At 55.4% G+C, this 124,039-nt stretch overlaps 13 protein-coding genes across 22 annotated transcripts; 4 read left to right on the forward strand and 9 right to left on the reverse strand.

Annotated features, from left to right (window-relative positions):
* Positions 1-1,541: 1,541 nt before the first annotated feature.
* On the reverse strand, positions 1,542-14,316 carry PALM (paralemmin). 3 transcript variants are annotated; one of them, XM_072357445.1, is made up of 9 exons: positions 14,135-14,316; positions 6,932-6,980; positions 6,084-6,164; positions 5,853-5,983; positions 5,122-5,242; positions 4,969-4,990; positions 4,602-4,664; positions 3,542-3,673; positions 1,542-2,340 (listed from the first exon to the last, which is right to left on the reverse strand). In XM_072357445.1, exons 1-9 carry the CDS (start codon positions 14,137-14,139, stop codon positions 1,787-1,789), a joined length of 1,158 nt encoding a protein of 385 aa, XP_072213546.1. In that variant the 5' UTR covers positions 14,140-14,316; the 3' UTR covers positions 1,542-1,786. The 3 variants fall into 3 exon arrangements, with proteins under 3 accessions (XP_072213546.1, XP_072213547.1, XP_072213548.1); XM_072357446.1 differs by lacking the exon at positions 3,542-3,673 and having other exon boundaries at positions 14,135-14,313; XM_072357447.1 differs by lacking the exons at positions 3,542-3,673; positions 4,602-4,664 and having other exon boundaries at positions 14,135-14,314.
* Positions 14,317-15,267: 951 nt separating this feature from the next.
* Positions 15,268-16,922, forward strand: PRSS57 (serine protease 57). Its single transcript, XM_072357449.1, has 5 exons — positions 15,268-15,365; positions 15,476-15,629; positions 15,728-15,872; positions 16,155-16,415; positions 16,494-16,922. The coding sequence occupies exons 1-5, from the start codon at positions 15,311-15,313 to the stop codon at positions 16,779-16,781; spliced, it is 903 nt and encodes a 300-aa protein (XP_072213550.1). The 5' UTR covers positions 15,268-15,310; the 3' UTR covers positions 16,782-16,922.
* A 1,508-nt stretch (positions 16,923-18,430) lies between these two features.
* Positions 18,431-26,170, reverse strand: FSTL3 (follistatin like 3). The gene is made up of 5 exons (XM_072357619.1): positions 26,032-26,170; positions 22,755-22,940; positions 20,687-20,902; positions 19,305-19,532; positions 18,431-19,199 (listed from the first exon to the last, which is right to left on the reverse strand). The coding sequence occupies exons 1-5, from the start codon at positions 26,096-26,098 to the stop codon at positions 19,147-19,149; spliced, it is 750 nt and encodes a 249-aa protein (XP_072213720.1). The 5' UTR covers positions 26,099-26,170; the 3' UTR covers positions 18,431-19,146.
* An 8,008-nt stretch (positions 26,171-34,178) lies between these two features.
* On the forward strand, positions 34,179-43,316 carry RNF126 (ring finger protein 126). The gene is made up of 9 exons (XM_072357444.1): positions 34,179-34,301; positions 37,357-37,415; positions 39,164-39,227; positions 39,669-39,910; positions 40,475-40,543; positions 40,624-40,693; positions 40,907-41,000; positions 41,661-41,776; positions 41,992-43,316. The coding sequence occupies exons 1-9, from the start codon at positions 34,227-34,229 to the stop codon at positions 42,139-42,141; spliced, it is 939 nt and encodes a 312-aa protein (XP_072213545.1). The 5' UTR covers positions 34,179-34,226; the 3' UTR covers positions 42,142-43,316.
* A 1,999-nt stretch (positions 43,317-45,315) lies between these two features.
* On the reverse strand, positions 45,316-48,816 carry FGF22 (fibroblast growth factor 22). Of its 8 annotated transcripts, none has more exons than XM_072357595.1 (4): positions 48,156-48,436; positions 46,104-46,215; positions 45,880-45,979; positions 45,316-45,700 (listed from the first exon to the last, which is right to left on the reverse strand). In XM_072357595.1, exons 1-4 carry the CDS (start codon positions 48,385-48,387, stop codon positions 45,506-45,508), a joined length of 639 nt encoding a protein of 212 aa, XP_072213696.1. In that variant the 5' UTR covers positions 48,388-48,436; the 3' UTR covers positions 45,316-45,505. The 8 variants fall into 8 exon arrangements, with proteins under 8 accessions (XP_072213696.1, XP_072213699.1, XP_072213697.1 ...); XM_072357598.1 differs by having other exon boundaries at positions 45,876-45,979; XM_072357596.1 differs by having other exon boundaries at positions 45,316-45,754; positions 45,876-45,979.
* A 161-nt stretch (positions 48,817-48,977) lies between these two features.
* On the forward strand, positions 48,978-62,209 carry POLRMT (RNA polymerase mitochondrial). The gene is made up of 21 exons (XM_072357612.1): positions 48,978-49,088; positions 49,237-49,332; positions 49,817-50,469; positions 50,748-50,878; positions 52,346-52,532; positions 52,695-52,844; positions 52,998-53,165; positions 53,484-53,654; positions 53,853-54,092; positions 54,333-55,112; positions 55,492-55,614; positions 57,280-57,402; positions 57,797-57,973; positions 58,120-58,206; positions 58,469-58,582; positions 59,260-59,312; positions 59,563-59,661; positions 59,773-59,845; positions 60,308-60,390; positions 60,926-60,996; positions 61,656-62,209. Exons 1-21 carry the CDS (start codon positions 49,031-49,033, stop codon positions 61,703-61,705), a joined length of 3,687 nt encoding a protein of 1,228 aa, XP_072213713.1. The 5' UTR covers positions 48,978-49,030; the 3' UTR covers positions 61,706-62,209.
* A 477-nt stretch (positions 62,210-62,686) lies between these two features.
* HCN2 (hyperpolarization activated cyclic nucleotide gated potassium and sodium channel 2) lies at positions 62,687-74,906 on the reverse strand. The gene is given in 9 exon segments (XM_072357673.1): positions 62,687-64,463; positions 64,610-64,774; positions 64,866-65,106; positions 65,199-65,345; positions 65,455-65,673; positions 66,547-66,708; positions 69,007-69,430; positions 74,277-74,756; positions 74,758-74,906. Coding segments are annotated over 9 exon segments (2,901 nt in total). The 3' UTR covers positions 62,687-63,549.
* Positions 74,907-76,500: 1,594 nt separating this feature from the next.
* BSG (basigin (Ok blood group)) lies at positions 76,501-87,449 on the reverse strand. The gene is made up of 8 exons (XM_072357420.1): positions 87,296-87,449; positions 82,063-82,222; positions 81,113-81,201; positions 80,550-80,677; positions 80,075-80,348; positions 78,222-78,246; positions 77,830-77,893; positions 76,501-77,388 (listed from the first exon to the last, which is right to left on the reverse strand). Exons 1-7 carry the CDS (start codon positions 87,375-87,377, stop codon positions 77,836-77,838), a joined length of 816 nt encoding a protein of 271 aa, XP_072213521.1. The 5' UTR covers positions 87,378-87,449; the 3' UTR covers positions 76,501-77,388; positions 77,830-77,835.
* Positions 87,450-90,048: 2,599 nt separating this feature from the next.
* Positions 90,049-95,033, reverse strand: CDC34 (cell division cycle 34, ubiquitin conjugating enzyme). The gene is made up of 5 exons (XM_072357422.1): positions 94,692-95,033; positions 91,852-91,938; positions 91,161-91,258; positions 90,902-91,036; positions 90,049-90,441 (listed from the first exon to the last, which is right to left on the reverse strand). Exons 1-5 carry the CDS (start codon positions 95,010-95,012, stop codon positions 90,231-90,233), a joined length of 852 nt encoding a protein of 283 aa, XP_072213523.1. The 5' UTR covers positions 95,013-95,033; the 3' UTR covers positions 90,049-90,230.
* A 242-nt stretch (positions 95,034-95,275) lies between these two features.
* TPGS1 (tubulin polyglutamylase complex subunit 1) lies at positions 95,276-97,451 on the reverse strand. Its single transcript, XM_072357524.1, has 2 exons — positions 97,094-97,451; positions 95,276-96,626 (listed from the first exon to the last, which is right to left on the reverse strand). Exons 1-2 carry the CDS (start codon positions 97,393-97,395, stop codon positions 96,095-96,097), a joined length of 834 nt encoding a protein of 277 aa, XP_072213625.1. The 5' UTR covers positions 97,396-97,451; the 3' UTR covers positions 95,276-96,094.
* Positions 97,452-97,887: 436 nt separating this feature from the next.
* MADCAM1 (mucosal vascular addressin cell adhesion molecule 1) lies at positions 97,888-100,711 on the reverse strand. The gene is made up of 5 exons (XM_072357659.1): positions 100,573-100,711; positions 100,038-100,304; positions 99,648-99,956; positions 98,797-99,396; positions 97,888-98,310 (listed from the first exon to the last, which is right to left on the reverse strand). Exons 1-5 carry the CDS (start codon positions 100,622-100,624, stop codon positions 98,186-98,188), a joined length of 1,353 nt encoding a protein of 450 aa, XP_072213760.1. The 5' UTR covers positions 100,625-100,711; the 3' UTR covers positions 97,888-98,185.
* Positions 100,712-103,044: 2,333 nt separating this feature from the next.
* Positions 103,045-112,471, reverse strand: LOC140262851 (hippocampus abundant transcript 1 protein-like). The gene is made up of 11 exons (XM_072357463.1): positions 112,166-112,471; positions 110,317-110,412; positions 110,080-110,142; positions 109,478-109,605; positions 108,950-109,064; positions 108,211-108,429; positions 107,615-107,728; positions 107,089-107,273; positions 106,841-106,938; positions 106,596-106,762; positions 103,045-106,510 (listed from the first exon to the last, which is right to left on the reverse strand). Exons 1-11 carry the CDS (start codon positions 112,247-112,249, stop codon positions 106,301-106,303), a joined length of 1,479 nt encoding a protein of 492 aa, XP_072213564.1. The 5' UTR covers positions 112,250-112,471; the 3' UTR covers positions 103,045-106,300.
* A 3,417-nt stretch (positions 112,472-115,888) lies between these two features.
* SHC2 (SHC adaptor protein 2) lies at positions 115,889-120,751 on the forward strand. The gene is given in 13 exon segments (XM_072357647.1): positions 115,889-116,019; positions 116,021-116,582; positions 117,104-117,174; positions 117,469-117,529; positions 117,677-117,796; positions 117,895-117,948; positions 118,119-118,170; positions 118,328-118,454; positions 118,554-118,719; positions 118,802-118,868; positions 118,984-119,136; positions 119,232-119,533; positions 119,610-120,751. Coding segments are annotated over 13 exon segments (1,980 nt in total). The 5' UTR covers positions 115,889-115,903; the 3' UTR covers positions 119,739-120,751.
* The last annotated feature ends 3,288 nt before the right edge of the window (positions 120,752-124,039 follow it).

Consider the following 124,039-nt stretch of genomic DNA (forward strand, 5'->3'; position numbering starts at 1 on the left):
GGGGTGCTCTGGTCAACTTGCTCCCCAGTCAGAAGCAGAGGCAGCAGGCTGGTTATTCACACAGTTTATTTGCTTGGTTCAGGTGTCTTACAAACAACAAAGGGGGGGGGGGGGGGGAGGAAGGGAAACTTCAAACGGCTTCATCACAGGTAAAAAGCACGGGAGAGCAGGAAGTGCACTTCAGCTGAGCTGGGGGGGGGGACGGTGTGGGGCTCTGCAGGCTGGGGCTGGGGCACGGCCGGGTCCTCACTGCTGTTACCCCCCAGCCCCAGCCCTGCAGGGCCCGGATCTGCTCCTGCCTGGGGTGGGTGCTGGGCCCAAAGGTGACCGAGGAGCAGTGGGTGCTGAGGGTGGGAGGGGGCCCTAAATTGGGGTCAGCACCCATGGAGGGGGGTGGAAGGAGGTGACATGCAGCCCCGCTGGGGGCCTGGATCCCCAGGGATGAGTGGGGCAGATCCCAGCACCCCATGCCCGAATGCTGGGACTGCCGGGCTGTGTCCCTGCTGGTGGCTCCCACAGCAGGCAGCAGAGGCTCTGCTCGAGACCCCATGAGGTTCCACCTTTCCTGGAGGCTTTTGGCCAGATCTCAGGGATGTGGAGACAGCGCAGAGCGCAGCCGTGTGCCCGCCAATAGCTGCTGGGGCATGGGATGCAGCAAGCACCTCATCCTAGGGCTGGCAATGGGGCTGTCCTGGGGAGGCTGGGGGGCAGCACCCAGGGCTTGGATAGGGCTCAGCACCCACAGGGGCCCCGCACCCTTCCTCCTGCCCCAGCAGGTCACAGTGGGGAGGAAACGCTGGTGCTGGTGGTGAGATCCCCGCTGGCAGCTGGAGCACAGGACAGGGAGTGGGGCAGCTGCCATGGAGCTGTGACCCCATCCTTCACTGCACCACCGGCACAGAGACAGCACCTGGGGGCACCACAAAAGCCCAGAGAGGACTGGGCTGGGGATCTGACAGAGCTGCTGGAAAAAATGGGCTCTGCAAAGCTGCCAGCACAAGGGTAGGTTCAGCCACACGGAGCTGAGCCACATCCTACTGCTGCCGAGTGCTGTGGGCAGATTCCAGCTCCCATCCCACCCCCATAGGCTGGGATCTGCCAACCCCAAACCCCTGGGTGGGCAGTGGGCACCCAGACACAGCTGAGCATCCAGCACCAGGATGGAGGAACGGCCACGGAGCAGCAGCAGTGGGCAACATTGGTACCTGGTGGTGGCTGCGTGAATGGGGCAGGGATCTTCAGGAGAGCACAACTGGGTCCAGGCTGGTGCTGGTGCCGGGGGAGCCGTGCCCGGTCCTTGGCCTGGCATCACAGTGCAGACAACAGCATGGAGCTGGGCTGAAGAAATGGGTGCCAGAGATGAAGAGATGAAAGCTGCCACGCAGGGCTGGGTGGGCACGGGTCCTCCTGGCTGCCGTCATCTTCTGATGGTGGATGGAAGGAGGGAAGGCTCTGGGGCATCCCAGCAGGAGAGCGCCGGGGTGGGCAGGGCTGTGGGGAAGGGGTGGCGAGGTGGGGAGGTTTTGGGGGGGGGGGGGGGGTCTCTAATAAATATCACACGCAGCACTGGAGGGGTGTGCACGGAGTGGGGGTCGGGCAGGCAGGGCGGTGCCGTGGCCTCGGTGTGCTGCCATTTGGTGAAGGCTTTCCAAACACAACGTTGGATTTCTCCAGTTCTTATGAAAAACAAGAAGGGTGCCGTGTCCGGTCAGTAACCCTGTGTCCTGCGGGGAGCTGGATGGGGATGGGGGGATGGGAGATGGGGGGGAGGGGGCTCGGCGGGGGCTCACATCACCGTGCAGCATTTGCAGCGCTGCTTCTTCGCGTCCATATCTGGCTCAGCCTCCTTGGCTTCCATGGCGTTGGTGTCCGGTTTCTGCCCACCTGGCACTTCATCCCCTTGCAGTGGGGCGGCCACCGGCTCCAGCGCGGTGCCATTGGGTGGTGCGTGGTCCTTGCTTGCTGGCTCTGGCTTGCTCTCGGCGTCCTCAATCACCACCAGCTCAGCTTTGATGGTACCCTCCAGCCCCAGCACCTTCTTGGTCTCATTCTCATCCTCCACGTTCTGGTAGCCCATGAAGATCATGGTGACCGGCTGCTCCCTGCTCGGCTCCGTGCCCTCCGTGGAGTTTTCCCTTGGCTTTGCCTGCAGCCCCGTGATCTCCCTCCGTGGTGTTGCCTTCTGGCTGGACGTGGCACTGCTTGGAGCCTCCCCACTCACCGTAGCTTCACCCAGGGTCACCTCATCCGCCTTGTGCAGGAGCTCATCCACCTCAGAGGAGCTGAGTGGCTGCGCCCCATTCTGCAGAGCTCCATCCTCGGCACTCACTGCATGCACCACTGCAGGGACAAGAGAAAGACGGTGAGGGAAAGGGGGGGTTGCAGGAGAGGGTTTGCTCCTGCCACCCCCAGCTCCTGCTCGGCAACCCAGCACTGCCTGAGGGGCTGCTCCCAGCCCTCAGTACCTGCAGAGCTTCAAAACCCAGTTGGTGCTGTGGTGTCTGAGCTGTGGCAGCGCTCTGCAGCACATCACCACCATTACTGCCAACCCCAGCTGAGCACCCGGCTGCAGTGCATCCCAGTGCCCATGGGGGGACAGAATCCTGTGCTGCTGGGTGCTCACAGCGCTGCAGAGCCATGGTGAGGGGCGCTTCCAGCCCATCACGTTTTCCACTTGACCTGGAGCATCATGTGATGAGCAGTGCAATAGCTGCAGGTGCAATAGCTGCAGAACCCACTCGGTGGAGCAGTAGATAATAACCAGGAGGATCTGGCACGGCTGGGGCTGCCCTCTGAGGCTGCTCAATGCTGAGTTGATCCCTAAGATTGGGGGTGCTGGGCCCCCAGGCAGTGCAGGGTCCCACTGTGCTGATGCAGACGATGAAGGTGACAGAGGTGATGGAGGGCATTTCAAAGCAGGAGTGGCCGTGGTGCTCTGCTACTCGCCTGGGGATGCACTCAGTCCATGGATCCCAAGGTCTGCACAGCACCTGGACACAGCTCTGTTGTTGGTCCTCACTGCTGACACAGTTGTCCCTTGGTTCCACCAGCCCCATCTGAGCAGGTTCCCCAGAGCAGGCACTGCTCCCTAAAGCTGTGTTTTCTCCCCTAAATCTCTGTCTTCTCCTCACCCTGGAGACAGGTTCCCTGCTTCCAACCTGGGCACTGTGGGGCCATGGGGTTCCCCAACAGCTCGGCCCTGTCCCCTTCCCAGACAGAGGTGCCCATGACAGTGGGATAACACAGTGCTGATGCCCCTTCCCTCGCTGCTGGAATGCACTCCTGGGCCTTCAGATGGGATGGATCCTCTGCTCTCCAGCAGCACAGACTGATGTGCAGCCCCTGGGATGGTGCACACCATCGGATGGCTCCACGCCACGTGGGATGGGGTGCAGGACGTTGCCCTACGGAGCCAGCAAGGACAGCAGGAGCTGCTCCAGCCCTTCCTCACCCTGCTGCCCACTGGGATGCTCGGCAGCTGCTCCCTCATCCCCTTCCCTCTGCTCCTGAATCCTGCTGGAGGTGCAGGACGGGGCCATACCTTTTAGCTCATCCTCGTATACTTTGATCCCTTGCACACAGTGGTTCTGGGGGAGAAGCGTGGTACTGGACAGGACTTTGGTCTCCCCAGTCACTCTGTCCTTCTCCACCGTGATCTCCACTGAGTACATGGCTGGGACACAAAGAGCACAGTGAGCATTGACAGCCCCAGAGCTCCCGAGCAGCAGCGGGTGGGCGCAGCGGTGCAGTGCTCAGCGGCGGTAGCAAGGCAGCAGGATGCAGCCAGGAGGAGTGAAGGCAGAGGCAGGTGTGACATCCCAGGTATGGCCCTTCTATGGGAACCCACGAGGCCGTCACCGTCCTGGAGCTGCTGGCATCCCCTTACCTCCACAGGTGCTGTGTTCCCCAGCTGTGCCCCTTTAATGAGGGCATTAAGGCAGGCGGCCACCACGTCCATCTGTGGCCACCACGTCCATCTGTCTGTCTGGCCTGAGCGTGGAGCCAGGCTCGTGCTGGTGGGATGCAGCATTGAGGGTGAGCACTGTGCTTCATGGGATGGCCGTTCCTGGGCATCACTCCTTCAGCTCCCTGCCTGTCCCTGCTGTCACCTCATCCTGGTGATGCTTTGCTCCAAAGATTCCAAAGCTGATTTCTTTCTCGTCTGAGCCATCGACAGACCTGAGCAAACCCTCTCCAGGAGCAGAGCTGGCTGCAGCCCTTTGGCCCCAACTGCTCCCATTGCCAAGCTCAGGCAGCGCCCCCCCCCCCCCCCCCCAGCCCTGGCCTCGCATCGTTCTGCTCCCTTGCATCAAGAAGCAGCAAAAAAGAGCAGGAGGAAAGGATTAAACCAGAGCAGAGACATGAAACAGAGGGAGAAGAGTGAGGACCCCGAGCAGCGAACCAGCCGCAGGCTTCCAGCAAAGAATGAACCATCTGATGGCAAATAAATGACATTCTCTGCCCCAGGCTCGGAAACTCATCGAGCGGTGGGGATCGTTGGTGGCAGAACTGCGGGGTGGGCTGTGCATGGAAGGCAGAGAGCTGAGAGGTGCTGCAGGGCGGGAGGAGGGAGCAATCCTCACGTGGAAGTGGGCACGTACCTGCCTTCATCATGTCAGTGCCTTGCACCGCCTTCATGGGGCTGCTGGAGACCTTCTTCTCAGCTGGGAATGGAGAGAAGTGGCAGCCTTAGCTGAAATGATGCCCAGCTTATCCGTGTGCTTCATGTACCCTGGGATGGGCACTGGGGTGGATGGGGCCTCTTCCATGGCTACCACCAGGATGGGGTCCCCCAGCCACAGGACATCACAGGGGGTTGGGGACGTTGGGATGGGTTGAGATGGGGACATTGGGATGGAGATGTGGGGTTGAGGCCGCCCTGTTCCCATGCCCAGTCCTGCTGGTGCCCACCCCCAGCCCAGCACAGGAGGGGGAACCACCATCAATTCAGCATCCAGGGTCACCTACCTACGGCTGCGCTCAGGGGACTCTGCAAAACAGAAGAGAGATGACACGAGCTGTGGATGCACCACGCATTCATTGCTCTGCACACCCAGCCCCAACCCCTGCCCTGCTTCATCCCCTCCCATCCAGATCCTGCAGGGGAGCAGCTGTGCCCACCTTCTGCACGCTGGGGATGCTCTCTGCCTTCTCCTTTGCTGGTGCTGCCACCTCAGCCAGGTTCTCCTTGGTGGATGTAGCAGAGCTGCTGTTCTCCAGTGACTCCAACTCCTTTTCCAGCCTGAGGGAGAACAGGAGCCATGAGGCTGTGCTGGGATCACAGCAGACCTGAAGGGTCTTCCAACCCTCTTCCTCTCTCCATGTCTCCATTACCATGCAGGCAATGCAGCCCCTGCTGCACAGCAGCAGCCCTTCAGCTGGACACATCCCCACTATATATACAGCCTTCAGCAGCTCTTTCTAAGGGAAAAGCATGCACTTGTTTGGCCAGACCTGCACCTGTAGGACCGGACTTTGCTGCAGCCAATCCCACGTGGTGACAAAGCCCAACCCATTGCACACAGTGCCAACAACTGGTGGCATGGAGTAATGTTACTTCCCTCAGGTTTTGTGCCCAGATTCATTAACCCCTGTGCAAATCTCCCTAGGAAAAACAGAGTCCATTCCTGGCCATTGAGCCCAGCCAAGAGCCACGCAGCCCTGATGGCTCTGGGACACAGTGGGGACACTGCAGCTTTGAGCCCATGTGAATCAGTGCACCTCTGTCCATGTTGTCCCCTTCTTTTCCCTCCGAGCCCACAGGAATGCACTGCACCATTACACCAACACAAAGGGCCCTTCGTGCTTGAGCCAGCCCTGCTTTGCTGCTGGGCACTGCACAGCCCCGTTACCTCTGGATGGATTCCTCCAGCTCCTTGGTCTTCACCTCATCCTCCTGCATCTGCTTCTTCATCGCCTCATCTTCCTCAGAGGCAGAGGATGGGGTCCCCTCCAGCAGCCATCTCTCCCGCAGCGCCTTGGACTGGGGGAGCACAGAGGGGCACGGTCTCATCACCCTCCTGGTTTGGGGGTCCTGATGCATCCCCAGAACACACTGGGGTCTCCGGGGGAGTCTTCCTCACCTTGAGATGCTGCAGCTGCCTCCGATCATCCTCCAGCTGCCTCCTCTTGTTCTCAATCTCTGTCTGACGTTTTCGCTTCTCCTGGATGGACACAGAGCTGGGCTCAGCGCAGGGTTGGGGCAACACTGGGAACTGCTGGGGGGGAACCTCCATCCCAGCACCTCCGAGAGCAGAGAGGGTGCAGAGCATGGACTGTTCCCAGCCTCTAAATGTCACCTTCCCCCCAGACTAGCCCTGCTAAGCATGAGCCGGGCTGTGAGGGGAAACCAACCCTAGGCGGTCCCTTTCCCGACCCCCCCCCCCCCTTCTGTTGCACATCCTGGGTTCGATCCAGATTGCTTTAGCAGAGTCTGTCCCAGCCCAGGGAAGCGTCAGCCGCTCTTTTTCTCCTCTGGCCCAGAACAATTTGCCCTTTGTGAGGCACAGATCGGCCCGATAGCGAGCGGGGCTGGGAGCTGGCAGCAGGGGAGCTGCTGTGGGGGAGCAGGGAGATGCTATGGGGGGGCAGGGAGATGCTATGGGGGAGCAGGGAGATGCTATGGGGGAGCAAGGAGCTGCTATGGGGGAGCAGGGAGATGCTATGGGGGAGCAGGAGGCTGCTGCAGAGCACCCACTCCTTTCAGGGCTGCATCACATGCAGCACTCAGCCCTTAGGAGAAGGCAGGGAAGACCCTCATGCTCATTTCTTTCTCACTCAGGGCTCATTAAGGCACTGCTTCGTGAGTTAACCCAGCTGCCAATTGCATCTCTGGTCTCCGGGTGCAGAACCAAGCCCTGGAGGAGCTGCTTGTTGGGCTGAGGGCGCCGCTTGTTGTTTTGGTGCCACCCTGTCACCCATGGGGACTCACCGCAATGGCCTGCAGCCTCTCCTGCTGAAGCGTGTTGGCCTCCACAGCCCTGCAAAGAGAGCAGAGAGAAGCTGTGAAGCCCCGTCGCCCACACAGAGAGATGTGGGGAGTGAATGGGGACATTGTGGAGCCAGACAGCGCGTGCAGACAAAGGCCGGGCTCTTCCCTTCTGCTTCCTCTGCTTCCCTGTGCTGTATTGAAGCTGAGCGCTGCCCCAACACATCTCCTCCTGGCACCCCAATCCTCTTTGTGCTCCTCTTTTCCTCTGGGGCCAAGCAAGCACTGCTGACAGCCCAATGCTGTGCGGAGGGGAATGGCCACGACAGAAGGGTTGGAGAGGAGCACTTCTGGCTGCCTCCGCTATTCTGGCTCACACTTTCCATTTCAAGCCTATTCCTTGGCTGCTGACACCTTTCCTGCACAGCGACCTTTCCAGGCTGTGCGCTGCACAGACAGACACACATGCATGGACCCAGCTGTGCTACCCAACACCAGGTGCAGCTGCAGGCACCTGCTCGGGGGGGTCCTGGGGAGGTTGTGGTGGGAGGGGAGCAGGCTGGTTGAGTGCCAGGCGATGCTAATGAAGCAATTAGCTGTGGCAGTAATTGGAGCAGGAGGCTCAGAGGTGTTGTAAGGCGATGGCTGGTTGCCATTCGTTTCCCAAGAGCTTGGGAAGGGGGCAGGTGCATGGAATGGGGCTTGGAGAAAGCAGGGTGAGCTTTGGGGCCCCTGAGCGAGTGGAGTGAGGGCACCACAGTGGCTGAGGTCGCACAACCCAGCAAGGAGCTCCAGCCCCAACCACTGAAGCTGCTCCAATAGATGATGCTGAGCAGAAGGAGGCAGCAGGGAGAGCTCTTTGGTTTCATTTCCACCGACGGTGATGAAGCGCGGATCCATTTTCGCACCTCCCAGGAGTTTCTGCCCTGGCTGAGAGCATTGGAGCTGGGTGATGGAGGCTGGGAAGGACAACAGGACACACTGCCTGCAGGTCCTGCCCTGCACATGCCCAGCTGGGCCTGAGGGCTTTGCAATGCACAGTTAAAGGCAGAGCAGACAACCCTGCCCTACAGCGGCCGCAGCTCAGGGCTGCCAGCCTTGGTGGCCTGAAGCATTCCCAGTTCAACTGGGGTAAGTGGGGACGGGGAGGGATGGCTGTGCTGCATCCACAGCGCACAGCAGGGAAAGCAATTGGTGAGGAGCCAACAGCTCAGGCTGTGAGCTCAGAGGGGACCAGCAGAGCACCCAGAGCTCAGCACCAGGGTACAGCTGCGGGGCACGAGCCCCCCACCCCACAGTAACCATCCCTCTCAACCTCCCCCTCGGGCAGTGCAGTGTTGAGGCTGTTTCCCTCCTTCCCACCCCTCAAGCACAACATTCTCATGGCGTGCAAATGATCAGCACTTTCCAGAAAGCCCCACTGAAACAACAGGGACGTTTCCTGATGGAAAAGTGGGAAGCGTGACGCCCCACGGTGACCTCCACCCACCATCACCACCTCTGTGCTCATGGCTCAGCTCCAGCCCAGCACTGGGGGCTGCCCATGTGTTCTGTGCATGCAGAGTTCTTGGCAGAGGGTGAAACTGAGAGCAAACAAACACGATGGGGAAAAGGTGCTGCGTTTATAGCAGTTATTTGGGGGCACTTTGAGGTGAAGCTGTGATGCTTTGAGCACACATCCTGTCTTGCATCGCAACGCTGCACCCACTGGAACATCTGTGAGCCCCATCCACGCTCCCTTTGCTGCTCTTCACCCTGGCTGAGCTGGCTCTTCCCTGCACCAAACCATCAGGACCACAGCACTGCTTTCCAATTGCAAAGCTTGGGAGATGGAGCTGTGACAAACTGATGGCAAAACAAGATGCCCTGAGCAGGGAGATGTCAGGGCTGTGGAGCAGACATGCAGCAGCCATCCCCAGGCCTCGTAACACCCACGTCACGGCTCTAACTTTGCCACAGGCAACAGCCCAGGAGATGAAACATTCCCCTTCCCCCTCCAAGAACCAGATCCAGGACTTCAAGTAACCACTGGGCCCAGGCAGCTGGGATGGCTCCATGCAGACACTGCACACAGAGGTTGCAGGGAGGAACTTGCTGGCTCTGCATCACCTTTCCCCACACCAAGGGGCTGTAGGACCACACTGGCAGCAGCCCATGGCCTCAGGGTACCCCATGCCAGGGCATCTGCCTGCTCCAGGGCCAGGGATGCCCTCTGAACCCAACTCTCCGTACCCCAGACTTTGGAATGCAGCCTCTTTCTCTCCTGGATCTCGCACAGTTCAACTGATCCAAGCTTTTTCAGCATTCCTGAAACGTTCTGTTCTGCTTTTCTTCCTCCATCCTCTTTATTTTCCATTATTTGCTACTAAAGTTTCTGCAATCCTGGGGTGAAAGCCAGAAATCTTCCTGGCCCAGGGAAAGACACAAAACAGGCTGGATGCCCCTCGCTGCACCATACTGGGCCCAGACCCCCCCACACCCAACCCTGTGCTCCTCTCCATCACCCCAATACCCTGATAGACAGAGAAGGGGCAGAGCCTGGTGCTCCCAGGTCCCCCCTGCACACGGGGATGGGGTGAAGAGATGGGAGGATGGAACGGGTCCTACAGCCATCACGCTCCGATGGGATCCCGCTGCTGGGGGCTGATTCGGGGTTAAGCCCGAGCAGCTCCGAGTGGCCGCACCTCCTCCGTTCCCCTCCCGCAGCTCACGGCCGGGCCCGGCGGATGCACGGAGCCGGGAGGCGGCTGCCCTGGCAACGGCACCATGGCAACAGCGCCATGGCAACAGCGCCATGGCAACGCGAGCGAGACGGCACCCGGCCGGGGGATGCGCGATGCGATGCGCTCCGGCCGCCAGGACCGCGGACCGGGACCGGGCCGGGATTCAACACTTATAGGGCTCCCGGGAGGCCGCAGCCACACCGATGTGAGCTCCACGTTACACCGAGATACTACAGAGGAGTGGAAAGGTGACCCCGGTGGCACCGGGTGCTCAGTTACCATCCTCCTCGTGAATCACAAAGGCAGAAAAGACACCAAAAGAACCACCCCATCCCCACCCCATCCCTCCCTCCCCTCTCCACTTCATTTCACCGGGTCTCGTGAGCTCCTGCAAATAGATTCATGCTTTTCTGCCCGGTGCATTCAGGTCTCAGCTCCTCCGATCCCAGAGCAGCTCCTCAAGCTGTCGATGCACTGCGTGGCTGTGGCATGAGAGGTGAGGCCGATGGGATGCAGGTGGCACTGAGGGACTGAGCCCCAGGAACTCACACCTGCAGCAACAGCAGCCTTTGGATGGAGCTGCACACCCACGTGTGAGCACACAAGCACCCCATGTGTTCCCTCCCTGGGCTCTCCAGCTCTTTCCAGCCCTGCTGATGCCGCTGTTTCCTCCCATCACAAGGGAAGCCCATGACCTTTTGTCTCCTCCCCGCCTGACATGAAACAATAATGTTTATTTGCCTTCCTCTGTTTTTTTTCCCATTAGCTCATCCAAATGTGTGAAGAGCCGTTTCAAGCTGCTCCTCCGCCCCCCGACCTCTGCTCCATTCCCACCAGCTCAACTCCGAGACAGAAGAGAAGGAAGGGAGAGGGTTCATCCCAAGCCAAACTCCATCCTGCAGCCCTGGGAGGATGGGCAATAGAGGGAGCAGCACTGATTTGCACCGCTGCTCCTGTGCCGACAGCCAGACCCAAGGGAAACTGGGTCCAGAGTGCTGCTGCAGCAGGGAAACTACAACCCCTGCCCTGATGTGCTGCTGCTCACAGCGGGGTGCAGAGCAAAGGGACAGCCCAAGTCCTGCAGTGAACGACAGCAAAGGCAAATCCCTCCCAGCAGGCTCAGGAGGGAATGGATAAAGCTTTGCTTGGGAGCAAGCAGCAGAAAGGGGAGGCCAGGACCCCCTCAGCTGTTTGCTTTGAGCCACACCAGCTCCACTGCCTGCACAGCCCCATCCCGAGTGGCTGCTTTGGGAGGAGATGAGGTGGGAGGAGGAGATGGCAGCCCCAGGCTCCCGAAAGATGCAGGATGCATTAGAACAAGCGGAGCTGCCTGATTGATTCTTCAGGCTGAGACGTGGGCTGGAAGTGCCAGGAGAAAATGGATCCTCTGAATATTTGATGAACAGAGGCTCAAGGAGGGAGTTTGATTGGAAAATTACAGATCTTTCAAACAATGGTTCAAGTGCCCTCCGAACACTTGGGTTTCCAGCTCCCTTCCAGTTAGAGGAGCGAGGCTCCACGAGGAAACACCCACACGATTTATGAATGAAGCAGAGCTCCCCACACCTGGCACAGCACTCAACCCACTGAGGCCGGCAGCCCAGCAGCTCCAACACCAGCCCAAGGATGTGGAATTCAAGTCCTGCCATCACTGGGGTCACTGTGGCTGCATCACATCTCTCCTCAGTCCTACAAGGCACAAACATTGCCTTGAACACCAGGGCACATGAGGTTCTATGGAGTATATAGGGATGTGGTTCACATTCAGAGTCCTGCCTGGGCACCCAGCCCAGAGCTCTGCTCCCTGTCCCCAGCCTCCATCCAGCTCCTTTGCACCAGGAAGCACCTGCCACAGCACAGCCAGCATTGTTCCCTCCCCAACAGCAGCTCCAGGGCTGCTGAGGATTCATCCTCATCCCCTGAGACCGGCTTCTGTCTGGGGCCTGAGGGGCTTGCTGCCTCACAGACGGGTGCAAGCAGTAAATACAGACTCAGTTCAGGCTTCCTGAATCCGCCTCTGCCTCCAGCCCTGAGCTTTCCGCCCTCCATCAGACCCCATCCCTTGTGCACGTCCTTTCCCTTTCCCTTGCATGGGGGTAAGTGGCTATTTCTGGTCAGGAACAAGGAATACCAGCAGCAGTTTCCCAAGGAAATCCACTCTTGCTTCAGTTCCTTCCCCACCTTGTGCACTTCTGAGCTGAACCCTGAGCCCTGGCTCCCCAGGTGCCATTGTGTGGCTGTCTGTAGCTGGGCTTTATGGCTTCCTCCAGGACATTGGGAACAGTGCCTCACTGGGCTTTGTATCTCAATGGAGGTGCATGGAGGAGAGTGTAGGACCCCAAGCCCCACCCCAAAGGGAGTGCCCCAGGTTACCCTAAGGGCAGAAATATCCCTTCTTCCCCCCCGTGGGTCTCCTGTTCAGATCTGGAGTGATGGAGAGAGCAGGACCTGGAGGGCTGTTGGCTCCCGAGGAGAGCAGCAACAGCAAGGTGCAAAGATGTCAAAAGGAGCTATCAGCAGCCAGAAGTGGAGATGCTAAACCTCCAGCTACCCAACAGCATCACTAGCAGGACGAGCAGAGGACAGAAGAGCAGCTCTGATGGGACCAGCAGAGCCTTTTGTAAGAGCCAGAAGCTTTTAGCCAAACCTCCTTTGGCAGCAGAAGCTTGTGGTGTCCAGCACCCTCCTCCAGCTGCTGCCAAAGCTAAAGGAAAGCAAGAGCCAACCCCAGGATCGTGCTTCCCAGCACACATCAACAACTGCAAAGCCAGGCCTAAGTCTTGGGAGTGTTTGGCCATGGGACCCCAGTGATCCCAGGACTTTCCTAAGCCTCCATCCCAATGACAAGGGTATGAATTTTGCAGAGCACACCTGACCCTTGGTTAAACCCCTTGAAGGAGCACCGGGGCTGCAGGTCTGTCCATAAACCCAGGGAAAACACATCTGCATTTCAACCACCACCAACTTTGGCACACATATTCCAGCCCCAAAATCCCAAGATTCATCTCCATAAGAGCCAAAACCTGAACGACCAGAAGGGGCTGCACCAAAGCTGCCCAAACAGAAACTGTGAACGCTCCGGTTTCTGCTTTGCTACTCAGCCCTACGCTCTCACCTCCGGGGCACATTTCCTTAGCAGGGTCTGTAGACACAAGAAGGAACAATCTGGTATTTCCAGCACACAAACAAAAGCCCCAGCACAGCCCTGAAGGACTCCTTGCCCCCTGCTGACAGCCAGCAGTCCATCCCACAGCCTCCAGTGATAAAGGGGCTCAGCACAGAGGAGCAGAGCAGTCATCTATGCTGTCACCTGGCTGGGAGCTGACCCCCTCCCCATTCCCACTCCAGATCCATCTCCCCCCCAGGCCCCTGTTGGTACTGCGTAGTGAACCAGGGCCCAGTGAACCAGACTCCCCTGACAGGAGGAAACAAGCACCTCAAGCCCTCCAGCACCCCTATGGGGCTCCCCCAAACTGGGGGTAAATGGCAGATGGCCCGGGCCTGTTGAGTGCTGGTTGAGCACCTGGTTAAATCAGCACAGGGCAAAGTGCCCACAAGGAGCAGACATTCACTGACCCCTGGGTTGGGCTGGATGGGTTCCCCTGGAAAGACCTCAGTGCCAAACCCAGGAGATGCTGGAGGGAAGCAAAGGGAAGCAAAGGGAAGGGAACGATAGGGCCACAGAGCCCCGTCCTCAGCTCCCATCCTGCCTGCAGGTTCCAACCGACCGGGGCAGGGCCCCACCGCAGCACACAAAGAAGGTCAGGGCGCTGGAGCATTCCTCGGCTTCCGAGAGTCTCTCCCCAGCAGGATGAGGAGTGCAGCCCCCTCTCCAAGCCGGGCCCTTCGGCACCGCGTGCAAAGGGAGGGGTCCGCGGGCTCCCAGCCACCCACTCACCCCCAGCTACGCACAGCAGCAACAACAGGTTCAAAACAGAAAAATAAACGCCTTTCCCACCCCATTCCCCTCCCCCCCCCCCCCCAACCGCCTCCCGCACCGCTGTCGGCAGACGCTCGAGCCCCGCAGCTCTGCTACCCGCTCGGGGCCTCCATCCACGCACCACGGGTGGTCGCTTCGGCGCCCCGCAGTAGGGCAGGAACCGAGCGGGGTCGGGGGGGAGGGGGGGGGGCAGCTCCTTCTGAGCTCTATGAGGGTCTGAGCCATCGCCATCGGGGGTTCTGCAGCCCCTCGGTGGGGATCCCGAGCCCGCTGTGCAGGGACGCACCGTGATTCAGGGCCCCGACCCGCAGCGTGGGGGGATGCGAGCCGCACGAGTGGGGTGCGGGGTCCCCGCGCCGAGGGGCGATTCAAACTGATGCGAGCGACTTCTCGACCCTCCGTCAACGGGTCCCCGCAGCCCCACCGGGGGGGTCCCGAACCCCGACACCCGGGTGCCGCCTCCGCCTCGGCACTGCGGTGCGCAGCGCGGGGAGCCCCGCGGCCCGGTGTGGGGGTCCCGCGGGGAACGGCTCCGGTACTCACTCCATTTTCCAGGCGGGTTCCTCTGGGTCCGTGCCGGGCGAGGCGTGGCGGAGCGTGGCCGGCAGCCGCCGGCGTCCCGGCGCTCAGGGCCCGGCGGGCGGCGGCATCCCCGGCGGGGCTGCGGGATGCGCAGGGATGTCGGGGCCGCGCCGGTGCTCCCGCCTCCCGCACAGCTCCGTCTGCCGGGCGCGGTCCGCCACTGCCACCGCCCCTCAACCCGGCCTCGGGGCGCGGCGCTCCCCGCCCGCCGCTCCGCGTTGCCGCCGTTCCCGGGAGACCCCCGAGGCTGTTTAAAAGGGTGCGGGGGTCCCGATCATGGGGAGCGCAATGGAGGGGCCGTGGGTGCCGCCCGAACCCCGCCGAGGATGGAGGGCAGGGGCAGGAGGGGCAGGAGGGGTGCCGGAGGCTTTGCTCCCAACACATCGCGCAGCCCTGAGGGTGCCAACGGCAATCCCCCCCTAGATATGCCCCCATATCTGCCCCCACTGTCAGCTCCTCCATTTCCCGGTGACGGTTGCATTGGGTAAACCCTGGCAAACTGACACAGGAAGCCCAGGACAAGTTGCAAGCCACGGTGGGATTAAGAAATCTGCCCCAGCTCTGCAGCAGGAGCACCCCGGTTCTCCGACCCCCATCCCTTCAAGCCTGTACCCGTGGGGATGCAGAGCAGGGGCAGCAGCTGGTCGGGATGAAAGGCAGCACAGCACACAGCACCAGGCCACCGTCAGCCCTGGGGACATCCTGGGAGGTGTCCCTGGGCCATGGCGGGGCTCTGTTCTCACTTGTACCCTCTGTGCCATGGGGGATTTCATCCCAATTAGCTCAAGGCATGAGAGCAGCCAGGCATGGGCTGGGAAGCTGCTCTGCTTTCTCCCTTCCTTCCTTCATCCACTCTCTTCCCAGCAAGCAGCCTCTCCTCCGCTCCAGGGAAAGCTGCTGGGCAGTGCCACAGGCCATAGGCTGCCCCCACAGCTCTGTGACAGCAAAACCGAACCCTCCATCACCCCTTAGCATTGCATATCTCCATCCAAAACGATTGCACAAGGCGGCAATACTGAGAGGAGGAAGCAGAGGGGTATCTCTGTGCCCACAGCACCGCCCTGCAAGGTTATTTAACCCCCCCCCCCATCCTCAGGTGGCCCCACAGAAGGTGGTGGTGGCCCGAGCTGCACCAGAATGCTCACTGCTCTGCTCATCCTCAGCCTGGGGAGCTCTGCGCTGGGTCCAGCAGGTGATGGGAAGGTTGTGGCTGGGAGGGCTGGGAGCAGCGCTGGGAACTTTGCACCCGTGGGCAAATGCTGGGTGTGTAAATGCAGGTTGTTGTCTGCCTGCACCCAACAGGTGCTCACAGCACTTGGGTCATCGGGGGAAAGGCAGCGGTGCCGCATTCACGGCCATTCATCGCCTCCATCCAGATGGACGGGCAGCACTTCTGTGGGGGCTTCCTGGTGTGGCCCAGGTGGGTGATGACAGCCGCCCACTGCCCCGTTCCCAGGTGAGTGGTTTCCCCCCGGTCCCATTCACACGGATACCCCCACCCTGGAGCAAACCCCCTTCGGGGTCTCCCATCCCTCCTCACATCTCCCCCTTTAGGCTCAACCCCTCCGTCCGCGTGGTGCTGGGAGCGCACAGCCTGGAGCAGCCCGAGGAGTCCCAGCAGGTCTTCGGTATCGAGGAATCCATCGCTCATCCCCTCTACGACCCTCGGACGGTGGACAACGACATCCGTCTGCTCAGGGTGAGCCCCGCGCCCGGTGCCACGGGCTGGGCTGGGGACCGACACTAGGTGTCAGTGTACTCCGAAGAAGTGCTGCCCCCGGGATGGATGATGCCCGCATTCCGGGCACCTCCTGCCTCCGGAGCGCACTGGTTTCATTTGGAAGGGCCGGGACGTGGGATCACGCTGGGAGCTCAACGGGGCAGTGGGAACCGGGCTAGGGGCCCAGGAGCAGCGGGGAGGGGCTCTGCCTTGGGGTCTGTGTGGAAGAGGAAGGGAGCCGTGCCCCCCCTCCATGCCCAGCTAAACGACACGGCCAAGCTGAACGCATTTGTGAAGCGCATCCGCCTGCCCCGGCCACGTATCGACCTGAAGCCTGGAACCCTCTGCTCCGTGCTGGGTTGGGGGGACATCTCCAACTACGGCGAGAGACCCATCCAGCTGATGGAGGTCAACACCACCATCGTCAAGAGGAGCCTGTGTCGGACCCTATGGAAGGGCCGTGTCTCAGGCAACATGCTGTGCGGGGCCAGCCGCAATGCCACGCTGCAAGGAGTCTGTGCGGTGAGTGCCACGCACCCATCCCAGCCCTCCCAGCCTCCCTGGCCCATAGGGTTGTTATTAATCCATTCTCCATCACAGGGTGATTCTGGGGGACCCCTGGTCCTCAAGGGGAAGGTTTACGGTGTCGTCTCGTTCTCTGGGGAGAGATGTGGGGACCGTCGGTACCCCGACATTTACACCAGGATCTCCAACTACGTCGAGTGGGTGCACCACGTTGTGCTCAGCCACCGCCAGCCCCATGGGCAGGGGAAGCACAAACCGGGCCCAGGGGAGGTGGGGAAGGACCAGGGAGCAGTAGGGTGGGGAAGGTCAGGCCTCTCACATCCCCCTCCAGCCCCAAGGGGTTTGATGTTCAATGGGAACTGACACCAGGGCTCATCACTCCTGACTCAGTTTCCCTGCGTGCTCCAAGGCAATGGAGGGGGCTGATGGTAGTGAGGAGCCCGGCATCCCCCTGGCTGCACAGAGAACTCCAGTGCCACACTTCCCCCCCTTGCTGCATCACCACTTTCCTCCCTAAATAAAACCTCATTCCCAGACCTCTGTCTGTTTGCCCTCTCTCTTCCTGTCTCACTCCCACCTCCTATGGGGCCCCAGCTCAGCTCTGGGGTAGGAGAAAACCCTACAGACGCTCCCCCCCTCTCCACCCCAGCACAAACTCACCCTGATCCTGCCACAGGAGCCCTGCAGGGAGAGAACAAGGGACAGACCAAGGGACAGCCTCACCTACTCACAACCTCATGGTTTGTACAGCAGGGAGCCCAGTGGTGGCCTTGGGGATACCTGGGATGTCCAGCAGAGGATGGATGCTGCCAGGCTGCCAGAGCCAGGGGAACCTCAGATCTCTATGGGTCCCATGGGAGGATGATGCCAGAGCAGGGCTGCCAGCCCCGGGGTGTTCCTAATGCTGATGTGTTTGTCCCAGCTCACCCCAGACCACCCAAACACTTGGGGAAGGAGACGTCTGACTCCCAGAGCTGTTCTGGAAGGTGAAATCATTTGCTCGCTGCCATTGCTAATGTCATTGCTGCAGCCCATTCCTGCTGCATGGCATGGGTCAGCACCAGAGCCACGAGGTCGGTACTGTGGGGCTGTGAGATGCAGCCACCCCAACTCCTGCAGACCTGCATGGCACCAAGAGCCCCACGGAGCCCCACGGCTGCTCCCCAACACCCATCCCACAGGCAGGGGCACCCTGCAGCCATTCTGTTCCCCCATCTCTACATACAAGGACACAGCTGGGGCCACAGCAGCACCACCCTGGGAGCCACCAAAGCCACTCTGCAGGCTGCAGCCCAGCTCCTGCGCCTCCGCTTTGCACATCAGGACTCAATTAATGGCAGGAATTGTTTTGTGAAATACCAAACCCTTACGGCACACACTGATATTAGGAACACATTTGATTTGCATTGCTCTTTGCCTCTCTCTCTCTTTCTCTCTCTCTCTCCCTTTTCCTTTCTCGCTGCTGCTGCTCACAGACTTGGCTGGGTTGGAAAAACCATGACACAAAGCTGAAACAGATGTGGTTGGTGGCCCAGGAAGGTGCAGCCATGGAGCAGGGGCTGAGCTGAGGCTTCACCTGCTACTCCACCAAGCCAAGGCTGACCCAGCGGGGCCAGCACTGAGGTTATAAACCCAATTCATCACAGGTCTCTCCAGCCAGCTTCCATTGCAGGTAACAGAGAGGAAAGTGCTCCTCCATTGCAGGGCTGCAGCAGCCTCCAGGGCAGTGGAGCAATGCAACAAAAGCAGAAGCTTTTATTCGTTTTCTTTAATCATAATCCAAATTGTAACACAGTCATAAAATGCTCCTAAATGATAAGGAATAGGAAATGTATACGTTCCTATAACGCCTGCCTCAGCAACCAGAACACAAACCATACAAAAATAGAAAATAGGGTATTTATATATATATATATATATATATTACGTATACGGCATTCATATAAAGGCGAGGTGTCAAGAGATGAGATGGTTCGTACACGGATCACAACGCACACACAACAATAAGAGAGAGAGAGGAAGTTAAAATAAATACAGAGGGTGTTGAGAGGGATGGGGGATGCGGGGCTGGGTGTCCCAGCAGCCCCCTGCCTTCCATATGGGTTTGGCCATGGATGGATAAAAGACAAGCAGCAGCGATGCTGGGAATAGGGACTGGAGCACCACAGGGCAGCTCCAGCTTTGCTTCCAGAAGGGTTGGAAGCTGGGTCTTGGTGGGCAGGGGAGAACCTCAATGCGATCAGTTGCTATAAAAACCTCAGGAGAAAAAAAAAAACCACAAACGACATAGAAAAATAGAGATCTATCCATCTCAAACGTGGCGCTGCTCCGCGCTCCGTTCCGTGCTGCTGGCAGCTGGGGCTGAACCCCTCCGGGGAAAGATAAAGAGCAGATTCCTACTCGACCCCGAGGTCCTGGCCAGAAACGTCAGCAGAGTACCAAGAATTCAATCCAAAAATAAATAGCCCCGGGGCGGCCGTCCAAGGACACGTTATGGGGTGGGGGGGTGAGGGGGGGTGTGCGGCAGTGCAGGCGCTCCCCTGATGCCCTGGGCACGGAGCAGTGCAGGGGATGTGAGCAGGCACGGCCAGGAGCCGTCCCTCTGCATCTGCGTAGCATACAGATATAAATAAGGACCTTCTTTAATAAATATCAGGTATATGGTTTGTACAGTATACACATATAATGCCCCTGTCTGCCGGCCGCAGCCTCGCGGCGGAGGAAGGATTCACACGTAGTTCTCCTCCGCGTTGTCCGTCTCCAGGGAGAACCTGGCTGAGGCTGGGAAGATAAGGGGAGAAAAGGGGAAAAGGAGTGAGTGGGTATAAAGAGGGTACGGCCCTACAGAGCCCCATTGATGGCCATATTGCCTGACCCTTCTCTTACCCGAGCAGCTCCCGTAGTGCCGCACGCCGATGGAGCGCCCCAGGTGGCACGTGGCCCTGCGCAGGTGGCACGCTGATGGGTAGGTGATGTTGTTGTTGCCACAAAGAGCGTGATCCAGGCTGGTGGGTTCAGGGCATGGAGCCGTCCGACACATCACGCAGTGAGCGCTGCCTGTCTGATCCACCACGCATGTATGGGTGCCGGGGCACACCACGCTGGAGCAGGATTCTGAGGGGAAGCACACGAGGCTGAAGCTCAGCATCTTATATAGAGCGAGTTGTGAAGTTCAGCATCCCGCTCCCATGGCCCCTGCACCCAGGAAGCAGTGAGGAAGCAGGAATCATGCATGCCATAGGGAACTGACGTCTTCACTGCAGTTCCCAAGCTGGCTTGGCCACCAACACCTGGCCAGGATGAGCGGCCCTATGCATTACAGAGGGAGCAGGGTGGGTTGGGACCCGGGGAGGGCTCTGAGCCCCATAGGAGAGCAGGGAGCTCATGCACCCCATCCTGTGGGCTCTGCACACCAGCAGCCCTGGGATACAGCAGACCCACCGTACGCCCCGGATGCTGTAAACAGCTCAAAGCCTTCCCTCCTCCACCCTCTATTTTCCTGCTGGATTGGAAGGAGACTTGGCATCTGCAGCTCCCAGCTTGCAACTCACATTTCTTGCCCCAAATTTTACTGTGCAGTCCAGAGCTTGACAGGCAAAGCATTTCAGAGAGGAGGGCTGGCGAAAATAATCATAATAATTCTGACAGTTCTTGGCAGGGCAGAGGAGGATTACTGCTCTCTTTAACAAAACAACAAAAAAAAGGGGCTCGATGTTTGGAAGTGACATTTTACGGACTGCTATTCCCCAGCTGCAGCAAAGTTTGAATCCCCCATCGTACTGATGAGCTGCTCCAGCATCACAGGCAGCTCCTTGGCCGCCCGGTTTGAGCTGCCACAAGTGCCAGCTCTGCTGCTCCACCCTGCAGTGAGGACGATGCTGGGCCAGCGAGCTCAGCCATGAGTTAACCCCAGGCAGAGAGATGCAGGTGGGGGCTGCTCTTGGACCCCCATGCAGAGCAAACCCAGCCTGCAGATCTGTTCCCATGGGAGGGGAGCTCTGTTTGCACAGCACAGGGCAGGATCAGCTCCCCGATGGCCAGACTGATAGAGAGTGTGGGGGCAGGAGAGAGGTGGGGATGGTGACCCAGCGTGCTGGCACAACATGACAGAGCAGCGCAGCTTCTCATCATCACTGCCAAGCTGTGTAATGTGTGGGGGGAGCTCATTGCTGCTCATCCCTTTCTTCCCTCCTAGACTCAGCTTGAAAGCAGCGAGAGCCACAGGGTAGGGGACCCCGGGAGCAAGGCAGGGGTATGGCAGAACCTACTTTTGCATTTGCCCTGGTACATCACTTCCAGGTCGGGGTGGTCTCTGCACTTGGCTGTCAGCAGGTCGCACTCATCACGGTAGGTGTAGCCATCCGAACCGCAGACCTGCAGCTTGCGGGGCAGACTGGAGCAGTCAGGGGCACAGGCACATTGGGGCCTCCCGTGCTTCATCTTGCACACCTTGTCGGGGCCGCACACCACCCCTTCACAGCTCTCTGTGGACAGAGGGGAGCACAACATCACAGCTCGTAGCAGCACCCACAAAGCATTACCTGGAGCTGCCCCTGGGCCCCTGCAGCACGAAGCGGCTCTCGCAGCAGCATCTGGATCTGCTCAGAGCTGCAGAGGAGCAGGTCGTTGGCTGCAGCACAGAGCCATCATCCAACACTTAACCCAGCCAGAGAGCTGGCCCTCAGATCAGCACCAGCTAATTCATTTCTACGGATTTATTTTTTTGGAAGGAAACATTTCTTTTTCTTATGCAATGGAAAAAATTCTATCTCTGTAAAGGCCCCAGATCCTCCAGAAGGAACTGGGCTTTGCAAGTTGTCTGGGCAATCAAGAGCTCTGCTTTAATCAGACAATACCCAGCCCTGTTTTGCTCCAGGCCTCCGTGACTTGAACACAAGAGCAGGTCACAGCAAAGAGCGGCAGATCTCCCCCCCTTACCCCCCATCCCATCCGCTTCCCAGAGAGACAGATGGACACATTGTCCCCTGGGTGCCTCCCTGCAAGGACAGCACTGGGCTCAAAGGGACCCTGCAGCCACCTCATCCCTGGGGGCAAAGGACAGGGAGGAGACAGCCTGCAAGGGGAGGGGGGGGGAAGGGTCAGGGCTGGGAGCCCCTCATCTCTGCCTCCAAATGGCCACAGATGCCACCTGGGGAGAAGGGAACCACCAGGACCCAGCTCCATCACACCCAGCAGGAGGGAAGAGAGCCCTCCCCAGCCCCAGCTTCACCCCAGAGCAGGAGGGATTCCTGCAGACAGGGTGTGTGCTGGGAAGATGTCAGCAGGGAGATAAAGATGGGGGATTTCCCTGCAGCAACCGGGTCACTTCGGGAGACAGCGAGGGGAGGAGGGGGAAGGGGAAATCCCCTGTCTGCTTGGCCAAGGTTCCCAAGAGAAATTCCCCGGTGGGAGACGGGCAGTTTCCTGCTTTGCTTTGTGATTTCCATAGCTGGGACCTGCTCTGAACAGCTCTGAGGGGAGCACAGCGCGGCTGGCGCACACCTAAGTGGGGTCCATCCATCCCACTGCAGCAGCATCCACCCATGATGACCCCAAACCTGGCACCAAGGGGGGGGGGGGTGGACAGCCAGGAATCTCACCTCCCAGCAGAGCCACAGAGCAGCCCCCAGCGCCCAGCTATGGTTCTCCTGGAGCAACCCCCCAGCAGCCAGCCCTCAGCTTAGGGAGCCCACCCAGCTCCATCTGGACCAGCAGAGCTTTCCCATTTACCCCATGGCCACTTTGTTTTGAGGTCCCACTTCCATAGCCTGGGCAACCACAGTGCCCCTCTATGGGCTGCCCTGCACACCCCCATCCCTGTTGAGCACCTGCCACGTGTCTCATGGGGTGTAGAATCCAACCCCAAGCACTGGGGCTGCATGGGGCTGCAGTGGGACCTTGGAAGCATTGGAAGGAGTTGTTTTCTTAAGAGCATTTCTCCCCACCCCTCTTTAAGCAAATAACTCAGTGACCTTCCAAGGACCTGCTCCTGATTCCTGTGGTCAGCAGGTCCTCAGTGGGTTCTCACACAACCACGCAAGTGCTGAGAGGGGATCCGTGCCTGTGGCATGTGCCAAAACATCTGGAAGGCCTGGAACTCACAGCTGGAGGGTTTCCATTTTTGGAACTGTCTGTTATGTAAAACCATCTCACACATACGCGCTTGGCTTCGTCGGGAGGAGGAAGGGGGAGCAAAGGGGAAGAAAGGCATCTTCCCGTGAATACAAAGTCTATCAATAATAGAATGGCATCGGGAACTGCTGCGTGGTTCAGTGCCACCCCCAGCACGGAGCTCAGCCCCAAAGTATTGCCTCCATCCCACAGCCTCACACTCACCTTTGCATGGATGGCAGGTCACCAGCCCCAGGAAGCCCAGCAGGCTGATCTTGTTGCCTGGGTAGGTGTAATTAGACCAGGCCACGTCCACGTTGCCGTTGGCGCAGCACTCTTCCCATGTCACTCCTGTCTTCAGGATCATGGTGCACTTGGCCTCCTTCCCCTGCTGCAGCCAGCAGATCCCACCTGCAGGGCAGAGGGCAGAGGATGGGGTGGCACTGTGTGATGCCTGGCAGCAAGCAGGCAGCATCTCCTCACATCCCCACGCACCTCCCAGCACCCCCCTGCCCAGCTCACAGTGCACCACCAGCCCCACGGAGGGACCATCCCTGCAGCACGCAGCCCCACACACTCTGCCTTTGTGAACAGGGCACTTGACACAGCCCTTGGGACACAGCCAGCCCAGCGGCATCCGATCCCACTGAGTCAAAAGCCTGTTTGTTCCTTAACCTCATGAGCAAATCATTTATACTATTTTTTTGCTTTTTTCTTTTTTTTTTTTTTTCTTCCCCTTTTTTTTTTTTTGTGAGTGATTCCTTTGCAATTTCCGCCTCTGCAAAGCAGCCTCTTCTGACGCTTATTTGGGTTTATGTTCTCATTAGTTGCGTTTGAGGTCTGTTAAACGGCTAAAGATGTGCTTGGGGTTGGGGGAAGGGCCGGATCCCTCTGCCAGACACCAGCACGGAGCTGGAGCTGCTCTCCTCCAAAGCAAAGGCTCATCCATGGGGACATCAGCACCCCCCACCACAGCTCCCCCCAGCCCCATTTTGCTTTGGAATTCCACAAGGGAATGCTGCTGTGGAGGTGGCAGCTCCATGCAAGGACCTGAACCTATTAACGTGGCTATGGATGGAACAAAGCCCACTGGCCCTGTGGGCATCCAGCAGCTCACATCTGGGCACCTTGGAGCACAGCACGGTGCCAACGTGGCCCTGCACCCTCTGGGTATTTATCCAATGGTTCTTTGAAGCCCATTTGTCCTCCATGATACCCATCCTGCCATCCCAATTCCCCTTACATTACCCAGCTCTCCAGAAGCAGCCACGCACCCAAAGCACCCAGGGCTGCAGCAATGCCAGCACTGTTGGATGCTGGGTGCTGGCACATGGAGCCGTGTTTGCTGCTATGGGGCACTTGCACTGACATCCTTTGAGTCTTAGCACCAGCTTGAGGACCCTGTATAAAGCTTGCTGGCTTTTTGCTCCTTCTGGACTGTAAGAGAAGCTCCATTAGCAGCCTGAACACTGCAAATGGGTGCTGCTGTAGGGGAAGCTGGAGGCCAGGAGGCAGAGCAGAATGCAGCCCCAGGTCAGGTTCACTCTATTGCTGGGTCTGCTCCCACTGCCAACAGTGGGTGCACTCATGCCAAGAGCACCTGCCCACATGCACGCTGCAAGCCTAGAGCTTCCCAGTCCCAAAGCTCCCCATGGTTTTTCTATGGCCCATGGGTGCCTGATGCCCACAGGGAGAGGCCTCCAGGGAAGAGCCATCAGGGAGCCTGGAGCTGCATTAAAACAGCCCAGGAAATTGTCATCATGCGATGCATGTTGTGCCAGGAAAGTGAGAGCGTGGAAGCAAAGCCAGACCTTGCCTTGTTCTATAGTCCCCAGTGAGACTCAAAAGCCTCCTGGTGCCTGCAGAACCCAGGAGATAAGTGTGTAAGTCTGAGAGCATCCCAGCAGGGATCTTTGGTTACTCCAAAATAGCTTCATTTGCAGGATCATTGCCACCAGAAAGTGAGCTGGCTGCTCGCGTGTCTTTAAGCAAAACCAACAACATATCGAAACGCGAAGCCTCCCTTGGATGCCATGCATGGGAACCTCCTGCCTTCACCCCAGCACTGTGGTTCCAGCGTTCCCTTATTGCATGGCAGCCTCACTGTGCCCCAGCAGCAGTGGGCAGGAGGGCTTTGGACTGTGCTGTGAGCACACCTGGCAGCACACAGCTATGCAGCAGTGGATGGGACAGCACTTGGCAGTCCAGTGCTCACATGGAACCGCAGGGAGGCTGAGCAAGAGGTCAGCTGTGACACATGGATGCAGGAGCTGCTTTCATACCTCCACGGGGCTGAGTCCCACTGACACAGGAGCAGCAACCCTGCAGCTCCCACCTTCTGCTCCATCTCCACGCATGTACCCACATATTCAAAGCAGCAGACCATGGGCAGGGAAGGGGGACATGGCTCAGGCTGTGTGGGGGCTCCCCATGCACCCCATCCTCTGGGTTTCCCTGTCTGTATCACTTGCCATGCTCTCACCTGCAGCAGCCTATAGGACACGGGCTCAAGCCAGAGGCTGCACACAGAGCTCACACCTGGGGCTTCTCAGTGTTTGAATGGAACCTTGTGAAGCAGAGAGAGGAAATCCCACAGTCTGGGGTAATGCTGCCCGTGATTCTGAAGGCTGCACCACCTCCTAAGAGCCCCTCTGCCCTCTGGGGCACCTCAATGCAGTGCTGTCCTGGAAGTGCTGCTCCCTGCCCATGTTGGCAGTGAGTGATGGAGACAAACGTGATCGTATGGAGGGGAAGATGGAAACTCCAGCAGTGCTGCAGAAGCGGTGCTGGCAGGCAGCAACCTCAGCTGAGCACAGAGAGGCTGAGAAGGGCTGGGAAAGGTGACTGGAGCCCAGGGGTCCCAACCAACCCAGACATGGACATGGCCACCAAGTTGCCTGGATGCCAACAAGTGCCCGTACAAGCTGCCAGCACAGTCATCTGAACAGGGAGGGGTTGGAGCTGGAAACTCCACACCCAAGCCATGAACTGGCCGTGGCTCCCAGTCCTTCCCAACCTAGCGGAGTGGTTTGCACAGCACTGGAGCTCGATGGACCATGAGCAGCAAAACCCTCTGTGGGACTCTCTGCAGGATGGGCAGTTCCAATGGCTGCATTCACCTCCAGCCCCGTGCTGGAGCCGTGGCACTGCCCTGGTACGGCTGTGACAGCAGGGTCACACTGCCCAGCCGGGCACTCACTGCCCACCGTTGTGCCCCACAACCGATGCTGACAGAGGCCAATAGGATGGAGAGGGTCCAGGAGCCTCCGGAACCGGCAGCAGAGCCCCGTTCCCGGTTCAGGTTCAACACCAGCCCTCAGCCAGCACCCGAGGGCTCGGGACGGATGGGACCAAAGCGGAGGACAACCCGGTAACGGAGCCGGGACTCGGGGCCGCCCCTGCCCCCGCCCCAGGCACCTGCCGGTAGGACGGGACGGGGCGCGGCGCATCAGCTCCCGTCGGGCACGGCTGCCCCCGTTCCTCCCGGCCCGAGCGCTCTTACCGTGAGCGGCGTCGCCGCCGGCGAGGCTGCAGAGGACGAACAGGCAAAGCGCCAGCCGGAGCGGCATGGCCGGGCCGGGCCGGGCCGGGCGGCGGCGGGACGGGACTCAACCGGGACGCTCCGGGACCTGTTGGCTGTGAGGCGGCAGCGGGGGCCGGCGGCGTTATAAAGCGGCGGGGCGGTGTGAATCACCGGGCGGGGCGGCGGGCGGGACGGGGGGGAGACGGGGCGGCGGGGAGGGAGCGGGGAAAGGGGGGGAGCGGGGAGCACGGGGTGAGGGGTGATGGCGTGGGGGGAACGAGTCCGTGTGTCCCCGTGTCCCCGTGTCTGTGTGTCCGCAGCTGGATCGCCCCGGCTGGCGATGCAGAGGGGGCAGTGGCACAGCCGGCTTTTGGGGCACCCCTGGGCATGGGGGGCCGAGGAACGTACAAAGGGTTGGGGCAGGAGGAGCGAGTTTTGCATGGGGAGACCTGGATGAATTGGTTGCTGCTGGGGTTGGTGCTACACCTGCCTGACCCTGTACCCCTGCGGCCAGAGTGAGCCCCCCGACCCCATCTGAACCCTCAGAACCCTGCTGGGTCTGTGCCGTGTGGTTCCTTTCAGCTTTGCTTCCCAAGCAGCTGTGCAGCTCCACAGCCCGGCATCACCCACGCTGTGCCGTTAGGGAAACTGAGGCATTGTCACGTCCCACTTCCTCTGGCAGCAGCAGCCCTTGTCAGAGCAAGCCCTGCACAATGAGGGGGAAAAGGAGAAGGTCTGGGGGGGATGTACCCCCCACAACACACGCTGTCACTGAGAGAGGGGGTCCTGCCCAACGTCATATGGTCTCCTGCCCAGTGCCATCATGCCAACACTGCACACTGTGTATTGGGGTGCAGCCAGAATCCTCAACCATCATCCCAGAGCAGAGAGCCAGGCCACATGGTCCCCTCCTGCCTCACTCCTCCTTGCTGCTGCTCCAGGGGCCTTTTCCAGCCCATGAACCTCCCTGTCCCTCCACACTGTGCAGCTGAGGGGAACACGTTACCCTTTGCACTGGCCTCAGCTGAGGTCATGTTTTCAGCAGATCTGGCCTGGCTCTTTCAGGAGAAGGGGCCCCATATGGATGGCCCTGGGGAGCACGCACCACCCCTCTGCTCCAGCAGCAGCCGCCTCGCTCCGAGCTGGATGCCAGCACAGCATGAGAAGATCACTCTGGTGCAGGATCTGCCTGCGTGCAGTTTGGGTCCAGCAAGACACAGTGACCACATGGCTGGGAAGGGGTGTGATGCCAGCAGAACCACAGGCAGGGTGACTGTGTCTGCTGCCACTGCCACATCCCTCCCTGCCAGCCAATGGGAACGGGGAGATGCTGGCTCTCCACTGAGGTCAATCTCCCCTCTCTTCTCCCTCTGCAACCCAAGGGAGTGCAGAATTGGGTTTGGCTTTGGTGTAAGTTGTAGAGCATCGCTGAAGGAGACCCTTGGGGCCTGAAGTGCCACATTGTCTGTGAGCAGAGTGTGTGCTGTAGGGCACGGCAAGGCGCCTGCTGTCCCACAGGAGGATGGAGGGGCCTGGTAGCAAGGGAAGCACAGGTCTGCAGCGTGGTGCTGGCCTCAGGCTGAGCAGCTGTCCCTGCCTTGATCCTATCTCTGTGCTCCCAGCTGCATGTGCCATCCGCTGCAAGCAATTGCCCATGTAAGGACAGAGGGCTGGGGAGCCAAATCCCTGAGCTGGACTCGATAAGAGAGCAGGCAGTGATGCACTTGCTCACATGTTCATGGATGTCAGAGGAGCTTCACAGAGGCCAAGAAGGGATTTTCCCTGGCCGAAAGCAGCATTGCACAACCGGCGTGTCTGGCAGGGATGGGGTCGTACCTCTCTCCAAGCCACCACATCTGGATGGAGCAGCCCAGCTGGTCTCTGCATTCTGGCTGTGGACAGAAGGAGCTAGAGGCCAGGAGGGGAGCAAATCAGGCCCCTTTTTCCTTCACTGAGTGGCAAAGGGAAGCACTGTGCTGACGGCTCAGGATCACCCCATGCTTTGCTCTCCAGGAAGCACCGCTGTTTGTGAGGAGATGGGCTTGGGGAGGGGGACGGGGCTGGTTTTCAAGCAGCACTGGGAGCAGAACCCATCTGAGCTGCAAGCTGGGGGGGGACCCACTGCATCCCCTGCTGCACCCACCAATGGGGCAGGTGGCAGTTGCGAGCCAGCAGGATGGCAAAGGGAGAGAAAGGAAGACTGGGAAACATGGGAGAAAGCTGCCCTGCTGCAGCACTGGGGCAGGTTTAGGGCCTTGCTGCTCTCCTGGAGCTCAGCTCCTTGCAGATCGGGAGCCAAAGCCATCGGCCCACACGTGGGGCTCGGGGGTGGCAGGCAGAGCTGGGACAAAGGAGCTCTTTGCAGCCACAGTGAATGGCAGCCTTGCATCTGACCTTTTCTGTCTGGGTGCTGGTATTGTTCTGGGTCAGGAGGTTCCCGTTACGCTTTGGTCTGCAGCAAGATTTCAGGCTGAGGTTCAAGACGCAGCTGTGGCTCTGTTCTCTTGAACTGCTCGGATCCTTTAAAGGAGGGAATCTCGCCTCTCTCATCAGTTCAGGCTAATTAAACTCTGCTAAACCGATTAGAGCTGCAATTTACAAGCAGACAGTCAGTTGAGAAGTGTTTCTCCCAGAGCCCAGGGTCAGGGCACACAGGTTTCATATTGACCCTGTGGGTGTAGCTGAGAGGTTTTGGACAAACCCAGCAAAGTTCCAGATGCTGATTCCCCCCATGAAGAATAGCAGGAGGCCCCAGCAGCCCACTACCCTCCCTGCAGTAGTTCAGCAGCATTTGTACAAGCAGCATCACCCATGTGTACCCCCAGGATGGGGTTGTTGGGGTGCTGGGGCTGGCTGGCTGAGTTGTTGGGTGCTGCCCCAGGGGGCTGGATTTTCTCTGTCGTGCCTGCATAGCTCCAGCCAAGCAAACCAGGGAGTTATGTATTGCTCACAGCTGCATCACCGGCGCTGGGGAGAGAGCTGAATGCTCTGTGCTTCCATGCCTGGTTGGGCACACTCCACCCCCAGCTCTGACACGCAGCTTCGCCCTTTGCCTGGGGCAGCAGCGTCACTTCTCCGAGCCTCAGTTTCCCCATCTGCTGCTGCAAGATAATGCTCCTCTGCTTGATCCTGCACTATCTCACAGGAAGGTTGCATTAGCAGTTAGCTAATGGCTACGGAGAGCTTTGAAGATGAAAAGCCGTGAACAAATGCCAAGAAGTGCTGAGCTGGATGCTCCTCACCTCAGGAATCGTTTCATGTTACCGGGACACTTCCACTTCTGCAAAATGAGAGGGAAGGGTGGAAGCCTGAGTGCGGGGAGGGGCGCGGGGTGCCCATTTTCCCAAGACCTGCCCCTGCAGATCTGATCAGCGCTCGTGTTCTCATCACCTGCAGATCCTCCTGCCAGCCTGATGTGCTGCTCCCAGCTCTGCTCCCTGCTGCAGCATCCTTGGGTGTGCTGCACAGAGCCTTGCGTGCTGCTCCCACACTGCTGCCGAGCACCTCACCACCCAGCCTCATCTCGCAGCCCCCCAGCCCGCCTTGCTTCTCTTTGCCACCTCTCATGCCGGTCTTTGGTGTGTCATAAAAGCACTCCTATCGCAGGCAATTTGATTTAATTATTCGGGGAAGAATTCACAAGGCACTGTGTCAAACGTTTAATTAAAACCTCGATCTGTGCTGCTGCCTGCACCCCGCGGTGCGCTTTGGCAGCGATGCTCTCGGCACGCTCTCTGGCTGCAGTTGGATGTGAGCTGTCTGCTCCAGCTTTGTAACCCCAGGAGTTCTGCCCTGGCTGGGAATGCCCAGGGAGGGACCCATTTTGCTTTCTCATTGTGCCTAGTGTTGCACCAAAGCACAGCAGAGCTGCTGGGAACATCTTGCAGGGCAGCACCCACAGCTCTGCACCCACAGTTCTGCTCTGTGCTGCTCCGGTGCTCTTCACAGCTTTGTCCTGATGCTTCTTTCCTTCCAGCAGGGGAAGAAAAGGAGCAGGGTTGGAAATGGATTGGCTTTAGGGTGTCTTCCAGCACCAGCTATTCTCTGATTCTGTGGGAGGTAGAAGAGGGAGCATGGGGGGAGCAGGCAGAGGGGAGGCAGTAGGGGCGTCCCGGGGCCCCGCGCAGCCAACGAGAAGGGGCTGTGTGTGATGGAGTACATCTCCCTCTGAGTGAAAGAACAGATGTCTCTTGTCTGTGGCCTGCAGTTGGCTCTGGTTTTCATCTCTCCTGTCTATGCACACGCAGATTTATAGCTGCCTTAATTAGTTCCTTACAAAACAATCTTGTTGCCCGCATGTCTGTCTGAGCCCCAGGAGGTGCAGCGGGCAGGAGGCCGGGACAACGTGGGGTGGCACAGCCGTTCAGCAGCCCCGACTGCCTGCATGAGCTCAGGTCACCTGCTGGGGCCAGGGGATGCTCCTGATAGAGCCCCATAGGCACAAAGGGCTTCACCTCCTGCTACATGCAGGGGATGCCTCTGCGATGAAACAGGGCAGGCGAACACTCAGCATGCACAAAGCCACCTGAGCACATGTGCAGCTGTTCCCTTGCACGTTTTGCTCTCTCCACACTTTGACCTGCACAGCCTGGCCATGCACAAGGTCCCCCACGCACAGAGCTGCACGGTGACACACTTCTCTGAGCACCTTTCACGGGGCACGCCGTGTAAACAAGCAGTGACTCAGCTGCCCGTGTGGTTTCCCCAGTGGAAATGCTTCGTCCGCCGCTGTGGAAAGAGCAAAGATTGCCTGCAGGGAAGAGCCAACAGCTCCATAAAACGTCATGGAGCCGTGCGGGTCTGAATGGGGTGCAGGGGAGGTGGATGGGGTGAATGCTTCCCAGCCTGAACTGGGAGGTGTGGATGCACCGTGGGCAGCTGAGGGCAGAGCCACTGTAGGTCCCACACCTCCCACGGAGCCCCATCTACCCCACAGCTCCCTTCAGACAAGAAAACTGACTGCTTACATAGCCCAGGCTCACAGTTAGTAGGAAAAAAAACATGTTTTTCACATTAAAATTTCCCTTCAAAAAAGAACAACAAAAAAACAATGGTTTAAATTAGGCATAGGAAAAGAAAAGCAAGGAATCAAAAAGGGAGTGGGGAGGGGGGGTGGAAGGGGGGCAAAATAGTTTTAAAAAGGGAAATTTGGGGTGGAGCCCAGAATTGGAGCTTTGAGAGCTGCAGTTTAACCCCGTCCCATGGAGCTCCTGGAAGCAGGTGGGATCTTAGGGACTGTACAGCACTGAATGTGGTTGGAGGTGATGATGCTGGAGGCTGCGATGTGCAGTGAGGAGCTTCAGCCCCAGACGGGACAGGGAGGGTGAGGTGGTGGTGGTGGTGGTGGAGGGGGGGGGAGGTGAGGGATGCAAATCGTCTGATCTGTCTGTGAGAGGGAATTCAAAAGGAGGCCGATTCAAATCCGTCGTGACACGAATGGGTTGGGGCTGGCAGACGATCCCTGCGGTGGTTTGTTAACAAATCTCGCCCGCTTTCCTTTGAGTGGCCTCCAATATATTCATTAAAATAAGCAATTAGACACAATCTGGGTGGAGAGGAGCAGGGAGACCAGCTGCACCAGTTCTTCTCCCTTGGCAAGGAAGGGTGAAGGAAGGCATCGGGGTTTGGGGAGTTCTATGAGAGAGGTGCTGAGCTGCCCACAGCTGCCTGCAGGTCCCCAGACTGACACAGCCGGGTAAGGAGAGCCAGGCAGCAAGAATCACCTTCCAGCAACCACTTTGTATGAGAAGATGGGGGCCCAGAGGCTAAACCCTTATAGAAAATGACCTACCCATACATACCGTGGGGGAGGTGGGAGCACAGAGGGAAACCAAGCTTAAAGCCACCCAGGATCTGCTGGTTTGAGCTGCTTACCCTTTCCAGAAGGTCCACATCCACCCCCATTGATGCTGTGAGCAGGAGACCCTCACCCCCATATAACATCCCAACCCCCCCCCCCCAAACAACAGGAGATGGGGCAGGCAGAGAGGGAGTGCCAGGGGGGAAACACGTCTGCGCAGTGCAACGTCTGTGCAGAACAACAGCCACATGTCTGGGCTTTATCTCAGCGCAGCACATCTCGTGTCAGCAAATCCCTCAGTCACAGGGTTTTATCCACGGCCTGCAGTTTGTTAATTAGAGAAGTTCCTGCCTGCAGGGCACGCTCATGCCAAGAGACCCTGATGCTGGGGATCCTCAGCCCACTGACACCCTCAGTGCAACGAGCACAGGACCCAGCAGCACACACATGAATGCATGCACAGGCACACACACATATGCATGCACACACGTGCACACACACACAGCCCACGGCAGCCCCCCATCAGCCACTGGCACCACTGGAATTAAGTAATGTCTCAGGAGGTGAGCTCATCACCAACACCCACAGCTGGGCACTGTGAGTGGCAGCAGAGGTGGCCGCAGGCCCTGCCCAGCCCCATTGGGTACCCTGGGAACGTGGCACTGCATCTATGCCAGCTGCAGGAATGCGCCCTGCCCTGGGGCCTGCTCCCATGTGAAACCCAGCCTTCCTCTTCCTCTTCCTCCTCCTGACGGTGGCATCACACTCTTTGCCTCTCCTGCAAAGCCTACTGTCAGGCTTATGGGGTGGCTGCCAGCCTTGTGCCATATACCTCATCTCCTGAACCCTGGAGGTCTCATAGTGAGGCTGATGCACTCCCAGGTTCCTGGGAATCCAGATGTTTTGGGATCACAAGGGGACACTCATCCCTGAGGTGTAGCCCAGAGGTGCCCCCATCCCATCCCATCCCATCCATCCCATCCCACCCCATCCATACCATACCATACCATACCATACCATACCATACCATACCATACCATACCATACCATACCATACCATACCATACCATACCATACCATACCATACCATACCATACCATACCATACCATACCATACCATACCATACCATACCATCCATCCCATCCCATCCCATCCATCCCATCCCATCCCATCCCATCCCATCCCATCCCATCCCATCCCATCCCATCCCATTCACCCCATCCCATCCCATCCCATCCCATCCCATCCCATCCCATCCCATTCACCCCATCCCATCCCATCCCATCCCATCCCAACCCAACCCACCCCATCCATCCCATCCCATTCATCCCATCCCACCCCATCCCATCCCATCCCATCCCATCCCATCAATCCCACCCCATCAATCCCACCCCATCCATCCCATCCCATCCCATCCCATCCCATCCCATCCCATCCCATCCCATCCATCCCACCCCATCCCATCCATCCCATCCCATCCCATCCCATCCCACCCCATCCCATCCCATCCATCCCATCCCATCCCATCCCATCCCATCCCATCCCATCCCATCCCATCCCATCCCATCCCATCCCATCCCATCCCATCCCATCCCATCCATCCCATCCCATCCCATCCCATCCCATCCCATCCCATCCCATCCCATCCCATCCATCCCATCCCATCCCATCCCATCCAATCCATCCCATCCCATCCCATCCCATCCCATCCCATCCCATCCCATCCCATCCCATCCCATCCATCCCATCCCATCCCATCCCATCCCATCCCATCCCATCCCATCCATCCCATCCCACCCATTCCTCCCTTCATTCCCCCCCCCAGCAGCACACCCTGCTCTCCCAATGCAGACTCTGGAGGTGCCACCTCCTCCCTCGTCCCCGCACTGCAGCACCGTGAGAAAGCCGCCCTGCTGCTGCCTTTGGGGTGACTCAGACCCTCTCTAAGCAGACCCAGCTCCCTCCAGGCGTTGGGGTGGGGGTAGGGCCGACCTTTAAAAGAAGATATGGGGGATTTTCAAGGGAAAACAGCTTTGCCCACTTTTTTTGATGGGCTCGGTCTCTCCTCAGGTCTTTTTTTTTTAATAAGGAAATTATTCGGCTTTTTGAGTAATCGTTAGTCTTTATTAAAGTAATGATTAGACTTTATTAGCAAGATGAAAAGGACAGATTTGGAACGGGAATGGGGACGGGAGCGCGCCTACGGCCCCGCCTCCCCGTTAAGCCACGCCCCCATCCTAAAACCACGCCCCTCTCATTAGCACCGCCCACTTCACGCGTTTCTCCCGCCGCCCTTTTTTGTCCCCTCTCGGCCACCGTCCCCTCCTCCGTGCGTCGCCGGGCGGGGCGGGGCGGCGCGGGGGGGGTGGGAAGATGGCGGAGGCTTCCCCGCAGCCGGGCCGCTTCTTCTGCCACTGCTGTTCGGCCGAGATCGCTCCCCGCCTGCCCGTGAGTCAGAGGAGGAGGGAGCGAGACCAAGGCGGGGTCAGGGGGACCGCGGGACAACGCTGGGGCCGGCAGAGCCTCGCGGGACGGGCACGTGGGGGATGAGGCCTGTTTGTGGGGGGGGGGGGGACCGACCGGGCCGGGTGTGAGGGGCGGTGGGGGCTGCGGCCATTGGGGGGCATTGAAGGGAGCGGGAGGGCCCGGGGAACGCCGCTGCCTTCCTGCGTTCCCTTCCCTATTCTCCTTAAGGGCCCGGCCGCCCCACGCCGTTGTGTGGTTACGCGTTGGGCCCGCTGAGCTGAGCGAGGCCTCGGGTTGTTCCGGAGCCTTTGGGAGCCTCCCCGGGGGTCTCTGCTCTCTCTATGGGTCGGCCCGTGCCGTGACGTTGGGACAACGGCGGTGCGGGGGCGACGGGAGGCCGGGCCGGGCTGGAGGTGAGCTCAGCACGGAGCCCCTGCCGACGTGGGGCTGCTTCACACACCGGGCTGCTCGTCTGCCGAGCGTTGGCTTCGATTCGAGCATCCCACGGTTGTTATTGAGTCTGTCCTGAACCGTTTTGTAGCGTTTTGTGAGAACAAGGCGTTGATTTTTAGTTTGGAATCATTCGTCACCTTCTCAAAGTTGCTGCCGTCGTGTCTGTATGTGTTTATTTCCCCCGTGGTTGGTTGCTTCGATTGGGGTGAGTTTGGGTTGGAAATGCTCCCTGTCCTTTTTGCTCTCGGTGCTTTGCTGAGGGTGGGCCTTGGTGCCAATTGAGCAACGTGTGTTTGAGGCTGAAGACAAAGCTGCTGATAATGCTCCTATTAGCAAACAGCCGGGCTGGAGAAAGTGGTTCAGGAGCTGAAAGGCCGTAATTCAGGAGCAGGAGTCGCTTCTTTGTGTTCCAATGCCCTGCGTTGGGCTTGGGCCAGCAGAGCACATCTGGTAGCAAGCATCAGGTCCTGACAGGGAGCTGACGGCTTCTTTCATTGATGCAGATCTTGTTTCGGGATCCCAGCTTGCTGGTTTTGCTTTCCAATTGCAGACCTTGCTGCTGAAGGTAGCATAGCGTGCACTGGGGAAGGATTCATTCAAACAACCTGAGAAACAATGAGCTGTGACGTTTGTGCTGTTCCAGCTGCAAAGGAATTTGCTGAGCTCTATATTCAGAGCCTGTAAGCAAAGAGAAAACAAACCCATGCAACTCCCTTCGATGGGAGAGGTGAGAGAATTGCACGACTGACTTCTCAAGTGTGTCGAGCGTAATAATTTATCCTGGTGATGAAAAGAAAAACCAGAAAGAGGTTATTGCAGGGATAATTGATGTGTTTTCCTGTGGTGTGTGCAGGAGTTCCTGTGTGCTGGTGATTTGGTGCAGAAATGTTCTTGAAATCAAACACTGTGTGAATTCTCTCGATGGAGTTGTTTCATAATTGCCATCCTAAGGAGTCCTGCCAAGAGGAGAGAGCAGCAGCTTCTCTGTCTTAGGACTGGAGGATGTTTGTTGCTTCCTTATCTTGCTGGGTGGATAGAAACAGGGCTGAGTGGATCTCTGGCCCTGCTGCCTTTTGCTTTCGTTTCATCTTTGTTTCTCTTTTCTGTGCCTTGAGGAAACAAAGCCCACATGGCTGTCAGCTTCTCCTCTTCCTGGGAACCCATTGACTTTGCTTTGTGCTTTAGGACAACTCGGATGCAGCAGCAGCAAGGGTGTGAAGTTTCTATATGGGTCCTTGTGTATCCTGTGCTATGACAGCCCTGAACCAGGCTCAGTTTGGGGCTGGGTGCAGCATCTGTCAATGCTTCCTCTTGTGACTCAGTGGTGCCTTGTGGTGTCACTTCTCATGTGGCCGCCTCGTGTCAAACAGCCAAGTGATTCCCTTTGGTGAGCTGAAGTGCTCTGGGCTCCTTCTTGGTTACAGGTGTGCTCACAAAGTATAGATTCCTTGCTGACACCAAGAGTTGAGGGGTTGGGAGGGGGGGGGAAGTGACTGTAGCAAACTCTTGAGGAATCCTGCTCCGAATACACAGGCTGTTTATTCTGTCACATTCAGTCTTCAGCATTAAAAGCCACAAGGGTGGCAGTAGCTCTCTGTAATGAGCACCGAGCGTGGGAGTGTGACATTCTGGTATTGTGTGTGCTGCAGAATGACCCACTTGTGTCTCCTCAAGCTTCGAGTTCTGGGAACCCCTCATAGCTTTCCATTAAGTTCTTCCTAAGTGAGAACGCTGCTGTAATTAGCTTGATTCCTTCCTTGTCTTGTTCATTAGGATGCTTTGGCTTCCTGGGGAGTGTGGGGGGAGAAGCCCTGCAAACACACAGATATTTAAAGGGCAGTTTTTTAGTGCTCCCCTTCTGGGAAAGCTGCTGGGTTGGCTTTCAATTCACTCTGAACTGCATCACATGTTACCTCATGTTTTGTCTGTACTGGGGATCAATTAGTATTATCCACATCTTACATAAATCCAAGTTCAAAGCAGGTTCAGGCTTCACAGTTTCCCTTCCCTTCCTGGTGGGGTGATGGGTGGTTTGGGGGTCCTTCTGGCTCTGCAGTCTCTGCTTGCTGTCTGTGCCAAGTCATATTGATACTCTCTGTACTTCTTAATATAGTTTTCACAGTAGTTCTGTTCTATCTGTAGAATGGTTTGGCCGACCAAACCAATTTTACCCTTAAAATACAATTAAATGGGATTTAAAACTGGGTTACAGAAGTGCCAGGCCAGGTTTTGAGTGGAGTTCTTCTGTCTACTTAGTTACTCAATCAAGTATCTTAATTTGGGTAGAATTCCCTTCCTCACAAGTACAAGACTGGTGTGATCTCGGGGGATTTCAGACTGACTGCCTCTCTGATGTGGTTATTTGTGCAGTAAAAGTGAACTGTGGTGTCACCATGGGGTAGAAATACAACATATTGCATCCAATCCACAAGGTAAAGCTGCTACTTAAGATGCTACAGGATGGCTTTCCTGGGGAGGTGTGGTGGGTTCCCTGGGGGCTCTCATACCTGGTGGTGTTCTCTGTATCACGGTGTGGGTTTTGCCAACTGCTTGCTTTTCTCATTCAGTGTTTCTTCTCCTTTAGGACTACATTTGCCCACAGTGTGAGTCTGGTTTTATTGAAGAACTTCCTGAAGAGCCAAGGTAATGTGCTGCTCCCAGAGGCCATTGCTAGGCTGCCTTCAATCTGCTCTTTTTCTAGGTGAAAGCCCAGTGTTACATACTACACAGGTTTTAGTTCTTCTGGCCAACATTTGGCCTATCTTTCTTTACTGTGGTTATGTAGTGCTTAATATGCATAGCCTGCTGGTAAATCAGCAGTGGTAAAGGGCAGCTGGAGGAATGCTGTGTTGATTCAAAACAAACAGGAAAAGGTGTCAGAGGCATTCCTCATGGCATGTGATAGCTCTTAACTTTGCTTTGAGTCATCAGGGCAGAGATAACATGAAAAGGATATTAAGACGCTTGAATGCATCCAGAGAGATGGTGAAGGGCTGACAGGCATGTGCTGTGAGGAGAGGCTCGGCATGCCTGGGTTGTCAAGCCTGGAGGAAAGAAGGCTGAGAAGCAACCTGACTGCTCTCTGCAGCTGGGGAAGAGCTGAGGGAGGTCTGTTCCCTGCTCACCAACAGTGGGATGTGTGGGAGCAGCACAGAGATGTGCTGGGGAAGTTCAGGTGGGGCATCAGACCAAATTTCTTTGCTGAATCAGGCTTCCTAGAGGTGTTGCTGGTGTGTGGGCCCTAACTTTGTGTTAGCCCTGAAGAGGGCTTGGCAGTTGGACTTGATGATCTTTGTAGGCCCCTTACAGTTCTATTCCTGCTGTCCAAGAAGAGGAATCTGCAAACTGGGGACGGTATGTAACTAGTATGAAGTACTAGTAGCACTACACCTTGACTGAGACTTTGGACTCTGCACTGAAGCAGCTGAGATCTGTATTCACATGTTTTACTGACGACTGAGTAGTGGCACTGCTCTCCCACAGTGTCAGAACAGGCAAGAGTAGAAGTGTCTGAATGTCTCAGATGCATTTGCCAGTGGTCAGACTGAACAGCATGGAGTCAAGCTGGCACACACACAGCTTGGGATGTGTCACAGTTGCATGTTTTCAGAGCTGCCGTTGGGGTGGTCTTCACAGACTGAGGTTTCTATACTGAGAAGGTGATGTTTTGTCTCACCACACCAACCCAGAGGTGGAAAATCAACCTTGGATAATCTTTCCTATGTTGGTGACTCTCTGTGATCTTAGAGAGAGTCTCTTAATTGCCGAACCTTTTGGGTTTTGTTACGTGTGATGTCAAAGTGTGGACCTGGATACTGAGTAGTAAACCTTCTTGCAGCAGCCCAAAAGCAGAAGCCTGGTGGCGTTAAGAGTTTTTCCCCACTTGGTCACATGCTTCTGCAATAGAGAAGTTCTTTTGATTGGGGATTAGACTTAAGCACATCTGGGTCATAGTGGTCAGGGTTTGTACTTTAAATCTTGTTGCCCAAGGGAACCAGCTGACTTGTTTGAGGTGGATTGTGCAGGGAATCTTTGCTTGGTGGATCAGTCACTTTTCCCCAGCTTCATCAAATTGGAATCTAAAAGGGCAGAGAATGACGGCTGATGATGTGAGTGATGAGGGATGCAGGGAGTGAAAAATGAGAACTCTTAGGGCCAAGGAGAAAAGGAACATCTGAAAGCAGACTGACTTCTTGTAGGTCCAGAGCATAAGGGCGGGTGAGCTGACCTCTGTGGCTCCTTCCAGCTCTGACTAACTTCCTGTGTGCTGTTAGGAGCAGCTTTGCTGTTTGCTCATCATTGGGTCAAATTCACGTCCCTCGATTCCCTCTGCTGGGAAAATCTTTTCACAACACCCTCCTGACACTTAGCAATGCTTGCTTTCTTCTCAGGAACACCGAGAATGAAACCAGCTCCTCTGCATCAACCAGTGATCAGAATAGGCATCCTTTTGAGGTAAGTCCTCTCTCTCTTCAAAGGTTTTCTTTCTTGCCATTGAATCAATGTGTCTTTCCATTAGAGTATTGTTTATATGTTCCCTAGATTTTTGACTTAATATGGGGGAGGAGGTATTAATGGCATCCACGTGCTGCTCCTGAAATCTTTGCACGTAATATTTTTGATAGGACCATCTTCTGCAGCTTCATATTGTTATTGGGGGGGGGCTAAGCTGGGATTTAGAGAGCTGGCTGGCATGTAGCATGCAGCAGCCACAGAGAAACCAGGGAAGGTCTGAGCTTCTGTTCCTCCTTCAGCTACTTCTGAGCATGCACAGGGCACCTGTATCAACTGAGGTCTCTGAAGATACAAGTCATAGTTGAGAGGCTGGGGAAAGACTGCAAAGTCAATCTATTTCTGTTCTCATCACAATCTACTCTCGAATTCTCTCCCTTCCAGAACGTGGATCAGCACTTGTTCACTTTGCCACAGGGCTATGGCCAGTTTGCCTTTGGGATTTTCGATGATGGCTTTGAGATTCCATTTGGGTCCAATGTGCAGTCAGAAGACAACAGAGATTCTGAGAACAGGAGGGAGAGAGAGCATCAGTCCCGGCACCGGTATGGTGCAAGGCAGCCCCGGGCTCGTCTCGCCACACGGCGTGCTGCTGGCAGGCACGAGGGTGTTCCCACACTGGAGGGGTAAGAACAACTGTTGGGTTTCTTGTGCAGAAAGCCTTGTTGTTTTTCCACTGATGAGTTCACTGCAAATCATCCTTTGTTTCTTCCTCCTTTGTTTAATGTGTAAGGTTGCTCATAGGTACAGCTGTGTGGTGTGAGCGTCCTGCTTGCGTGCCCAGCTCTGTCCTCTATGAGTTAATGCTTCTGGATGGTCAGGGTTCTGCTCAGCCTGACGAGCTCTTGCCTTGAGTTATAGGAGCTTTTCTACCTGAGCACAGCAACCTAAGCTGCAGTGAGGCTGGGAGGTTTGACCCTCCAGCACACATTAAGAAAGCATTTCCTGGTCATCACTGGATATTGCAAAAATATCCTAATAGTTGTGAGGAAAAAACAACACGAACCTCTAGAAACCAAGACTGCAGTTCCTTTAAAAGCATCCTATAGTCACTCTTCCTGTTTCTGTCAGAACTTCCATCTGGATAAAGCCTTCAGTCTTCTCTTTGTCAATGAATGGCCAGTCAGATTTCTGAGCTAGGAATTAGCAGACACAGATTCCTGTTTAATCCTGGTTTTCTTGTCTTTCAGAATCATTCAGCAGCTGGTCAATGGTATTATTGCACCCACAACAATACCAAACTTAGGACTCGGTCCTTGGTGAGTTGAAGCTCAGCTGTTCTTTGTGAGGTTCTGCTCATACTTTTGCCTGAATTTAATTGTCGTTCTTATTCTTAAAGGGGAGTCTTGCATTCAAATCCAATGGACTACGCCTGGGGTGCTAACGGCCTGGATGCAATTATTACACAGGTAAAATGAGCACTATAATGGAGCCTCAGGGTTCTCCTGGGTTCTTCCTAAGTTGTCAGCACCTGTTGTGCTGCAGCAGGAACAAACCACTGTAGGTGTAGAAATGGGAGATGAGGTCCATAGCGCAGGGGATGCTGGATTGGTAAATGAACAGATTCCTGCGTGCTGCTGAGCTCACATCATTCTGCCTTTTGTGGCCTATTGTTTTTTCAGTTACTAAATCAGTTTGAAAACACTGGACCACCGCCAGCAGACAAAGAAAAGATCCAGGCCCTCCCCACGGTACAGATCACACAGGAACACGTAGGTGTGTATATCTCCTCCAGAGAACTGTTCACAAAGAGGACTGTGAAAAACTCTGTTTAAATGCTTTTCTTGTGATTTTTAACTTAATCTGTTAGTACCGAGTCCCAAAACAGCTCAATGTGGGGAGAAAGCTGGAATTATTGCTCTCTGCTATACTCATGCAAAGGAAAAGGCAGAGTAGACTGGTTGGATCTGCCCTGGGGAGGCAAACTGTCTGGTCCAAAGAATTCAATGTGAATAGAGTTGAAAAAGCACATGTACGCTGATGGGCAGGGCTGCAGCTCTGTGCTGGGATGTGCTGACAGCTCTGCCAGGCTTTACTGTGAGCTGGATGAGAGTTTATTGGTTGGAGAGATGCAAATGCTTTGTTACAGGTACGTGTATGCGTACATGCATCCGTTCATTGAACATGTTTTGTATGGTGGTGCTGTGAGGAAGGGAACAGAACTGCAAACCCAGGGCAGTGAAAGGGGGAACGATGGTGGTAGGGACTGCAAAGCAGCATTTTTTTCCCCTTGTGAAGATGGAGCAGACAGAAACCACAAGAGCTGTATGGGAGGGTAAAGGGAGAAAGGTGATGGGATTGCTTTCTGAGGGTGATCAGGTACTATGTTTTCTTCTTGATTCATCAGTTGTGTTTTGCTTTCCATTTACAACACAGATTCTGGGTTAGAGTGCCCTGTGTGTAAAGAAGACTATACAGTTGGGGAGAATGTCCGACAGTTACCTTGCAATCACCTATTCCACAACAGCTGTATAGTCCCTTGGCTGGAGCAGGTTAGTGCCTTCTGTGAGGGTCTCTTGGGTTTTGTAGCACTTGGATGTTTTCTGGTGGTACTTGTCTGCTTTGTGAATGTTTTTTACACCCCTCGTGATCAGGCCTAAGCACCAACAGGATTGTAATCTTTGTCCTTTTCCTTGACAGCTGCTCCTGTATGGTTTATAATCCAGTTTCCCTTCTGAATGTTTTGCTTTCTGTCTGCTCTCCATAGCATGACACGTGTCCTGTGTGCCGGAAGAGCCTCAGTGGACAAAACACTGCTACAAACCCCCCTGGACTCACAGGGATGAACTTCTCATCATCCTCCTCCTCCTCTTCTTCCAGCTCACCAAGTAACGAAAACTCATCGAACAACTCATGAATCTTAATCCAACCCTCTGTCCCTGGGGCCCTGTCCATTATCCTTCCTTCCCCAGCCAACATAAGCAGCAAAAGGGGCTTCCAGAGCAGAGCAAGGGGAGGGTAGCAAGGGGGGGGGAAGCAGCACCCCCAGAATTCCCTTTTGAGTTCTGAAGACACGGAGACTCTGGATCCTTCAGAGATGAGAAGCCTCAAGTTCTGTCATGGGGAAAGAGCTCTGTTAATAAAATTCATCCCTTTGCCACGTGGACTTTTACCAATTGCAGTGAAAGGCCGCAGTGCTCCACAGATGGGAATCCTTAAAAGCACCGAGCTGGTGGTTGCAATTCGGAACGGAAAGGTCGTTTGTAAGGTCTTGAATTTGAGATTCCTTTTTCTTTGGATTGCTTTTCCTCCTCCTCCTCCTCCCCTTAGATTATCATCTCTTCTGCTTTGGAGATTGAAATCTTGACAAATGAAAGCATAATGATACTGCCTCCCTCCCAGCATCTTCAGCTGGGGAGGGCAAATAGTTGTCACTGAGCGAATGAACTCTTGAAACAGACCCCATTTATCCTTCCCTTCCCCCCTTCATCTCGAGTCCCATATTTGTTTTTTCTTTACAACCTTCCGATACTCGACACTGAAAAAAGGGGGTTTTTATAATTTTAAATTATTACTGCTGTTGAAATAAATGGACGTTTCAGCTCAATGAGACGTTAATGCATGATTTTAAGGAATACTACAGGGTAAGAGCTCCAGAGACTGCTGTGTTGAGCAGCCTGGTTTCACCCAAGGGCAGGCTGGGCTTGTCCGAGCCCTCCTAGCATACAGAGTGCAGGTATGCTGGGAGCTCCAGGCTTCAATGTAGCCAATACCCCTCTGTGCATCACCAGCCTGTGGGTTGTTGAGGGGGTTGGCTGCAGGATTGGGACTAACAAACAGACTTGCCTGGTCCTTTTGGTATTTTTTACATCTCCCCGTTGCAGTTCTGAATAGATTCTTTTTTTCCCCGCTGTTAATATCAGGACTGGGTGTGCGTCAGAGCAAGGACCAGCCAAATCTCATAGTGATCAAATAATAGACAGGAAAAACAAGATTTTTTTTTGTCTTGGAGAGGAGAGAGAGAAGAAACAAAATGTATTTCAAAGTTACTTAAAATACAGCTGATTAAAAGTAAAAAAAGGAGAGAGAGACAAAATACCTGGGTGTGTGTTTGACACTTTGTGACAGAGCTGTGGGTCAGAGAATGAGAAGAATGTGACCAGAGGTGGCATTGACCTACCTGGGCTGAGGTGGGGACAAACCAGACTCCTTGCTGCATGTCCCCATGCAGTGAGAGGAAGCAGTGAGTGCTTTGGGAAGCATTGGGCTGTGTGAGGTATGAGCTGCTGCCTCTTCTGTTGCAGGGATTTGAGGTGGATCTCCCTCAGCCTGGTGTTGGTGTTGTGCAGCCCGCACTTTGCATCAGGTGATTTGGGAACGCTGTTGTGGTCTTGTTTTCCACACCCATGCTATTCTGGGATGGATGCATATCCAGAAGGCTGGGTCTCCTGGTGGCTGTGGGGTGGCTCCTGAGGAGGTTGCAGCCTTCCTCACCTTTTAGGCTTGCTAAGGTGAGGCTGTCAGCATCAATGCTCTTAGGTGCATCCTGGGCTGAGTGAGTAAGCCAGCTGTGGTCTATGAGGCCAGGAGGCAGCACAATGTGGTTCTGGGGTCTGGCCTAAATGTGGTCCTGGACTTGCATCCCCCTTGCTGGTCCCAGATGGCCCTGAGCATAGCAAGAGCTGGGCCAGCTTTGCCAAGGGCAGCCCAGCCCTGTGCATTGCCAGCTACAGGCAGCTGCCCCTGCCCTATGGAGCTGGTGACCCAGCTGTCCCAACGCCTACCCTAAGCTCTTGCACTTGTTTGTCTCTTTGATGACTCAAGTGCAGGAGCTCAGATGTGGCTGATGGGAGTGCAGCAGGAAAAGGCATGGAGGAGCTGCTGACCCTGCAGGGATAGCTGGACTCTGCCCTGCTGGTGTCACACAATGGGCACACGGTGACAGAACCGTGGAGCAAATCAATGAGGATCCAGCACGGAGCAGAACTGCCCGGTGCCATTTGCCAAAGCCGTTGGGGGCTGGCAGTGAGGAGGCACCGCAGGCACTGAGCCATTGCCCTGGAATGTTTTTGTCATTGGCTCTGCCAGCTCAACCAGGCTGCAGCTGCTTTGATCTCGCAGGCGGATGCCTCTGGGACAAGGGTTTATCTCAGGACTGGTATATCAGGGTAAGGGCTCATCCTGAGCCAAAGGTTGAGCCAGGAGCTTCTGCTGCTGGGATCCCAGGCTCAGGAGCAGGTGGTGACAGAGGGATCCCAGAGGCAGGAAATCCTGGTGCAGTTTGTGCCCATGTGTGAGATGCTCGAGGTGGGCTTCAAATGGATGAAGTGGGTTCATGTAGATGCTGCAGCTCCTGGGGTCGGGGTCTGGTGCCCGCTGCAGTCCCAGCAGTTGCTGCAGTGGTTGCTCCCTCCTGCCACAGGCTCGTTGGGAGCTGGTTTGGTAAGAAATGGGAACGAGTTTGGTGGTTTGAGCTCAGGCCATCGCTCACATCTGATGTGACACAGTGACCACGCTGCGCTGCCTCTCACAGCGATGCTCAGCAGGCGCTGCAGGAACGTGCCCTGGCTGGGAGGAACGGGCACTAGTTCTGGCTGTGATGCTCAAGTTGATGCTCTCAGAATCACCTCCCATACTCAGCTCCATCCCCATCTGCTGGAAGGGAGTGGAGTGGGACCACAGCCTCAGCACCACAGGGGGTGCTCATCTGGGATGCAGCTGTGCCGTACCCTCAGCTCACTTCATGCACCTTCACCCCACAGCAGCCTGACATCCAGGGCTCTCCCCTCCCACAGCCATTTCCTCCCTTTCCATCCCTGAAACACCACTTGCTGCTTTACCTTAGGGTTAGATTTGGGGCTGAGAATGTCCCACACACTCAGCTGTGGGGTGGGATGGGTAACAAGGTCTGTCATCTCCCAACCCAAGGCATCACATTGAGACCGAATGAGCCCACAAGCACCAGCATCGCACTGCCACCACTTGCTGCCCCTTGCCATGAACACAGCTTTAATTTCCACGAGTGCTCAGCCACCAATCAAACACATCCCCCAGCACCTCCCACAGCTGCTCTCCCCATTGCAGAGATGCTGTCTCCATCCACGGTGGGTGCGTGCCTCGGTTTGGAGGGACACCAAGCAGAGCCCCAGCACGGCTCTACGTGCCGAGTTGTAAAACAAAACAATAAATAGCAATATAGACAGATATGTACATATATGAAATAGCCTTTCCCCCCTCCAGGGGAGGGACTACGGGACCGTCCAGGAGCCGCATTGCGGGGCTCAGCTGACGAGCATGGGGAGGAAATGGGTGGAAAGGTGCTGCCGGCGCGTCTTGCCCCCTCGCCGCGGCCTCCCTTTGCTATTGAGAGAGAGGAACATGGGGCGGCCCCGGTGCCGCCAGCGCAGCGAGGCGTAGGTGTTGTAGCCATTCTCCTCTATGCGCTCCGTGAACTTGCAGTTGGGGCTGAATTCCTTCTGGCAGAGGAGGGAAGGGGGTGAACAGGGTGAGGGCTCCGCGGGTGCCGTCCCCTATGGGGAGTAGGGGGTACAATATGGGTACCGGCTCCAGTAGGTGCAGGATACCCCCCCCCACGTTCCGGCTCTGCCCTGCACCTCCAATGCCGGCAATGGGTTGAAGTGCCTGACCTACCGACCCGTAGAGCAGCCCCTGCTTGTTCATGGCCAGGTAGAAGCCGGTGTGCACCGCCCGGATGGCCACAACGCCGACACGCACCGACCGGATCTCGACGATGCCTGCGGGGCAGGGAAGTGCTGCTGTGAGATGGGCCACCTCCTGGAAGGACCCTTCCCCTGCTGCCCACAAAGTGACACTGCAGAGGGACCGTCGACCCCACAAAGTGAAGCTGCGGAACCTCACCCGGTGCAGGAGTAGGGGAAGTGAACAGATGGATGCTGTCCCGATGGACAGGGATGGGTTTGCCCTTTATTTCCATCCTCCCTTGTGCCCAGCTGCCCCTGGGAGCAGAGCTCTGCTGGAATAAGGCCAAGCTGCAGCTCCACGTGCCTGGAAGTAACTGTCAGCCTTTGCCCCCTGCTCAACCTCATGGTTGTTCTCCCTCAATCAGCAGCTGAGCCTCTGCCCAACACATGCTGTAAAGCTCCGGGGACTCAGCCCAGCTCTTAGACCATTCATCCCATTGCTGGGGGGACCAGCACGGATATGGGGACCTGGGTGGGGACTGCAGGATGCAGCAGCCCTGGGCTTGGCCCCACAGCAGACTAAAGGTGCGTGCACCCAGCCCGTGGATCTCGGTCAGAGCCGCTAATGGGAAAGGCATGTGGTCAGACCAGGTAGATTTTAGCGTGGAAACACCCAGAGCAATGCCAGGAACTCTCTGGATTCTTCCTCCCCCTCTTCCTCTGCTTCAATGAGAGCCATCAGCCTGACCTCATCCCTGCTGTACATGGAGAGCCCCAACACCACGCTGATGTGGATGAGGACACGCAGAGGCTTCAGCTGGCTCACAGCACATACACCCACCCAATGCAGGCTGAGGCATCACCTCCATGGGGCCACTGTGATGCTGCTGGGAGAGGATGGGGCTGGATATGGCACAAGGACAAGCTGAGTGTTGTGCAGAGCTCAGTGCTGAGTGCTACAGGATGATACTGAGAGGGGGATGTTCAGCACATCCCAGCACAGCAAAGCCATTAACAGGCAGCCGTGGGGAAAGGTTGAGAAAATGCCTGCAAATCCATCTCAGTTTATCGCTGTCTGGAGCTGCTGCTATTTATACCAAAGGACTTTTGCTTCTCTAAAAATAACCCCACTTTGCTATTCCCGGTGCTCAGTAGGGCAGAGCCACGCTTGGCTGATGAGTGCTCAGGGAAATGCTCAGCTCCATGCAGGCTGTGATGGGGCCAGGGAAGCAGCCTGTAGCCCCTCAGAAGGCTCCAGGTGTGGGGAACAAGGAGGGGAAGCCCAATTCCAGTCACTGGTAGGGCTGGGCTGGTGGCTGCAAGGAGGGCTGGGGAGCAGAACCCGAGCCCAACCCAGGCACAGGTTATCTTCAGTTCCAATAACCAGAGTGAGCCTGATGTGACAGCCTGGAGCCTGCCAGGTCTTATTGCCACACGGCCAAGGGAAGGCGTGGGGGAACTGGCAGCATGCCTGGTCGTGCTCCCAGCAGATCTTGGTACCACAACAGGGTTCCCCATGAGCAGCTGTCCCAGTTGGGCCGGGCTCCTTTCCCATTGCAGCTGAGCACAGCAAGGTGGGTGACGTCCTCTCTGATGTGAGACAGAGGTGGGCCGTGCTCTTGGGTCACACTTCATCAGTGTGCTGTCCCAGCTGAATCCTTGCTTGCAGGGCTTGGACTCTATTAGGCTGAGCAACACAATGCAGAACCCAGGCGGCTCACAGGGACCCGCATTGCTCCTAAATGCCTCCAGCAGCTCAATAGGATGCCCTGTGGTCCCCTCCATTCAATGGCCCCTGGGAGGGGAGCAGCATCGCTGCCAAGCCTTCTCCAGCCTTCCTCCTCCTCAGCCCTTCTCCTTTCCAAGATACTGATGGGGAATGATGGGGATGGATCCCCCCGACCCACTCTGGATGAAGATGACCCCAAATGCAGACAGTTATCTGCTGATGGTATTAAACGAGGGGACGAGAGACCCCCAGGTCCCCACTGACGCTGGGTAGAGCTGGTAAAGTGACACCGGCTCCCTGGAGGACAGCAGTGGCAGCGCACCAGCAGCCTTCCAGCTTGAGCCCGCAGAGCAGAGGGGTCCGGTGGCTTCGGACAGGGCTGAACCAACTCCGGGACCCGTGGCACTGCCCACGGAAGATACGGCGCAGCCCCTGACTCCACTCTAAAGTGGCGAGGCTGGAGAATAGCGACAGAATGGGACCCATTGAGGAAGGGGCGGCCCCGGACCCGTCACCCATCCCGACCCCGACCCCACTCACTGCCCGGCCGCTCCCTCCAGCGCGTCCCCTCCACTCCGCCGCCGCCGTCGATGCTCAGGAAGAAGCGGGTGGCGGAGAAGAGCCGCCGGCAACGCACGTCTCCTTCCAGATGCCCGTAGCTACGGGGGGGCCGCCGGCCGCCCCAAACGGAGCTGCCCGGTCCCGGCCCCGCCAGCACGGCGAGCGCCCCAGCGAGGCAGGCGGCGAGAGCGGCGGGACCCCCGCGCCTCATGGCGGAGAGCGCCGGGCGGGCGGTGGGGGACAGCGAGTCGCTGCGAGGCTCCGGGCCATGGCCGCGGTCACCGGCGAGCGGCCCCGACGGCGCGGGCGGCAGCAGCGGCGGTCAATGGGCGGAGGGGGCGGGGCCGGGGGGCGGGGTCTCTCATTCATAAATCCATGCGAGTGGGGGGTGTGTGTGTGTGTATGTGTGTGTGTGTATGTGTGTGTGTGGGGGTGTAACCTGACGGCCGTCTCTGTGTCCGTTTCGCTCCCGGTCCGGTTCGCATCCTCCGGTCCCGCTTTATGAGGGCTCGGTTTCCCCGTAGGCGCGGACAGCAGCGCAGTGCAGCCCTCAAGCACAGCCCCGAGGTCCCCTTCCGGCTCTCCGAGCAGCATCACGGCCGCAGTAACGCTCCGTGTCCGAACCGAACCGGTTCCTCCCCGTTCCATGCCCGCCCCGCTCCGTGCCGGGATCCGAACCCGCCCCGTCGGGTCGCACCGCCCAACCTGCGGCCGCCAGGGGGTGCGAGGCGGAAGTAGTGGGCGGTGCATTGTGGGAGTTGTAGTACAAAATGGAACTACCGCTTCCGGTAGGCTGCGCGCCGCGCCTGCGCAGTGAGGACCAGCTGTGCGGCATGGCGGCGTAGTGGGGCAGCATGGCGCTGCTGAGGCTGCGGGCGGCGCTGCTGGGCCCGGCCCGGCTGAGGGGCGGCGGTGAGGGGCCGGGAATGGGGCCGGGGGGAGGGGAGAGAGAGGGTGGGTGCAGCCGGGGCATGGTCGGGACTTGAGGATGCGGGTGGTGCTGCTTAAGGCTGGGTCGGGGCCTAGGAGCCTCCTGTCACGCTGCGTCTTTGTGCTGTAGGGATCCCATGGAGCGTCCTGAGGTGTTACTCCTCAGCCAGCGCCAAGGAGAAGGCGGGGAGAAACGCCGTCTGTGAGAGGACGGAGCTGCTGGAAGGTGAGCAGGGGGCTCCAATGGGAGCTGCAGGGCTCCCCCTCATTCAGTGCCCTGGGAGGGGGTTGGAAATGCTTGTGAGGCAGAGTTGCTGAGCTCCCATCCCAAGGCCCTCAGAGAGCATTGAGCTGCCCTACAATTGCAGGCTGGTCTTAAGGGGTTGTGAAGGACTCATTCCTAGAGCATAGGAGGCCGTTTTAAACTGACCCAGAGCGAGCTTTGGCTCGATGGAGGTGTGAGCTGGTGCTTTTTTTCCCCTTACAGGGTTGTTTTTTAGTTCCTCTGGATGCTGTGACAAACCACAGTTCAAAGGTGGCTCCCAGGTCAGAGCAGCTGATCACTGGGAGCTGCTGGGTTGGTTAAGAAGGGAGGAAGTCTTTGTGTGACCTTCTTTATAACCTCATTCCCAAGCCAGAAGTGAGGTGTTCGGGTAGGATCCAGCCTTCTGCTGTGTCTCACATCTCTTTATCTCTGTGTTTCCTGGCAGTGCTGAAAGCTCGAGTGAAGCAGCTCCAAACCAGTAACATCCCAGAGGTGACCATCAACAAAGTGGAACTGGCACCGCTGCAGAGTGACAGGCACCAGGAAGCACTGCAGAAAGCAATGGATGGAAGCACAGCAGCGGAGCGCCTGGTCCCCACGCAGTCCATCAGCTGGACAGAAAAGCTGAAGAAGGAAATGTACATCCGGCAGCTGAAGGTGGAGAAGAAGTTGTCTATTGCAGCCTCCCAGATGACTGCAGACGGCCAGCCCAAGGTCAAGGTAAAGACAAAGGTGAAAGCAAAGGCAAAGACCAAAGCCAAATCCAAGAAGAGCCAGAAGAGCACAAAGGCTACAGCAAGTACTTCCAGGAACCAGAGCCGTGCTGGTCCCAGCAGTGCCAACACCTGCCATAAGCCCAGGGTGGAAGAAATGAATCAAGATATGAAAGCACAGAAGCCTCAACGCGTGCATGAGGATAGGAGCAGCCAGCGCAAAATCATGCAGCAGAACATCCAGTCTAATCTCGAGTGCTTCCTGTACTTACAGCGACCAGAGGAGGCTGAGAAGTTGCTCCTATCTTATCACAGCAACCCCGCAAAAAGGAAGCTTTTGACTGTTGATGCATACAACGTCGTGATGCGTGGCTGGGCAAGAAAGGTATGGAGCTTTGGGGGCCTTCTGCTGCCCTTGTCTTGGTTGGTCGTTGGCCCTTTGGTGCCAGGCTTTCTGGGTCACAAGGTCAGAGGTGTGCTGGCCCAGGTGGAAGAGCCTCACACTGTGGAAGGCCACTCATCCCCATGAACTGGCTTTGTGGAGAGGAAAGGGGTGGGATAGTACGGATGTGACTCAACTGGAGATGGAGCTGAGGGGTGTGAAGCTGCATTTTGCTGCTGCTGGTGTCTGTTTCCACATCCTCCATCCCTTCTCATCCACAGGGCTGCTTGCATCGTGTCATCCATCTGTTTTCCATGCTGGAGTCCATCAGCCTGCGGCCCAACCTGGACTCTTATGCTGTACTGCTGGAGTGCATGACACAGAGCCAGTCATCCACCAAAGCCATCTGGAGGTAATGCACTTCACTTCCCCCAGGCAACCTCCTGCCCTGGGCAACATCTCTGCAGCTCCGCTGTGCCACGAGGGCACGAAATGGGGACAGGAGGCACTGGCTCAGGGTAGGGAAAGCCTGCCTTGCTGTGTGTATGTCTGGATGCTGTGGCATGGTTCTCGTGGCCAGATTAAGGGGTTGGTCAGGGCTAACTCTTTGAACTATTTTCACCACCCCAGCTTATGAGTTTATCCAAAGTCTTGTGGTAGATGAAAACAGCCTGACTTCTGGACAGAGCTGTACCTGCTGCCAATGGACTGCAAGCAGCCCCTCTCCAATCAGGTTCCCCTTGTTCCTGCACTCATTCTGGTGGGAACGTTTGTCCTGTTTAGCTCTCCATTGATGTCCAGTAGTTTTTACTCCTCCATCCATTCTGATAGAGTTGGCATTTCCTAATAGGATGAACCAGACAGCAGATTTTTGTAGGTTCCCAGTTCCCTGCAGGAAATTCAGATGGGTTTTGTAGACCCAAACTGAAAAGCTGAAGGTAGCCTGTGAAATCCCGGCCTCTGAGTGAATGACTTTTCAGGTCAGCTGATCTAGAAGAGACTCGCATTGATTTTTCTGCTTAGTTATGTGAGTGTTGCATAAGTACAGCAAGTAAACCTGTAGGATTGTCAGGAGGCAAATATTTATAGCACACCTGCAGAGATTTGCCAGCTCCAAGCCTCACCAAGGTGTGTGTGTTTCCACACAACTCTTTCTGCTTGCTGGTGCTGTGTTTGTATGTGAGTCCTCGCATATGCTTTCTCAGTTTGAAGGCAGAATGGGCCAGCCTGCCTATGGCAGCAGTTGTTTTCTGCCCCCTTGCCTAGGCTGTGATCAGTACCTTGCATTCCCTTGTGCTGAACCAAGCATAGAGGGGATAGGAGGAGTATTTAAGGATGGAGGCAGCAGCATGGCAGCATCTTTCATTATCTCAGAGGCAGTAGAGCTCAGCCTCCCCATCCATGTGTGAAGGTGAAAGCTGCCTGCTCAGCAGCCTTTGGGCTGGAGGAGGTGGATGACTGGCTGTAACCTGAGGCTGGTGACCTCGTCAAGGACAGGCTATACTCTAGAGGCAGCTCCTGCAGCCTGGAGAGCTGTTTCGTGGTGCCTGGCTGCATGTGGCAGGCAGGGAGAGCTGGTGTGCTGCAGGTTTCCCATTATGCCCATTGCTGCAGCATTCTCCCTCCTGGCTGGTCCTGGGCAAGCATCAGCTCAATGAGGTTCAAGTTGCCACAAGACTTGTCCCATACTGTGTCTCACACGGGCTCAAGTGACACTGTTAAGGGCAAAAGTGAGGAAGGAAAAGCCTGATAGAGACATCCCGAAGAGGGAGCATCGACATGTTTTCTCCATGCTTAGTCTTCTCTTTATAAGCTTCGTTCCTTGCCTGATTGCACGCTGGTTTCTATCACGCGTCCTGTCTCATCTGCCTCTCCTCAGGTGTGTGCAGCACCTGACAAAGGATGGCTTCTGTGTGGATGATCTCTTCCAAAAGTGCCTGTTTGAGGGAGATGAGAAGGAGAAGGTGCTGAAGGCCATCAGGATTATCCAGCCTGACTACCAGCTGCCCCCTCCACCCAAACCTGAGATCTGCAAGACCGCTCTGCTCAAGAACTTCTACTCTGAGGTAAGCCACTGAGCTCAGGGATATTTCTGCTGCACGGGGAGTTGTTGGAGCTGGCCGAATGGCGTTCACAGATGTCCTCAGGATGCATTCAGGTCCAGCATAGGACTGCAATACCTTCCCTTCCTCTGACCTTTGGTGCTTACTGCCTCATTCTTGTTGCAGAAGAAGATGGTGTCGTATCCCAAGCTGGATTTCTCTGTGGAGGAGCTGAGGGAGCGCTTCCAGCAGCAGCTGGAATTGGAGCTGAACAGCACCATAACCATCGACTCAGTGGAGTCAACCAAACCTCTGACTCCACAAGCCATCAAAGCAGTAAATATCGGGGTGTCTGAAGGGGTGGGGGGCACCTCAGTTGACAGGAATCTGTGGGGAAGACCTGCAGGGGTCATTCCCTTAATGTGGGTCAGTTTCCTGGTGATGGACTCTCACTACAGTGTGACTGTTTGGCTTCCATTTCTTGTGTAGCGTCAGCAATTGGCCACCTTTCGTTCTCAGTGGCGTGGTGCCATTCTCCAGGCCTTCCAGAAGTCAAAGCACAACATGTCTCAGGTCAAGACAATGTCAGGACCCAGCGCTCTCTACCCCTACCTGTGTCTGCTGCCTGATGAGGAGTACGTGGACATCATGATGCAGGTAAGACCCTGCCCTGACCCCACGGAGATTTAGGAATGAGGCCTCCTGGGCAACCCTAGGGCCACCACAGTGCAGAAACAGCTTGAATTTCAAGGTTTACCTAAGTTATTAGGTACAGGCCCTGTCTGCACCCTGTGCTGAGCAGACAGAGAAGCTTTCCTCTGTTCTGGCCACGTTTCCTTCCTCATCTGCTCAGCATCATGGGAATCAGCATCTTCCTGTGTTCCCCATATGGAAACTTTAACTCCCACTTTGTCTTTCTGCTCCGTTTTTCTCTTCCTTTCTCCTTAAGTCCCTCTTTGCCTTCCCCTTTCTCAGATTCTCAACAGCCTTTCTCCACAAGGAGAATCCCTGGCTGTCTTAGCCAGGGAGCTGGGCTCCAAAGTCTACAACAGATACCTCACCCAGAGGAAGCAGCAGAGTGGCCAGCTCAAGAAGATGCAGGAGATCTATGAGAACTATATCCACCTGCTGGCAAAAGATAGCCAGGTAGGCTTACCTGGGAGAGGGGTTCCATGGGTTTCAGAGTGGAGCTGGGGTTGGATGGTTTGTGCATCCTCATGCGCTCAAAGTCCAGATTCCGAGCTATAAGAACTATCAGGCAGGGACTCACAGAGGCAGGAGAGTCCTTCTCAGAGCCGTGCTCCTGGTACAGAGATCAATCTGACCTGATTTTTCCTCTCCCAGCCTAGTGAGTACTTACCACGGGAGTACTGGGAGAAGCTGGTAGCAGAAGCAGGCTATGGGCCTTCTCTGAACTTAAAGGACTGCAGCTGGCCATATGTGCTCCTGATGCGCCTGGGAATGTACCTGCTGGAGATCCTGGTGCATTCTGTCAAGGTGCCCAGGAACACCCTTAACCCTCGCCTGCCATCCAAGCTTATCCCCGTGCTCTACCACATCTACTCCTTCCGCAGCAGCTGGCAGGTAAGTCTCATCCCTGGGGGCTTTGGGACAGTGCAGATCACCTCTTCGTACTAACTGGGTCCTTGCAGGACCTTTTTGCCTTCACTTTCTCTCCCAGAGGTTTTAAGGAGCACCTGGTTCTGTGCAAACAGGGTGATTAGTGTGATTGTTACACAGTGAGGGACTTGACCATGTGTTCTTCCAGGCTTCCCTCTGCCTTTTCTACATGCTGACCTTTGCTTCTCTGATTCTCTCCTCCAGGTTGGGCTGATAAAGCCCCATCCCATTTTCTCACAGATTGTGTCAGATGCTGCAGAGACCACGCTGACCTTTAACTCCTCTGCCATACCCATGCTGTGTCCCCCTGTCCCCTGGACCTCCCCACATTTCGGTGCCTTTGTCCTGAGTGATACCAAACTGATGCGCTACGTGGATGGGGCCATCCAGCACCAACAGCTCCTGGACCAGTGTCCCCAGATGAACCTCCACCCTGTGCTGGATGCCTTGAACCAGCTGGGCAACTGTGCATGGAAGATTAACCAGCCCGTGTTGGATATAATCATCTCCATCTTCAATGACAAAGGCAATGAGAAGCTGGACATCCCACCACCCGTCTCTGAGGCCCCCAAGCCTCCTGTCTCTCCTAGCAGTTCCTCTGCCTTGCACAAGTCCCAGAAGCACGAGCTGTTGCTGTGCAAGAAGAAGGCAGCTGAGATGCACAGTTTGCGCATGGATGCGCTCTATAAGCTCTCCATTGCCAACTACGTCAGGGACAAAGTGTTTTGGTTTCCTCACAACATGGATTTCCGTGGCAGGACTTATCCTTGCCCACCTTATTTCAATCACTTGGGTAACGATGTCACTCGTGCCATCCTGCTCTTTGCAGAGGGAAGGCCTCTGGGGCCAAAGGGCCTCGACTGGCTGAAGATCCACCTCATTAACCTCACAGGGCTGAAGAAGAAGAATGCCTTGCAGGAGCGGTTGGATTATGCCAATGAAATCATGGAGGAGATCCTGGACTCTGCTGACCACCCGCTCACGGTGCGTGTGGAGTGATGGGATTCAGAGTCACCAAGGAGAAGCTTGGGTTGCAGCCAACCCTGAGCAGTATAGGAGTCTCCCAGCTGAACTGAGTAATGAAAAAGCAGGGAAATTCAACCCTGTAGGAATTGTTCCACATAGCTGAGGGGCATCAGCGTTTTCTTTAATATCAAAGGAGGCTTTAGACGTTCCTCTTGTTTAGCATTGCTTCTAGGGAATAAAACATGTCTGCAAACACAATGAAGTGGTGGGGAGGTGGAGGCATGGCGAGAGGAGGTGCCTTGCCTAATGTTCCTAAGAGCCCAGGAGCTCACCTGCTGCCTTTACAGACAAGGGCACTGCCTCCTCCTCCTCCTACTGTGTGCTTTGCTGTTCCCAGGGCAGGAAGTGGTGGATGAACACCGATGAACCCTGGCAAGTCTTGGCGTGCTGCATGGAAATTGCCAAAGCTTCGAGGTCACCAGATCCAGCTGCTTTCATCTCTCATTTCCCTGTTCACCAGGTGGGTGCCCAGCAGATGTGCACGGCCTGGGTGGCTGAGCAAGGAGGGGAGCAGACATAGCAAGGCAGCTCAGGACAGAGCAGAAGCATGTAGTTGTATTTATTGTTATGCAACGTGGCCGGGGTTTCCTAAGGATGGACGTGCAACCTACAGGCATCTTGATTTGAAAACTCCAGTAAACTGGCTGCTACATGCAGCCATTAAGGAACCAGTGCAGTTCAGTGCTGCTTTGCTTGCCTTTAGCCAAGCAGCCTGTCTGGGAGATTGCTCTCATGTCTGCAGAGTGGGAACCAGGCCAGTCCTATCTTACCCAGCTGTGAGATGGGGACTGGGAGCCTTTTGGGATATGGCAGGAGACAAGCTGCTCTGCAGGAGCACAAAATGGGAGGTGTAGACCTCCGAGGAAAAGCAAGGAGACAAGTAGCAGCCTCCTCCTGCATCCAATGCCCTGATAAATCCCTCTGCTATGAGGAGACAGTGATTGATTCTTATTCTGATGAGAAGGGCTTTGCTTGTTTATCTCGTTAGAAGATCTCGTAGCCCTAATGAAGTGTGTGGGGGAGAATGGGGACGTATTCTGCCAGGAGCAGTGGTCTGTAATATACGTGAGACTGTCTCAGCCGAAGGATTCTGATGATATTGTTATGACAACAGAAGATCAAGGGAGCAGCTGGGGGTGTGTGGAGGGTGCAGTTAATAGAATTCAAGCAAAGGACTTTTTCTGGAGGGCACAGGAGTCTGTTTCCACCTGAGTCATCAGTGCTTGGCTAATAGAGGCAGCTCTTCTGCAGCAGCAGGGCTGCCCTAGCACTGTCAGTTCTCCGTTCTCCAGCTTGCTGCACTGCAGTGTGGGGAAGGAGGAGGAGAGATGAGAGCTGATCCTGCAGGCTGCCTTTGGCCAGGCATAGCCTGAGCACAGGGGAGTACAGGGGCAACCTGAAGCAGCAGCGTGGCTTCTGTGAGCAGCAGGACCTTCCTGTGCTGTCATTCAGGCCCTGTTTGTCTCATCGTGGCTGGTCTTGATCCCAGGTGGGCCATCAGGCCAGCTGCTTTGACAGATTGATCTGTGTATCTGCAGCTTTAGGAAGGGCTGGGTGGGAGCTGCCTTTCTCTCCTGTCAATAGGATGCAGAAGCAGCATGGCTGGAGCTTTGGAGTCAGCTGAGGGCTTGCAGAGGGTTCTTCAGCTTTCTGCCTGACTTCAGTCCTGCTCTTGGGTTTTCTAAGGTCTGTTTTGACTGCCAGCATGTGGAGCCACTTTTAGCATCCCAGACACATTTGTTTTCTTCAAATTTTCAGGCTTTTTTTAGTGTTTCCATGGAGTTCTCTCTTAGAAAATATAGGGGTGGGGAGACAATGTGTTGTGGGTTTTTTAAAACCCCATAGACAACAACAGATAATGATGAGACCCAGACAGGAAAACCACTTAGAAGTGAAATGGAAGCTGTTATAGACCTGGCCAACTGCTTGGAGATCAGCTGCAAACTTGCCCAAAGAGGGGGGGAGGTGAAATAGCAGTAGCCCTTTAGAGCCAGATTTGTCATAGCGTTTCATGGTTTTGCATTGGTGTTCCACATCTGTGGTCAAGGTGCATCTGTGCTGATGAGCAGGACTCGATCCCTGTGCTAACACCTTGCTTCCACCCTCTCTCTTCTCACACACACAGGATGGTTCTTGCAATGGTCTACAGCACTATGCAGCGCTTGGTCGGGACCTTATCGGTGCAATCTCTGTCAATTTGATGCCCTGCAGTGTCCCTCAGGATGTCTACAGTGCGGTGGCCCAGCAGGTGAGTTGTGATGGGGGAACGTAGGGAAAATGTCCTTTTGGACTCTTTTTTTGCATGGAATCTTGAGGAGAAAGTTTGGGATGAGACCAGCATACAGAAGGCTGGGAGAATGTGGGCTGATTGGAGGCAGGATCTCCCCATCCCCAAACAGGGATCATTGTGTCAGGTGGAATGGGGTCTGGCTGGAGATCTGTCCTAAGAAATCCTTTGGGATTTCTGCTCCCATCAGTCCAGGCTTCATTCTGAGAGACGGAGTTGGAAGAGAGTGTGGAGTATCCCTCATCTCTTGTTAGCAGGGGGGTCTCGCAGGGTCCTTCAGGCACCTCAAGCTACAAAGGGGACTTGGACCAGCACGCTGGTGTGGCTCTGACTCCCACTGTACTCTGTCCCTCAGGTGGAGGAGTTTCGGAAGAAGGATGCTGAGGAAGGGTTGAGAATTGCCCAGGTGCTGGAAGGGTTCATTGGCCGTAAGGTGGTGAAGCAGACGGTGATGACGGTGGTGTACGGCGTCACACGCTACGGTGGGAGGCTGCAGATGGAGAAACGGCTGAAGGAGATTGAGTTCCCTGAGGTAAGAAGCTACAAGACCTGCTACCATTTCATGTACCCACTGAGACAGGGGAGTCGCTCTCTTAGCTTATCCTAACTCTCATTGCTTTGCTTTGCATCTTTTGCTGCTCCTTTGCCTCCCCCTCACTCTGCCTCTGTTCTATGCAGGAGTACCTATGGGAGGCGTCTCACTACCTCGTAAAGCGGGTGTTTAATGGCATCAAGGAGATGTTCTCAGCGACTCGAGATATCCAGGTGAGGTACCTCCTCTCTTTCCTTCTTCCCTAGTCAACCCATGCAAAGACCAGGAAGGAAGGAAGGAGCTCCATGGGGTCCTGGCCTAAAGACAATCCTATGTCCTTGCCTGGAGGTGTGGGGTTGTGCCTAGTGATGGACCAGGCTCCCCATAAGAGCTACACTCAGTCTGGCAGGAGTTTGACCTGGGAGTGGGAACGAGGTCTGTCCAGCTGCGTGTATTAACTTGAGCCACTTTCTTCTCTGCTTCCCTTTGCCCAAGAACTGGCTGACGGAGAGCGCCAAGCTGATTGCACAGTCAGGAAGGACAGTGGAGTGGGTCACCCCACTGGGTCTCCCCATCGTACAGCCCTACTATCGGATCAAGCCCACTGTGGTGAGTGTCTGGTGGTGGGACTAAGTTGTTCATCCACCCAGGGGTGAGGAGCAGGGAAAGCATAGCAGACCTCGAGGCAGTCAGCACAAGGCCGGCCAGTTTGCATCGCCTGCAGGTGAACTTGCAGAGAAGATGGGATTTGTGTGTGCAGGCACATCTCGTCACAGAGACTGGAGAGTGTGGGCGTGCTGCTGAGGAATCTGCTGCTCCCATCCCACTCAGGCAGCTGGGGCACAGACCCATTCTCTGCATTGAGCAGCCCTCCTCGGGGCTCGCGTGATTCAGTCTCCCTGCTCTCGCCTCCCACACGCTGCTGCACTGACTCACGGCTCCCCATCCTCTCTCATCCCATCCTCACAGCCACTCTCCTGCAGCCTCACATTGGCCGTGTAGGGATGGAGCAAGCAGGTGCCTCCCACCTTCAGGAACTCTTCTCAGCCCCTGCAGGAGTGAATCAGCATCTCCCTGGGAAGGGGTGAAGGATGCTTGCCAGCATCCTTTGGAGGGGAAGCAGGCAAAGTGCCACAGGGAAATGGCAGCTGCCACAGTGACTGGAATGCATTGCCAGCATCCCCATCCAGAAAAGATGTTTCCTGCAGAGCGTGGAATACCTTGTTGGCATCATCCCCTTCCCAGCAGTAAGCAGCAGTGCTGATCACTTTTCTCTCCCCCTGCAGTTGACTTGCAACATGCAGAACTTGAGTGTGAAAAGCTCCACCAACAACAACCAGTAAGTATGAACCCATGGTTTTCACTGAGCCCCCACTGCCCCAGTCTGTGCTTAAAACCTCCCCATCAGTGGAACCTGCCAACATGTTCCAAAGCTTCTGGTATTCCTTTGAGCCATGGAAAGTCAGCTGGAGGAGATGGGGCCCATCAGGGCTGCCCCATCACCCCAAATCTTGGCTGGTTCTGCCTTGGCTCACATCTTGAGTCCTGGGCATGCCCCAGCTCCTCCCCTATCCCATTCTGTGCTGCAGGAAACCTGATACAGTGAAGCAGAAAAATGCTTTCCCACCCAACTTCATCCATTCCCTGGACTCAACCCACATGATGCTCACGGCTCTACATTGCTTCAGGTAGGGAGCAGGGTTCTTGCCTGGGCTCTGCTGAGAGATCAGCAGCAGGGCATCACTGCAGGGAGCTGGAGCTCTCAGTGATACTCCATGGCCCTTTCTGCTGCCTCCCAGGCAAGGTCTGACTTTTGTCTCAGTCCACGATTGCTACTGGACTCACGCACTCACTGTGGACATCATGAACAAGGTAAAAGTCTCAAATCCTTTGTGAGCAGTGATCTTGCTGATGTGTCCTCTGGGCAATTGCCAGCCCTTGTCTCCCCTAGGCTTTGCTCCATAGTCTCTGTTTTATTTACCCAAGCATAGGGATGCTTACTGGTGGTTGCAGATGACTTCCTGATGCCTCAGGCCCCCTCCTCACACCCTTCAGCTGGGTGCAGGGCAGAATCAGCACTAAACTGCATGAAGCAGAGTCAGTGCCTCTGTCTTGCCCTGGGCTCTTCTGAAGTGCTGCAGGGCTAATAAATGGGGCTCAGCCTCTGCTTCCCACCTGATTCCTTTCAGATTTGTCTGATAGTTTCCCCCCCTTCTCACTCTTGCCCACTGCTTTCCCTCCTCTTACCTCTGACTCCTCTTGGCTGAGAAGCAATGAGGGAAAGGAGGTCAAAACACCCGTTAACCTGCAACTCACCATTGCTCTCTGGATCAGATCTGTCGGCAGCAGTTCGTGGCTCTGCACAGCCAGAAGATCCTGGAGGATCTGTCCAAGTTCATGCTGAAGAATTACTGCAGGTATTGCTCGCATGCAGCCCTCACTCCTACCCATGCTAATTCCCCACCCCAAGGCTGCTGTGCCTGCTGCTCCCAGGTCGTGTCATCTGTCTGGGGGTTGTTCTCAAGGGAAGTTCTGCTTCCTTCTCAACTGACACCTGAGTTGTCTTTAGTCTCAGTGTGAAACACGAGGTATAGCTGCATCCTTTTGCTGCAGAACTGAAGTAGAAGTTGGTGCTTGTACTTTTCTGTGGGCCATGATTTATGTATGTGCCTTGGTTTCCACGCTGAGCAAGGCAGTAAGGGGTGGTGGTGATGAGCACTGCTTTGGCCCAGCGTGCAACCCTCATTTATCACCACCAGAGCCAAATGAAAGCAGACATCCTCAAGTCTGGGAAGCGCCTGTATTTTGGGGCTGGGCTCCTGCTGCCACGGGGTGTGCAGTGTTATGGAAGAGCTGAATCCTGTTACCAAGATGCCACGCTGGGGAGTGGAGGAGGGAGAACCTTCTCCCAGACCCCCCCTTGCTGACTGGCTTTCCATCTGGTTCACGCAGCTCTGACGGAGAGAGCAGAGCCCTTTGGCAGAACAAACTGATGGAGCAGCTGTCAAACGTCCCTAAAACAGGTAGGAGCACAGGCTGGGAACTGCAAAGCTCAGGGGGAGCTTCTGAAGTTCTTCCCCTGTAACATCCTTGCAAATGGCCCCTGCCTTCCCCAGGGCTTTGCTCGTGGGGTTTCTCCCTGATTGACCCAGCTCGTGCTGTCCCCTGTCTTGCTGCTCTTTGCCCATCTGTTTCCAACCACGAAATGTTTGCCTGGAACTGGGACTGAGACTCTCAGTATCGTAATTACCAGGATCTAGATGATACACATGCAATGGGATTAAGGCAGTTAGTTAGCTTGACTCCTCCTAATCTCTTGGCTATGCCTCTGCCAGACCATCTGGCTAACCTTTGTTCTGCCATTGCAAAATAAAGCAGCCCAGCTAAGTGCTGGCCTTTGCCACTGAGCAGCTGTTGTGGTCTGTCCCAGAGGCACTGATGGTTTGTACTGGAGCCACGCGCTCCTCTCTTCCTTCCCTGCTGCTGTTATCTGTCTCGATGTTCCTACCACTGCCCCAGATATCCCAGGTAAATCTGGATGGATATCAGTCTCTGAGACCCTGCAGCAGGACCTGAGCCCAAGTAGTTCAATGCAGGAGGCCAAAGCTGGGGTTAGGCAACTTCTCTCTCAGTAGCCACAGCAGGCTCTGCTCTGACCTCTGGTCTCCCTTGCTTTTCACAGGGGAATTCAACCTGAACAAAGTAATAGACTCCACCTATTTCTTCAGCTGAGCCTCAGCAGCCAGTGGAGCACTGGACTACCTCTGGACTTTGGCTGCCTAGAGGTGATGGTAGGCACTGGCCCACATTGCTCTGCTGTCCTGCAGCTCATGGGGGGACAGCTGTCAACCCAGCAAAACACACCAAACTGGAGATGCTGGGGGCAAAGTGGGACTGCTGGAGGAGTGCAGGAGCAGCCATGGGGGGCTGCTGAAGTTAGGGGGTGGGTCTGTGCTATTTGCTGCTACTGCCTGTGTCCCATCCCAAGGAGCTGGAGAGGGCTGCAGAGATGCAGTGTGGGGTCAGGGATTAGGTGGGGTTGGCTTTCTGCAATCCTCACCCTGACGTAAGCTGTCTGTGCTACCGCTGCCAGCTCCAAATCTGGCTTGGCTGTCACCTGTGTCCCTTGGCAGGTACGTGTTTCAATTCTGTTTGCTGGCTCTCGGGGCAGAGGAAGAAATCACAAGCTCAAGGGGTGGAGATGTACAGTAATGTAAATAAAATGGTTTTTGAAATACAAGGTTGGGAAGTTCATCCTTCTCAGCAGCTTTGGCTGAGGGCTGCCTGGGCTCTCTGTGGTGGGACTGATGTCTCCCCAGGCTGCCACCGTTTGCTGACAGGTTGGGGTTCAGTTATTCACAGCGTTATCACAGCAGAACTGGAGACTAAACTGTCCTGCTGTGTTTGTTGTCTACATTGAGAGAGCCTGGCTGCAACTGCTGGGCTCTTATAGCTTTAGCCAGGAGCTTCATGTGGCCAATTCTGCAGGGCTCTGTTTCCATCTCCTGCAATAACTGATGCTTGTGGTACCCTGTGCCTCTCACTTCTCCATTGCTGCCCCGTGGTGTCCAGCTGGTGCTGGCAGGGAGGCATCTCTTTAAAGGGCAAACTTCCTTCCTGAAGCCTGGGTTGTGGCCACTAGCAGAGATGGAGAGCTGGAGCTGCAGGGGAGAGGGGTGGTAGCATAGGAGAAGCAGAGACGGAGTCGTGTGTAGCTCTGTCAGTTGCTGACATTTATTGCACAGGATGGGCTGGATGGAAAGGTGACGCTTGGAGTGTGGCCCCAGAGCCCTGGCCCTGCAGCTACAAGAAGGCAGGTGGGCATGGGGCTCCTCGCTCATGGGTTGCTGCATACATTCAACGTGGAAGGCTCCAGTGTGCCAGCCAGGGGCATACGTGCGTGCATACACCCGTGCACGCTTCCATCCATCTTTGCACACACGGGCACACTTGTTTCACGTACAGTCTGTGCCTTCCCCAGCCTGCAAGCCAGCAGAGCCCAGTGCTGCTCTCTATGCAGTGGCAGCCCTTTATGGCTCAGCTCCCTGGGTTCCAGCAGCAGGACTGCCTGGCTGAGGTCACCCCAGCCCCAGAGTCTGGCTGGCATAGGGGTTTTCTGAGTCCCCTGGGGCTTGCTGTACTTCAGACCCCATAACTTACCTCCACTCCTTGGCTGTCACCCCTCGCCATGGGTCTGTGGGAGGGGGAGGCAGGGGCACGTGCCAGTGCTGGCCCACATGCCTAAGACCCCAGGGAGGTGTCCTGCGGATGCACACATATAGGTTTGTATTCAGGTCATATATATCATATACAGCGTTGATCACTGGGGACGATGCATCTGTGGCTTCTATGGGGCAGTGGGGTTTCCTCGTAAGGAGCAGAAGATGGGGCCAAACTTTGGTTGGAGGCAACAGCCCCCCTACCCCCCTTGTGCCCACCCACGGGTCCCCGGCAGTGGGAGGAAGCCAGGGAGCAGGGGTGGAGGTGGCCGAGGGGCTCCTCAGTGGGGATGGAGCAGAGGGGATGGGGCTGGCTGCCCTGGCACCCCGACACCCCTATCCCCACACCTGTGGAGGTCACAAGTTGGAAGACAGCCTGGATTTGGCCGGGTCCGTGTCAGGCATGCTGCCCACCGAATCCTTGCGGGCTGCTACCGAGTCCTGCTGCAGGGTGGGCGCAGGGTGAGACAGGGGTCCCCTCGAGGACACCGCACTCCGCAGCCCAGCTGGGGGACCCGAGCCCGGCGAGACAGCGGTGGCAGCTGGGCCTCCACCGATGGATGCAGAGGATTCGTGCACCGAGGCCGGGGGGCTCTGGGTGCTGCCAGCCGCCAGCCCGTGGGGCAGGGAGGGCTGAGAAGCTGATAGAGGCCGTGAATCCTGGCTGAAGCTGCTGGTGGGCAGCGCCTGTGTGCTTTTGTGAACGGCCAACCTTGGGGGAGAGCCGGGCGTCTGCTGCTGGCTCAGCGAGAGCTGGGAGCCCAGCTGCCCCTTGGCACCTCCGTAGGCAAACGTCCGGCTGGCCAAGGGGCTTTGGGTCGGCGGGCTGGCAGCAGCGAAGGCGCTGGAGGAGGTGGGCTGTGCCTGGTCCTGCGAGGGCGATGGGTTGGCGTGGGGCACGGGGGGCTGAGGCTGCTGCGGGGGGCTCTGCTGCAGCAGCACTGGGGAGACGGCGAAGGGGCTGGGCACGGCCTGGGCGTATTGCAAGCGGCGCATCATGCGGGGTGAGCCCAGCGCCATGGAGCCCACCAGAGGGCTGGCCATCTGTGGGCAGAAGCTCATGGCGACGGCTTGCTGCAGGGTGGCAATGGCAGAGGTGACCTGGGGTTGCACCGGGCTGTACATGGCTGTGTGCTGCTGCAGCTCCGCCTGCTGCACCATCTCTCGGTCATACTTGACAATCTCCTGGATGATTTCGTTCTCCTGGTTGTTGAAGACACCCGAGTTGAGGTCGTGTTGCACTTTGTGAAGAAGGATCGAGTTCTTTTTCCCTGCAGGAAAAGCAATGGGGAGAGTGATGAGGTTCAGCACTGGGGATGCTCAAGGCCCCCAGTGGGCACCTCTATGCGCTGCTGCCCCTTTCCCAAGCACCCAATAGGGCCCTACAGTCCAGCCCTGCAGCCCTTAAGAGCCTTACCGATGCGATCAAGGCGGTCAATGGCCACGGTCTCGAAGGCTCTCCTCATCATGGGGTATTCCTCCAGCACCTCGTTAAAGTTGTCCACTGACAGTGAATAGAGGCGGCAGTAGGTGTCTGCCCGGACGCTGGCCGTGCGCCGACCACGGGTCAGCAGGCAGATCTCTGGGGAAGGGATGAGAAAGGAGAGATACAATGGAACCAAGTCTTGATGGAGAGAACTGGAAATGGAGAGCTGGGACCCATAGATGCTCACCGCCAAAGTAGGAGCCATCAGAGAGCTTCATCTCCTTGTTGCCCTTGGTGAGGATGCTGACCACGCCGTGCTGGATGAAATACATCTTCTTGCCGATGGTTCCCTCGCGGATGATGTAGTCGCCTGGCTGGAACACCTCAAACTTCAGCTTGGTGAGCATCGCCGTCACAAAGTTGGGGTCGGCGTTGGCAAACAGAGGCATGGAGGCCACCAGTTTGCGGCAGTTGAAGTTCACTATTTCCTATAGGGGAAGGAGGGCAGGGAGCAGTGAGGGGCTGCGACCCACCAGGTCCCCCCCCCCTCCTGCCATCCTCAGCTCTTGAGCCTCCCCACCTCACGTAAGGGCTCATTGAGCTCCCCAAGGATGCTGTCCTCATCAAACATCTTGCCCTGGTAGCGATGCTCGTAGTAGTCGTGGATCTTCTGTCTGAAGTCAGCGGGCAGCTTGTGGAAGGACATGTACTGCTCCACCTGCTTGTACTGCGGGGAGAGACGGCCACAGAGGGCTGGGACCTGTGCTGGGAGGCTCCCAACCTCCCCAAACACAACAAGGCAGAGCTGCACAACCAACATCCCTGATCCCTGGTACCTTCTCCTGGTACTGGCGCCTGGAGGAGTCCAGTGACTGGATGAGGGCGGTGGCGTGGCCGATGAACATGGCATAGCAGGTTGCTCCCACAATCATGCTCAGCATCGTCAGCCAGATGTCCGTCATGCTCTCGGGCGCCTGTTTGCCGTAGCCAATGCACAGCATGTGGCTCATGGACTTGAAGAGGGCGAAGGAGTACAGCTCGCTCCAGGAGTCGTTCTGCAGCCACAAAAGAGCAAAGCTATCAGCTCCCCATAGGTACAAAGCAGTCTCCAGTTCCATGCTCTGCTCCCATCACAGCACTCAGTGGCCCCGCATTGTGCTGTCCCTCCTGGCTTCCCTTTCACTCTTCAGGCATCGTGCCCTTTTAAACTGAGAGCCCCTGTGAAGGGACTGAGCTGCTTGCCTGGCAGCAGCAGCATTCCTCCACTGTTGTGCTTGGATAGTTTGGGGCACTGGGAACCCCCCAGGGTCTGTGCACAAAGCTTCAAGAAGCCTTCATCCTCTGGATGAAGGATATGGTGAGAAGGGGAGCAGAAGAAGGGCAAGAAAGCAGACGGAGAGGAAAATAGCACAGGGAGAGGAGAATGGGGGAGCTGGGTGGAGCAGGGAGGTCCTGCATTGAGCTGCAAGGGCTGAGAGGGAGCAATTAGAAATGTGTCCCATTATTTATTAATAGCAGCTTGCTTGCTAATGAGAAGGGGATGGAGGCAGGGGATGAGGGCAGAGCCACATCAGCATTGGAGACCAGTCTGTTCCTTATGTCCTGCTAGCCCTGAAGCCACAGCCCCAACCCCACAGCAACCACAAGCCTCCAGCAGCTGCAGTCCCTGCCTTGCCCTGGGATCAGTGGCATTGCCCGTGTGGAACAATCTGGAGGGGCAAAGCAGGGACACAGAGCACTCAGAAACCCACCAGGCTGCACAGGCACAAGATGTGGGCACGAACGGGCCGTAACAGGGATGAAATTGCCATAAAGCACCAGCTGAATGGCAGGGATGTCCTTCCTGGGTTGTCTGTGCCCTCAGTGCTGTATGGAGTGGAGTCTGGCAATGGGGGAGCAGCAGGAAAAGGGGCCAGGGCAGCACTCACCACCATCCCATTGATGGAGACCCAGCAGTTCTGGGGGAAATCCTGCAGCATGGGCACGAGGAACTGAAGGCAGCCGTCCCAGTGGCACAGCAGCAGCATCATTCCTATGAGGTTAATGATCCTCATCACAGCACTGGCCAGGTCGTAGGTCATGTGGAAGATCTGCAGGGCAAGGAGAAGGAAGGCAGCATCATGAGCATGGCCACAAGTCATCGCAACCAGCCCCGTGTTGGGGGCTCTTGGAGTAGGGTGGATGAAACCCCTTCATCCTCCATCCTGCCCAGCAACACCAGAATCCCCATAGATGTCCCCTGGGTCCAGCTCTGAACCACCAGGTGCAGCCCCAACCCTGCAGCACTGTTATCCAAGGTGCATCCCTGCAGCACAGCCCCTGTCCGCCCATGGTGGCAATGGGGTCGGGTGCTCAGCAAGAGCTGGGGAGCAGCACCAAACCTTCTCCCCCTTCACCATCCCAGCCCTGCATGGTGCAGCACTGGGCTCAACCTGCACAGCCTCAGCCAAAAGAGTCATTAGCGGCCCCAGGTGCCTGTGTTCCTCCTGCCTATTTATAGCCAGCAGGGTGCCTGCAAGCCTGGATAAGGACAAGGCAGAGCCAAGTGCTCCTGTGTCCCCCCACTGTCACAGCCCTGCTTGTCCCCAGCGCCTCTCACCAAGGGCACCAGCACACTGCAGGGCTAGAGAGGTGTGTGTGAGCCCCCCTTACACCTTACCTTTCCCCTTTTGGAGCCCCGCAGCACTGTATGAAGCAGCTGGCACAGCAAGGGCATGGCAAGGGCAGGACAAAGGTACAGCAAAGTCACCACATCCCCTACATTCAGCTCTGGGCTCTAAGGGCTGCTGGGTCCATTTGGGCACACAGAGAGGGCAGGAGGAGGACCCATCCTCGAGTATCACAGCCCTGCTGGAGCCATCGGTGGGACACAATGATAACCATGGGACTGCAGTGCCAGCACATGCTCTGCTTTGCCCCACACTGCAAAAGGTTGCACATCCCAAGGCACGCCGGGTCTGGCTGCCCTCCCTCCCCTTCCATCCCTTTGTAAGTAGATGTGATTATCAGGATAATCTGCCAAGCCACGCGCTGGCTCTGCTCATCCGCAGGGTTCTCTGTGCTGCTTCCCCTTTGAAAGTGAAAAGGGGAAAGATTTGGACCCATGGAAGGGGCAGACAGGAGGGTTGGTGGTGGGGACCCCCAGGGATGTGGGGCTGGAGGAGGCTGCGGGCATCTGGGATGCAGCACCTGGGAATAAATGAGGCAGAGGAAGGCAAGAAGGGCTCCCAGCACCTCCCAGGCTTGTGTGCAGACACAGCTCCACGCTGCAGCACGTACCTGCACGGCCACATCTGTCAGTGCTGTCAGGAGCTGCAGCCCACGCAGCAGAGCTGAGCACGCCGCAGCCACACACCCAGAGCAGCCCCTGCAGCCTCTGCTGAACCCCAAGGGGCTGGCAGCTCCTGTGTGAGCCCCAGCACCTCGACACGCATGCACAAATGCAAAGCCAGATGCACACACATGGGCACAGCTCAGCAGCCCCGAGGAGTCATCAGGAGCAGCTTTGTCAGCGTTCCCACAGATGCTGGGGGCTCAGAAGGATGCTGCCAGCCCTCGAGCAGGAACCTCAAGTCCCCTCTTGGGGCATCCCTGAGGTGCTGGTGCTGTTTGGAGCATCCATGGAATCATAGAATGGTTTGGGTTGGAAAGGACCTCAAGGATCGTGAAGCTTCAACCCCCCCTCACTGCAGGCAGGGCTGCCAACCTCCATATTTAATACCAGCCCAGGCTGCCCAGGGCACCATCCAACCTGGCCTTAAACACCTCCAGGGATGGACGAGGCATCCACAGCCTCTGGGCAGCTGTTCCAGCACCTCCCCACTCTCATAGTAAAGAACTTCGCCCTGATATCCAACCTCAGTCTTCCCTCCTTCAACTTAAAACTGTTTCCCCTTGTCCTGCTGTTATCCACCCTTTCAAAGAGTTGACTCCCCTCTTGTTTATAGGCTCCCTTTAAATACTGTCAGGCTGCACTGAGCTCACCCCACAGCCTTCTCTTCTCCATGCTGAACAAGCCCAGCTCCCTCATCCCATCTTTGCAGTGGAGGTGCTGCAGCCCTCTGAGCATCTTTATGGCCTCCTCTGGACCCTCCCCAACAGCTCCCTGTCTTTCTTCTATTGGGGTCCCAGACCTCGACGCAGCACTGCAGACGGGGCCTCATGAGGGCAGAGTAGAGAGAGACTATCACCTCCCTGTCCCTGCTTCTGATGGAGCCCAGGATCCCATTTGCTCTCCGAGCTACGAGAGCACCCTGCTGCCTCATGTGAAGTTCCTGACCCACCAGAACCCCTCAAATCTTTCCCTGCAGGTCTACTCTCAAGGGCAGCACCTTCCAGTCTGTATATACACCTCTGGCCCCAGATACCCTCTGCCCAGCAACCTTTACCTCTTCCCACTGGTGGATGTAGCGGATGAGACGGGAGAGGCGCAGCAGGCGCAGCAGGCTGAGGATCTTGGTGAAGCGGACGATGCGGAGAGCACGGGCTGTTTTATACACCTCCGAGTCGATGCCCTTTTCCACTATAAGGAAGACGTAATCCACGGGGATGGAAGAGACAAAGTCCACCACAAACCACGTCTTGAGGTACTTCTTCTTGATCCTTTCAGGGTCCAGGATGATCTCCGTGTTGTCTTCGATGACGATCCCAGTGCGGAAGTTCAGCACCAGGTCCATCAGGAAGAAGGTGTCGGAGACCACGTTGAAGACGATCCAGGGTGCTGTGGTTTCCTCCTTGAAGAAGGTGATGCCCACGGGGATGATGATCAGGTTGCCCACCATGAAGAGCAGCATGGTGAAATCCCAGTAAAACCTGGAGGAGCACAGAGGAAGGAGGGGATCACCGGACCCCTCTGTGGCAATGTCACGTCCTTATGAATGGTGGCAGGAGCTGCAGGTCCCCAAGGGATGAACTGAGGTTGTACCACTTCCAGGCCTGGAAGCACTTTGCTGTCACTGTGGGGCTGTGCAGGGTAATGGGTGCAGTGTGGGGCCTCAGGGCTGTGTGCTGTGGGGTCAGACTGAGTCAGCACCGAAACCCAGACAAGCTCTGAAGCAAGTTGGGGAGACCTTGAGAGTGGGTTATTATGGCTGGGGAACCTCAACCACCAGCACTCCATGAGCAGCAACCCCGCCAGAACCCAATGGGGGACCCTGCAGGGGACAGTAAGTGTGTAGGGGGGGGGGGAACAGCAGATGGTCACGTCCAGCTGCAGCTGGAGCAAGGAGGGAGAACAAGGAAGGAGTGAGCAGAATGCCTCCCCCTTCCTTCTGCACCAATGCTGCCTCAGCCCCCCACTTCTCCTGGCTCTCCTCTTTCCACCCATGTCCTTCCTGCATGCACCAAGGTCACAGCAGGACATGCAGCTCTGTTGTTGTCAGGGCTGCAGCTCCATGCGTGGGGCTGCCCATCTTCCCCCCCCTGCACTTTCAGCTTGGTGTAGGGCTGGAAGGAGCTGAGCATCCCAGCTTGTGACCTTTCTCCAATGACACCTTCCCCATGTGAGACATCACCATGGCAACCACAAGTGATGTCACTGCTGCACAACGATGACTTCACACCCAGTGCCCCTCCACAAGCTGGCAGCCAGAAAGGGACAGGCTGTGCTCTTCTCTTCGCAGCCAACCCCAAGGAACAACGCAGCCCTTGGTGACAGCAGGGGGGTGACGGTGGGTGGGTGGGGGGCACCGAGGCTTTACTGCAATGCTGAGGTTGCAGGACCCCATAGAGGGGAATGAGGGCCTCCCCTAAGCTCCACAAGCTGCCCCCAGTGCACTGAGTCCCAACGGGGCATCAGCCAAACCGAGCAGGGAAGAGCAAAGATGAAATCATGGTGCCAGCCGGGCAGCATGCGGTGCTGGCTCTGATCCCTCTGCAATCTGTTGGGCTGGGGGCAGAGTCTGCTGGGAAAGAGCAACTGGTCCTGAGCACCCTAACAGAGACGGTCTCAACCCTACAGGGCTGATCCTAAGCAACCCCTGCTGCAACACCAATGCTTTCTTCCTTGGAGGGCAGCATGTGCATAAAGATAAGATTCAGTCCAGGTTGCTAAAAATATCCCCAAACAAATTAATTAGGATCCTTGCCCCCCCTCCCTCCCCCCATATCTCCCTTACTTCTGACCTAATTGAACCGCAGTAATGGCAGCAGGAGATGCTGGCAGACACTGAGGGGGGGGTATGGTGTCTGTCCTCACTCCATCAGCTGCCCCAACCCACCACCAGCAGCAGCTGAAGGAGCCCAGGGCCCCATCCCCAATGGGAGGAGAGGGCAGGGGATGCGTGCATGCATGCAGCACACCAAGGATGTCCCCATTCACCTCCACTGCCCCAGCACAGAATGCAACCACTACAGGGACCGTGCAGGCATCACAGCTCACACAGTGGGAGCAGCGATTCACAAACCTGTCACAAATATACAGAGTTCCTTCAAATTGAGGGCACGTGGAAAAGTGGGTTACGAAGCCACCACCAGGAGCTGGGCCCGAGCAGAGGCAGAGCAATGGATGCAGCACCAAACAGACCCAAAAGACACAACTGGGATCAGCTCACGGAGCTGCTCTCTGCAGGAACAGCCCCTGGGATGGGGCAGGGGTGGCTGCTTTGGGCTTTGCAAAGTGCTCAAAGGCACCAACCTGTAAAGTCACCCCCAGGCAGGCAGGCAGGCAGGCACAGCCTTTTTTTCCTGATGAGTAAGCTGTGGCTTTCAGCCATCCATCAGGTCTGCTGTGCTCACATTCATCCTGTTCCCAGCTGCTGTCATCGGGGATAATTAACAGCGGGATCGTCAGCAAGCACCTAGCAGTGGCATTTACGTTGTTCCCACTGGGAGACAGAGCAAGGCCAGGTCACCCTGCAGGGCACACAGCTGCCAGCCAGCAGTGGAACAGCAGGAGCCATTTCACTGCAGGATGAGGGAGGTGGCAGCAAGCAGTACCAGCCCTGCACGTGCCCTGGGTACAGGGAGCAGAAAGCCAGCAGCAGCTGGCAAAGTGATGCTGAAGGCACTGGAGAAAGGAGGTCCATCATGATCCACTGAACCACCCCTGCATGCAGCTCACGTTACCAATGCAGCTCCAAGGCTGAGCCCTCCTTCCTGGGCTGAACATTCCTTCTGAGCTCATGCATGTCTCCAATGGGAAGGGACCCCCAGCACCTGAGCCTGCTGCAAAAACCACTGTGCTCCTCCAGTCCCAATCCCCAGCCACGTTGCTGCTCCAGTGCTTCACACCACACTCAGGTCCTTATCAGCATGCAAATACAGCACCTGATTCAACAGCATACCCACATTCACTGCAAAGCTTGGCCCACAGCTCACCTCGACTCCCAGCCCTGCTCCAACTCCAGCTCAACAAACACAGACCTCATGCCAACGTCGGTGCCTGCCCTTTATTTCCTCCATCCCTACAGACCAGGAGGAGAAATGACACCCCATCACAGCGCCCAGCAATGAAGGTGGCTCTGCTCAACGTTGCCTACTGCACGATGGACGAGGTTTCTTTGATCAGATTTGCAGCTCATGATCTCAAACAGCCATCCGTGCTGCTTCCTAATCATTCACTATTTATGTAAACAGCGACTTTTGTTCCCGGAGCAAATCTGCCCCTGAATTCTGCATGAATAATCACTGCTGAGTCCACGAGGAAACAGACCTCCAAATGCCTCTGATTATGAAATGATGTCACATATGCAGATGGGCAATGGTTTTATCTTAAGATAGGAAAACAGGCTTTGAACAGGGCAAACATAGATGTGTCCATGTTCCCATTATCATTATCAGATAGTACATATATATATATATATATATTGCTGGGAACGATGTGAAATACACAGGCATACATACCAAGCATGCATGAGTGGAGTGGGCTCCTCACTGCTGAGCCCCACACTGAACCAATCTTGTTTATATTGCACATTGGTAGGTTGGGATAACGCATTGGTTCTCCTTGTGGCTCCTCCCCACCAAGCAGGGAACTCTTTTATGCCACATGCAGCATCACAGCACACACACACACACGAGCTCTGCCTTGGTGCTTTCGGTGGCAGAGGCTCTGGGAGGGGACAGAGTGGCAGCGTGACACCCCCAAGGTCGCCTGCAGGGAGGCCCCAGCTCTGCCAGCTCTGAGTGCTGCCAACTTGCTGTCACACCAGCACGGTCAGCATGGGGACAGTGAAGCCACACAGCCACCCCATTCCTGAAAGCCCCGTGAGCAAGAGAGGTGAAAACCAGAGTGAAAACCCCCATGGCAGACAGGGAGCCCACACGGCTTGGGGATAACGGTGGTCACAGCAGGATGGTGCAGCTCCCATGAGAACACCCTCGTGACCGGCTAAGCCATAAAGCACTCACACCCTGGCTCTGCAGCAAGCAAGGAGGGACAACACCCACAGTGGGATATGGGCAGCAATATCAGCCCCATGGCTGCACGACTGTGTGTACAAGGAGAGCAAACTGGAGCCTCCAGCTGCCCCTCTTTGCACCTCAGAGGATGCAGAGCAGAACAGAAGCCATCGTGAGGCCAGGACCCAAGAGGTGCAGGCGTTGGTCCCTGCCATAATCCTGTCTGGTCAGCACAGACTCTCATTCCACAGCCTCTGAGCTGACCTGAGGACCTCTGCATCACTGGGGATTCAACATAACCCCAACAGCTGTTCACTCACCCTGGAGTGTAGCCCTCCAAGCACTAAGAAAGTGAAGGACCCAGTGCTGAGCTGCTTGCTGGCCCCCTGCCTTTGGCCAGCAGCCTTCAGCCCCCTTGTACAGTTACTGGACAAGGGGCTCCCAGCAGCCTCGCTTGCCAAGGATGTCAGCAGGATCTCAGCCCTGAAAGGGCTGTGCTGTCCCAGGTTTACATCCCCATGGGAGCCTCCAAGCATTCCCTGCTGATCTCTCCCCATTAGGGAGATGGACAGGAGCTGGTGCTGCACGACCTTTCTTCCAGGGTTTGCCATTCCTCAGCTGGAAGCTGCAAAGGCTGCACCTCGGGGACACTGCTCCTCCTGGGAATAAAACGAATCTCTCCTCAAATTCCTTGAATCTCAGGGATGGGATTGGGCCTCCTTGGGGGAAGGGAAGCTTTCCCGAAGCTGTGCATGGCCGTGGAGGTTGCAGCAGGATAGCAGGGCTTAAGGACCCCAGGGATGAGCACGACCCTGTTCCACCTCCCCCCTCAACCCCCGCAATGACACCCAAAGGGGCAAAGCCCAACCCCCGCGGGATCTCCAGCGGCTCCTTGCCGTGCTGAGCCGTTCCGAGGCCCTGCAAAGGACGAGAGGATGCCCTTGTGCGGGCACGCACCGGGCAAGCAGAGGGCTCCTGGCATCCCCGGATGGACGGCGGCTCCCGGGGAGGTGGATGCCCATCTCCAGCCCCTCCCTGCATACACGCGGCCGCATCCGCCGCTTCCACCTCCAGCACGGCTCAAGGTGCCCTCTCCAGGGCACGGCACGGCCTCCTCCTCCTCTTCCCAACCTGAAGCGGGGGGGGGGAACGCTCCGGTCGCTCCCTCCATCCACCACCTTCAACGAGGCCTCGCAACGGCCGGGGATGCTCGAGCCCGGCCCCACCGCAGCGATGCCCGCAATTGCTCCGCGCTCACGGGGCTCCGTGAGGATGCACGGAAGGGAGGAGAGGGGAGGGGGGGCGGCTGGGCACGCACCTGAAATCGCTGTAGGGATGGATGATCCAGGCCCCCGCTGACTTAACGCGTTCCTGCTCCCGTTCCACCGCCTTCTGAGAACCGAACATCCGCAGCGAGAACTTGTTGACGCCGGGCTGGAGCATGGCCCCGAACTGCCTCTGCATGAAGCTGGCCTGGCTCCCGCGAACCTCTTCGCCCGCATCGTCGCCTTCCTCGGCCGCCTTAACCCCGCCTGGGGATGCACTGCCGCCGCCACCGCCGCCACCGCCGCAGGAGAAGGAGACCTTGGGCTCTCGGGGCTGCTCCGCGCTGGGGCTGCGCGGCGTCTCCCCGCGGCGGCACTCCCCGTTCGGGGATCCCTTTCCCCCGCGGCCCCTCGCTCTCCCCGCGGTCGCTCCTCCACCTCGTTTGGCCCCTTCGGCCACCTCCTCCTCGGCCGCCGCCTCCCCGCCCGATCGCATCGTGCGCTGCCGCCGAGGCCACCGGCGGCCGAGTGGTACCCGAACGGTACCCGCCGCCGCGCCGTGGGGCGGGCCGGGGGCGGACCGTAGGGCCGGGCCGGGAGACGGGACCGCAGCGGCTCCGCAGCTCCCCCCGCTGGAGCAGCTCCCGGCTGCGCATCCCCGGCGCTGCTCCCACCGCTCCCATCCAGCGCTGCGACCGACGAAGCTCAACCCGTGTCCTCCGCGCAGCCCCGAGGCCGACGAACGGCTTCAGGATGAGCACCGGGCTGGAGCCACGCGGATCCCGCCGGGCAGAAACCCACCCGGGGCTGGGAGAGGCGGCTCTTCCATTGAAACTTCCTTTGCTTCTCATTAACAGCAGATTTATCCCAAATGCCTCCAAGCGCAGCCTTCGGGATGAGAGGGGCGCTGGGAGAGGTGCAGGTTGGATGCTAGGAAAGAAATTCATAGCAGAAAGTGGCAATGGAATAGGGACAGGATGCCCAGGGAAGCGTTGGAGTCACCATCTCTGGATGTGTTTGAAAACATGCAGATGTAGCACTGGTTAATGGGCATGGTGGGGATGGCTTGGGATGTGGTGACCTTACAAGTCCTTTCCAACCTTTATCATTCCATTCCCCACTTGCCACTGTCTGATCCAAGCCCCCCCCCCATCCCCGCAGGGTCACACAGAGCACCGCATCCTGAGCAAGAGACACGGGCACGAATGAGGTGGGAACACCATTCAGGGCAAGGAGCAACTGAGCAATGCAGGACAGAGACACAGACGGGACAACAGCCCAGCAGAGCGCAGCACGGAGCCACGCATCCCCCCAATCCCGGGCTGCTCCTCACCCATTGCCAGTCCCATGGAACAAAGGGCACAAACAGAGCTTTGTGCTGCAGCCCAGGAGCTGGAGCAGGCAGGTCCCAAATCCTCAACAAGGAAATTAAGCCACACATTGATTTTTTTTCCCCATCCCTCCCCCCAGGACAGCACCCATAAGCACGAGGCCGGCTGTGCCAGGGCTTGCATAATACATTGACGTGCAGCACAGCCACACTGCATGGTCAGCCCGGGGCACGGGAGCTGGTGACACTGGGACAGCAGCATTTGGAGGAAGGCCCTGGGCTGCCAGATCTACAGGCAACACAGCACTAAGGGCTGTAATCATCCCCCTTCCCCCCCCAGAACAGGGTTCTGTTCTCACTTCATAGTGAGGATGCAAGCTCATGCATTAGCCCCAATGCAGAGCTGCACACAGCAAGATGAGCCCCCAGCGTGTGCAACCTGCAGGCAGAAGCCTTGCACCTTCTTCCCTCTCCTCCACAGGAAGGAAAATGATTTCTCAGGGAAGCATGTGATACTACAGCAAAGGCAGCAGCTGGGAGTCAAGCAGCCAGCAATGCTTCATTGCTTTCACCAGCACTTATCCAGCCTGCCCTCACCTGCCTTTCATTGCAGGCACTGACCAGTCCCAGCAGCTCCCTGCCAGGACCACTGGCACCAATTGCTTTCCCTACAGGTATTCAGGTGGTTGTTGCTGAGTCCATCACCTTTAAGAATGCTGATCAGCAGCAGTGGCCAGTGTTCCTCAAGAAGCCCCACTTACCTCCTTTTGGAAGGGTTTGACTCAGTGTAAGCACTGTGATTAGAGAGCAGACAGAGCTGGCAGGATCCTGGGAGCCAAAACCTTTGTGTGCTCCATGAAGAGCTGCCAGGCAAGGGGTCAAAGCAGGCCAACAAACCCAGGGGGCCCAACCAGGAGGGAAGAGAGAGACCAGAGTCCAAACCAAGATGGAAAAAAAAGAGAGGAATCATCTTTATTTGTGAAGTACGTTAACAGATGGATCAGCTCAGTGCTACCCGGCAAGAAAGAATCCTCTGAGCATTATCTGCTCTCAGTCTCCTTTGTCACCCAAACGTGAACAGAACGCAATGCAAACCTCCCTCCTCCCCCAGCACCACAGCCCCAGCATCTGCTTACTTCAGTGTAGCAACCTGAGATACCAGCAGCTACTCATTAAATGAGTTATTGCTACTGATGCTCAGCCAATGCCCAGCTCTAACACTGCTTCCTGGTTGCCTGCTTGATTGTAATCATGCAGAGCATCCCTGGGGGGAGATGGCCAGGAAGTCTGGCAATTACAAGCCATGCAGGCTGCTCCCAAGCCATGCAAAGATGCAACTATTGGTCTATGGAAAGACCCAGAATTACCTTCCTAAGCCCATTGGGAGATCAGTTCATCTCCACAGGTTACTACAGCAGTTTCTTCCTGACCTGCAGCACACAGGGAGCTGTGATGCTGCTCCTCACACACAGAGGCATTTCAAAGTAATCCTACCCAACACAGCTCTTCCCAAAGAAAGAAAGCGTTACCCTGCCTACCCCCTCCGTATCAACATGAAGAAATACATCTATGACAGTGACCCAAACTACCAGAAAATAAAAGGGATTTATGCTTACAGGTAGAAAATAAAACCAAACCCTCCCACAGCTCTTCCTTTTATTCTTTTCTCCCCTCCCACCCCCCCAAAAAAAAGGGTGTGTTTTAGATTCTACAACTTAATTTCCTGTAGAAAGTGAAGTAACTGAAGGACACGCTAAGTATTTCCTGGTGCTATTTTACCAAAGGAAAATGAGAAGAAAACAACGTCCAGACAAAGTTCTTCAGCTACACGTCACCTGGCACAAGAGAAAGGAAAAGGCAATTAGGGAACCCAGCGAGGCTGTGCTGGGAGGTGATAAAGCAGCACAGGACAATTGGCTGCCTTAAGCAAAGCTGTGAGCTCAACCCACCCCATGGGGGAGGAATCAGGCAGCCCTGACCCTCTCATGCTATACAGCCCAATGCTTTATTCCACGTCTCTCCCACTGTCCCAGTTTAGCAGTTCCTTATTAGACTCCTGCTGGCCTGTGCCTGAGCTTCATAGCAATGCCTCCTTCCCCTCCTCCACCAAGCACTTGCACTACAGTGCGTGCAAAGGCTCTTCTTGATGCAAGACCCCAGCTGGACATTCCCCTATAGCCAGCAGGATGAGCCCATGGCTGCAGGGAGGTGAAAGCTGACCCAGCAGGTCCCCAGGGTGTCCCAACGCATCAGGAACCCCCAGGTGCAGCACTAACCTCTGCTCAGTTAGCATTTCTCTGACGGACGTTCTTGTCCTTGTGGTTCGTGGCATTGCTTTTCCTGCAAAGAGAAAAGGGGTGATGAAGAAAGCAGCACCAAAACCCCAGCCCTAACCCCACTGGTGTGATTTGTGCCCTAAGAGTTGGGTAAGATAGAGCAAGATGAGGTTAGCTTCCAGAACAAACAGTTTTGGAGACATTTGTGCTGTTCTAAGTTGTATTCTGCTTCTATAAGAGGCCACATTAAAAAAACATGGAGGAAACATCTCCCAGGAAGCTCCTGCAGCAGCCAGCTCTCACATTCAGCTAGCTCTTATGCTCAGAGTAGATTCCCCAGTGAATGCAATCTGGCACTACTAACTGACTAAACAGTAAAGCAAGGCACTTACAGTGGTGCAGAGCCTCCATCATCATCTTCACGTCCAGGACAGCACAGGAAAAAGAAAGAAAGAAAGAATTGTGTCAAAGAAGAACAAACATAAGGTCATCTCTGGCTCTCTCACTCCTTTGAGCCCCAGGGCTGAGCAACCCAGGTAGGTTACTGGACACACTGGGCACCACAGTCTGCACAGCACTGAACCCACGTGGTTGTTTCAGCAGGGCCTGGGAGAGCAGGGAGGGCTTATAAGAACACCACATCCTTGCATGAGCTTTAAGCTGCTTCTTGCCTCTGCTTGGACAAGGAGCAAGCTTAGACGTAAGCTCCTGTTATGCAGGAGGCTTCAGGAACAAGGCTTTAAGCATCAATAAGCCCTCGCCCTCCCCACGCACGCTGTGAAATCAAAACAAATACACTGCACACCACATTGTTGCTACATGGAGAAACTCAGCTAAGGAGACACCGTGTCCTTTCACCAGCTCTTTGCGTTCTGCCACTTCCACTGCAGGCTCCATTGCCTCTGCAGCAGAACAGCACTGCTCTGAGCACTGGGGCTGCCTCGGACCCACAGTGTGCTCACAGCTGGTGAGAGGATGATGCAGGAGCACAGCTGGAGCCATCTCCCAGTTCTTACCAGGCAAGTTAGTATCCAGCAGCAGGGGAGGAAAGAGTGGAAAGGTAACACCAGCAAGGATATCATGCCATACCCCAGTTAGACTTCCCACTCTAGGTAATAGGGAATTGCCAGTCCACAACCACATGCCTGGGGTACAGCATTTGTCTGAGCTGGCCCAGCACTCCCTTCCTGTCAGCTCCTCTCAAGAAGGGCAAATCTAGATTCTGGGGGGGGGGGAAACACAGCTTTCTATTGCCCTGTTGTTGTAAAGGGTGTCACATACTGAGCTGTTTCCTCGCCCACAGGCTCAGGTTCTCAAGTGCTGAAGATCTCTGGCTGATGAGCCAGAGGGTGGGAGGGTATCAGGACCTTTCAGCATCACACATCCCATCTTCATCTGTTAAAGGATCTCCTACAGCTCTGACTGATCAGCACTCAACAGGACCCAGACCCAGCTGACGTCAGCAGAAGCCAAAGCATTCTGTGAACCACTTATAGCTTTTCTTTTGCTCAGAGACACAGCTATAACGTGAGACACCTGCCTTCCAACCAGGGCTGTCAGAGGGAACAGCTTCACTCATAAAACTGCCTTGAGTTGAATTTCTGAAGCCCCCACAGTCAGGGGAGGAACATTTAGTTCTAGTCCCTCTGCTTCCCCTTCATAGCACTCAGTGCACCTGATGTGTGCTGCTCCCCAGCAAAGGGCTGAAGTGACTGACCTAGCAAACAGGAAGGATACCAAGCATCTATACTTCATTGTTAATGGGATCAGATAAGGAAGGAAAAGCTGGTTCACACAATGAAGATTCCTACTGATAAGGAAAGGGAGGAGCCATGTTTTCTGAACAGATTAAAGATAACACTATGCATGGAGGAAGTCCCCAGGAGTCAGGATGTGTGAATCTGAGAGCCCAGAACAGATTCATGAGCTGCAGTTAAACTAAGCCTGGTATTAATAGAAGCACTGACACAGCCTGATGTTTACTAATTGGTTTCTCCAGCATGTTCATGGTCAGAGAAAGCCCCATCCTTGTGAAGGAGCTGAACAAAGTGCAGAGGAATCGGTGAGACAAAGGGTGAGTGTAACGTGCATCCAATTTTATCCCTCTGAGCCAAAGCACAGCTTGCTGAAGGACCATTACTACAATGCAATTCCTTGAGACTAAAATAACTGGGTAAAGGCTTCCATGCTTAGATAAGAAGTGTTCCTGTGTCCCCAGGAAGATTCAACCTCAGCCACCTCTTACCATCAAGAACCTCATCTGGCTTCCTCCTCTTCTCATAGATGAAGATGATGGTGACGAGAACCAGAACTTCTGCCACGATACCCAGGAAGGGCCATAAAGCTGCCAAGCGGCTGCGGACACGCAGATTCACTGTAGCACTTCCAGGGCCCTTCAGGTTGGTAGCATTGCACTGGTAGTCACCTGTATCCTGCTCAATGCTCAGTTTGAGAATGCGGAGCTCTGTCTTGTTGCCAGTGGACTTGATGATGTAGCGGCCGGTACCATTGACAATGGTCTAGGAGGGAGGAAAAGAGAACATCAGGGCTGGCACAAGGGGAGCTGCTCGCTCACCATGCAGTGCTGTCACTACAGAAGTCCTCCTTGCCACAGCACTGAGCATAAAGGATACTCTGACCTAGCTAATTATGGGAAGAGGCCCTCTGCCCTCTTGGTGAGCAGAAAGGGGCTGGGGGGGGCAACAAACCAGAGCACTTACCCCTTGATCACTTTTGAACCAGGTCCAGGTGTCAACAGGGGGGTAGGAGGGGCTCTTGCAGGTCAGCACGCCTGTGTCCCCCTCGTTGCCGTGCTCAGACTTCTTGTATGCTACAACTTGGGGTTGAACTGCAGTAAGAAACAACAAGAAATGAGACGCCTCCTTACAAACAACTTGTACTCCTTGCAATCCACATGGCCAGCATCAAAGTCTGACCGCTCATAAGGCTTCCCTTCACTTTAAGAAGCTCGTTATAGTGGGTCCTGATCCCATCATACACCCAACATCTGACATTTTCAATGAGGAAAGCACATCAAGCTGCTTCAGGAAAGGCTCAGATAGATTGGACCAGTAGGTGCCATCCCCTTCCATCACTGTTGTGGGAACACACCAAGGGCTTCAGGCTGACCCTACAGATGCATCAGCTGCTTCATAAAACGGAGATGTCTCAAAGGACACCTGGTAATTCCCAAGTAGACACTGAATCCTTCCTGGTAAAGACCAGGAGAGCACAGCTTCCCCACTCCCTTCCTCAGCCACAGAAGCAAAGTGACCCACGTTACCTTCTATAGTCACGTTTCCTTTTGCCACTGGGTTCGTTTCGTAGATGCATTCGTAGACACCAGAGTGATCTTCAACCTTCCCCTCGATCCTATCAAAACAAAACAGCTCATCCTATGAGCACCCTGTTGGTGAACAAGTCAGCAGTGCAATTTCAGAGGTACAGAAGCAGACACCTGAACAGCACCCTCCTCTATAGGCAGTTTCTCCTATCCCAGCTGGGTAGTTTATGCAGCATCGTGCACCCATTGCAGCCCTGCTCTCAGCCCTTCCCTCCCCGTACATTAAAGCTCTTTGCAAAGTTGCTGCAGTGAGATTTAGCGGATTATGCTGACTGCAACAAACCCCTCATTCTGTAGCTCCCTAATACCCGGCCCTCCATGGAAGGAGCCAGCAAAGTTTCAGTCCACGGCTGCAATGGGACAACGGACTGTTTGTTAGCTCTGCTGCACACGGAGCTTCCCACTTCCAAAAACCACTCAGCTAAGGAATTGAGGTCACACGAGGAAGGCTGGGTTATAAATACTTTAATCCTTGTTCAGCTCCCTGTTGCTATGGGGAGACAGGCACGTCGGCACTGCCATACAAAAAGGACATGATGCCTCTACAGCTGCTGGGTCAGTGCCAGCCAGGCCTGACTGTAATCAGAAAGGAAGGCTCACTGCTCCGCCACAATAAGGCCACTATTCCCACATCTGCTCAGCCACGACCTGCAAACGCTTTTCAGAGCAGGCAACTCCATTGCTTGCTCTGCAAGAGCAGGGTGATGCACGGCAAAGCATCACGCAGAGAACACTAGAGTGTGCTGTTCCACGAGGCCTTCGAGTCTAAAAGACTGGCTTTCTTGCAAGGCTGCAAGCACTTAGGATGGGGTTAGGGAAATATTAATCATCTCCAGCTTCAGAAACAACCATCGTGTAGATAAGAATCTGCTTTTGCTCCTGACACTTACGTGTAACTGATGTAAGAGTTTGAATTGCTTTCTTCTGTCTTTAGTGTCTTGTCTCCCAGCATCCATTTGTGACCCTTGATGTTGGTGTGAGGTGCGCTCATGTTGCAGCTGAGGATCACTTTGCCAGCAGAGCTGGTGTACTGCCCTGTGATCACCGGACCTATTGGTGAGCAAATCCAGAAGTTAACATCTGCTATTCGTGTGCTCCAGCACCTGCACAAGAAACTTGAATGTAGTTAAAGAACACAGCTCCTTGCCTCCATCACTTACCTGAGCATCAGCTTCCCACTAGACCTGATGGATGTTGTCAACACAGGAGACTTACAGTCCAACAAGAGTCCCCCTAGCAACACTGGGGTGCTGAGCTACAGCTGCTCGCAGTAGGGCAGAGCTACTGCTGTGCACTCCAGGTTGGGAACCTCCTGCTCAATGGGTGCAGCTCCCAGAGAGCTCCATGAGAGATGGAAAAAGCCCTGCTGGGAACAGCAGCACAGCTCTCTGCTTTCAGAGGCTGCCTGCTGAGCACCAGCACCTCCCACAGCCTGAGCAGATCTATACGCCTGCAGGCAGTGTAACCCTATGGCAGCCAAAGCCCTCTTTGGGAGGGGGTAATAAGAAAGAAGCCCTTATGCAAGCACTGCGTGCATCGGCTGATGCAACCCAAAAAGTTGCATTGAGATTTCCCCCAAGGGAAAAAAAAAAAAACATATAGAACCATGACTCCAAAAGGTCCTGGAGCCCCATGTGCCAAGAAGCAGTCAATTATGCAATACAAGATGACTCAGACATCGCTCCTCAATAGGAGGCACTCCAACAGCTGCCATTAGCAGAACCATTACACAGCCCCTATGGCACCACCTACCCTTTTACCTTTCCTACCCTTGCACCCAGCCTTATCTCCAAGAAAGATGGATTTCTGCACAGGGATTTTGCTTTCCTGCTTCTTCACATTCCCCTGCAAGAAGGTTCAGCTGGAGCTTTCCATAACTTATACTGGAGAGAACGCTATTTTCCTTCCTGATAAAGCCTCAGCAGGATCTCAAGTCCCCTCTAAGGTTTCTATTAGTCAGAAATCAGCAGCCTGCTGGCACTGGAAGCAGAGGGAACTGCTCACACCCAGAACACAAGCAGCTTCCCCACACTCAAAGAGTCGCACACAGACACGGCCATTTCAAAAACGGTTGCATCACCAGAAACGACTAAAAGCAGATTTGTTTGGTCCCCGCAGCTTGAATCACTAAGCAGGAAAGCGAGCTTAAAGCAAGGCTGTTGAGAGGAACGGAGGCTGCACGAGGTGCAGGGAAGGGGCTGGTTTATCAGTGGTGGTTAGGGCAGACTCTACCAGCAGAACCAAGGCTCTCACATTCTACAAGGCAGCACTGGGGCACAGAGGCACTCGGGGATAAGCAGCACAGTCCAGGTCTTTGGCTCCACAATAAGGCACGGGATCAACAGAATGGCGTTTTGGTTGGGAAGTCACAACCCTTTTTGAGCAGGGCCAGTTGAGGTGGTGGAGGAGATGACAGAAGGGAGAAGGGGAGGTTGGGGGGGAGGAAGTCTCTTGGTTCTACAGCTGGGGTGAGAAGGTGAGGAGGGGACTTTCGGGAGCCATGGGTGCAAGGGTGAGCATGGCAGGAGACTCAAGACACCGGTGTCCGAGCAAGTGCCAAGGCCTTGGGATGGCCCCACTCACGTTCGATGACCAGAACGTTGGCCTGTGAGCGGATCCACTTGACTTTAGGGCTCTTCGACAAGTGGTTGCGATCAGGGTCGTTGCTTGCCCTGCACTCATACGTGCCCGAGTCGTCGCTGGTGAGGTTTGCGATGTAGATGGTGCTGGTAGAGTGCAGGTTGTAGGTGGCGTTGATTTGGACCCGGTCCTGCCACGCGCCATCCCAGAGCTGAGCAGAGGTCTCATTGGGCTCGTTGCCCTCAAACCACCACTGGATCTCAGGGATGGGATTGCCAACGGCCTCGCAGTGCAACTCGACGCTGTCCTGAGTCAGTCTCCTTTGAGACAGTGGCGACTTTATAAAACCAGCTACGAGTTGAAGAGGTATTAGTGCAAAGTGTTAGTGCAAAGCAAGAATCCCACCTGCCACAAGCAAACACTCAGCCATTGAGAAAAGGCTGCAAACAAGCCTCGGATCAGCTCCTGCCTGCTCTCCCTCCCCTTATTCTATGGCTCTCAGTTTGAGCTGTTCCACCACCAGCCAGATTTCCTATTGCAAAACCACAGCCGTATTCCCAGCTATGCAAACGGGAATGCTCTCCACAAGGGAATCCTCTGCATCTCCTTGCAGTGAGGTGTGCCCTCCAGGCCTGGGAGAAAAGTGAGGCCATGCACACTGCATGCACAGAGCCAGCCCTGCCTCCCAGCAGCAAGAAAAGCACTTCCCTGCACGCATCTCTATGGGTACACTGAGCATGCTAAGCATGGCTCCTTGCAGGAACAACACTGCTAGAAAGCAATGGGGGGATCCAAAGTATTTCTCCCTCCCCACAAATCCTTCTCCAACCTCCCCCAAGGTGAGAATATTATCAGCCGTGTTGATTTCACACTGTGCAGAGGCATTTCTCAGCCCTCACTGTCAAGACAGCAAGGTGAGACTTTTCACCCCCCAAGCAAGCCAGCTTTGCAGCAGTAAATCAGTAATAAACGAGCTAAAACCAAGCACCTAGAAATATACAATGCGTTTATTGACTCCAGGGGTCCGTGTCTGAGAGCAGACTGTCCAAAGGTTGCAGCTAAAGCAACAGCTCAGCTGCCAAACACCTCCAGCAGCTATCAGCCACATCCAGCAGCCCCAGGCTCCCCAAATCATCACAGCACAGAGCGGGGAGGAGAGGCCCTGGGGGGCAGGAAGGGTGGCTCAGCCACCATCACTCCAGTAAAAGGCATCATGGAGTCAGGGTTACTTACGTGTCAACCCCAGTGAGGTTCCAAACAGGGAGCTTTGCAATAGGTATTTCCTGCAGCTGACTGCAGGCTGCTCTTCCCAGAACTGCAAGCAGCAAACGTGCAGGACAAGAGCAGCCCCAGGAAATGAGTTTTGCTGTTATGAAGCAACTTCAACGTCAGGGTTATGCAGACGGCTCCACGTGGGTTTTGCATAGGCACGAGGGAAGATGGGTTTGGGGCTGTTGTTTGTTTCTATGTGCCTTAGGACGTTTCAGTGTGCCATCTCACGGCTGTTTGTGAGAGCACAGAAAGAAGCTGGCATTATGAAACCAAGTTTCCTCAAGACAAACACAAAGGAGCCCGCAAGGTACGTTTCTCAAGGGGAAAATGTAGCTTTCTATACTGAAACTTCAGAGGTTTGCAAGGGGTAGAAGTGCCTGGAGAAGCAAGGAGAGCCCTGACCTCATAGGATACAAGGCAGCTTTAGCAGACAGTTGATATTTAAAACCAAGGCACCTTAAAACAGAGGTCAGAGCAGCCTGGGAGGCTGCTGCTATTTTATGTCAACAACAGCACTGCAGTTTGCTTCTAAAATGCACCGTTCAACAACGCACCTTTGCAGCAGCTTTAGTTTCCAAGCCACGAAAGGATGACAAGAACAAAACAGGGACACCAGGATGATGATCTTGAACTGCTTTGGTTTTTAAGCAAGAGATGTAGGAGGTGTCTGAAGCGATAGGGTCGGTTTTGTGCATCACACCGCTGGGATTAAACACTCCCAACCACCTCATTGCAAAGAGCCACGGCATCAACACCAGCACATGTAGAAGCCTGTCCCCCATTAACTACAGCCTGACTCAAAAGAGGGGCTAAGAAGCAGCAATGGGTTTGCATTTGGTTTCATTTTGGGGTGAGTGTTTTACAGCTACAAGGTGATCACAGCAGGCTGATAAAACAAGCTGCTGCAAGGTTACGCGCTCTGAGTTAAAGGGCACTCAATGCAGTTCAGAGAGGCTGCAAAGCAGATCCTGCTCCAGAAAGTGCTTGAACAGGGCAGGTCCTCCCACCCGGGTTTGAAGGGCTGAAAGCAGCTTCTCCACACTTGCTCTACATCCTGCATTAAATTCTTTGCCAAAAGCAAAGGAGGAAAACAAGGAGCCCCTTGGAACCTCCCCCCCCCCCCAAAGGCTTACATCCCAAACAGACCCCAGCAACGCCCAGCAATCAGCCCATCCACACTCAACAGTGTTAAACAGCCACTAAAGGACCCCACCTTTCTACCCACTCCTATTTCCTAAAGGCAGCATCTCCTTGGACCCAACTTCATTACCTGAAGGGTTTGCTCAGAGAAAAGGGGGTAAAAACCAACACAAAGGGCACAATGTCCCCCCTTAAGCCCTGCCTGAGGGCACACACAGACAGGAGGCAATCAGTGCCAGCTCCCATCCATCCAGCAGGCATTGCTGGCTGCAGCATCCTTCTATTCTCTCTCCTGCTGTTGCAAGGGGGGGAATTTAAACCTTCTCTTTGCTGTAGGGAAACACTTGAGCTGCCATTCCTGCCCTCAGGCTCCTCCAAACCCTCCAGCTCTTGGAGCCGGAACGCTGCAGTAACTTTGTAGCCTGGAATTCAGCATCAACGTTTCAGCATCGATACAGGCAACATTCAGACCCCAGCTCCGATCTGTATCAGGGCTGAGTCAAACCCCGAGGCCACAGAACGAGCCCAGATCGCGTTTCCGTGCTAATGAAGAGGTGAGAAATCACAGCGTGGGGCTGAGAACGGGAAGAAACGGAACGGACCCGAGGGCACCATCACGGCACCGACCCTCCTCGCGGCGAGGGATTATCGACTTAAGCTCCATGTGAACATCCTTAAGGGGTTTAAGGGCCGCAGAGCCGCTATTGCTCCCTAAAGAGGGAGCAGCGGGTGAGTTACGCCGTTGTTTAACGCGGGGCAACTCGCAGTTCGGAACGACTCCGCTCCATCCTTTGCCGCTCCCGGGAGCTCCGTGATGTCGCTGCTCGGTCGGAACGGAGGCGGAGCGGCAGCACCGGACAAGGGGCAGCTCCCCACCCACCCCCGGCATGGCCCGGACCGGCCCCGCCCCGCAGCGAACGTGCCGCACCGCAGGGAGATCGAGCCGCCCTGCCGGCCCCAACCCTATGGGGACCCCCCCATACAACCAGCCCCCACAGCTGCCGCTCCCGGAGCTCTTCTCCCAGCCCAGAACCGACGACCCCCAGACGGGTCCAGGAGGGTCTCCCAATTAAGCTGCCCTATAGGGCTGACTCCCAGCCGTCCCGCCCCGTCCCCATCATTGATCCTCACCTGTAGCATCGCCGCCGGCCGACAGCGAACCGAGCACGAGCAGCGCCACAACCGCGCACGGCACGTCCGCGCCCGCCGCCATCTCCGCCCGCACTCCGGGCCGCCCCGCACCGCCCACTATAAGCGCCTCGCCGGGTCACGAGGTGAGGGGAAGGACGGAGCGGCGTGACCACGCCCCCACCGACGCAGCTCTCTACCAATAGCGCCGCCGCACATGAGCTTTGTCCCGCCCCCTTCAGCTAGATCTGACCAATCACAAAGAAGGGCTCAGAGAGCGCCTTTTTGCCTCTCGTTCCCTGCGGGGAGAGCCGGTTCGGGCCGGTCCACACGTAGCTCCGCCCACCGCGCGGCGCGCAGCCAATAGGAATGCGCTGCGGCCGCGGCCCGAGGGGAGGGGGGGGGGGCAATGCGCGGCCCCGAACGAGGCGCGCTCCCGTTCCGCCATCCGCGGGCGGTGGGGAAGGGCAGAGCCGGGGGGGGGGGGGGGAGAACGGGCGAGTAACAGGCGGCTGCCCTTTGCTCTACGCTGTTTGCGTAGCGCCGTGTGCCCACGGGCAAACTCCGGCTGACCCCAACCTGCCTTGTTACAACCCAGATCCCTCCCGTGTACCGGACACGGTGGGGATGGGAAGGGGCTGCCAATAGGGATGGGTGAAGGAGCCCAGCAGTCACCCTATAGAGCTGCTATCTGCCCACCAACCGCAGTATTTATGGCCCCCGGGGTCTCCTCCGTGCAGCCAGACCTGCGGGGCCATGGGGGCTGTGCCTGTGCTCAGGGAATGGCAACGACCACCACAGGGTCCCCAATTAGAACTGAGTGTCCCTACAGCCACGTTGGAGGCATCAGGGTGAGCTGGGGCCACAGCTGAGCACGTGGGAAGGGAACCAGGCAGCGTTTCCCCAGCCCGGGGGGTAAAGCAGAGACAAAAGAGGCCTGAGAACAACAGCGGGGCTCCTGCCAAGGCAAACCAGCAGCCCAGCACGCCAGGAGCTGGCTGGCAGCAACGGGCTCCCACCATACGGCTCCCAGCCAAGGCAGCATCTTCCCTTTGCTCTGGGTTATGCTTGGGCTCAGAGTCCCCCATTTGCAGCCCATCTGAAGCTCCCTGATAAGGACTCGGGCATTGGGGCAGGCGATAACGCAGCACGGGCAGGTGCTTCTGCTCCTGTCAGCACAGCAAGGGGCCCTTCACAGGGCAGCAGCTCCAGCCCTGAGCCCCCCCTTCCCCCAGCACAGGCAGTGACTCTCAGCTGGACCAACCCCAGAGCTCAGACCGAACAGGGGGCAGAGGTTGCAGGATGGGGGGGGAGGCAGGAAATACTCAAACAATGCAGCCACTGACGCCGTTCCCTGCAGTGCTCCCCGTGGGGAGATGCTTGTTCTTGTGAACTCTTTAATCCTCCTGAAGTTCCTCTTCCCTTCAAAGCTCTGTGTTCAATTAACACCACGTCCTGCCCGGCTGCCCCCTCCTATCTATTTGCTTTCCTCACCTGCACCGTAGGAGCACCAAGGGATTGTCTCTGTGTGTAGGAGACACGCTTGCAATGCACTGAGCAGCCCCTAGGAAAAGGAAAGGGTTGGTTGATCTGGAAGCTGCAGCTCAAGCTGGTGCTGCCTTGTGCTAGTCCCCAGTAAAGTGATAATAATCCTATCCACCTTTTAACCTGATTTCCCAAGGCTGCAATGCACGTGCGTTGACCATGTGCGGCCATAGCGGTCAGTCAAATCCTTATCCAGTTTGCACAATGTCATGCAAGGGGAAGTTTTGCTCGTTACTGATTTGATGGCGGGGAGCACAGAGGCCCCAACCCCAAGAAACGAGCAGCAGTGCTTTCCCCCCTCCCTCCCCCTTCCTCCACCCCAATGAGGCACAGGTTGGAGCAGGTCAGAGGCCAACACAGCCCTAACAAGGCACACAGCCTGGCCATTCCCGGGCCTGCAGGCTTGGGGTGCTGCCCAGTTGCACCCACATCAGAGTAAGCAGCAAGAAACCAGGCAGCACGAGGGCACTGCTCCAAGTTTAAGCAGATGGGTGCTGCCTGGGCAGGTCTGGGGCACACAGAGTTGCTTGAGCACAGCAAGCTCTCTGAGTTAAGCCTCCCCAGTCTATAGAGGGAAGGAAAGATGAGGGTTCCTACAGTAACACCCTCCCAGCCCCACCATCCATCTGCAGCCTTTGGGGCAGGCTTGAGCTCACCCAAAGTTGGCCTCAGGCACCCACACAACTGTTCCCTTAAAACTACTTTATTAAATAGTTTCCAAAAAAAAAAAGAGGAAAAATAAAAACAAAACAACAAACAGAAGCAAAACGGACTCAGAATTATCCCATCCCTTTAACTAGTTAAAAGCTACAAACAGTCCAGGCCTGTGCCCGAGCAATGTGGGAAGGGCAGAAAAAGGGTCCCACAGGGGACAGTCCTAAGCCAGGCAGGATAACCTTGCCCCAGGGAAGGGGGCAGCAGTGCCCATCCTGCAGCCCTCCCTATTCAGCCAGCTTAATGACTGTAGAAAGCCACAGCAAAATCTTACATGCTTTCTACCAAAGCAACCACTCACCAGCTTCGCAGCCTCCACAAAAAGAGCTGCTCGTGTCCAAACAACGACTCCGGCTCCCCCAGAACTCCTCAACCCAGCCAGAAGCACAAGCTCCCTGGTTTATGTGCATTTGCAACACAACTTTCCCATTCCCACCCACCCCCCAACTCCACGAGTTCATAAAATAGGGTTTGTTTCTGTTTTTTTGCTTCCCCACCCCCACCCCCCTTTGCAATGACAGCAGGTGGGGTTTCCTTTACAACAGCAGAACAGTCTCCCTGTGAGGTAGAGTTAATTTCAGGGCTGACAGATCCTAAATTCAAACCAGTTCGTCCTAGTTGAGGTAAAAAAAAATCAGTAGTTTACAGCACTTTTGTTTTTGCAGTGCCAGGGGGGCCATCAAGATTCCTCATTGCCAGAGTCATCCTCATCGCCATAGCAGCTGTCTGCTTCCTCTTCCATCTCATCATCCTCGTAATAGTCATCATAGAAGAGGTCTGAGCCCTCATCTGGGGCTGGAGTCTTGGTCTTCACGCAATACTCTGCCAGTGTGGTAGGGACCTTCACGCCATCCCGCTCAGCATCCACCTTTGTTCCCAGGACTTGTTTTCTGGAGGGGGGAGAAGCAGGTGGGGTGAGGACGGGGGATTTGCACAGCACAGCTTGGGGATGCAGCTCTCTTTCCCTCTTGTGCACCAGCTCACACTCACTCGCCACAAAGGACTGGGAGTGTCCCATGCTCTGAGGGCCCCTCTTGCCATGCCAAGGTTGGCCAGCCCCAAACCACAGAGCTGGCAGCAATGCAGTGCTGCATACCCACACCCTCAGCTTTAGAGCTGAAAAGAGCCAGGGCTCACATCAGCAACAAAGCTGAGCACGTAACACAGCCAAACTGCTCCTCAAGAGCCACACTCAGAGCCAGAATCCTTCTACCCAAGCAGCCTGCAGATAAGACTGAGCAGGCTGCGCCCTCAGGATCTCATTATCCCATGTAACACACAACCACAGCTCAGTAAGCCCTCTCAAGTCTACAGGAGTGCTGCTGGGTCTCAGCCCAGCTCCCCACGCACCTGATGATGTCCGTGTACTCCCGATCCTTTCCTTTGCTCTCCTTCCATTTGCGGTACATCACAGAGGCATCCACGTTGGCTGGAGAAAACGTGTTGGGTTCATTCAGCAATGAGATCACGCTCAGAAGAATGGTCCTGGCAGCCAAGAGACACAAGCAAATAAGAACCAAGGCAGGTCTGCAGCTGCCTGCAACCCAATGTGATGCCAGCAGCCTCCCACAGGTCCACATTCACTCACTCTCCCCAGCCCTGCCCATACCTCACGTTCTGTGTGGGGTTCCACCGCTCGGATGGCAGCTCCCCACTCTGTGGATCATCCACTGGTGGGTGCAGGATGGAGATGCAGACATCACCGGTCTGAAAGTACACAGAAAAAGAGCATCTGTAGGGGCTGCTGCCCCAAGCACGTCCCAGAAGCAGCTCGTCCTCTGCCTCAGCACCTTGGGTTGCTCTTCCCTTTGGCTTAAGACATGTGAGGAAGTCCCAGCTTGTGCTTTTGTTACCTGAGATGGGATACTGAAAGGGGCTGTCCCTACCGCGCTGTCTGCACTCTCAGGCATTGGATCAACATGCTGACACTATTGGTATGATACAGATGGGGCTGCCAAGCCACCAGCTGACATTGAACACGTCGTGCAGCTCTCCTGGTGCTCCTCAATGGCTTCAAGCAGCAGCTGCACCACTGTGGGGCCCAGCAAGCCACCACTTTGCATCCATCCTTGGCTCAAGCACCAAGACCCTGATGCATAAGCATGGAGCCCTTATGCCTGACTAACCTGGAACCAGGTCCAGGGTAGGGGACAGACTGTCCTAAAAGCCTCAGTCAGCTGCGTTTCCAATACCAGGCACTACATTCTAAAGATGCAGAGTTTCCAGTGCTGTGCTCACAACAAAGGCTTCATGGACACATCTTTCCCTATCTGTACACAAAGCTGTTCCAGAGCACCTACCTCATAGATGTTGGGGTGCCACATTTTGGTCAAGAACCTGAACGCAGGGGGAGAATAGGGGTAGTCGATGGGAAACCGGAGACGGGCCTGCAAGGAAATGATAATAAGTCATCACTGTTGGTTTCTGAAAGGGAATAAAAAGAAGTCACATAACTCTGACTACCCCACCAGGGTAAATAAGCCTCTGTCAACCCTCCTGCATTGCAGATACAGTCTCTGCACTGGCAGGAAGCCATTGGGAGGTGAATTACTTTCCTTATGTTGCTAGGAGGTGATCAGGACCCAGCCATTCTACTTCTCAAGCCTGGCCTAACCACCCCAAAGGCCCACCTGTTTGCAGTCAGCAAGCCTCCTTTCCTTACATCGCATCAAGGAGGAGAAGCAGGCCGATGGGTGAGAGCAGAGGCATGAACAGTCAGCAAACTGCAGCAGAGTCCAAGAGGCTGCTGGCACGACGCTCACATTGATTCTGCTAAGAGTGGAAGGCTGATGCTTATGTGCAGGCTCACCTCAAAGGCAAAGCAAGGCCTGGAACGAGTTTGCAGACTGGAGGGGACAGAGAAGCTGCAAAGCACTGATCACATGTTCCAAGCAGAAATAGCAACCAAGCTGCTTGGCAAACAAACAGGCACCATGGGCAACTCCCCGGATGTTTTTCCTCACCAAACCCCTTGAGAAACCAATTCCACCTCTGCTAGCATTCCCTACTTTTGCAACCGGTTCCCAGATGTGCAGCTCTATCCCACCTGGCTCACCCATGCTGGGTAACAACGCAGCTTCCAGGTGATCAACAGCAGTGATGCAGATGTTTGCAGGGAGGTAAGTGAGACTTGAGGCAGCACAAGCAAACAAAACCAGCACTAGGAACCCCGGGCTGCTCTCCTGTTCATGACACAAGGGGCACAGCTACAAGTGAGAGACGAGGAAGAAGAGTGTTTACTCTTCAGAGCTTAACAGGGAAGAGGCATCGGGTGTTTGGAGTAATACACCGAACCTCTAAATATAGCTCATCAACACTGAAAAAAGAGACCCGAGTCGAAACCAGCCATAGCGCATAGATAAGGCGCTAAAAATAAGTGTGGATGAAGATCATGCAGCAACACACGTCCATTGCCAGCAGAGACAACAAAACACCGACCAGGCTCTCCTGCATGAATGAACTGATCAAGGCAGGTCAAGAGCAAAGCCTCACTGTTGGCCTTTGAGCAAGTAGAGGAGCACGGTGGCAACTTTATCCTCCCTGGAATGGGGTAAAAGCCACATTTGGGGCTTTCAGGGCATTTCAAGGCTCTAAAAAGCAAAACTTCCTGAATGAGGTTTAGTCACTGTTACAAGAAAATCCAACCATCAGAAACAATAACAACATGAAATTCAGCTTCGGGACAACAAGCCCTCTGAATATTAGTGGATGATGATCAGCACAGACGGGCATCTGGTTACACCCCAGCTACCCAGCCCCATATCTGACCCTGGGTCCATCTGCTGCCACCTCTCTATGGCACTTCACAAGGGAGGTCGGGTCCTCTGCCACAATCAGTGCAGGTTACAGGAGCCTCATTAAACCCATTTCGTCCAGCCCTTCATCCACTTGCTCTGCTCTACGCAACACAAGAGGGTGGAAAGAAGCAGCAAGAATAGAAGCTGGGGTTAAACACATTCTGTGTGCACACAGAACTCCACGAGGGCAGCACAAACAACACCAGGCCCTGTGCTGCACTGGGGCCAAACAGCTGAACTTGGCAGAATAATCCCCTTTGTTGCCCGAGGAAAAGAACAAAACCATCCACAGGCAAAGCACTCCCAGAGGGAGCTCTGGATGGAGCTGTGCCTTGCTGTATGTGAATGTGCACATGCTGTCATAGCCCTCTTTCTCATGTAGGCCTCTCCTCCATCACCACTTAAAATATAGAGCTTGGGAATGCTCCGGCACAAAATAAAGAGCATGGGCTGCTGAAATGTGAGAGTTCAGAGCCTCAGGCAATAGGGAACCGTGTCAGTAAAGAGAGAATACCTCACTCTGGAGCATCAGACTTGATGACCACCAGGGTGACTCACCTGGGCGCACCCCCACCCTGCCAGCAGAGCAAGAGACAAATCAGCCACGAGCAGAGGAGGCAGGAAGAGGAAGAAAAACAGCTACGCGGGTTGCACAACAACTGGGAAGAACATGTACACACACATTCCTCTCACTGCGCACAGTCACGCCACGCACTCAAAAACCCCCCCAAAAAAACCCACATCATTTGCCCTGCATTGAAACTGCCTGAGCATCCCACACAGCACAGAGTCCTTTGTCCCTTCTCTCCTGGCTCGGTGGTGATGCCTGGGGTCCCTTGGTAGAAGGAACAGAGCTTGGGATTGCGTATCTCCAACACTAACAAGCAGAGGGTGAGGGGGGAAGAGGGGAGCAGCTTCTGGGAGCCCCTTTTCACTAGACTCTCCTTGCAGTTTAACAGCAACCATCAGTTCTTTATCTCCCTTCTCCCCTGCTGGCAGCTCCTCCTGCCAAGCCCCCAAAACAGCCCAACTCTATAAACCACAACGTCCAAAGGCCCCCAGCAACAAGTCCAGCCAGTTCCCCACTGCTCAGCACCCCTCACACTCCCTGATACCAGCCCTGTGACACCCCCAGCTGCTCCCTCACACCACAACCCACACCTGGGCCATCCCCATTCCCCTCACATCTCTCCCACACCTGTATCCCTCCAACCCAACACGCTTCCCTTTACCCTTTCCTAACCCCCATCTCCTCAGTTCAAACCCACACAGCCATCATTCCGTGCCACCACAGCTTCACCCCCCGGTTCACCCGACTGCCCTGGTGCCCCCTAACAGCTCACCTTGAAGTACCCGCCCTCGTAGTAGGTGTTGGGGGGCCCAAAGATGGCCACCTCCCAGTTGTACAGATCCCCCTCGTCCACCAAATTGACCCGAAACCCTTCCACGGGCTCCTCCTGCAGCCCTTTCAGCTCCAACAGCAGCGCCTTCTGTGAGCTGGGCACGAGAGACCGCGCCATCGCGACGACGAGTGTAGGCCGCAAATGAAGCCGGGGCTTTGCGTAGGCCCAACAGCGGCCGCAGGAGAGAGCGAGGGGGGGGGAACGAAGGGAGAACACAGCGGCAGCTCCGCGCACCGCTCCGAGCGCAGCCGCGCACTGCATGCCGGGAGCTGTAGTTCGCTCGGCGGAGGCGTGGCTTCGTTAGGCTCCACCCCCTTTTGTAACGCTCGCCTATCAAAACGCTCCGTTAGGGGGAAGGGGCGGGGCATGAGGTTGGCTCCGCCCACATCGCGCCGTCCGCCAATGGGAGCGCGAGGTTGGGGGAACCACGTGAGGGCGGCCGTGGGTTAACGTGCCCTACGCTCCTTTAACCGGCTCCGGTCTGAACGCTGCTGCCGTTGACTCCAAGCAGTAAAGAAACCGGAAACGTAAGAAAAAGGCTTTAATGTCTGACAGGAAATCAACCATTAAAAGAGATCCATTCAAATAAATTACTCGCGCGGCTCAGCACGCCTCAAAAAGCAAAGCGACCTCTAAAGGAACGGAGCTCGTTTAGTCTCTTGGTGCTCAAATGGTCCCACATCAAACAGTTTCCATTGGGAGAAATCAGCGTGCGAGTCTAAACCTTCATCTGCAGCACTTGGATGGAGCTGGAGGTGGTTGGGTGCATACAGAGCAAGGAAAGAGGGAGAGCAGCTGCTTTACAGCATCAACCAGCAGCCGTTTATCTCCTGTGCATTTAAAACCTTTTATCTAACAAGTAACGTTTTATTTCATGCCTCACGTCAACCCTTTGCTTACATCCGAGTCCTCGTACAGGCTGCAAGGTAGATGGGCTGCAAGGTAGATGGGCTGCAAGGTAGATGGGCATCGTCCCATACTTCAGATAGGGATGAAATGAACCCAAATGTGAAGCTCATCAGGGCTATCAGCACAGGACAGCTGGAGATCCTGCAGTTAGTGAACTCTGCCCTCCAGCTCCCAGTTCCCACTTAAGGCCTAAAAAATGGCTTAGTGATGGCAGCTGGAAATAGAGGAGTTCCATTTAGGGAACATCAAGCTCTAAAGGCAAGTGAGTAAGGAATGGAGCATGGAAACCAGCAGTCTCTCGTCATCAAGTGACTCAGGGCTCACCTGAGTCGCTCACCCAAGCCTCGATGCCCAGCCAGTCCAAGGGAGTAGAACCTTCTCCTCAACACAAAGCACTGTTTGAAGCACATAAGGGTATTGCTCCCACCTGGATGTTACTCAACAGGTTTCACTTTTGCAACGAATAAAGCCGTGGCTTTCTTCAGGAATTCCTCTCTGCTCATCGTGCTGCTGAGCTTCCTCTCCTGCAGCGCCCGCTCCATAGCCAAGGCTAAGCAGTCCGGCCCCAGCCTGGACCCTGCCTCCAGATAGCGGACAGGCACGGAGAGGCCCCCAGCTCCTAATGCCTCCTCCAACGTACACAGCACAGCCTGGCAGACGCTCTTATCCGCCGCACCAGCTCCACTATCCAAGACATCATACAGCATCCTGGCCTTGCTCACAAACTCCAGCAGCACGAAGCAGCTCAGCACTCCATAACGGAACACATCAAAGGGCACGGCCTCGTGCTCCCGGCATTGCACCCGGTGCAGCAGCTCGGCAGCCACCTCCTGCGGTGCATCCCCGTGCTGACAGATCCTCCGCAGCAGCTCGCTGTAAAGCCGGCCATCCACACCCAACCTCCGCCGCCTCCCGCCGGCTCCCAGCACCTCATAGGCCGTGCTGATGTTGTTGTTGAACGCCGTCCTGCAGCAACACGGGGATACATCATAGTATCACAGTATCACAGTATCACAGTATCATAGTATCATAGTATCACAGTATCATAGTATCACAGTATCATAGTATCATAGTATCACAGTATCATAGTATCATAGTATCACAGTATCATAGTATCACAGTATCACAGTATCACAGTATCGTGTGAGTTGGAAGGGACCTTAGAGATCAGCGAGTCCAACTCCCGGGATTCGAGCCGTCTTAGTGTAGCAGAGCGGCACTTCTACCCCTTGCGTCACAGGGGGGATTCGAACCCGCGCCCTCCGGTGTTGCAAGCGGCGGTTCTAACACCGTGCGCCACCGGGGGCACACCAAACACAACACCAAGACTACATCTCCCAGCGTGCCCCGCGCGCTCGGCCGGAAGCGAATAAGGCAACGCTGGAGCGGGGCACGCCGGGATACGTAGTCCGCCACCCGCCTCTCGTTCTCACCTATGGGAGTGGTGAGCCAGGCGGACGTACCACAGCGCCCGGGCCAGGCGCTGCATCGGCCCCGACAGCTCCGCGGCCGCCTCGCCCGCCGCACCGGAGCCGCCCAGCACCAACCGCTCGAAGTAGTCGGCCAAAAAGGAGACGGGCTCCTCGGGTCTCGCCTCCAGCACCTTCAGCAGCGCCTCCCGCACCATGGCGGTCACATCGGCTTGTAATAGGAACTCTGCCTCGTCTCCCAGCCCGCTGCCCGCCGCCGAGCTCGGGGTGGCCGCCGCCGCCCGCCGCTTCTCGTACGCCGCCATCTTGGCTGCAGGGGGCGAAGGCGGGTCCCAGCCATCTTGGTGCGCCGCTGAAGCGGGTAGCCATCTTGAATACTGGCAGCCAACCAGCGAGCGAGGAAGCCGTCGGGTCTCCCTCCGTTCTTATCCCTCTCGCCCAATCAGCGAGCGGAAAGCGGTTGCCATGGTGCCGAAAGGCTGCAGGCCGCCATCTTGAGTGCGGTTCTACTATGGGACCGTGTGTGGACCCGAGTCAAAGCGCCGACATAAATAAAGCTCTTTTATTGGAAGTAATGCCGCTGTTCCGCACCCCAACCCGGCACCACGCACCCATCCCTCACCTACAGCTGCTCCTACAGCCTGAGGGGCTGCACAGCCCCATCCATCCCTCACAGCCCCATCCATCCACTCCAGCCCCATCCATCCACCCCAGCCCCATCCATCCACCCCAGCCCCATCCATCCCTCACAGCCCCATTCACTGGTCAAGCAGCAGCAGCATCAACTATAAGTCAATCTGTCCTTTCCCAGCCCTGTTCACACACACCACGATGCAGACAGAGCTCTCTGTGCCCACCCCAATGTAAAGGAGTGCAGCAGAAGTCCGACCAGCTCCATCTTGGCAGCCCCTGGGGCTGGAGCTGCTTTTCTTGGGGTCATTGAGCACCCCACAACCTGCTGGCTCTGGTGGGTCCTATGAAGCTGGGCTGCCTGGTTCATAAGGCATCCCGGCTTCCCTGCATGGCCAGCAGCAGAAGGAAGGATGGCAGGAGCTGATGGGGAAGGAATGGGGCAGCTGTAGGCAGCCTCCACTCTTAGGACAGATTGTAGTTGGATTTAAATCGTTTCCATAAGCAACGAGATACGACACCAGTCACTATCAGCCCCAGGAGTGAGAACGCTGTCCCCGTGGCTATGGGGGGGATGGAGCTGGATGTATCTGCAAAGACACAAGGTGGATATGGGCTTGTAGGCCTAACTCCTACACCCACAGCTCCCCATAGAGCCCCACAGAGCCCCATAGAGACCCACAGTGCCCCACAGCGTCCCCAGGTTTGAGCATATCACATACTGGTAAGGCATATCATAATGGTAAGGTTAGAAGAGCCCTCACAGCCCCTCTCTGCCATGGACTGGGTGCCCCCCACCAGCTCAGGGCTCCATCTATGGCCTTGGGTACCTCCAGGGTCTCACCACCTCTTGGTAAAGCATTTCTTCCTAAAACCTCACCTAAAATGCCTCCCTTCTGCTTTAAAGCCATTCCCCCTTGTCCTCTCCTTACTTCCCCCTGTATAAAGTCACTCTCTTGTTTATCAGCTCCCCTCATACACCAGAAGGCTGCAGTAACACCCAGCATGGTCACAGCAGACCCCAAGGGATGCATACAGAGGGGACAGATAGAGGCTGCAGACCCCCCCCAACTCACCATCAGTGACCACCAGCTGCATGCTGACTGCTTGTGCATGGTGGCCCAGCAGGATGCATTGGTAGTAACCTTGGTGATGGGGCTCAGCCCGGTCCAACCATAGCGTAGAACCACTGCCCACTGCCTCCTCCCGGTACTGGGATAGAGCCACAGGGGTATGAAGCCAATGGACAGAAGCATTGTGGGCACACCGTGCCTGACACCCAATGCGCAGAGCTCTGCCTCGTGTCCCATTGGGAGGCAGAGACCAGATCTGCAGGCTGCAGGTGGGTGTTGTTATATGGGAGCCTGGGCTGCTGCCATCCACAGCTGGTCCCTGTGTGGCTGCAGTGCTCACAGTGGCTGCGGTCCTATCTGGATGCAGCGATGCTGTGCTCAATGAAGGGCCCTGATGGTGCTGAGGCAGGGTGGGTTTGGATGCAGCAGACCATTGTGTGGGGGTCTCAGGTCTCTGTGATGCAGCTGTGCTGGGCTCGTGTGGTTCTGGGGATGGCAATGTGATGGCTGCAGGCACAGTGATGCTGTAGATCACTGTTGTGGTCACTGTGGTGTGGGGGCTCTCTGTGGATGTGGTCATGGCCATTGGTTGCTCTGTAACAGCTGTGAAAACAGAGGATCATAAGCAGCCTCAGAGATGGATAGTGCCACGTCTGCCCACCCTACACAAGCACAGCAGCCCCGGAGCAAGGAGCAGCATCAATCAGCACCCCAGCATGGCAGCAGGGACAGGAGGTTCACAGCACAGCACAGCTGTATAACCCTTCCCATTTCAAGCAATGTCAGACAGTGAAGGAGAGACAGTGCAAGTACTATAAAGAACGTGGCTCTCCATCTCCATCCCTGCTACTCACCCTTATTGCTCACAGGAATGGATGCCACGCGGGTGAAGGTCTTTGAGCCAATACTCAACGTCAGCTCACATTTGAACACCTCCCCATCTGCCACGTCCTCTCCCGGCACCCGCACTGTGGTCACAACATCAAACAGTCCCTCATCAGTCTCTGTTTCTTCAAAGTCATCCATCAGCAATTTGTCCTCCCGGTACCAGGTGAGTTTCAACCCAGTGATGGGATACACGTGCAAGGCTGAGCAGTGCAGGGTGGCTGGTTGCCCTGCTATCAGTGCTTGGTCCACGTTGAGCTGCAGCACCTCTGGGAGAGCTGCAAGAGGAACAGCCACGATAAGCTGTGAATCCCCCCTTTGCAGGGGGAGCCCCCAAGTGAAGGGGTGGGGATGCTTACAGTAAACCTGCAGGTTGGCAGTTTCCTGGTAGCTGCTGTCACCGCAGGTGCCCAAGCAGATCTTGGTGCCCGCTGTGGCCAATTTGGCACTGCTAATCTTCAGGATGCTGTGGGTGAGGAAGGTGTCGATGCTGCCCAGGTTGGTGTCCAGCCCCTTCCATTGCACTGTGCCGCCTGGGCAGGGCAGTGAGCAGTTCAGCTGCACTGCATCTCCGTACTGCACCACTGGCTCCTTTGGCATCACCACCAGCTTGCTGGTCGGCCTCCCTGTGTGAAGGAGGAGGGACTGTGGGGGTCAGAGAGGGGACAAACACCAGACAAGCAAAGCAAAGGAGATTCTGGTTCTGATCCCCTGGCAGCAGGATTCTGCACTGGAGCAGTGAAATACGCCATCACTCACACACCAGCTTCACCGCAATAGACACAGAGCTGAAGAGCAAAGAGAAGGAGCACCAAAAGCAGCACACAGAGCAAAAGCACGGGGATCTCAGCACAGCCAGACCCACACAGTATAGGTGAAGGATCAGGCACTCACCGTTACAGCCCCACAGCAAGCTGATGAAGAGGAGAGGAGCCAGTTCCATCATCCACAGAGCTGGTTGCTGGGCAGGTCAGCAGCAACAAATGGTTTTCTTTCCTTCCCTCTTGCTTGGAGTGAGTGCTGCTGATTGGGGCTTTCCTCTTCTGGCCGTCAGCCCCGTCCTCAGCCCTTCTTAACACCCTGTAAGATCCGCCCCTGTGAGCACCATCCGGGGGCCCCACAACCTTCCCATCAGTGGAGGGGATTTCCAGAAAGGCCATTTTATTTCATGTTCATTTCCATTTTACTTCATGTTCAGTGCCTGCCCAGACACACAGCTCTGTGCCTATGGGGATCCCCTGACCCCAAGGGTCCTCACATGGCTGCAGGGCTCCCATTACCTCTCACCCCCCCCGACAGCACCACTCAGGTCAGGACCTGGTTCCATACCCATATCATTCAGAAAGCAAGAATCTCCCTAAATCACAGGGATTTGAATCCTACTGTGCCAAGAGATTAACTGCAATAGGAGGACAGGCTGCCTCCTCTGACAGGCTCCCCTTTATCTGCTGCCAGCTCACCCAGGGATGTTGGATGTTTCCCAGGGCATCTCCCCAGCACTCCCCCATCAAACAGCACTCTGCCCTCTCTCCAAGGCAAACTGTATCCTCCTATGCAAGGCCACAGAGCCATTCACATCTGGCATCACAACACACTCAGCTCTATGGAGATAGCTGGGGCCATTCAGGCTCATCATACCCCATCATTGTGCTTGGGCTAAGGAAAGAGCCAAAGGGTTGAGGGGAGGGATGCGATTCCCCCCCCACGTCTCCTATCAGGAGCTGCTTCCCATACAGGAACACTCTTGTAAAGCAGCTCCGGGCATGGGGTGTGCTGCTCCATTTGGGACACCAGGTAATTAACTATCATACACGGCAGGGGAAGAGCTCTGTAAACAACTGCCAACCGAATGTGCACATTCAGCTGAAATCAGGGTGATTAATGGCTGCAGGGTTTTGTTCTGTCCATCCTGTGTTAACTGAGCCGCTTCCCGGAGTTTCCAGCAGCCACTGCAGTCTGTCTATGGGGCCCTGACCTGGCCCTGGTGCGGAAGTGCCCAGGTCTCCTCTATGGGATAAGGTTCTATATGGGCCAAGCACTTCCCAGCAGTGAGCCTGGGATCTCCTCCTCATTCCCACCCTTCACAGCTCAGACCTCAAAGCACCTTCCATGCCCTAAACTCATCTTCCCTTGGCCACCTGAGGCAGAGCAGCCAGCAAGCAGCTCATCAACCTTCATCCCATCACCAACATGCTGCAGTTTGTTCAGTCTTTAATGGATTTTTTCCCTTATAAATTGGAAGAGCAAGCAGGAGATGCTTCTATTCCAGTGCTTGATCAAGGTGTTGACAGCCCTGCCTGCAGCAAGGGGTCAGAACTTCAACGTCAAGGTCCCTTCCAACCCAAGCCATTCTATGACTCCAAAAGACCACGCTTAGAGCAGCTGGCAAAGCTTAAAGTCCTTCTGATATTTACTGCTGAGCATCAGATTGAAAGTCCAAATTGTCTTAAAGCATCTTCAGAAATGGATAAGCAAAACACCCTACCAGCAACCAGTGCTTAAGTTCAAGGTTGGATTCGCAGTGTACACAGTTTCCTTTCCCATCCAGCACACTGAAACAAGCTGAAGGTCTTTTTTTCCCCCTTCACATAACAGTAGGAAAAAAAATAATAATAATACAATAAGCTTAAAAGTCCAAAGGAAATAGATACAAAAAGCAACATCGTTTATAATAGAGGGCTCGTATTTCCAGCTCATCACACAGGATTGGCCATCCATCAAAGGATCTGATTTGGATTTGTTTATACTACTTGTGATTACATTGTTCACATTAGTACGATGCTGAAAACTCCACTTAAACGGGTTAAGATAAGATCTAAATGAAGCCTGCCTGGAAATGAGGGCAGCAGGGCTGGGATGCTGACATACCACAGCCCCCAATGGGGATGCTGGTGCACAGGGATGGCTGCTGTGCATGGAGCTGAGTTATAGACAGCCATCCCAGCTTGCACAACCCCCAAACTATATAGATGGTACCATAAATGCTACACTGGACATGCAGCCTGGAGGTCTCATCCTTGTTGGATGAGTAAGGAGAGCAGCAGGGGCTCAGCTCAGGGTGTTTTACCTTCAGGCAGTGAGAGCCATGAAGATAGTGCTGTTCTAATGCTCCCATGGAAACCCAGACAGATGTTCCAGAATCGGGTTGAACATGAATTGGTTTCATGTACTCTTCATTCTAGAAGACATTTGGAAGATATAGGTGAAAATGGACAACTGGATGGAGACCAATACAGAGCCTGATATGTACTCTATATCTGTATCCATATCCATATAACTCCAGCACCAACCAGTCACCAAACACCACACAGACTCCAAAAGCCCCCCCCAAAATCCATCTTATAACAGATCAGAAGAGCTTGAACGCAACAGGAATGCAGCAGTTTAATAAATAATCCATCAGAGGAGAGATCAGCCAGTGCTAAACACAACCTGAACTGAAATAAATACATTGCAATGTTAACTTAAGGAAAAAAAACAAACAACAAAAGAGATACAGAAATGCACACCGTAGTAAACTTAGAGCTGTTCTCCAATGAACGTGGGCTTGCTGTGTGCCCACTGAAGATGTTAGCAGCAATTCAAGTGCAAACGGGAGAATCAAAAACAAAGTCCAGAGCGATTCCTTTGCAAAGGTAACGGCCAAAGGGCAAGCGGTGGTTTAATGCATTCAGCTTCTCTAATGCAACGAGATCAGCTTGATAAACTCACTCAAACTGCTGCTGTGAACATTGGAGCTGCAGAGGAAGGGCAGCTGAGCCTGTTCTTTTGCTGCACGTTTGGGGCATTGCTGTTCAATCAACCTGAAGTGTAACTCACTGCAGAAGGCCGATGCTGACAGGGCCAGGCTCAGGGCATCGCACAGCGGATGAATGGGATGGACAGAAAAAAGGCTCAAGTTGCATTTCCATAGAAAATAACAAAACTTGGCAATATTAACTCAGGTTTGTTTTTTTTTCCAACCTCTACCACCGACGCTGTAGAATTACCAGCCCTTCAGAATTAGGGGCATTCTTCATTCAGGTCCAGTAATCTCAGCTCCACAACTGCTGGGCTCGAGGCAGTGTCTCTCACATAAAGGCAGAATGGTGGCTCACATCCCTATGCCTAACAGGGAGAGGAGAGGGGTTACAGAGGGGCCAAGAGACCCCCCCACCCAACTGAGGGAGCTCCAGAAACATGAGAACAAATCCCTATCTGCTTCCAATGCCCATAGCAACAAGCAGCATCTGCAGGGGAGGCGAGCAGGCTTGCTGCCCTCTGCACCATGGGATTGGGAGCACCTCACACCCATCCCCATTGTGTCACCTCTGCCTGCACAACCACGGCTGCACTGCAGATCCTGGCAGGTTGGGAAGGGACCTCAGCGGAAGAAAGTATCATCTATAGGAAAGGACTTTGAAAAATATATATATATATTTATCTATGTATTTTATAGAATATAAATTATGCTTCGTCTTGGTTTCGTAACGTTCTGCTCTATTTTAACCTGTGAAGCTTTTGAGTGTGAACGAGGTAACTATCCGGTGTTTTAATTACAATTCATTTGCATGTGAGGGACGTAACCACTTGAGTTCACTTTAATACAGTGCAAACAAATGAAGCACCAGATTTACCTGGTGAAGCTCCAGTCAAATAAAAGCTATTTCTGTGAGCAATACAGGGTCGGAATTGCTGCCTAGAAGTTAAAGTGAGGGGGATTTCCTTCAGGTAAGGTGTGTGCTGCATATCCACAGTGCAACCTATCCCAACAAGGCCTGGAAACAGGGGGCACAGAGGAAACTGGAGCCTCCACGTGTTGCTGATACCTTCTGCTAGCACTGCTCTCCAGTTAGAGCTGCATAAGCAAACACTCAGTGTCTGAGACAGCTGCTCTTCTAGTTCTTATGACAGGATTTAAGTAGCAGCCCAAATTATTGGTTAACAAAGGATGAATTACTTCACTTAAATGCCCACCTCCACTAACTAACTGGTCCAGAAACCGACACGATGCTCTTCATTCAAGGCAAGCAGTGATTCTATACTGTTAGGCTCCTAAGGGATGAACATGAAGACACAGAAGCCCAGCTGTTCAGTCACCGTGAACCAGCTCTCCCTCTGATAAGCTCACAGAAGAGGTCAAAAGTTATGAACACCCAGTGCCTCACATCCTTTTTGGTCACTACTGCACAGGAACAGCACCAAATGCAATTACCCATCTGCAAAGAACCAGGGCATGAAGTGACACTGATCCCTTTTGGTCTTTCTCCCCTAAAAGACTATCTTGAACCTATAGAGAAGTGATGGCTAGGAGAGAACGTGACAGCTGTACACAAACCCCATGCTGAGATGGGACTATTTTTTGGCCTCTGTATCCACAATCCCCTTAGCAACAAATACCTCGAGTGCCCCCAGTTTGGTCTTCACTTCCCCACTGCCATTAATCCTGCTCTCACTCATACAATTGTTTCCTGCCCACTTCACTATCTCTATGTATCCATAAACAACCAAGCGTTCCCTACATTACCTGCCACAGCTTCTTTCACAGCACTCAGAGTTTCTGTTTCTCCTTCTAAGTAGGGCTGAACCCTGCTGAAGAGGTTGCTCATAATCTGGTGTTAATAGCAAGACGGGAAGAGTCTGTGGAAAAATCAACATGCTTCATACAAGTGCTCAACAACTATTTCTCTGACCTCACTCTCAGGAAGCCACGCAGTAACAAAGTGCTTAGCAGGGTTCACTTCTTTCTCCTGCCTCTTAAGAAGTTATTTGCTAATCAACCTTTCCACTTCCAGAAAAAAATCCCTTCTTCCCCTCCCCCCCCCCCACCAAAATCCTTCTACCTACTTCCTATGGAGGTAGTGACAGATAGAAGTGTTACATCAGCATAACGACAAAGAAAGACAACACAAAAGCAACAAAAACCCCCGTGAAAAATACCAACGCTGACCACCTAAGCGACTGGAATTCATAGAATTGCCTGCCATCTGCCCATTCTCCCTTGTGAGCTCAGGACAGCATCAATTTCTTGGCTAAGTAAGTGTCACCTAGGCCAAAATTCACCAGATCCTCAAGATGGTGACTATACTATCTGTTCTTCACCCATGCACACTTGTTACTTGCTGTATTATTACAGTATGGGCTGCATGGTGCAGCTCCTCGGCCTCCCCCAGGCTGAGGTCAGCCAACTCAGCTGCAATGGGATCAGCATCGAGTACCAATTATGTAAGGGGATGGGGGAATGTAACAGATGCCTTGTTTTATTCTGGCTGGCACACGAGTTAGTTCACATTAGAACACAGACAATGCTAGCTCCTTAATTTTTCACTGACGAGTTGAGTATTTGGCAGGTCACACCATGAAGTTCAGTGTTCACAACAAGGGCAGGTTTGCTTTAAAGAAATATCCCTCCATGCAGAGCAGTTCAGTATCTCCCCTTTCCATCAGCACCAGACCATACAATTCAATTTTTGCACCAGCTGAGTATATTTGGCTTGAAGGGAAACCACTTCCCTTCTCGTGAGCTGCTCGTGGTACAGTCTTATCTCGCTCCTTCTTGCCTCCCACCCTCTCTCCCCAAAACCCAACTAAGTCCATCCTTGATCTGGAGTTGAGACACAAGCCAGGTCCTTCTCTCCCAACCTCATACACTGCTGTCCTCAAGCAGGGGCTCCTTGCCATCTGAAGCTCCAGCCTGTGGGCTGTGGGTGTGGGTCTGGGCTCCGTTACTGTGTTTTTTGTGGCTGCCTGATCTCAGAGTAAGGTTGTGTTCTGGAATGAACAAGGCCACCAGGAGAGACAGCAAGACAGAACAAGCTCCAAACAGGAAAGGAGGCCCTGGGATAATGCTGCTCTGTAGGGAAAAAACAAAGGAATGATTAATGCTGAAGGCAATGTCAGAAGAAGCGCTGCAAAACTGAACGATAAAGCTGAATTACCTCATCCGTTGGGTTGGCCATGTTGGGTTTGGAGGCCTTACCCAAAGTTTCCACCTCAGCCATTTCATTCAATTCCACATGGAAGAGATAGAAGACAAAGCCATAGAGAGCTGGTCCTAGGCCATTACACAGACCCCGAATTCCAGTGATCATCCCCTGCACTACACCTGGGGACAGAGAATATCTGTGATGTGAGTGCTGCTAGGATGAACTTGCCCATGAGACAAGTAAGCAATTGGACTTACCCTGCTGGTCAGGGTCTGCATTCCTAGACACCATGGCACTGATGGCCGGGAAGGTGATGCTAGACATAGCAGCCACAGCCCCTGCTGCCCACATCATCCTTGGAAAGAAAGAGGCAGCAGTCAGGAGGGAGGCTCCCAAGGAGCTGCTATAAACCAGCACTGCATGTGGAACAGCATCTCCCTCTGCTGGGGACAGAGAACCGTCACAGAGCAGTGGAGGGAGAAAGCAAAGATGGGCAAACTCTTACCAAGGTTGTGATCCGAAGCCATACCAGGCAAGCTGCAGGATCTGGAAGCCTAGTCCCAGCAGGATGGTGTTTTTATTTCCTATTGAACGCATGAGAATTCCCAACACTACTGTCTGAGCCAGTATAGAGAGAATTCCAACAACACCAATAAACGCTGCCACAGTCTCTGAGGAAAAACCGATGACCTGTGAAAACACCACAAAGGGATTTTTAAGGCAAGAGATGTGCACCATACAACAGAAACCACCCCATTAGAGTCCTAATGTTTACTAACACTGCTTATCAGTTCCTTAAATGTTAATCAGCTGTACATTCCATTACCTTACTGGAATAAAACGCCTACAAAGTGATCAAGAGGCTCCCATATCTTTTTTTCTTAGGCAAGCTGGAACATGTCACTATTTCTTATGGTTTCAGCTTCATTAAGCTATTGGCCAACACCACCTTCCTATGGACGTACAGCTTAGAGAGCATTCCTAGGCTGGGTTTGTGTATTCAGAGCCCTCCTTGCTCACAGTAAACTGACCTGTCGCAGGTACAGGAAAAAACTGGAGTACTGGCCAGCTTCAGGAAGGTAGGAGAGAAAGACGGTGATACAGATGAGCAGCACTGTAGAATCCTGACCCACTTTCCTCAAAGACTATAGAAAAGAGGAAGGGAAACAAAACAAAAAAGGTTAAAACCCATTGCATACTGTCCGGGTAAACAAAAGTGTTTAAGTTACCATCTCACATGCAAAAAGGGGAATGCTTGGATAAGATCACACTTGTTTACTCCTAACAGCCCTCTGTAAATGCCTTCTATTCATAAACAGCAAATAACCAGCATTCCAGATGAGGCCCTTCCAACTCAAGCCATTCTATGATTCTTTGATATTTCAAACATTTGGCACATTCCCTCCAAGAGATGCTCTTGCTTGGAGACTTTAGATATGTAGCTACGCCAGGTAAGAGAGAAGCTGTTAGTCTTGCATACATACAGGCTGCTATCAGTTAAACACCGTATCTTTGCCAGCATTCACAGTGATCTTTTGTGGAATCCATCTTTCTTTGGAGAGAAAACAGAACTAAAGCACCTAGAAACATCACCAGAGTGCAGAAAAACAGCAGCAAGATTACTTACAGCAAATGGGTCTGCTTGTTCCCAAGAGATTGGAGCTCCCCAGGAGACAGGACGCATCTCTTCTGGTAGAGATTCTGGCACAGCCAGCAGGATGAAACCAATATCCAGCAAAGCAACACCTGAAGCTAGCACAACTACTAGCGTATCACCATAGGCTTGGGAAAGGTATGCACCAATAGCTGGGCTTGTGACCAGACTAGCAGCAAAAGTGGCTGACACCTAGAAGCATAAAAGATAAATAACACATTCTCTTCTGACCAGAGCCTATTTTCTCCTCCACAGTAACTAAAGGGTATTAATTTTGCCATCTTGGAAGGAGACAATCCAAGTGAACAGGGATATGGCATGTTTGCTTGGTGCCATCCAGGTTGAGTTCTAACGAAAGGCAATTAAAGCAACTCCATGGGAAGGGCACAATCACAGGCTACTTGTGCACACACCAGCATCATGGTGTGGTGCTGATCTATTACTGTGCAAAGAAGCTAACAGACCAGGCTGATTTAAAGGCCAAGCAACAATACAGCTGGAGTTCAGATAACAGAGATTAGCTTGCTCTCTCAGCGCTCATAGAGAAGCAAGAACATGGAAACTAATGTTAACAAAGCCTGTATCAACTTGTAACAGATACTGCCCTCAAGCTTGATGTCTGTAAGCTTCCCACCCTAATTTTACACCAGTCCTAACAGTGAGACCCCCAAGTCTTCCCTTCAATAGATGAAGCTGTTATGAAGCTCCTTACCAGGCCATATGCTGTGCTGCGTTCATGCTCCTGTGTGATATCAGCAACATAGGCAAAAATCACAGAAAAGGTAACAGCAAAGACTCCAGACATGGAAATGACAGCAAAATACCACCTGAAACAGATGTTACCAAAGGCAGAGTTAGAGACCAGCCACATGGCAGAAGCTGAATTACTACCCCTTCCATATTCTTCCTCCAGTCAATCTTACTTCATTGCATCGTAAAGCACTCAGCAACACTGAGCTGCTTGTAGCCTGTGCAGTTTTATGACTTATAAGCCATAACTTAAGGGGAAAATGTTTTACCAGGTGAAGCAATAAAGCTTTTCTTCCTGAAACTGAACCCTCTAGCAGAAGTGGACAAGTAAATCAGTCTCTAGGCTGAGGAAAGGCCACTTTCCCAGGCTCTTTCTCTAACAGACAATTCCATCTCATCTCCAAATGCAATACCAGCAAATCCTTCACTGTTGTGCTTCACACTCGCTTTTCTTCTCAGAACCACTCAGTTTGAGCAAGAGCAAACTCACCACGGACTGATCTTCATAAGGGGAATTGGTGCACACGTGAAGAAGACAGTGAGGAGGAGAAAGGATTTTCTGCCCCAGACATCAGAGAGAGCACCAATCAGTGGGGCACTTAGAAAAGAAAGCAGACCCTAAGAAAAGACAGAAAAGAGTTTGGCTGAGGAGTTTCTCTCTGATTATCAACAGCAAGAGCTTTTGGAGACAACACCTGATGGTAAAGATAAGACAACCCATTCCCACTTCTGAGATGGGTTCAACTCAACCTTGATTTCTTTCCTCCACAATTTGGTTCCATGGCTGGTATCATACAGATTTAGAATGCTTTCAGCTGAAACACATTGGTAATAGCTCCAAACAGATGCTAACAAGCAGCACATTGTTAATTCTTCTCAGTAAGGTCAGCTACACAAACTACTCAACTTTATGTCCTATCAATCCTTCATTTTCCATTAGGTTTGCTAGTGAGCAACCCAACGTTAAATACGAACATCAAATACTGGCTGACATCAGCAAATGACATGGTTTACCATTTCTTGCTTTGACTCAAATGAAAGCAAGGTACTGGTTAGACTTCATTACATGGGAGCAGAAGGAATAACCCTTACCTTGACTCCGTGAATCAGACCATTCATCAAGAACGTATGCTGAGGAAAAGTCTGGTGTAACACCTACAGGAGGAGAAATAAAGAACGCTAGCAACTTGCACAGGGTTTCCATTCCTGCAGGCAACTGGTGGCTACAGCTGCCTTTAAGAACACAATATAGGGAAAAATAGGAAGATCAGCATCTCAAGGGCAAACCCTCAGCTACAAGAGGCAGCGTTCCCAAGGATGATCACTCACCGTCAGCATTGGAGTGGTCAGTAAACCCCAGGCAAAGAACTCCAGGAAGATCACCACCACTGCGTGGTACACGCTGGGCTCTCCAATCCCCTGTCGCTGCAAAACAAAGCTCCTAATTAAAAAGATATACAGAACCTGATCCAAGATAAATACATTTGCTTGGGAACTGAAGCATCAACTCTAACTAAGCTGTCCCTCCTCCCCAGGGTGACTCCCTCTGGGTTTATCAATCTTTACCTGTCCTACAAAGCCAACTAGTTTCTTTCTTCCCTTCCCCTTTGAAGATCTAGTATCTTTGACACCATTAAGCCTTCCCTAAAGACAACTGAACATATCGCCCTTCCAATCCTCACCTTAAATAGCTTTGACATGAACCCCCCCCACTGCCTATTTTGACAGCAGTAGATGCAACAGCTCAGGAAAGGCTCCTGAGGAAGGAGGGTTCAGTCCTCACTGCTGACTCTGTATGCCCAGTGTGATGGAAAAGGCAAACCCTTTAGATCAGCTTTAAAAACATAAAAGCCCTGAAGAGTTTGCTTATCTCCCTTTTCTTAAAGGTCTCTCCCAGCACTTCTAAGGCAGCATTTGTTCAGCTGCCTGCCCAGAAGGTTATCTCCTGCCATGCAAGACACGCAAAGTCATGAGCTCACAATTAACACAAATCACGAGGAACAAGCGGAAAAACTTCAGTTGAATTACATCAGAGAACTGCACAGACCCAACATTCAGGAGCACAACAGGCTCTCTTCCACAGGGGCTCCGTTCTCACATTAGCAACGGAATGATTTCAACTCAACAACAAGTGAAGGCTCCATAAATGAAGGAATCAAGTCACCAGCACAGAGCCAAGAAGAACCCAACCCTGCCCTAGAGGAGCCTCACAGCAGCCCATGTTACTGAACAAGAGTGAGATGGTTGTTTGTAGAAGGGGAAGAAGGCCCAGAATGGCACAAACCCACCTCGTTCCACCTGCTTAACAGCCTCCCCACAGAAGACAGCAGCCCTCTCTTGCTTTCATCACCCTTCTTTGTGTTCTCTCAACCATTAAACGTTTCTATCACAACCGAAGCAAAACTAACAGCCCATCTCTTCACAGAGTAGATGCAGAAATCCACATGGAAGCTGCTCACAGCTTCCACCTATCACCCACCTCATTGTATTACACTCACAGAACCAGAGAACGACCTGGATTGAAAAGGACCACAATGATCATCCAGTTCCAACCCTCTGCTATGTGCAGGATCACCAACCACCAGCCCAGGCTGTCCAGAGCCACATCCAGCCTGGCCTTGAATGCCTGCAGGGCCGGATCATCCACAGCCTCCTTGGGCAACCTGTTCAACTCCTTAAGCAACAGACAAGAGCTCATCTTTGCAGTCACCCCACAGTGCCACTCCTCTTGGAGCTACAGAATACAAAGAGATCGCTAGGAGCCTGCTGGACTGATTGATGACCAGAAGCCTTAGAAAGGCTCACTGTTACCTTATGCCCCCTTATGAGACAAGTGTGCCTATATCCGAGCTGCCATTAACCAGACGTGCTGCTGGAACTCTCATTGCAGGTACAGAGCAGCAACGCTTAGAGCTCCTCACTGAACCCTCCAAAACAAACACACGTTTCACCCAGACCCGAAAGCGACTTTTATACAACCCCATCACAGACACCCCCAAGTTCCCATAGAGACCCACGGGAACAGAATCCCCATAGGGTTACAAGACCAGCCGAGTCCGGAGGAGGCTCAGACGGGCAGAGGCCCGGTCGGTGGGACCGGTAAAGCGGCCTGAGGAAGCGTGACATCCAATAGGACCGAACCGCTCCGCTGTCCCGACCCCCCTCCGCCATCACTCACGCCTGCCCCGTCCCGTATGACGATCTTCTTGGCCAGCAGGACGCTGCGGTTGAGCCGCTTCTTCTTCTTCTTCTCGCCGGTCATGGCGTCGCCAGGCCTCTGCCGTTCCCCGCTCTCCGAGGCTGCCCCATCCTCCCAGCGGCGGGTCGAGCCGAGCTTGGCCCGGACCCGCGTCCAGCGGGTGGGGTCAAAGAGCTGGACCCGGAGCGGCGAGGAGGGAGAAGGCGGCGGATGGAGCGGATGGAGCGGGGGAAGGCGGGCGGCCCGGCCCGGAGGCCCCTCCCGCCTCACGGCCGCACCCCCGTCGCCCGGACGATGGCGTTATGGCCACTTCCGGCGCCCTGCTGTCGCGCTCCGAGCCCTCGCGTTCTATTGGTTGTTCTGCCAGCCTCCTGTCGTCTCATTGGTTGGAAGGAGCCGAGGGGGCGGTGCTTGGCGGCTCAGCCCGCCGGGTTGGGGGGGTGGTACTGTGACGTCAGAGAGCTGCCGGGGGTGGCGCGAGGCCTCGGCGTGCAATTAACGCCCGGTAATTAACATCATTGGGCCCAGCAATGCACGGGCTGGGCGCCCCTTCACCTCCAGCTGGGCAGCACAGGCCCCACCATTGGGGTCCATTCTGGCTCCTTGTGTCCCAGGAGCAGCCCTGAGCTCTGCCTCACTTTGCTCAGGGAGTTAAAGGAAGGGATTTGGGCTCTGCGTGCCCCCATCACTGCAGCCCCTATGGAAGATGAGCACTGTTCCCCCCTCCTCCACCCCCCATCCTCACATTAAAGGTGCCAGATGGGCTGAACCCAAAGGCCGTGCCTTAGGGAGGCAGAGGGCAGCCCTGCTCAACCAGAGGACGCTGCATTGCCTTCATCTGAGTGCTCAGCTCTGCCCCAGTGTTGCTGCAGCCCTGACCAGCTCTCCTATTTCACCACGTTTGCTTTAATGTGTCCTGATGTGTCAGCACTTGAAGGTTCGTGTTTCACTCCTCTTTGCTGGCACAGCTTCCAGGCCGAGTGTCCCAGCTTCTTTTGATAGAGCCAAAGGGAGAGCTTGCATCCTTTCTTAGGGATAAGCAGGGTAACAGCAGCCAGCTGCCTTCCCAGCGTGGTCCCAGCCCCCTCAACCCCCAACCCACCACCAGGGAGATGGGGGACATTGTGATAGTTGTGGGCTCAGCACTAACAGAGACCTGTGCTTGCTTCAGCAACACTGTGTTGTGTATCATCCCATAGGGGGGATGATATAGGCTGGTTTGTTTAGCAATAGGGATCAGCACTTAGTTTAAGGACCAGTATATTCCTTTAGCAGAAGCACTGGGATCCTAATAGACTGCTTATATTTCAGCAGGTGCAAGGACGTTTTCCTTTGATTTTCACATGCGTTGTTTTGGAAGTTGCTCATTATGGCCTAAAAAGCAAGGGAAATTTACCATAGAGGGGAAATACAGCTGAAGGTTGGCAGGTAGTCTCAGTGCTGGAACTGATGGTGAATTAATAGGGAGAAAGTAAGTGGGCATAAAACCACCCTAAATGCTACAGCGCATGCCCAGGGGGGTATTAACATATATGAATGAGTTCTTGGGAATGAATGAATATGTATGCAAATGTATTGCATATGCATGTCTTAACTGCTTACATGGAGAACCTGAACTCTGAGAGAGCACCTTGGTTTGTCAAGGTGTGTATTGAGGAATAAAGGAAAGACGCTTTCTAACACCACGCCGGGGTTAAAGAGTTTTTCTTCCTGGATTTTGGATGGTAATGGTGTGAGAAGATGCTGCCCTGTGCCAACAGAGGGCTGTGATCTTTATCCCTGGGAGCTTTTCTTTGGCTAATGATTAGAAGCAGATTGGGAGAGGGGGTGAAAGAGAAGGACAGGGAAGCCCTTGCTGCAAAGCTTGCTCTCCAGAGCCCGATACCAGCTGCTAATGAGATGAAAATGATCCATCAGGGACCTGTGCAGGACTGGGGAGAAGCCTGAGGGAGCTGGCAGTCATGCAGAAGCAGTGTGAGGGTCATGGAGAGATCAGCAGGGGGAGGATGGGCAACCAAAGGCTGTGAGACAGACATCTGCAGGCGGAACTGCACGAGAAGTCACACAGTTGTTTGTTGGCAGGTGTATGAAGGGGAGATACTGACTTGGCAACAGCCTTGTGTGTTCTGGGCTCCTTGGAGGAATAAAGAGAGATGGAATTTGTCAGCTGCCTTGGGGATGTGAATGTGAACCTGGCAGCATGGAGGGAGACTCAGTGCTGGGAACAAGGAGACACCAGAGCTTGTTTTTTCTTACAGCAGGCACTTCTGCTTGCAGAATGCTCAGTGCTACAACCAAATAAAACCCGGAGCTGCCCCATGGAGCTTGCAGGAGCCCAGCGTGTTCCAGCACTTTGCAGCAGTTTAAAAACCAAAGCAAGAAAGGCAGAGAGAGACTAAGAGAAGCTGTTCCTAATATGGCAACAGCAAATGTATGTAATTCTATTACCCTGATTTATCGATTGCACTTAGAGCGATTACTGGCTTTCACCCCCATCATCTGCCAGGGAGAAGGAGACAGTGAAGAGAAGGCGAGATAAAGGCAGCCATGCATTGTCCAGGGCACTGTGAGCCCCCAGGGAGGCTCTGGTTCTGTTTGTGGGGCAGAGACCTGACCCCTCTGCAGCACAGCATCCCTTTCTGTCCTCATCCTTCGAAAGATGCTCAGTTGAAAATGGAAAGGCAGAAATAAACAGCACCCGAGGGAGGACTCGAGGTGAGGAGGTGGCTCCGGGCTTGGTCCCCAGTGTGTGAGTCATGCTAGGAGCCCCCACAGTGGGTGCGATGCCTCATACAGGCTGGCTTGGCCTCCTGCCCCTCTGCTCTGATGCTGTGGGTGGATGCCAGGCTGGACAGGAGGTCTGAGTCCTTTGGATGCCTGAAAAAACAAAAAGCAGGGCTGGGGGAGTATTACATGATCTTTGAGGTCAGAAAGTCCCTTTAAATGTGTCTGTCCATCCTCCTCCCCCACCCCCCCCCCCCCCCCCCCAGCTTGCTGCAGATACTGGCAAAGAAGCAAGAAAATGATTGTGCTTTTTACTGCCTGAGCCCTCCAGGCAGATATAAACAAGTGGGAGCCAGACAAAATCAGAGTGGACAAGACCACTGGGTTGGGAGGCACGGAAATAAACCAGCCCCATTGTACAGCAGAGCCCCACTGCAACCCTCCATCTCCCAGGCAGCCTCAGGCACCCTGCAAATGCTTCCTGGTGATGGAGTGGTAGAAGAATGGAGATAATGTACCCGTTGCAGGTGAAGGCAGCAGCCAGATGCTGCTGGCCCCTTCCAGAAGCTGCCTGCTGGCCACTGGGGGCATCCCAGGCATAAGGGGGGGGGGGGGGCAAGGCGTGCCTCTGTCATCACAGGCAGCCCGTTTTGTGCAGGAAAGAGCTCATCCCACCTCATCCTCGGGTGTCCCCGATTCGGGGATCACAGTTGTTTCTTTTGGGGCTCCCATCGTTGGCAGCAGCCCAGAGGGGAGCACAGCCGGGGTGGTTGAGGGGCCGGGTGATGCTGGGGGGTGGCAGGGAGGGGCTCGAGTCTGGGTGATGCGAGGTGATCTCGGGGTTGAGTGATGCTGGAGGGTGTCGGGGGAGCTCGGGGTGCTGCCGGGGCCGGCGGGGGGCTGCAAGGACGGGCGGAGGGGCAGGAGAGGGCGAGAGGCGGGGATGCTCAGGCAGCCGGGAGGGGCCGGGGCGGGCGGCGGAGCGCTCTCACCATGACATCAGCGCGGCGCGGCCCCGGGGGAGCGGGTGGGGGGCGGGAGCCGGCGCGGCAGCGGTGCGGGGCGCGGAGCGGCGCCGGAACGGGAGCGTTCGGCTCGGCCGGGGCGGCGGGGCATGCTCCCCGAGCCCAAGTATGACCGCTTTCGCGACGAGCCGCTGAGGGCCGAGGCCCGGCCACGCCATCCTCCGGCCGCCCCAATGCCGGCTCCGGCACCCGCGCATCCCGGTGCGGCCCCGGGGCTGGCACAGCCGTGCCCCGCGGCGGGCGAGGAGCCGGAGGCGGGTACCACATTCTGCATGCTGCTGCCTCGGATGCCCCAATGGAAGTTTCCCGGCCCCGGCGGTTTCCTCAGCCGCAGCCCTTCGGGTTCCAGCAAGGAGCTTTCCTCGCCGGCCAAAGCGGGAGGAGCCGTGGAGCCCGGGGGGGCCACGTCCAGCCTGGCCGCCGTGCTGGGAGCCTGCGAGCCGGGCTGCTCGGCTCCGTGCTCGCTGCAGGTGATGAGCCGGCTGCGCGGCGGGGCCGGGGCAGCCAGGAAAGCGGCGAGGGTGGAGGGAGCCCGGCCGGCCGGGGACGAGTGGAACCGCAAGGGCAGCTTCATCAACAAGCCGGCCCAGGGCTGGCTGCATCCCGACGAGCGGGTGCTGGGTCCTGGCGTCTCCTACATCGTCAGGGTAAGTGCTGCCAGCCCCGCTCCTCTCTGCTTGGTGCGGGAAGGTGTGAAGCCCCAGGCACGCAGGGCTCAGGGCAGCTGGAAGCTTCCTCTGTCCTGGAATGGGCAACGCGGGGAGCCCCTGTAGCCAAGCAGTGCTGTGCTCTCATGGCATGCATCCCGGGGCCTGGATGCTGCATGGTGGGAGCCCATTGCACAGCATCACCTGGGTCTCCGTCCTCAGGGCAAGGGCAGCAGAAATGGTCAGTGGGCCCAGAGGCCGCTGGCCTTGCTCTGGACCAACCCAGCCCTGCACAGTGCTCAGGGCTGGAGCCTCAGTTTTCCCCATCCACATGTTCATCTCTGTGGGTATGGGATGCTGGCTGCCATCCACTGCTACACACAGCCCACAGGCAGAGGAGAGCAGCTCTGGAGCTGGTGCTGAAAGGGGCCCTTGTCACCAACACCTGGCTCCCCTCCATCACCTGCACGGGGCTGCTGATATTCCTCGAGGCTTCTCTGACCTCCCCTCCCATCCTGCAGTACATGGGGTGCATCGAGGTGCTGCGCTCCATGAGATCCCTCGACTTCAACACGCGGACGCAGGTCACCAGGTAAGACCTGCAGAGATTGAGGTCGGTGCTGAAGGTTGGGAGGACGTGTAGGGGCCACTCCACACGCTGAGACAGAGGCAGCAACGCGGTGATGGGCATCGGATCAATGGGTGGAAAGAGGAGAAGGGAGGTGGCCCCGGTGGGGATGACGTACCACCAGCCCTGTGACCCTGGGGGAGGCTGGGGGACGTTGTGGCTGCTTGGGGATGATACTCCCTGAGCTACAGGAAGGGGAAGCAGCCAGGAAACAGCTGGGATCTGCAGTGGTGATTCTGTGGGACTTGGGGCTTGCAGAGAAGCCATCAACAGACTGTACGAGGCAGTGCCGGGTGTGAAGGGCATCTGGAAGAAAAAGGTGAGTTTCTTAGGGTTGGGGTTATGGGCAAGGTGCTAGGGCTGATCCCAGTGCAGAGCCTGGGGTGTTGGGCACTCTGTGTCTTCCCCACCCCATAAAGGCTCTCTGGAAGAGCAACATCATCCCTGTGCTCCTGTCCCCCATCAGGCTCCCAGCAAAGCCCTTTTTTCCATCCTCGGGAAGAGCAACCTCCGCTTTGCAGGCATGAGCATAGCTGTCAACATCTCCATTGATGGCCTGAACCTTATGATCCCAACCACGCGCCAGGTGAGAGTCAGGCATCCCAGCCCTCTGCCTCCAACCTCAGCTCTGAGCTGGGTGTTGATGGCCTCCCCATGTAACCCCACTGTGGCCGTGCCCTGCAGATCATCGCCAACCACCACATGCAGTCCATCTCCTTTGCCTCCGGTGGGGACATGGTGAGACTCTCATGTCCCAGCCCCACACTCAAGGAGCGGGGACGTGGGGCTGCCCATCCCATGGTGGGGCCAGGCTGGGACAGTCAGGGCTGAGTCTGGTACTGGCAGCCTCAGCCCCGCTCTATGCACAGCAGCAGGACATGAGCCCCAAACACCCTCTGTGTCCCCAGGACACCACGGACTACGTCGCCTACGTCGCCAAGGACCCCATCAACCAGAGAGGTGATGCTGATTCCAAGGGCACGGAGAAGGGATGAGTTGGGCTGGAGGAGGGCACCTCTTGGTGGGGTGTGAGGGGGCAGCTGGGGGCTCTTTGTGGGGCTGCTGTGAGCCTGAGGGAGGGTTCAAGCCATCTGTCCATTCATCTGCCTGTTTGCAGCCTGCCACATCCTGGAGTGCTGCGATGGGCTGGCGCAGAGCGTCATCAACACGGTGGGACAGGCCTTTGAGCTGCGCTTCAAGCAGTACCTGCACAGCCCACCCAAGGCTGTTGTACCCCCAGACAGGTAGGGCTGGGACCCCTCCATTCTTTCTTATGCCTTGTCCTTGCTGGGAGCAGGGCTGGGCAGTGTGTCCCCAGCTGCCCCCTCTGTATTCTGCACAAGGGTGCTGGGGATGGAGGAGTCAGCGTGGGGGGAGGATGATGAGGTGGCCGAGCACGATTACTACAACAGCATCCCAGGCAAGGAGCCACCCCCAGGGGGGCTGATCGACTCCCGTCTCCAGCACAGTGCATTCCCAGGCCGCATACGTGTTCAGCCCTCTCACCAGGTGAGCCCTGGAGCCACTGCTAGCCCCATAGTGAAGGCCCAGAGTCAGTCCCCCTAATAGCCTTGCTGTCTCCTGTTCCCAGGGTGGATTAGCACTCAGACGAGAGCTGTCGAACCAACCAGGGCAGCCCTGGGACTCAGAGAACCAGGGTGGGTAGCACAGTGGGAAATATTGATGCTGGTGGCATTGGGGTCCCCGCAGGGGCTGTGGAGGGGACCCTGCTCCCAGCTGGCCCATGCAGGTGGTGATGCCCAGTCCCCGCAGGCCAGTCCTGCGATGGGTATCTGCAGGCAGATGGGCACCCCCTGGTGCCACGGGACTACGAGGAGCACATGTATGTGAACACACAGAGCCTGGAATCAGATGCCACTCACGCAGCGCCGGAGGAAAGCCCCAAAAAGGACCTTTTTGACATGAGTAAGGTGATGGGCTGGGGCTGTGGGGTGTGCTGTGCTCCGATCTGCCCAGCCCCATGCTCCAGAGCAGTGATGTTCCCCATCTGGTCCTTATAGGGCCTTTCGAAGATGCCCTGAAGCTCCACAAGTGCATTGCTGGGAGCAACGTCAGTCCCCCCATTGAGGACCAGTGGCCGAGTCCCCCCACAAGGAAGGCTCCCATAGCCCCCACTGAGGAGCAGTTGAGACGGGAGCCATGGTACCATGGGAAGATGAGCCGACGGGACGCCGAGAAGCTCCTGCAGATGGATGGGGACTTCCTGGTGAGGGACAGCATCACCAACCCAGGGCAGTATGTTCTGACAGGCATGCACAGTGGGCAGCCCAAGCATCTGCTGCTGGTGGATCCCGAGGGAGTGGTAAGGGCAGGGTGAAGGGGCTGGGTGGGACTGGATAGCTGCTGGGAGCTTCAGGGATGCTATGCCCCCACCCCAGGTGAGGACCAAGGATGTGCTCTTTGAGAGCATCAGCCACCTCATCAGCCACCACCGGCAGAACGAGCAGCCCATCGTGGCCGCAGAGAGTGAGCTGCACCTCCGCCAGGTTGTCCAGAGGAAGCAGTGATACCAGGGGGTATGTGAGCCCCCACCCCTCTCCCCTGGCACCTTAGGTAAAGCCAGGGCTCCTCTGCACTCCCCTCCTCTGTTAGTGCCTGTCTACTGGAGACAGTCAAAGGCCCCCAAGGTCAACATCCCTGTCCCAGACCCCAGCAGGGCCTCGTGGTCCACAACCCTATAGGGCTGTGCTGTCCCTCTCTTGTCCCCACACCCACACTGCCTTCTCTCCATTGTCCACGTGGGGCCCCTTGCCCAGAAGGACACACAGATGTTTATTCCACGTGCACTGGTAAAATGCTGCCTGGGATGAGGGATATCTGGAGACAACATGGGAATGTGCTGGGGGTGAAGCATCCTGTGCTGCCACTGGGGCTGCCCTGCACCCTCTGCCCTGGACACTGCTGTTCCCATACCCAGTGCTGCTGCTGCATCCTTGCACAAGAGACATGGAGCCAAGGGGAGGGGGCAGTGGCAGGAGCATCATCCCAGGGCTCATAGGGTGGGATAGGTTGAGCAGTGTGCATGTGTACAGGTGTGTGTGCATGTACAGGTATGTGAGGGGCTGCTGGGGCTCCAGCCCCCACCCACTGAGCTGTGCACTACTGCTCAGGACCCAACTCCTGCCTCAGTCCTCACTCCCTGCAAGGACATTTGGGGCCCTCCCATCCATGGGGGCTTTATCTCTGCTGGGGTTTTGCCTGGCAGGGCTGGGCACAAGCATCTCTCAGAGCTGGTGCTGCTGGGTTTTCCCATTGGTTGCAGATTGCCAGCTGCCTTCTCTCCATGAGCTCACAGAGGGCCCTGAAGAGGGGGCCAGGATGGAGTCTCTGTGGGGATGACACAGGGCAGCAGTGAGCCTGCAAGACTGGGGCTGTCAAGGGGAGAAGCATCCCCAGCCCTGGGCCTTCACCCGGCTGGAGCATTGGAAGGTTTTTATGACATTCACCGTCCCGTCTCTCGTCACTCGGCACGGGTTCATTGTTTCGATTACATTTCTAATTAAACCTGGAAATGAGTAAAGTTCCCTGATGTTCATGCTGCCCCAGGCACGGTGCTAGAAGGGGAGAGAGCTGGAGGCTGCCAGCTTCAGCAGTGCCAGCACAGAGCAGAGGTGGAGATGGGGACACAGAGGATGCCAGGTTGACTTCTTCATCACCATCAGCTCCTGGCTGGTCCCACATTTGTGGCTACACCCTGAAGCCTGGCATCTCCTACAGGCACAACTCAGCTCTGAGCTCCAGCATCTCCTCCAGGGGCCAGGCTGCTGGCTGCAGCAGCCAGGATGCTGCCAAGGTGTCTGCTGCAGCCTTGTCTCATGCTATGGCCAGGCTGGCATCAGAGCAGAGCTGTCATTCATCACTTGCTAATGACCACCGACAAGTGGCTGGGAGCGGGAGCTGAGCCCATGCCTGACTGTAGCTCCTGGCTGTGCTGCATGGCCAGGTGATAAAAAGGCATTTGCTGGAATTGGTAAAGGCAGGAAAAGCCCTTTCTGAGCCCAGAAGCTGCCAGATCTCAGGCATATAAGGCTTTCAGAGCTAGCAGCAGGGCCAAGCATGGGCTGGGTACGGTGCAGTAGCAATGAGCTCCAGGCTGGCTTTGAGTCCAATTGCAGCACTGACACCTGGGGGTCCCCATTAGGCACATTCTGCTTGTTGTGCCCAGCGCTGGGCCTGGGGGAACAGGATCACTCTGAGGTGGTTCCTCTGGGCAGGGTCAGCATTCCATAGGGCAAGGTTTGTCTGGATGACTCAATGAATATCATCACTGCCAAATAAAGCCCGGTAATGAATGTGTAATTTTCCATTGATAGTCAAATACCTACAGGGATGTAGCGCTTCCATCTCAGCTGCTATTTTTTGTCATGTAGTAATGTGTCTGCAAGGATAATTGCACCATTCCCTCAACAGCAGAGGCAGGAAAAGGCAGCGAGAGCCCCTGCTTTCTTCACTGTTGGAGAACCAGCCTGTGCCTCGCACCAGCTGCTGCCTGAGATGCTGCAAGCCTGGTGGGGCTGGCACGTCATATTTAAGGGGGTTTAGGCTCTTTGCATCTCATGTCCGTGCTGATTGCTGCACCAGAAGCAGAGCATACAACCCCCCCTCCCCACCCAAGCCTCCCAGCCCCAGCACGCAGTCAGGGCTGTGCGGTGTGGGGAGATGAGCTGAGAGCTGCGCAGCTCTTGAAAACAGCAAACAATTAAATCTGAGCCCTTTACCGAGTTAACTATGGACATGAATAATGCAATCAGAGCGTCAGTTTCCCAGGAGTGCTTGCATATGAAATTGAATTTCTGCCGGGCGGTGGGGAAGGAGGGTTCGCTGCCGTGCGCTTCTGCCCCGGTGTGAGGGAAGGGAGGAAGGGAGGAAGGAGGGGGGAGAGTTTTGCTTCCCATCCTCCAGCAGGTGGTAGCACGCTGTCGGCTCCGCATCTCCAGCTCTGCCATGTCCCAGCCCTGTCGCCGTCCCCAGCTCCGCCGTGTCCCCATTCAGCGCTTCTGTGTTGTTCCCGTGCATTGCCGGATGCTGCGCACCCCCTGCGCCCTCCAGCCTGGCACGAAAACCGACCCTTATCCATCTCTATGTCCCCTGCCTGGGGAAGGCACGGAGCCCTGAAAGCTGTTATCCCAATCCCATGACGGCGTGGGAGGGAGACAGGAAGGGCAAAGCACCTCTTCCAGTTCTGCAGCTCTGTGTGATGGTCTGCATCCTGTTTTGGAAGCACTGGGATCCTCGTTTTCTCCCAACCCTGCAAGCATTTGTTCCCTGCCCGTCTCTATCTGTGGTCTGGCACCTCCCTCTGCATGCAGTGTCTGTGGCAACGCAGAGCTGGAGGTGAGCGCTGGTCCTGAGCCCAGCATAGCTGGCTGGCAGCGGGGGCAGCCCGGGCACAGCCTGCATCCCCAGTGCGTGTCCCTGCACCTTGAGCACGAGATCCCCTCTGTCGTCCCTTTGCTGCAAACCGGGCTCCATGAGCTCTCTGTGGCTTTGCCCATCGCTGCAGCCCCAGCCCCAGCAGTTTCAGTTTCTGCCCCAGCACCGCAGCTCTGCTCCCCTCCGTGCTGCAGGGACTGCTGGTCCCACACGGAGCATGCGAATAGGGCTGGCCCCGCTCCAAGGTTCTTTGTTATCTCCGGGGAACTCAACCATTTCTGCGCCTTGTTTACCTCCCGTTGTACATGGGTGGAGGAAAGGTAAACACCAGCCTTTTGTTCACCAGCTCCTTTTCCTTGATCCTCTTCCTCCTCTCCTTGTCTCCATCCACTTCCCCCTCCCTCTCCATGGAGTTCTGAGTCCCAAGGCCGTCCACAGCACTGCCATTCTCCCTCCCCAATGCTGCCCAACACAAACCCCAGCCCGATCCCTTCCTTTGGATGACCCTTCATGCTCCATTTGCTGGTCCCAATTGCTTCTCACTCATCTATCCTTGCAGTGGGCAATGGACTGTCATGCTGAGCAACCCATTCCCAGGTGAAAGCCTGCAGTTTGCCAGAGCTCCCCACCAGGCAGAGTGATCTGCTGAGACAATCAAAGTGTCAGCCCTGCCAGGGAGAGCTCAAATGGCAGAGGGGCACATTGGGGAAGCCAGGCCATGCAGAGAAAGTACAGGGCAAAAAGCTTTCTGAGAGGGAACTGTTGCCCTCCCAGACCCTGAGCACTTTCTCCCTCACTACGTTTACTAGAGCTGGATGCTGGCCCTTGCTCTGTCTCTTGCCCTTCTCTTTTATCAGCTCACAGTGTGGACGCAGAGGGAACTGAGAACTCCCACCCTTTTCATGGTGCCACGATCCACATGGAATGAGCTCACCAAGCCAGGCTTTCACTTCTGGTGATTATACCCAGCCCTGTGCTGCTGCTATGGGCTGTGTACGAGGGATTAATGGAGCCCTCCTGCCTCCTAGCAGCATCTCTGGGCCAGGAAGAACCACTGCTGGCCCCTATCCTGCTTGGAGTAGCTCTGTCCCCAAGGCTGTCAGCACCTGACTGGAGCTCATCCTTCTGGTCTGAAGATCTCCTGCCCTCCCCCGATGCTCCCTGGTCTATATCCTACCCGGGCGTTAGAGAAATGTGTGACAAGTGGCATTGCCTTCCCCGACTTCTTCCAGCCACAATATTAAACCACTTAATGCACTCAACGAGTCCTTGAGCTCTGAGCCGCCTTGGAGTGCTGTTGGCTTTGTTCAGCGCTTTGATGAGCTCGAGAGCTCGGAGGGGGGAAAGCGCCGGGCTGGCAGCGAGCTCCACTCCGTACTCTTGCGGTATTCCGGGCGGGAGGGAACCGGGAGCATCACGGGGCTGCCGTGTCCGA

This window comes from Excalfactoria chinensis, chromosome 26 (genome assembly GCF_039878825.1).
Source record: "Excalfactoria chinensis isolate bCotChi1 chromosome 26, bCotChi1.hap2, whole genome shotgun sequence".
Lineage (NCBI taxonomy): Eukaryota > Metazoa > Chordata > Aves > Galliformes > Phasianidae > Excalfactoria > Excalfactoria chinensis.

Bases quoted from the DNA above. Each gene is read 5' to 3' on its own strand.
- PALM (XM_072357445.1), bottom strand. The intron at 5,243-5,852 runs GTAACGGGGCTG...GTTCTCCCTCAG, and splicing joins CTGGAGGAATCCATCCAGAG to GCTGGAAAAGGAGTTGGAGT. The intron at 4,991-5,121 runs GTGGGCACAGCT...TCTGTTTTGCAG, and splicing joins GCATCCCCAGCGTGCAGAAG to AGTCCCCTGAGCGCAGCCGT.
- PRSS57 (XM_072357449.1), top strand. From the start codon at position 15,311: ATGCTCACTGCTCTGCTCATCCTCAGCCTGGGGAGCTCTGCGCTGGGT. The intron at 15,366-15,475 runs GTGATGGGAAGG...TGCACCCAACAG, and splicing joins CTCTGCGCTGGGTCCAGCAG to GTGCTCACAGCACTTGGGTC. The intron at 16,416-16,493 runs GTGAGTGCCACG...TCTCCATCACAG, and splicing joins CGCTGCAAGGAGTCTGTGCG to GGTGATTCTGGGGGACCCCT.
- FSTL3 (XM_072357619.1), bottom strand. From the start codon at position 26,098: ATGCCGCTCCGGCTGGCGCTTTGCCTGTTCGTCCTCTGCAGCCTCGCC. The intron at 20,903-22,754 runs GTGAGTGTGAGG...CTCTGTCCACAG, and splicing joins GACCTGCCATCCATGCAAAG to AGAGCTGTGAAGGGGTGGTG. The intron at 19,533-20,686 runs GTAGGTTCTGCC...GCTTCCCCTCAG, and splicing joins GTACCAGGGCAAATGCAAAA to AATCCTGCTCCAGCGTGGTG.
- RNF126 (XM_072357444.1), top strand. From the start codon at position 34,227: ATGGCGGAGGCTTCCCCGCAGCCGGGCCGCTTCTTCTGCCACTGCTGT. The intron at 39,911-40,474 runs GTAAGAACAACT...CTTGTCTTTCAG, and splicing joins GGTGTTCCCACACTGGAGGG to AATCATTCAGCAGCTGGTCA. The intron at 40,694-40,906 runs GTAAAATGAGCA...TTGTTTTTTCAG, and splicing joins TGGATGCAATTATTACACAG to TTACTAAATCAGTTTGAAAA.
- FGF22 (XM_072357595.1), bottom strand. From the start codon at position 48,387: ATGAGGCGCGGGGGTCCCGCCGCTCTCGCCGCCTGCCTCGCTGGGGCG. The intron at 46,216-48,155 runs GTGAGTGGGGTC...TTATTCCAGCAG, and splicing joins CTGGAGGGAGCGGCCGGGCA to AGCTCTGCTCCCAGGGGCAG. The intron at 45,980-46,103 runs GTGAGGTTCCGC...CCTGCCCCGCAG, and splicing joins TTCCCCTACTCCTGCACCGG to GCATCGTCGAGATCCGGTCG.
- POLRMT (XM_072357612.1), top strand. From the start codon at position 49,031: ATGGCGCTGCTGAGGCTGCGGGCGGCGCTGCTGGGCCCGGCCCGGCTG. The intron at 49,333-49,816 runs GTGAGCAGGGGG...GTTTCCTGGCAG, and splicing joins GAGGACGGAGCTGCTGGAAG to TGCTGAAAGCTCGAGTGAAG. The intron at 50,879-52,345 runs GTAATGCACTTC...GCCTCTCCTCAG, and splicing joins TCCACCAAAGCCATCTGGAG to GTGTGTGCAGCACCTGACAA.
- BSG (XM_072357420.1), bottom strand. From the start codon at position 87,377: ATGGCGGCGGGCGCGGACGTGCCGTGCGCGGTTGTGGCGCTGCTCGTG. The intron at 82,223-87,295 runs GTGAGGATCAAT...GCTCACCAATAG, and splicing joins GGCCGGCGGCGATGCTACAG to GTCCGGTGATCACAGGGCAG. The intron at 81,202-82,062 runs GTAAGTGTCAGG...TTGTTTTGATAG, and splicing joins AACTCTTACATCAGTTACAC to GATCGAGGGGAAGGTTGAAG.
- CDC34 (XM_072357422.1), bottom strand. From the start codon at position 95,012: ATGCAGTGCGCGGCTGCGCTCGGAGCGGTGCGCGGAGCTGCCGCTGTG. The intron at 91,037-91,160 runs GTATGGGCAGGG...CTTGGCTGCCAG, and splicing joins AACCCCACACAGAACGTGAG to GACCATTCTTCTGAGCGTGA. The intron at 90,442-90,901 runs GTGCGTGGGGAG...TCCCCCCTCCAG, and splicing joins GAGTACACGGACATCATCAG to AAAACAAGTCCTGGGAACAA.
- TPGS1 (XM_072357524.1), bottom strand. From the start codon at position 97,395: ATGGCGGCGTACGAGAAGCGGCGGGCGGCGGCGGCCACCCCGAGCTCG. The intron at 96,627-97,093 runs GTGAGAACGAGA...GTGTTGCTGCAG, and splicing joins CTGGCTCACCACTCCCATAG to GACGGCGTTCAACAACAACA.
- MADCAM1 (XM_072357659.1), bottom strand. From the start codon at position 100,624: ATGATGGAACTGGCTCCTCTCCTCTTCATCAGCTTGCTGTGGGGCTGT. The intron at 100,305-100,572 runs GTGAGTGCCTGA...TCCTTCACACAG, and splicing joins CTTGCTGTGGGGCTGTAACG to GGAGGCCGACCAGCAAGCTG. The intron at 99,957-100,037 runs GTAAGCATCCCC...TTCCTCTTGCAG, and splicing joins TGCCAACCTGCAGGTTTACT to CTCTCCCAGAGGTGCTGCAG.
- LOC140262851 (XM_072357463.1), bottom strand. From the start codon at position 112,249: ATGACCGGCGAGAAGAAGAAGAAGAAGCGGCTCAACCGCAGCGTCCTG. The intron at 108,430-108,949 runs GTAAGGAGCTTC...TTATGCTTCTAG, and splicing joins GCAGCACAGCATATGGCCTG to GTGTCAGCCACTTTTGCTGC. The intron at 106,763-106,840 runs GTAAGTCCAATT...CTCTGTCCCCAG, and splicing joins TGCAGACCCTGACCAGCAGG to GTGTAGTGCAGGGGATGATC.